Raw genomic sequence first — 101,999 nt, 5'->3', positions numbered from 1 at the left:
GGTCCCTGGCACAGCATATTTTCAGATGGGGGTCCCTGGCACAGCATATTTTCAGAAGGGGTTCCCTGGCACAAAACATTTCAGATGGGGCCGGGGTCCATGGCACAACACAACATACGTTCAGATGGGGGTCCCTGGCACAAAACATTTCAGATGGGGCCGGGGGCCATGGCACAACACAACATACGTTCAGATGGGGGTCCCTGGCATTAAACATTTTCAGATGGGGGTCCGTGGCACAGCATATTTTCAGATGGGGGTCCGTGGCACAGCATATTTTCAGATGGGGGTCCGTGGCACAGCATATTTTCAGATGGGGGTCCGTGGCACAACATATTTTCAGATGGGGATATTCGGATCCGACACAATATGTTCAGGTGATCCCTGGCACAAGCCCTTTTCAGATGGGTACCAGTCCCTGGCACAATTATGTACAGATGGGGGTCCGCGGACAAATGTATACATTTTGGGGGTCCTTGACTTTATTAAGTTTGAGAACCACAGTAACGTCGTTATGGTTATGCAAGTTTGTTTGGTATCCAGAATACCAAACAACTTACTCGCCCATTTACCAACTCGGCCCGGGCGAACTGCGCGGCCTGCTATTCCTAAAGTAACCACACAATGCAGCCAATTAGCCAAACAATGTATTACTGCTGCTAGTAACTACTGAGCAGAGATTCAAATAGGGTGCACTTTGCATCCCAAAACGCAGTTTATAGTTAAAGGGCCACTTCACCCCTGACACAACCTGATCTTATTTTAATGATGTTTAGGACACTAGAAACACTTTTCCTGGGTTTTTGTGTGAGCAATCCCTGTTTTCAGATATCCTGGTCAGGAATTCATCTTATCTACGTAATACTGATCATGGCCCCTCCCCTCCGGACTACAACAGTCTAACCTCGCGTCACCGTAGAGTATGCGTGACACCTACACCTGAAGACAGCCCCGAGGGGTGTCCCTAGTCTCTATTCCGTTCCACCTACAACCCCAGGCAACCCCCACCGTTGCATTCCTCATATTGTTTGTGTACTATCATGGCGTCTGAAGTGCAGAGTGATACTGATCCACAGACTAGATCCATGGACAATATTTATTTGAACCGGAATATGTCATATATTAATGTGATTGTTCATCATCATAATAATGATATGTGGTTGTGGCTCACGGGCACCCGTAGCAGCCTACATTTAACGACAGTGCCGTAAAGCACTATCAGATGTTGACAGGTACCCGGTCTGTCTGTACTATGTCTGTACCTGCTAAGAGTTATAATATAATAAATATACTGGAACATACAGTCGTTGTCCGCCTCATCGATACATCACATGGTGTCAGAAAGTAAAAGTCGGGAAACGGAAGAAGTGAACGGTGAACGCGATGGCCCAGTTTCAACCTCCACCGCATCTAAGTTTGCAAGGCAATCTTGCTGAAAACTGGAGGAGCTGGATCCAAAGGTTTGAGATATTCTGTGTCGCCAGCGGAGTCGCAGAGAAAGACGAAAAAGTGCAATGTGCTACGTTCCTTCATGTCGCGGGAGAAGAGGCGATTAAAGTTAGCAACACGTTCGTCTTCGCGGCGGCGGAGGGAAATAAACTTGATGCGCTGAAGAAAAAGTTCAAGGACTACTGTGAGCCTAGAAAGAACTTGGCATATATAAGGCACATCTTCTTCACGAGAACTCAGAAGCAGTCGGAGCCAATAGATTCCTATGTGACGGACTTGAAGGACAAGGCGAGAGACTGTGAGTTTGGAGATCTGCATGATTCACTAGTACGTGACCGAATTGTGTGTGGCATAATCAATGACCAAGTGAGAGGCAGACTGCTAAGAGAAGGAGATTTGTCTCTAGAAAAAGCCATTGATATATGCAGAGCAAGTGAATTAACAAGTACTCAAGTCAAAGCACTGACGGAAGAAGTTGAAATGAACACTGTCAAAACGGTCAGAAAAAAAGACTTTAGAGCAAAACCAAGGGCAGAACAGACCGGGGTAAATTGCAATCGATGTGGGTTCAGACATGGAACCAATAGATGCCCTGCTATGGGCCAGATTTGTAACAAATGTCAAAAGAAAAATCATTTTGCCAAAATGTGCAGATCACAGAGTCAGTCAGGCTCATGGAAGCCACAAGACAGATCACAGAGTCAGTCAGGCTCATGGAAGCCACAAGACAGAAGAAGAATGAATGCTTTAGAGCAAAGTGAAGAGGAAGATGACATGTTCATTGGCACGCTCCGTGTGGAGCATGAAAAACACATCAGTGTGATGGAGTCTGTTGCATCAGAAGATAAGGAAGGAAAATGGACGGAAAGCCTGAGAATTAATTCCAAAATTGTGACCTTTAAATTGGACACAGGCGCAGACTGTAATGCCATGTCAGTTAACACATTGAATGCTCTCGACGTCAGAGGCAGGCTCAGAGCCAGTAAGAGCAAACTGGTTGCTTTCTTTGGTCAGAAAATAGCACCACTGGGCAAAAGAGCTCTGACATGTGAATATAAAGGCCAAAAGCACAACATTGAGTTTGAAATCATACAAGAAGAGGTACCAGCTATACTGGGCGGGGCCACATGTGTGAAACTAGGCTTAGTGAAGAGAGTGCATGAAGTGGAAAAAGAAGAGGATGACATCCTTAAAGAGTTTGAGGATCTGTTCGATGGACTGGGTTGCATACCTGGTCAGCACCATATTCAAATTGACCACACGGTCACACCTGTCGTGCATGCTCCCAGGAGGATTCCTGTGGCGCTTGGAGACAGAGTAGTGGAGGAACTACACCGCATGGTGAAAATGGGTGTGATAACAAGGCAGACAGAGCCAACTGAGTGGGTCAATAGTATGGTCACTGTTGTGACACCTAAGAAAATCCGTATCTGCATGGATCCAAAGGATTTGAATGAAGCTATTAAACGGGAGCACTACCCATTACTGACTGTAGAGGAAGTAGTTTCCCGTATGCCAAACGCCAAGTACTTCTCTGTGCTAGATGCAAATAAAGGCTTTTGGCAAATCAAACTTGATGAGGAGAGTTCAAAACTCTGCACCTTTAACACCCCAATAGGGAGATACAGGTTCCTGCGGTTGCCGTTTGGGATCTGTTCCGCACCAGAGGTGTTTCAGAGGGCCATTGCTCAGATGATTGAGGGTCTGGAAGGTGTTGTAAATATTATTGATGACGTGCTTGTCTGGGGAGACTCTGTAGAAGAGCATGATCACAGGCTCAGGTTGTTATTGCAGAGAACAAAGGAGAACAACTTGAAATTGAACAGAGACAAGTGCAAAATCAGAACAAACGAAATAAAATACATTGGACACAAACTCAGCGCCAGTGGCCTGAAAGCCGATGATGAAAAGGTCAGAGCAGTGACACAGTTTCCACCACCACAAGACAAGCAGGAATTAATGAGGTTCAATGGCATGATCCAGTATCTCGCTAAGTTTATTCCTAACCTGTCAGAAATCAGTGCTCCTTTAAGAAAGTTGCTTGAAGGGGACACAGAGTGGCATTGGGAGGAGCCACAAAAGAACAGCTTTGAGAAACTCAAAGAGCTGGTCACAAATGCTCCAACTTTGAAGTTTTATGATGTGAATAAACCAGTAACTCTGTCAGTAGATGCCAGCTCAGAAGGCATGGGAGCAGTCCTACTGCAGGAAGGACAGCCGGTAGCGTATGGGTCAAGAGCACTCAGTGACTGTCAGCGCCGGTATGCGCAAATTGAAAAAGAGTTACTTGCCATTGTCTATGGATGTGAGAAGTTTCACCAGTATGTCTATGGAAAAGTCATTCAGGTCGAGAGTGACCATAAGCCACTGGAGAGCATCTTTAAAAAGCCGTTACATCAAGCTCCAATGAGGCTTCAGAGGATGCTGTTGAGGCTGCAAAGATACAGCCTTAAAGTTAGTTATCGTCCAGGAAAGGAGCTTTACATCGCTGACGCGCTGAGCCGCGCATTTCTCAATGAGCAGAAAGAGGAGCTACTGGAAAAAGATTTGGAGGTGAACTTAATCACACTACCAGTGTCAGAGGAGAAACTGCACAAGTTCAGGTCAGCAGCTGCAGAGGACCCCGAAATGCAGTTACTCAAAGACGTCACGCTAAAAGGCTGGCCCAAGGAGAGAAATGCAGTACCAAAACTGATTCAGCCTTATTGGACTTTTAGAGAGGAAGTCACACACACATCTGGGCTGATGTTTAAAGGAGCAAAGCTCATTGTTCCAAGTCAGATGAGACAGGAGATGCTGAGCAAAATACATGAGTCTCACTTAGGCATTGTGAAGTGCAAAGAACGAGCCAGAGACATTCTGTATTGGCCACACATGGCTTCACAAATTGAGAGTCTGGTGTCTCGGTGTGCCACGTGCAAGGAGAACCAGAACAGTAATCCAAGAGAACCTTTGATTTCACACCCACTTCCAGAAAGACCGTGGGAGAAAGTGGGCACGGACCTCTTTCATTACAGAGGAACTGACTTTCTGTTGTGTGTAGATTATTTCTCTAAATTCCCAGAAATAGTGAAACTGAAAAACACCACCAGTAACAGTGTCATAGTAGCACTGAAGTCCATCTTTTCTAGGAATGGAATTTGTGACATTTTAATTAGCGACAATGGGCCTCAGTACGCAAGTGCTGAGTTTAAGAACTTTGCTAACCAGTGGGAGTTCAAACACCTCACGTCCAGTCCTGGTCACGCCCAGTCCAATGGACAAGCGGAGAGGGCAATACAGACTGTTAAAAACCTGTTGAAGAAAGCGGAGGACAGTCGTGGTGACCCATACATTTCACTCTTGGAATATCGCAACACACCGCTGGAGGGGCTAGGTTTGTCACCAGCACAGCTGCTAATGGGCAGGAGGCTAAAAGGAAAACTGCCAACTTCAACCTCACTGCTTACTCCAAGAGGATCCGACCAGGTACACAGCAAGCTGAGAGAGAAACAGGATAAGCAAAAACTATACTTCGACAGGCAAACCAAAATCTTGCCTGATTTGCACGCAGGAGACAATGTCAGGGTGCAAAAAGGAGAGACCTGGCAGCCAGCTGTGGTCCTGCACCAACATGAGCAGCCAAGATCTTTTGTTGTCCGTACACCTGATGGGAGACAGTACAGGAGGAACCGAAAACATCTGCGGAAAACAAATGAGGAAACCTTTCATGACACTAATGAACAGGACATTGATATGAACTCAGACTCAGAGACACAAGACTGTGACACAAGTGTCAGCCATGAAACACCAGCAGGTTCACCAGAGCACACAGTTGTAGACCGACCAAACACAACGGGTGAACAATCTGAAACACTTTCATATCATACCAGGTCTGGTAGACAGAGTAAACCACCTGTCAGATATGGGTATTGACTGAATATGAATTGATAATTGAATCTGTGGTTCATGAATTGATACTCTGCACTTAAAGGGTGACAATTGCAGGAATGTAAAGTGATTTTTTTGTTTTATGGGCACTTTTGATTACTATGTATGAAATAAGGAAAAAAAAACAAAGACAAAAAAAAAAACAAAAAAAACACAGCATGTAAAAGAAAAAAAAAAAAGGAAGGAAGGAAGGAAAAGAAAAAACATAAAAAGGGGGATGTCATATATTAATGTGATTGTTCATCATCATAATAATGATATGTGGTTGTGGCTCACGGGCACCCGTAGCAGCCTACATTTAACGACAGTGCCGTAAAGCACTATCAGATGTTGACAGGTACCCGGTCTGTCTGTACTATGTCTGTACCTGCTAAGAGTTATAATATAATAAATATACTGGAACATACAGTCGTTGTCCGCCTCATCGATACATCACAGAATACACAGATAGAGCAACCCCGGCGCAGATGAAACGAGCATACAGGGCAGCCTGGCCCTGGATATTTTTTACTTGATCAAGTAAGTATTATTTATGTAGCCCTGAAACATGACTGTCATACGAGCGTCATGTGAACCATGGCTGTATTTCTGCAAAGTGTAAACATTATGTAAACTTGCATACTCTAGCAATCGATTGCTTTAATGTGAGAGATTTATAAAGTTAGGATAGTAGCTAGGCTATGTATGTGTATAGTTCACTGTTCTGAGTGTCGTAGTAGCCTACGTAGACTTGTTACACATCAAGATTCCAGTTCATAGACGCAGCCATGTTCTATCATTGTTACGTTGGGTCCCGAAAATAGAAGGTCTACAAGCTCACAGCGCATCGCAGATTCGACACTTTGTGAGCTTGTAGGTCTGTTATTTTTGGTGCACCAACATCATGCATGAAACAAAGTATAAATCAGGCTTCACGTCGGATAGATGATGGCCATATATTGTTCTCATTTACAGGAGTCAGGAGGACAGACAGCCTTCAAAACGTGAGAGGATCAACTGCTGCACCGAAAGAAGAACATTCCCTTTTCCAAGCCTTCCATGTCATTTAAAAACTCTGAAAACAGCTATAATGAAGTTATCTAATAAAACATTTACATGATGTACACCTGCTTGCTGCATATTGACTATTGTAAACAATGAAAAAAAGGTTGCACCCCAAATTCCATCTAGTGTTCATTTGAACGATTTCATTTGGCAGAAATTGCATATTGCATAACGTGTTGTATACATTCTCTCCATGTAATCATTTTGCTGGGGATTGCTTACCATACAGTTGAACTACAGTAAAACATGATGGCCTATGTTACAATATCCACTAATTAAAAGCATGATGACACATGGTTACAATGTTACAGTGAAACATGTTCTCTGAAATTATTGGGAGTCGCACATGAATATGAAACGTACGTTTTGTTTTATTATAAAATGCATTATATCTCCCTTCAGTGTCAATCACAGACTTTCTTCATGGTGTGGGAATGACGAAACAATTCTGAGGAAAAACACGTTTGTTTAGTGATACTATGCAAATTTAGCCTATTATTTAGTTTGCTTTGCTATAAAAAGCTACATGACAATTTTCAACCGTAATGATGCGCTGCAGCGGCTCTGTCTAATTCCTGAAGAGTGAATACTTTCTTCCAAAACAAATCTAATGTCCAACCGTTTACTGGTTCAAGAAAAAGGAGAAGCAGACTTCACGTTATACAAGAAGGAACACATGGCTTCATGTCGTGTTTTTGTCATCCACTCGAAAAAGGCTAGCAAAAAGTGGATACAGTCAACGTGGGGTTTGTTATTATTAGGGACCAAGAAGTCACGTAGTGACTTTGGTCACTTATTGTTTATTTTTCTTCTCCTTCTTCTTCTCCTTCTTCTCCTTCCGCCAAAAATAGCTGTTCTGACTGAATGGTGCAGTCGGTTTTCGTGAAACGCGGTAATCTGGTAGAGGGCCATGCCAAACGGTGAATATGCGACGCCCAAGACGATTGGCCAAATGGTGGCGCTATAGCGCTCAATTGAAAATGCTAACTTTGAACGTGCATAGCTCATGAACCGTTTGACCGTTGGCAATGACACTTTGATAACCATATGCGTCTCCTCATGTTGAACAACTTTCGTGTTCTGACCGTGTACCTCTGACCTTTAAATCACCCGCCATTTTGAATTATATGATCAGTACTTCTTCTCCTTCTCCTTCCGCCAAAAATAGCCGTTCTGACTGAACCGTGCAGTCGGTTTTCGCGAAACTTGTCAACATGATAGAGGACCATGCCAAACGGTGACTATGCGAAGCCCATGATGATTGGCCAAATGGTGGCGCTATAGCACTCAATTGATGAAAACTTGCAAACTTTGAACGTGCATATCTCATGAACCGTTTGACCGTTGGCAATGACACTTTGATACACATATGTGTCTCCTCATGCCGAAAAATTTACTTTTGACCTCTGACCTTTAGATCACCCGCCATTTTGAATTCTATGAAAAACAGTTCAAATGTAACTCCTCCCAGATTCTTTGCTCAAAATGCATGAAAACTTCTACACGTGAACTTTGGACCGATACGGACAAATAATCGTAGCACATTTTGAAGTGAAAAAATGAAGTTTTTATGAGCCAATGAAAATTGCGAGCGCGCGCACACACACACACACACACACACACACACACACACACACACACACACACACACACACACACACACACACACACACACACACACACACACACACACACACACACACACACACACACACACACTAAAGTTTATACTGAATGATGTTACTGTTTAGAATGAGTCAACTGACTGTGTCTGCATAGCTCAGTTGGTAGAGCTCTCGCCGTTGGACCACAAGGTTGTGTGTTCAAATCCGGGTAAAGACAACTCAGTGTATGCATTCTGTGCTGCAAGATTTGTGATGACTCAACTATAGAAATATTGAAGTAGATTACATTTGACCCATCAGGCACTAGGACATGGCATCACACTAATAGAGTTACTAGTAACTAAAATAGTGTAATAAGTCTCATTTTGTAATAGTGTAATAAGTGTGTTTAGTGTAATAGTGTAATAGTGTAATAGTAGTGTAATAAGTGTAATAGTGTAATAGTATAATAGTGTAATATTAGTGTAATAGTGTAATAAGTGTAATAGTGTAATATTGAAATAGTGTATTGAGTCAAATGTTGTAATAGTGTAATAAGTGTATTTAGTGTAATATGTGTAATAAGTGTAATAGTGTAATAGTAGTGTAATAGTTTAATAGTAGTGTAATAGTGTAATAGTGTAATAGTGTAATACGTGCAATATGTAATACCGTACTGTACTGTACCATACTGTGCTGTACCGTACTGTACCATATGGTACTGTACTGTACTGTACTGTACCATACTGTACCATACTGTACCGTACCGTACCGTACTGTACTGTACCGGGACATGTTATGAGCATGTAGGTCTGCCTAACACACACACGCACGCACGCACGCACGCACGCACACACGGACACACGCACACACACACACACACACACACACACACTTTAACTGTGCGTGAAAACACACTGTAGTAATGGATAAAGACATGCCCAAAATGAGGACACACCTTCTTGTTACCAAATCACTGAATGGTTTTACAGTTTACAATGTATTCACTGATTGTCTCTGTGTAGCTCAGTCAGTATAGCTCCCGCCTTCGGTCCACAAGGTTGTGAGTTCAAATCCCGTTACCTACAACTCAGCTCGTCGGTCTCATTTGTGCGTGTTGTTCTTATTGCGCATTGTTCTTCTTCTATCTTGGTCCCGCTTTATCGCTGCTTGCAGCTATATTTCTCGCAAAAATGCACCAGCAGTGAAGGTTGCCAGTTCTTTGACTTTGTGAGAGAAATAAGCAACCATGTCCATGCAAAGTGCAAACAAGCCTCAAAACAATATGCACATATATCTTTGGTTATTTATATTATGTGCCTATTAGGCACATAAGCCGGCTATTTTCAAAAGAAATCTTGAGTGGATAAAGTGCAAATGTGGAATATCTTTGAAATATTTTAACAACACATATCTAATACAGGGCTCCATGGCACGTGTAAAAATACAAATTAATTTGGGGGTCCTTGGCATGTTCATGGAGAACCACTGGTGTGAAAAACATTTGGATGAAAGCCCAAATATCAACTACATTTTAGAAACAAGCCAAAAAAAAGAAACATCAACCAGTGACTGTGAACCACCAATATTTACAAGCAACAACAATAAGCCCAAAGTTGCTTATAATAAGCAGACATGGCAACACTGGGTCACTTCCATGTGTATTTGTTGTTTGTAGAAAATGGGAGGATAAAGATCATAAAGTCACACCTACGGGCCCACCTACGCAGCCTCCCCCCGAGGAACAGCGCAGCAAAGCATTATGGGCATTGTAGGAATTCAGCAATCCAGTCAACCCCTAGTCAAATACACAGACTTCATTCTTTTTCTGGTCAAAGGGTGCAAATTTCAAATTGTGCTACTGTTATCTATTACAAATACCATTAACATTGAGTGACTGGATTTTCTTCCAGAGGTGAAGTGGCCCTTTAAGGGACGCAATAAAACAACGACCTCTGCATCCACGGGATGCACTACTGTAGTACTGTACTGTTTTTTATTCTAGTTTATTTTGCTAGCTATAGTTACAATAAACGTTTCTTCTTCTGTTTTCTACATATAAAATGAAATGGGAGTTAAAAGCTGCGATTTGTAAAAATGGCGACTCATCAAATGTCCCTGGGACTCATCTAAAAGACCATCCCTGCATCCCAGGACTCATTACATTGAAAACCTATTTACATCACTGCTACTGGTTGTTTATAATCACATGTATAACAAACAAATAGATGAAAAACACAACATGAATCAGTTCATCTTTTCACCTGTAGCTGTAGCTGTGTTTCTTTCAGTTGGTTGAGCTGCTAACAAACGTCCTCTCCTGCTGCTTAACGACGACACTGTTTTCAAACGAAACGTTTTAGTTTTCTTTGTAGAATCAAAGCAGTCTGGCGAACAGCCAGTGTTCTTTTTGGCTAATCTAAGCTAGCAAATAGCCAAATAGCTACCGGTGGACGATCTCTTCAAAATAAGAGTACCCCCTAAAGTATTGAAAAACGATTCATTTGCACATTAAAACTATAAATTAAGATCAAGAATTAAACAATGCTATAAGACACACATTATGTTTCTGTATAAAAATAAGTAATGAAATAACATAACATTATAAAAACGTTATCTAAATGGATGAATGCTATTCACTGGAGTGCATGGCCTTTACAAATTGGACGCTGGACAAAAATCGGTGCCATGTTTCAACTAGTGTGACATATGCACGGGTTCGGGAAGACCTCCTCTACAACACCACACCCTCCGCTAAGTAGCAGATGTGTAAAACAAAATTGGCATGCCATCTAGTGAGTTCAGAGGCAGTGTTGTTTTTGGCAGAACATTTTGATTCGATTGTCATAAGATTTTAGTCGACTAATTCTACAGTTGATTTAGACTAAAATGTGTTTTGGTAATGATGTTGTCGTAATGACTGATGTTACACTTGCTGAAATTAGCCGATCTACAAGCTCACAACGCGTCGCGCTCTACAACACCACACCCTCCGCTAAGCAGCAAAAAGGTGTAAAAAAAAAAGGGCATGCCATCTAGTGAGATCAGAGGAAAAATGTGCTATTTCCAGAATAAAGTGGACGCTGGACAAAAATCGGTGCCATGTTTCAACTAGTGTGACATAGGCACGCGTTCAGGGAGACCTCCTCTACAAGACCACACGCACACACCACTGTACCTTGTTATGAGGGTTAGGGTTATTCCATGAATTATTTCACTCCGTTTAACCCATTTTGACCTAAAAATGTCTTTTACATCCTGACAGTTTTCTGAAAAAGCTATGTTTCTATGTCAGTCGTTCTTCGATTTTTCAAAAATAGCAGACCTACAAGCTCGTAGTGCGCCACTCGGGGGCGCGCTATGAGCTTGTAGATCTGCTATTTTTCAATAGCTAAAGCATAACATAATGCTAACACCAAAAGGGTAATACATATTAGAAATAAAAATAGGCTCTCATTGACTTCCATTGTAACGGGTCAACAGCTGTCAAAGTCACTCTTTTAGCACATAAACGAACACAACACAAAAGTTGATTCTGACAGGTTATCATTATCACATCAGGAAAACTCAGGAAAATGTTTTATTTTTAATTAAAAAAATTCAACTTTGCAATCATGCAGCCCGTTCGGCAAAAAAGTACTTTTTTACATATTTCGCGTAATACATGTTTTAGAAAAGTTTTTGTTTATTAACAAAATCAATAGGCAAAAACAATGAGTAGTAAAATATTTTTCCAGGAACATTGATAAATTCCAAAACCTTTTCCAGGACTGGACAATGTTTAATTTCAAAGTATTTCTAGCCCATTTTGACCTGAGATCAGATTCTAAAGATGTCTTCTACATCCTGACAGTTTTCTGAAAAAGCTGTGTTTCTATGTCAGTCGTTCTTCGATTTTTCAAAAATAGCAGACCTACTAGCTCGTAGCGCGCCCCTCGGTGGCGCGCTATGAGCTTGTAGATCTGCTATTTTTCAATAGCTAAAGCATAACATAATGCTAACACCAAAAGGGGTTCCCGCCCAAAATGGGCTAGTAATGTCATGACCGTGAGAACCCTGCTTGAAGGAACACTTCAACACTTACTTACAGTTTAGGTATTCAGTGGAGGTGCTTATCCAGACTTTTAGGAGAAGGAGGGAGACCCACACACTGCCACTTGCTGGTTCAAGAACCTTTTATTTTATGTCCACAATATGCAACCTTTTGACCTTCATCAGGCATGATCTCTTTAACCCATTCTGGGCGGGAACCCCTTTTGGTGTTTTAAGCATTACAGTATGTTATGCTTTAGCTGTTGAAAAATAGCAGATCTACAAGCTCATATCTACGAGCTTGTAGGTCTGCTATTTTTTGAAAAACCGTGAAAATGTGGCGCAAATCTTTATATATATTCTTTCAGAGTGAAAGTTTTTAGCTCATATATTTTCTTCTTCTATATCAGTGGTGCTCAATATTAGCAAAGGGCTACTTTGAACAACACACGAGGCTGCATTGTTTAAAGGGTAAGACCACCTTTTTAGAGGTTTGGGTTGTTTTCTTACCTTATTATGGGCAAACTATTCCATTCCATGAGTTATTTCGCTCCGTTGTGTTGTTTATTAGCAATTTAAGAAATAAAAAATAGGGTCCATTGACTTCCATTGTAACGGATTAACAGCTCTCAAAGTCACTATTTTAGCACATAAATGAACGCAACAAAAGCTGATTCTGACAGTTTATGACATCAGGAAAACTCATGCGGTTTTATTTTTTATACAAAATGTCAACTTTGTCTTGTTTTGACTAATTTGTGTAGAAGAAGATCCGGTAGGTATGCCTACGCCGACCGAATCACTGCTGTGAAAAACGATCTGATTGGACCAAAACTGTACACCACTTGGAAATGACGGGGATGTAAACACATGGATTTGATCTCGTCCGCTTGTCACTAAAAACATACACAATGGACGTGTTTGAGGGAGACACTTTAGAAGACACTTTAGAAGAAGTGTGTAAAGTGTCTGTGTCTGGGACTGCTCATATGCGAGGCTGCAGCTGGATGCATCTCAAACAGCGTGGAGACTTCTGTTTACAAACGAAACCTCGCAAGACGACCCGCGAGAGTTGGGAACGCCGTAGCACTGCTTCAGTCTATCTCCGACTAAAATAGTAACTTTATAAATCTATCTTAAAAGACGAAAATAAAACCGCATGAGTTTTCCTGGTGTCATAAACTGTCAGAATCAGTGCATGTGCTAAAAGACTGACTTTGAGAGCTGTTTCCCCGTTACAATGGAAGTCAATGAGCGACTTTTTTTATTTCTCAAATTTCGAATAAACAACACAACGGAGCGAAATAACTCATGGAATGGACTAGTTTGCCCATAATAAGGTAAGAAAACAACCCAAACCTCTAAAAAAGTGGTCTTACCCTTTAAGAGCAGAGGCTAATGATTTTAGGCAACACAATAATGAATAACAGTGAGACACTGTTTTTGTTTTGTTCTGTGAGAAATGTCGACACGAAGCTTAGATTACATTTAAGCTCTTGTCACAATTGTGTACATTGGAAAGTATTTCATCCAGTGTGGCTAAGCTGGTGTTTAATCAGGTCACGTGGCTGACCGAAACTCTTGTCACAATGTTTACACTGGAAAGGTTTTTCTCCGGTATGCAAACGCTGGTGTGTTTTCAGGGAAAACGATGCAGTAAAACTCTTGCCACAGAGTTCACAGTGGAAAGCTTTTTCTCCAGTGTGGACGGGGTGGTGATTCTTCAGGTGATCTAACCGACTGAAACTCTTGTCACAATGTATACATTGGAATGCTTTTTCTCCGGTGTGGATAACCCGGTGTCTATTCAGTTTATCTGAACTTCTAAAACTCTTGCCGCAATGTTTACATTGGAAAGGTTTTTCGCCGGTATGCAAATGCTGGTGTCTTTTCAGGGAAGACGATGCAGTAAAACTCTTGTCACAGTGTTTACAGTGGAAAGGTTTTTCTCCCGTATGGATAAGCTGGTGTGCTTTCAGACCACCTGACCTACCGAAACTCTTGTCACAATGTTTACACTGGAAAGGTTTTTCTCCAGTGTGAACACGCTGGTGTTTAATCAGGTCACCTGACTGACCGAATCTCTTGCCACAATGTTTACACTGGAAAGGTTTTTCTCCAGTGTGAACACGCTGGTGTTTAATCCGGTCACCTGACTGGCCGAAACTCCTGTCACAATGTTTACACTGGAATGGTTTTTCTCCAGTGTGGACACGCCAGTGACTCCTCAGCTGATATGACTTGCTGAAACTCTTGTTACAATCTTTACACTGGAAAGATTTTTCTCCGGTGTGGACACACTGGCGTTTCTTCAGGTCACCTGACAGAGAGAGAGAGAGAGAGAGAGAGAGAGAGAGAGAGAGAGAGAGATACAGAAAGACAAAGATGGTCGGAGTGTGAGAGGGGGGAGCAAAGGGGAGAGGCAGGATACAAAGATGGTCGGAGTGTGAGAGGGGGGAGCAAAGGGGAGAGGCAGGATACAAATGGTGAGTACAGATAACTCGAAAAGCTTCCATCATCGTGTTTGGCAGTCCTACGGCTTCCCTGTTAATATTTATTTTTATTCATCATCTTTCTATTTTTTTTTGTCATTATGCCAACTGCCAGTGTTCCCCACACATGTAGTTCCTGTGCCTGTGTTTAACAATGACTGACCTCCAGTTGTCTCCGCCCAATCATCACTGTCTTCAGTGACTTCAGTGTCGGATTCACGCTCGACTTCAACTTCAGAGCGGTGCGAAGAGATGTCTTCATCGTCTTCTTCACCTTTCACTGCTAGTAATGTCAACGTTGACCCGGCAGGTTCCTCTGGTCTTTGAAGTAGCTCCTCCTGTTCCTCTTTAATGTGTGGAGGCACTGGTTTCTCCTGGAGCAGACTGGGGCTCCTCTCCTGTTTAGGCGAAACCTCCTCTTTACACACAACCATGTGAAGGATGTCTAGGAGCAGAAAAATATCATGATGGTCAACACTGGATTCCTAAAATGTAAATCCATTCTTCTTCCATGTTCCATGTACAAAATGACTACTGTATTACTTACCAAGATAAGATTGACTAAACCGTTACCAACAACAGATTAGATTACACTTCTGAATGTTTTAGCAAGATTTGTGCTTTCTTTTTTTTTTCTTTTTTTAGATTTGAGCTTTTTTTAAATACAAAAAAATAGTAATACATTTAATTAAGCAAAAGGGAGTTCCACTGGTCACAGCAAATGTTATATTTGACAATATATTTTAACAATCTATGTAGAACATTTTCATGGCGTAGCTCTGTACGTCTGTAAATGGGTTTGTCCAAAATATTAATGTTCGTTAACATTTCAGGAGAGGAAAACTATATATTTATGGAAACTCCAGAGTATGACAAATCAGAAAATCCATGATTCCATTTGCACATAATCCAATATGGTTTGAAATTACACAAGCGACCAGACTATGAGTGTCCTAGTATTTCTTTGCCATCGTTATTGTACAGTGAAACTGAAAATCAGACATTGTGGAAGCCCTACAGAAGAGAAAATATGAAAGAAAGGAAGAGCACATGAAACTTACTGAGGTGTGGGTGGTCTTCAGGTTCCTGTTTAATAGAAACGGCTTCAGGTTCCTGTTTAATAGAAACGTCTTCAGGTTCCTGTTTAATAGAAACGTCCCTGGCTGAGTCTGGAGAGTTCATCTTCACCTGCAGTCTGGACTCCACACACCGGTCTGAAAGCAAGTGAACAAGTAAGGACTTTAACCCATTTAGGCCTGACGTCGAAATCTAAAAAACCTCATGTTTCTATATCAGTGGTGCTCAATATTTCATGTCAAGGACCCCAAAAATTATATGTAATTGGCCACCGACCCCCATCTGAAAATATGTTGTTCCAGGAACCCCCCCAGAAGCAAAGAGTCGAGTTAAAAACCTTCGCCCCGAAAAAGAATATACATTCAAAGATTTGAGCCACATTTTCAAGATTTTTCAAAAATAGCAGACCTACAAGCTCGTAGCGCGGCACTCGGTGCCGCGCTATGAGCTTGTATATCTGCTATTTTTCAACAGCTAAAGCATAACCTACTGCTTAAAACACCAAAAGGGGATCCCGTTCAGAATGGGTTAATAACTGGAGACTGAGTGGTGTTAGCCCAACTCTCCAACACTCCAACATGTGAATCATCTTGAGATTATGGGATTTATGTGATAGATTAAATTTATCCTGTGCCATCTATCATTTTTGTCATGTCATCGTGAACTCTATATCGAAACTCTGTGCTCTCATAACAGCCATTTCTGAGTCTGATAATGAAGAAGTAGGTCGGTAATGGCTTATTGTCAGTATCAGCCGGTAACACGCAGGAGTCTATCCCCGTTACAATGCACTAGACCCCGGGAAGATGGATTGCTGAGGTGGAGCGCCACACCTACCATCAGCACCCAGTACTTCCCGCACGACTTGCTGCACCAAGCTGACATTTAAAATCACACTCAGGCTGTCCATCTCAATTACTTTTTGTCGTCTGACTTTTTTTTTTTATCAACACACAACACGACACAATAGTGCATTAAGCATAACTCCATAAGATATGTTACAATGGTGTGTGTGTAGCGCCCCTGTAAAAGGTGCAATGGGTGAGTGAATGAATCACGCAGCGCTGTGTCTCTCTTCAAAACACAAACGGCACTTTACCTCGGGGCGGCGGAGGATGGTAACCGCAAGGTTGCCAGTTCAAACCCGGGCTCCCCCAGAGTTAGTGTCGAAGTGTCCTTGAGCAAGACACTGAACCCCTAATTGCTCCTGATGTGCTGGTTGGTGCCTTGCATCATAGACATATAAAAGGTAGATGCCCCTTTCGCCTCTGGAGCGTATGTGCTCCTGGGAGGGCAAAAAAATCCTGAGATTGCTTGTGAAGTGCAGCGGAAGCATGAGTGTGCGTCACAGAGCGCATGTTGGGGTCTGATAAGTCCCAGAAAAGATGCGCTGTGATTGGCCAGTAGTCACTTGAGTGGCAGCGTGACGTAGTGTGCCATCCAGTACCAGTGGTACCAGTGTAAATTATTCCGCCCTCCCGTCAACACACATGGCTCCAATGAACTGCAGCAACCAATGAGGCATCTATTTTTTTATATCTATGCCTTGCATGGTTTCCGCCGCCATCGGTGTATATGAACGTGCGTGTGAATGGGTGAATGTAATGCACAATCTATGTAAAGCACCTTGGACAAAGGCACTATATAAATGCACCATATACCATTTACCACCTAAAAATTTCACATACAATTACATTCTATCATCATTGTACAATAATAGCAGCAAACACTACTGCCATAAGCATGTGATCTTGTTACCATGAATTCTCCCCAAAATGACAGTCAAAATAAATGCACCCATGAATTCAGATACAATACCATTTTCTGTAGCATCACCATCAGTAAATGTTCAGATTAACCACACTGAATATGAATTATACACAATTAAATTATTTAAAAATAAAGGCACGATATCACATTAATTAGGAAAAGACCTTGTACTATGCTTATGCATAGAAAGTGTGCCAATAATAGCAAAAGTGCATCAAAAGTGCTTAACACATTCACCGCCGATGACGTAGATCTACGTCAAGTTTAAATCGCAGTAAGACAATGTCTTCTCCGAATGTGAACAAAATACAGGGGTCTGTCACAAGTTAATTCTACATCCGGTTCCGATTCTGGTGGAACCGGAGCAATCTTCGTTCCTACTCTCACCAATGGTCATGAAGTGTGGGTCAAGCACCTTGAGTTCCAAACAAGCCCCAAAATACATCGGGGTGCGCTTGGACAGAACTCTGTCATTCAACCAACACCTTGAAGACGTGAGGGCAAAGGTCACATCAAGGGTCGCACTTATCCGTCGCCTCGCTGGTACGACCTGGGGAGCTTCCGCCAACACATTGCGGATTTCCACCCAAGCCCTGGTCTTCTCTGCAGCTGAATACTGTGCCCCAGTCTGGTGTAGGAGCCCACATGTCAAAAAGGTGGACACAGTAATTAACAACTCTCTCCGAACCATAACTGGCTGCCTGAAGCCCACTCCTGTGTCCTACCTGCCAGTCCTTGTGGGAATTTTCCCCGGCCGGCCTCCGACGAGAGGCTGCTACCATCAAGCTAGCAAGGAGAGCCAAAATATACGACTGGCATATCCTGCACAACACTACAGTGGAAATATAGCCTCCAAACAGACTCAAGTCCCGCCACCCTTACAACAAGGCGGCACAAGAGATGTTACGTTCCATCCCGGAGGACTTATCCACCAGTGCATGGCTGGCAGCATCTTGGAAGCAGGAGTGGGAGTCTGCTGGGCCCTCCCCACTGCCTTTCCGGCAGTGGACCCTACTGAACCGCCTGCGCACTGGAGTCGGCTGCTTCAAATCAGCAATGAAGAGGTGGGGCTTGGCGGACAGTGCAGTATGCGAGTGTGGCGAGCCTGAGCAGTCTGCCGAGCACATAGTTAACACCTGCCCCTTGTACACGTAGAGACCTCCTTCGGAGGCCGGCCTCTTCCACATGGGACCAGAGACAAGGGCGTGGCTACTCAATACTGAGTTGGACATTTGAGGATGATACACGAAAGAAGATGTGTGGGTCATGACCAAAAGAATGAGGTTGCGAATACAAGCGGCCAAAATGAGTTTTCTTCGACAGGGGTCTTGCATCTACCTTAGAGATTGGGTGAGAAGTTCAGCCACGTGAGAGAGACTCTGAGTAGAGTCGCTGCTTCTTCGCCTGGAAAGGAGCCAGCTTAGGTGGTTCGGGCATCTGGTTAGGATGCCTCTCGGGTGTCTCCCTAGGGAGGTCCTCGTCCCACTGGGAGGAGACCCCAGGGCAGTTGGAGGAAACACATCGACTCACTGGCCTTGGAACGTCTCGGGATCCCCCAGGAGGAAGTCACTAATGTTGCTCTGGAGAGGGAAGTCTAGAGCTCTCTGGTGGAGCTAGTGCCCCCGCAACCAGACTACGGATAAGCGGTTGAAGATGGATGGATGGATGGATGGTGGAACCTTCAAAATAAGGGTTTCACTGACAAATGCTGGCGGTTAAGTGAGAATTTCAACAGAGATAAACTGGTGAGCCCAGAGTGGATGGTAACACCAACGCTGGTAATCAGACCCACAGCTAACAGAGGCTTCAGAGATTTCTGCAGGAAACCCTAGTCCTAGGGCCATATCTTGCCTTACCCTTTATCCCTAAACTTATTAGCCATATTTTACTATTAAACAAAGACGATCTATCGACACATTGTGAGCTTGTAGATTCACTAGATTGGCTATTTGAACTATTTTAAAATGTTTTTCACAATAGTAAAAAATAATAATATATAAATACGTTTAGGGGTAAGATTTGTGTAACATTGTAGCTCCCCGGGACACGTCATGACGTTGCTCCGAAGAGTGTAACCAAATGGACGAGTCCTTCCTCAGAACATTTTCAGATGGGGGTCCCTGGCACAGCATATTTTCAGATGGGGGTCCCTGGCACAGCATATTTTCAGATGGGGGTCCCTGGCACAGCATATTTTTAGATGGGGTTCCCTGGCACAAAACATTTCAGATGGGGCCGGGGTCCATGGCACAACACAACATACGTTCAGATGGGGGTCCCTGGCACAAAACATTTCAGATGGGGCCGGGGGCCATGGCACAACACAACATACGTTCAGATGGGGGTCCCTGGCATTAAACATTTTCAGATGGGGGTCCGTGGCACAGCATATTTTCAGATGGGGGTCCGTGGTACAACCTATTTTCAGATGGGGGTCCGTGGCACAACATATTTTCAGATGGGGATATTCGGATCCGACACAATATGTTCAGGTGATCCCTGGCACAAGCCCTTTTCAGATGGGTACCAGTCCCTGGCACAATTATGTACAGATGGGGATCCGCGGACAAATGTATACATTTTGGGGGTCCTTGACTTTATTAAGTTTGAGAACCACAGTAACGTCGTTATGGTTATGCAAGTTTGTTTGGTATCCAGAATACCAAACAACTTAGTCGCCCATTTACCAACTCGGCCCGGGCGAACTGCGCGGCCTGCTATTCCTAAAGTAACCACACAATGCAGCCAATTAGCCAAACAATGTATTACTGCTGCTAGTAACTACTGAGCAGAGATTAAAATAGGGTGCACTTTGCATCCCAAAACGCAGTTTATAGTTAAGGGACGCAATAAAACAACGACCTCTGCATCCACGGGATGCACTACTGTAGTTATAAAATAGCTCAAGGCTGTATTGCTGATTACTTAGCTTAGGACCCCCGCAGTGGTGTCCGGTTAGAACTTAAACCAGGATGCTTTGACTTCTGCCTTCTCCCTGAAGCCGACCCTCTATATATTCTCCGACCAGGCTTGTCACGATGACTAAGCCAGTTAGGTCTGTCCATATATGGTTCTACCATATCTATCTGATCAACACTAGGTCGGCTCGGGCCCAAATATAGGGATTGTCATACTAGACATGTCATATGTCATATAGCCCAACGTCCTAGTCAGAGTCTTCGTTACAGCCACCCCAGATTTCACGTTGAAATCTATACCGCATCCAGAAGACTCAGACAATTTTCCTTTCTTTCGGCTACGTTCTAACAGGCCAGGCCTGGTAGTCATCCAGCAAGGGAAGCTTTCGAAGATGTTAATCCTCTCCATTAGTCTGCTGACGATCTGTGTATGCTCACAATCCGAGCTATTTGGCGATCAATGCTCCATCAATGCTCCCTCAATATTATTGACTTGGTTTGGCTGTACGGCAGGAGATACCTCGGAAGATACAGCCACCCCGTGCAAAACTTGAAGATCTCTCATGATTCTGATACGCAACTCTTCAGGTTGACCCTTCAATCCGACCTGCTTGGCAACTGTGTGTAACAAAATGGTTCGCCCTGAACCATCGTCCAGAACTGCATATACTTCCATTACTTTGCCACAATTGCAAATTAGAACTTCGCACACCTTTAACATGACATTTCTCCCTTTAGGCGGTGGATAGCCCACATGCAAGGACTCCCTCTTGTACATCCTGTCCCGTCTCGATCTTAGGTGTCCTAAAGTTCCACTTCGTGTTCGCCACCCCCAGATTTCCCATGGAAATCTGTACCATATCTAGAAGGCTTGAACAGTAGACCCCTCAGGCCACCCCAATACAAGCATACGGAGTGGAGGCTTGAACATCAAACGTCAGCCATTCAGGCCACCCCATTGAGGTCATCACCAGTTCCCTCCCTCTAAGACAGATAGTCTCTCTCTCCTGCACATCACCAGTGCTCTCTCTGCTTCTTGCCATCTTGCTCGTTACTCTGTGTACGATCGGCAGAGTTGGGTGCTGTTCGTCTCTGGTTATGCGCATGGTCATTGCGAGAGTGACCGTCCAGCCTCCTTGCTGGACTACTTCGGTCCCTGTGAACCTGGACTTCTGGTCTAACAGCTTGCACTTTCATCTCGATACGAGACCTTCGTCGTCCTACGGCTGTTCTATCTTTCGTGGAAGTAATGACGGAATCCCAATATTCTCGTTCCTCATTCCATCTGGATAATCTGCTCTCACGGTGCTCCCCAGCACCTTCTGACTCTAAGGGCCGGGGAGGTCTCACGGCTCCGAGATTCTGGCATCCAGATTCTGGCAACAGGGTGGGTCTCACAGCTTCGAGACGCTGCTGCTCACCTAGGGAGCAGCCAGGACCGCCAGAGCGTTCATGCTCTGGCGGCAACAGGGTGGGTCTCACAACTTCGAGACCCTGCTGCTCACCTAAGGAGCAGCCAGGACCGCCAGAGCGTTCATGCTCTGGCGGCAACAGAGTGGGTCTCACAGCTTCGAGACCCTGCTGCTCACCTAAGGAGCAGCCAGGACCGCCAGAGCGTTCATGCTCTGGCGGCAACAGGGTGGGTCTCACAGCTTCGAGACCCTGCTGCTCACCTAAGGAGCAGCCAGGACCGCCAGAGCGTTCCTGCTCTGGCGGCAACAGAGTGGGTCTCACAGCTTCGAGACCCTGCTGCTCACCTAAGGAGCAGCCAGGACCGCCAGAGCGTTCATGCTCTGGCGGCAACAGAGTGCATCTCACCGCTTCGAGATGCTGCTGCTCACCTAAGGAGCAGCCAGGACCACCAGAGCGTTCATGCTCTGGCGGCACCAGAGTGGGTCTCACAGCTTCGAGACCCTGCTGCTCACCTAAGGAGCAGCCAGGACCGCCAGAGCGTTCATGCTCTGGCGGCAACAGAGTGCATCTCACCGCTTCGAGATGCTGCTGCTCACCTGCGGAGCAGCCAGGACTGCCAGAGTGTTCAGACTCTGGCAGCGACTGGGTTACCATCTGGTTAGAATCTTGCAACTGAGTCATAGAAGCTACTCAAGGTATATGGGTTGTAAAGCCAGATACCTTGGTTCGTATGTGTCTGGAAGACTTCAGCATCCCGTTACTGCGGTAAGCCCTAATCCGGCTCGAAGGACCATATAAAATAGCTCAAGGCTGTATTGCTGATTACTTAGCTTAGGACCCCCGCAGTGGTGTCCGGTTAGAACTTAAACCAGGATGCTTTGACTTCTGCCTTCTCCCTGAAGCCGACCCTCTATATATTCTCCGACCAGGCTTGTCACGATGACTAAGCCAGTTAGGTCTGTCCATATATGGTTCTACCATATCTATCTGATATCAACACTAGGTCGGCTCGGGCCCAAATATAGGGATTGTCATACTAGACATGTCATATGTCATATAGCCCAACGTCCTAGTCAGAGTCTTCGTTACAGTAGTACTGTACTGTTTTGTATTCTAGTTTATTTTGCTAGCTATAGTTACAATAAACGTTTCTTCTTCTGTTTTCTACATGAATATAACCACATTATAACCATATAAAATGAAATGGGAGTTAAAAGCTGCGATTTGTAAAAATGGCAAAATATGACTCCCAACGTCGTTGAAGTGCGACTCGTCCCTGGGACTCATCTAAAAGACCATCCCTGCTCTGAACTCGGTAGAATCTGCACCTGGCTCGCTGATAACAAACTATCTTTACACCTGGGAAAAACTGAATCCATTCTCTTTGGCTCTATTAGTAATCTCAGCAAGGCAAATGGCTTCTTGGTTAGAGTGGGTGACAATGTTATCACACGTAAAGATGAAATTACCTACCTAGGTTCCATCCTGGAGGCTAATCTTTCCAGTGATAAAATGGCCACCAACGTAATCAAAAAGGTCAACCATAGAACAAGATTCCTTTACAGGATCTCCTCACTGGTCAACAAAAACACTTTGAAGACCTTAACAGGAGCCCTTGTACAGGGTTTCTTTGACTATGCATGCACCTCCTGGTACCACAGCACCTCAAAGGCCCTTAAAACCAGGCTCCAGACTTCCCAAAACAAACTGGTCAGGCTCCTACTTGACCTAGCCCCCCGAACCCACCTCACCCCTGCCCACTTCGACAGGCTGGAATGGCTTAGGGTCGACGACAGAGTACAGCATCTTGCAATGGGTCTGGTCCACAAGATTCGATACACCACCAAGATACCCATGTACCTGTCTAGATACTTCCTTAATGTTAACACACCCACAACACCAGAGGGAGTGCAACGAACCATGTACAACCCAGATTCGGCACAAACAAGGGACTAAATTCTTTTCGCTCCTATGCCACCAAAATGTGGAACGCCCTACCAACAGTCATTAAGACATGCGAATCCCTTGACTCTTTCAAAACCGCTCTCAAAGGGCACCAACGGATGGCTGCAATTCGAAACTGGCCCCTGTAAAATCGGAATCCCTCAAACACGAACGCAAGGACAACACAAGAGACGGTCGCGGCCACACAGCCAACTCAAGGTATGGCCACTGAGCCAACTTGGGGACCCAACGCAAGGACAACACAAGAGACGGTCACGGCCACACAGCCAACTCAAGGTACGGCCACGGAGCCGACTTGGGGACCCAACGCAGCTCCTCCAAGGAAAACAAACAAATTAACGGAGCTGAACGTGAATCCCCCCCACCGCCCACCCCTTTTTTCCCCCTCACTGTATATGTTTCTTTTCCCTTTTTACCCTTTTTACCTCCTTTATGATGAATTCCTGTTCTGTCTATAGAAGTGTCTATTTGTACGTCTCTAAATGTTTTGATGATTTGAACATGGTGGACCCTATATTGGAAACAAGTGTAATGCTTAATTGGGTCGTCCACACAGTTAACAGCCTTTGTATTGAGTTTGTGCTTGAAATGTACTGTAATTCTGCAAACTGTTAATAAATTCTTCAATCAATCAATCAATCAATCCCTGCATCCCAGGACTCATTACATTGAAAACCTATTTACATCACTGCTACTGGTTGTTTATAATCACATGTATAACAAACAAATAGATGAAAAACACAACATGAATCAGTTCATCTTTTCACCTGTAGCTGTAGCTGTGTTTCTTTCAGTTGGTTGAGCTGCTAACAAACGTCCTCTCCTGTTGCTTAACGACGACACTGTTTTTAAACGAAACGTTTTAGTTTTCTTTGTAGAATCAAAGCAGTCTGGCGAACAGCCAGTGTTCTTTTTGGCTAATCTAAGCTAGCAAATAGCCAAATAGCTACCGGTGGACGATCTCTTCAAAATAAGAGTACCCCCTAAAGTATTGAAAAACCATTTGCACATTAAAACTATAAATTAAGATCAAGAATTAAACGATGCTATAAGACACACATTATGTTTCTGTATAAAAATAAGTAATGAAATAACATAACATTATAAAAAGGTTATCTAAATGGATGAATGCTATTCACTGGAGTGCATGGCCTTTACAAATTGGACGCTGGACAAAAATCGGTGCTATGTTTCAACTAGTGTGACATATGCACGCGTTCGGGAAGACCTCCTCTACAACACCACACCCTCCGCTAAGTAGCAGATGTGTAAAAAAAATTGGCATGCCATCTAGTGAGTTCAGAGGCAGTGTTGTTTTTGGCAGAACATTTTGATTTGAATGTCATAAGATTTTAGTCGACTAATTCTACAGTTGATTTAGACTAAAATGTGTTTTGGCGGGCCTTGATGTTGTCGTAATGATTTTACATGGCCTTTACAAATTGGACGCTGGACAAAAATCGGTGCCATGTTTCAACTAGTGTGACATAGGCACGTGTTCGGGGAGACCTCCTCTACAACATCACAGGCACACACCACTGTACCTTGTTATGAGGGTTGTGCAGTTTAACCCATTTTGACCTAAAAATGTCTTCTACATCCTGACAGTTTTCTGAAAAAGCTATGTTTCTATGTCAGTCGTTCTTCGATTTTTCAAAAAGATTTCAATAGCTAAAGCATAACATAATGCTAACACCAAAAGGGGTTCCCGCCCTAATAAATATTAGAAATAAAAATAGGCTCTCATTGACTTCCATTGTAACGGGTCAACAGCTGTCAAAGTCACTCTTTTAGCACATAAACGAACACAACACAAAAGTTGATTCTGACAGGTTATCATTATCACTTCAGGAAAACTCAGGAAAATGTTTTATTTTTAATTTAAAAAATTCAAGTTTGCAATCATGCAGCCCGTTCGGCAAAAAAGTACTTTTTGACATATTTCGCGTAATACATGTTTTAGAAAAGTTTTTGTTTATTAACAAAATCAATAGGCAAAAACAATGAGTAGTCAAATATTTTTCCAGGAACATTGATAAATTCCAAAACCTTTTCCAGGACTGGACAATGTTTAATTTCAAAGTATTTCTAGCCCATTTTCGATTTTTCAAAAATAGCAGACCTACAAGCTCGTAGCGCGCCACTCGGTGGCACGCTATGAGCTTGTAGATCTGCTATTTTTCAATAGCTAAAGCATAACATGATGCCAACACCAAAAGGGGTTCCCACCCAAAATGGGCTAGTAATGTCATGACCGTGAGAACCCTGCTTGAAGGAACACTTCAACACTTACTTACAGTTTAGGTATTCAGTGGAGGTGCTTATCCAGACTTTTAGGAGAAGGAGGGAGACCCACACACTGCCACTTGCTGGTTCAAGAACCTTTTATTTTGTGTCCACAATATGCAACCTTTCGACCTTCATCAGGCATGATCTTATCCACACTTAAAAGTGCAAAATCTTAGAGGAGAGGATAACATTGGCCACTTTTTTTTGTTTTGTTTTAATAAAATTGTCACAATTGATCCAGTCCAGATGTTTGTCATGATAATTATTGTTAAAGGTCTAGTGACGATTATTGGACATTCAGTGGATTTTCTGTGGTCTGCACAGATTACATTCAAATAAAACAACAAAACAGTAAATTTATATATAAAAAAAACAGCAACTTAACCGTTTTAGCGCCATTCACATGGAACACGAGAACCTACTCTACCTACCTTCTCTGCCAAACGTGAGAAAGCTGTGAACTAGCTTTTAATTCGCTTTTTGATCCGTTTCGATCGTTAGCTGATATTGCTAACACAATGGTCGCGGCCATTTTGAAGATGCACGCGCATCCACTTACATTGCCTGCTCTGTTTTCAGACGGCTGTATCTCAGAAGTGACATTGTAGGGGTAAATTTGGCCCAGACAAGCGTTTTCAACGGCCTGTAGCAGGCGCTGTGATACTCGCGGTCCACTTTTTCCACCACCGACCGAGAGAACAAGCACCAGGGATGTCAACACACACGGAATGGTTTCATAGTAAAATGCGATTACGGATATTTGGCTCTTCAAAGTAAGTGTTACGCGCGATAAAACCCTGGCAGTACGCAATCGATGGATGAATTAATGCTGGCGGCAATTGGGTTTAATTAGCAATACATGCCTGTAATGGCATCCTCTAGCAGAAACTTATAATAAAAGTCGACATAAAGGCCTGGGCCATGGCTCAGTGGTCCAGGCACCTTGGCTGGTAATCCAGTCTGGCAGTGTGCCGCGGGTTCGACTCCCGATCCCGACGGCCTTTACTGCATGTCTTCCCCCAATCTCTCTTCCCATTTCCTGTCAGCCTACTGTCTGTCCCTCCATAAAAAATATAAAATAAAGGCGAAAGCCACAATGAGAAGAAAACAAAAGAGCTGGAGCATGGAGGCCTCTATTGACAGTATAATAATCCAATATATTGTCCTTGTCTATCGACCTCCCTACGATCATACAGCCATTTAATTTGATCATTATACTGGAAACTAAAGGTGCACAAATTAATTGGCTTATTTATGCCGTATCGGTATCGATCCGATCTCAAAATAACTTTCACCGATATTGTTGACGCAATAATAACAGGACCGTCAATAGCTTTCTAGCTACAGTCTGCCTGTCTCTTTTGGTGTTTTAAGCGTTACAGTATGTTATGCTTTAGCTGTTGAAAAATAGCAGATCTACAAGCTGGTCTGCTATTTTTTGAAAAATCGTGAAAATGTGGCACAAATCTTTATATATATTCTTTCAGAGCGAACGTCTTCAACTCATATATTTGCTTCTGGGGGGGTCTCTGGAACAACATATTTTCAGATGGGGGTCCGTGGCCAAATACACATAATTCTGGGGGTCCTTGACATGAAATATTGAGCACCAGAGTATACTGATATATATTCTATATCAGTGGTGCTCAATATTAGCAAAGGGCTACTTTGAACAACACACAAGGATAGCTAAGGGGGGCTGCAGTGTTTAAGAGCAGAGGGTAATGATTTTAGGCAACACAATAATTAATGAATAGTGCAACATTGTTTTTGTTTTGTCCTGTGAGAAATGTGGACACAAAGGTGTAACTTTCAGATTACTTGATACATTACAAATCTTCACACTGGAAAGGTTTTTCTCCAGTGTGAACACGCTGGTGTTTATGCAGTGCACCTGACAGACCGAAACTCTTGTCACAATGTTCACACTGGAAAGGTTTTTCTCCAGTGTGAACACGCTGGTGTGTTTTCAGACTACCTGACTGACCGAATCTCTTGTCACAATGTTTACACTGGAAAGGTTTTTCTCCCGTATGCACACGCTGGTGTGTTTTCAGGGAAGACGATGCAGTAAAACTCTTGCCACAGAGTTCACAGTGGAAAGCTTTTTCTCCAGTGTGGACGGGGTGGTGTTTCTTCAGGTGGTCTAACCGACTGAAACTCTTGTCACAATGTATACATTTGAATGCTTTTTCTCCGGTGTGGATAACCCGGTGTCTATTCAGTTCATCTGAAGTTCTAAAACTCTTGCCGCAATGTTTACACTGGAAAGGTTTTTCTCCAGTGTGAACACGCTGGTGTATTTTCAAGGAAGACGATGCAGTAAAACTCTTGTCACAATGTTCACAGTGGAACGCTTTTTCTCCAGTGTGGACGGGGTGGTGTTTCTTCAGGTGATCTAACCGACTGAAACTCTTGTCACAATGTATACATTGGAATGCTTTTTCTCCGGTGTGGATAACCTGGTGTCTATTCAGTTTATCTGAACTTCTAAAACTCTTGCCGCAATGTTTACACTGGAAAGGTTTTTCTCCAGTGTGAACACGCTGGTGTCTACTCAGGTCCCTTGACTGACCGAAACTCTTGTCACAATGTTTACACTGGAAAGGTTTTTCTCCAGTGTGAACACGCTGGTGTATTTTCAGGGTAGATGATGCAGTAAAACTCTTGCCACAGAGTTCACAGTGGAAAGCTTTTTCTCCAGTGTGGACGGGGTGGTGATTCTTCAGGTGATCTAACCGACTGAAACTCTTGTCACAATGTATACATTTGAATGCTTTTTCTCCGGTGTGGATAACCTGGTGTCTATTCAGTTTATCTGAACTTCTAAAACTCTTGCCGCAATGTTTACACTGGAAAGGTTTTTCGCCAGTGTGAACACGCTGGTGTTTAATCAGGTCACCTGACTGACCGAAACTCTTGTCACAATGTTTACACTGGAAAGGTTTTTCTCCAGTGTGAACACGCTGGTGTTTAATCAGGTCACCTGACTGACGGAAACTCTTGTCACAATGTTTACACAGGAAAGGTTTTTCTCCAGTGTGAACACGCTGGTGTTTAATCAGGTCACCTGACTGACCGAAACTCTTGCCACAATGTTTACATTGGAAAGGTTTTTCGCCGGTATGCAAATACTGGTGTCTTTTCAGGGAAGACGATGCAGTAAAACTCTTGTCACAGTGTTTACAGTGGAAAGTTTTTTCTCCGGTGTGGACACGCTGGCGTTTCTTCAGGTCACCTGACAGAGAGAGAGAGAGAGAGAGAGAGAGAGAGCGAGAGAGAGATACAGAAAGACAAAGATGGTCGGAGTGTGAGAGGGGGGAGCGAAGGGGAGAGGCAGGATAAAAATGGTGAGTACAGATAACTCGAAAAGCTTCCATCATCGTGTTTGGCAGTCCTACGGCTTACCCGTTAATATTTATTTTTATTCATCATCTTTCTATTTTTGTAGTCATTATGCCAACTGCCAGTGTTCCCCACACATGTAGTTCCTGTGCCTGTGTTTAACAATGACTGACCTCCAGTTGTCTCCGCCCAATCATCACTGTCTTCAGTGACTTCAGTGTCGGATTCACGCTCGTCTTCAACTTCAGAGCGGTGCGAAGAGGTGTCTTCATCGTCTTCTTCACCTTTCACTGCTAGTAATGTCAACGTTGACCCAACAGGTTCCTCTGGTCTTTGAAGTAGCTCCTCCTGTTCCTCCTTAATGTGTGGAGGCACTGGTTTCTCCTGGAGCAGACTGGGGCTCCTCTCCTGTTTAGGGGAAACCTCCTCTTTACACACAACCATGTCTAGGAGCAGAAAAATAACATGATGGTCAACACTGGATTCCTAAAATGTAAATCCATTCTTCTTCCATGTTCCATGTACAAAATGACTACTGTATTACTTACCAAGATAAGATTGACTAAACCGTTACCAACAACATATTACAGTTCTGAATGTTTTAGCAAGATTTGAATTTTCTTTTTCTTTTTTTTTAGATGAGCTTTTTTTAAATACAAAAAAAGAAAAAAAGTAGTAGTAATACATTTAATTAAGCAAAAGGGAGTTCCACTGGTCACAGCAAATATTATATTTGAATCATGAAATTCTCAAACAATTACAAATACAATAAATTACTTCACACCTGAGCTCTGATTTGGGAGTAAATTAATCATTGCATGACGTTATGAAACAGAAGCACTTCTGACAATGAAAGCTTTAAATGTGGACCAATGGTAGCTTAACAATCCATGTAGAACATTTTCATGGCGTAGCTCTGTACGTCTGTAAATGGGTTTGTCCAAAATATTAATGTTCGTTTACATTTCAGGAGATTAGGAAAACTATATATTTAATGGAAACTTCACATGAAACTTACTGAGGTGTGGGTGGTCTTCAGGTTCCTGTTTAATAGAAATGTCTTCAGGTTCCTGTTTAATAGAAATGTCTTCAGGTTCCTCCTGTTTAATAGAAACGTCCCTGGCTGAGTCTGGAGAGTTCATCTTCACCTGCAGTCTGGACTCCACACACCGGTCTGAAAACAAGTGAACAAGGAAGGACTTTCCATTTAGACCTGAGGACGATTCTACAAATGCCTTCTAAATCATGACAGTTTTCAGAAAAAACAATGTTTCTATGTCAGTGGTTCTCAACCTTTTTCATGTCAAGGACCCCCGGAATTATCTGTATTTGGCCGCGGACCCCCATCTGAAAATATGTGGTTCCAGGGAAGAGTGTAACCAAATGGATGAGTCCTTTTAACCTGAGGATGATTCTACAAATGTCTTCTAAATCCTGACAGTTTTCTGAAAATCCTATGTTTCTATGTCAGTGGTTCTCAAACATTTTCATGTCAAGGACCCCCAAAAAGATATATGTAGCCTATTTGGCCGCTGACCCCCATCTGAAAATATGTTGTTCCAGGGACCCCCCCATTGTTAATTTAACCTATCATGCATCATATTTACTATTTCTATGTGGCCTGTATAACATTAATTACCATAAGGTGAACTTATATAGGTGATGATGGTGAGAGATGTTAGAAACAAATCTGTATGCCTATTAAACAGCCGTTTTGGAAATCGGAGGCTAATCTTTCCGGTGATAAAATGGCCACCAACGTAATCAAAAAAGTCAACCAAAGAACAAGATTCCTTTACAGGATTTCCTCACTGGTCAACAAAAACACCTTGAAGACCTTAACAGGATCCCTCGTACAAGGTTTCTTTGACTATGCATGCACCTCCTGGTACCACAGCACCTCAAAGGCCCTTAAAACTAGGCTCCAGACTTCCCAAAACAAACTGGTCAGGCTCCTACTTGGCCTCACCCCCCGAACCCACCTCACCCCTGCCCACTTTGACAGGCTGGAATGGCTTAGGGTCGACGACAGAGTACAGCATCTTGCAATGGGTCTGGTCCACAAGATTCGATACACCACCAAGATACCCATGTACCTGTCTAGATACTTCCTTAATGTTAACGAAGTCCACACCCATAACACCAGAGGAAGTGCAACGAACCATGTACAACCCAGATTCGGCACAAACAAGGGACTAAATTATTTTCGCTCCTATGCCACCAAAATGTGGAACGCCCTACCAACAGCCATTAAGACATGCGAATCCCTTGACTCCTTCAAAACCGCTCTCAAAGGGCACCTACGGACGGCTGCAATTCGAAACTGGCCTCCGTAAAATCTGAATCCCCCCCCCTGTCCACCCCCTTTTTCCCCTTTCTTTTCCCTTTTTACCTCCCTTATGATGAAGTCCTGTTCTGTTCTTTGACTATATATATAGAAGTGTCTATTTGTACGTCTCTAAATGTTTTGATAAATTGAACAAGGTGGACCCTCTTGTAAAGTGTAATGCTTAATTGGGTTGTCCACTCACAGTTAACAGTCTTTGTATTGAGTTTGTGCTTCAAATGTACTGTAATTCTGCAAACTGTTAATACATATTTCAATCAATCAATCAAAAGGTGTGATGAATGAGATTTCAAGTTAATCTAGTTCCCATGTTCATTTTGAGTTGTGATGGCTGCTTTTATAACCTATGATTTGATTATGATTACAAAATGTCATGGCTAGAATGGCTCACTGTAGTAGACCTACGCTCCATGACTGGGGAACTTTATGCCGACAAACGGAGGCCAAAGTTCGAACCCCGTCAGAAACAAACGTTCATTTATTTACGGTATGTATTTATTCTTTCATCGATGCGTTTATATTGACGCATTACATGGGCTGCATCATAGATATATATATGGGCTGCATAGTTAATGTATGTGACACATATGTTTACTCATAGTTGCATAATGCAACTATGAGTAAATGCAACTTGCATTTATAAAACGAAGTGTTGTACATAGACAGTCACAGGAAGAAGGCTAGTGTCTTCCTGTTTCTCAACAACAAATTAAATTATTACTATATTTACCCAGGGTATCTGGGCTAAGCTCAAGAACTTGTTTCCAGCCAGGCCCTGCTCATAGAACATTTCATCGTAGTGGTTCAATGCCTTGTTCAAGGGCACTTCAGCGGTGGTAATTTTAACGTGTCGGACCGCTGATTCGAACTGGCGACCTTCCGGTATCAAGACCACTCCGCAATCCGTTCGGCCACCGCTGCCATTCACAATCACAACACAACAACAAAACACAAGGCTGTGCAACCACAACGCAATGTGAGTGTCCGTCCGTCTCCCCGACGCTTCTTAATCCAAACGAGAATCAGATCGGTTGGTATGTTTTGTTTAAATTGGTATTGACGAGGACAGCTACGCAGTGTAGGGTCCGTGTAGGACCACAATGGAACATCTGCAGTTACTAGGACGACGGAGACGCGGTTTCAAGTTGATCTGATTTCATGTTAATCTTCTTCACCGGAAATTTGAGTCTAGTTTTTACGTTTGTGCCTCAAAATCACTCTTACCTTGTACAAATGCAAAATCTAAGCTCCTGTATGTTTTGCCCCACTTGTCCGGTGGGTGTTCGGCAAACAATTACACCGCGTACGACCGTAGTTTTCAATAAAAAGGGTATTTTAATCCACTCCGTCCATACTCTGTCTCGGAATCCTCCATCGTAAATGCGCAACAGAACATTGGCCGCGCCCCTAGCGGCCAGGGTTCTGTTGCGCATTTACAATGGAGAGAAAACCAAGATGGCCGCCAGATTCCGAGACAGAGTATGGACAGAGTGGATTAAAATACATTTTGTATTGAAAACTACGGTCGTACGCGGTGTAATTGTTTGCCGAACACCCACCGGGGTAAAACATACAGGAGCTTAGATTTTGCATTTGTACAAGGTAAGAGTGATTGAGGCACAAACGTAAAAACTAGACTCGAATTTCCGGACAGACAGAGAGAGAGAGATTCGTCAGAATCGAAAATAATGAAATGAAATGAAATGAAATTAAATCTATATTTACCCAGGGTATCTGGGCTAAGCTCAAGAACTTGTTTCCAGCCAGGCCCTGCTCATAGAACACATTTCATCGTAGTGGTTCAATGCCTTGTTCAAGGGCACTTCAGCGGTGGTAATTTTAACGTGTTGGACGGCTGATTCGAACTAGGAACCTTCCGGTATCAAGACCGCACCGCTATCCGTTCGGCCACCGCTGCCACTGCCACCGCTGCCATAAACTCTACGAGAGTCTAAATCTTGGGCTAGGGCTTATCCTTTCAATAAAGGTATATATACCAACTCGGCCCGGGCGTATAGCCGGTGGAACTGCGCGGCCTGGTATTCATAAAGTAACCACACAGTGCAGTCAATTAGCCAAACAATGTATTACTGCTGCTAGTAACTACTGGTTGTTTATAATCACATGTATAACAAACAAATGATGAAAAACACAACATGAATCAGTTCATCTTTTCACCTGTAAACTGTAGCTGTGTTTCTTTCAGTTGATTGTGCTGCTAACAAACGTCCTCCTCCTGCTGCTTAACGACGACGTTTTCGTTTTCTTTGTATATGAATCAGCAGTCTGGCGAACAGCCAGTGGTTTTTGGCTAATCTAAGCTAGCAAATGCCAGAGCCATATACTGGCAAATGCTAGCCTATAAGACTTCCGGTGGACGATCTCTTCAAAATAAGAGAATCCCCCGGCCCAGAGTAGTATAAAAGAGAGTAATGACACTCCCGTTGACTCTCATTGTAACAATGGAATGCGGAAGTGCTCATTCTATCTCAATGGAATAGTTCCAGCCATAGGAGCAATGTTTGGAACTATCGCCCATAGGCACCCGCTTTGCGGCGAGATTAGCCCCATATGAGCTCATTCTGGAGCTACAGAATGAGCGTAGGGAGAGGGCACATATGGGGCTACGGCGAGATCAAAGCGTGTCACCACTCTCTTACTACATTACTCTGCCCCGGCCTAAAGTATTGAAAAACTATTGTGTGGCCGGAACTGGTTATGTAGTCGGTCGTGTTGTCAGGGGGACACAGTTAGTGGTGACACTGTCCCTTTAAAGAGAAGACGCGCGCGCGGACCTGGCGCTGACCGTTTGTTGTTGTTTCTTCCGTTCTCAGTTAAAGCAACTAAACTATGGTTTAAATAAACGTCTAAAAGTCAATATTACGTTGTTTATTTAATTAGTATTGGTTGACGGAGTGATGCCATTGCGGTTTGTGTGCGGACTGTGTGTTGTGGACACTTGTTTGGACTCCCCTTTACATTTGTTTTTGTATGCAGACAGAGGTATGTTTACTGTATCTTGTACAGCAGTGGTTCCCAAACTTTTTCATGCCAAGGACCCCCAAATTGACACTAATTAGCCCCGCGGACCCCCATTTAAAGAGATTATGCCAGGGACCTCCATAAGAGAAGAGTTTTACGGCTCTAGCAGTGATTCTCACCCTGTTTAATTTCAAGGACCCCCAGTTTGACATGCATTAGGCTACGGACCCTCATTTAACGTCATTTATATCTCTGGAATCCCCAATTTAAATTGTAAAAGCAATGTTAATGTAACTCAGAGTGTATTTGGTTCCATGTGTACACTCTCAGAGTTACAGACCCATATTAGTGTCCATTTGGTTCCAAACTATCATTTAGCTGGGGACCCCCTGGAACTCCCTCAAGGAACCCTGGAGGTCCCCGGACCCCACTTTGGGAACCACTGTTGTACAGTATCCTGTTGAATTTATGTTTGTGTATCATTTATGTGCCTATATTGTTAGTGTTTGTATAGCAGGGCATAGGATTGAGGCTGATATATTTATGCCCAGCCTTGATTGGATTTAACCGCTCATCATACATTTCATTCGGATTTGGGGTATAGTTCAACACCTGGCAGATGCAAATACAGTCTAACAACCATTCATTGTCAATGGAAGCCACTCAATGCAATTCAATTCAAAATAGCTTTATTGGCATGAGAAAACAAAAACATACGTTTACATTGCCAAAGCAAGTGTCACAATATAATAAAAGTTGAAAATGGGGAAAGTAGGCTATATACAGTTGGAGGGGGTGTAGCATTTTGTAAACAGAGCTATGTCACATGCCATCGTTATATACATTATATATAGGGTATAAAGCTTTTTGAGTGGTGTAAACCACTCCTACGACTGGCTTTGTTAGTTTACGTGTCTGTGTCTGTGCTCAAAAAATGAGCACGGTTGCTATGGTCATCCAGTTCACACGGGTGTGATTTCATTACGTCAGACATTACGTCAGACCACAGCTGATCAGTCTATATAAGACCTTACACCACTCAGTTCACATGGGTGTGATTTTTATTTTTTAAACAAATAGCAGTCACTTTGGGAAAAATGGCAGCATTCTTTTTCAGGACTATTTAAATATACATAACCTTTTTAAGGAACTGTTTAAAGTTAGCAGCTCTGTTTGCATGTGCAGTAGGTCCAGAGGTCTATGGTACAGATAGCAGTCCTTACGGTGGTTGTATTCCATTGCGGCTACTCTTTTGTCACAACAGTTCACAAATCTTGCTGCTGTGTTTGCACATTGTTGTATTTCTCCCAATGGTTGTTTTGTCGTTGGTCATAGTTTCAAACTCACGTTGGGTGTGTATAATCTGTGGGAAGTATAAGTGTTGCTTGGTATAGAGAGCGTCGCAGTCCCGCCCCCTACCAGGGCCCAGGAAATGATTCCCCGTTCATTTTCCTCATAGACTTTTCAAAACGTTTTTATTTAAAGACCTTTTAAGCGTCGTACAAAGCCAACTCTTGTCGTGACAAATCATGACAACAAACACAATTTTTTGGGCTGAAAAAAGAATTAGAAAGAAGAAAAACAGCAGGTTACAACACTTTTTTTCCTTTGTAATTATTTGTTTGTTCCAAAATATTGTGTTTGTTGTCATGAATTGTCACAACTCGAGTTGGCTTTGTCCGCGGCGTAACCGTCTTTAAATACTTTTTGAAATGTCTATGGGAAAAATCCATTGGGAATAATTTCTTGGGCCGTCATGAAAGGGGGCGGGACTGTGACGCTCGTGGGACACCCAAAGATTCACAGCCCTAACCAGTACTGTTGTTGTGTGTTCTCTCTGCAGAGGTGACCGACCCCACCTCACCTCACCTCAGCCATGGCCGAGAACATCCTGTCTGCTGCCTGCCAGAGTGAATCACCACAGGTTGGCAACACAATGAGACTGGACACTATTACTGTCTGTGTGTGAAAGCAAAAAAAGCGTGAACGTAACAGCTTCAAGGCAAAGAAGTAGTTATTTACGAATCATAAACAACCCATCACCTCTCTCACTTCTCTGGTGTCCTCCATGAATTGTGGCTTCAGTCACAACAAGAGATTCTATTATGATCTGAATAAGTTGGTGTGTGTGTGTGTGTGTGTGTGTGTGTGTGTGTGTGTGTGTGTGTGTGTGTGTGTGTGTGTGTGTGTGTGTGTGTGTGTGTGTGTGTGTGTGTGTGTGTGTGTGTGTGTGTGTGTGTGTGTGTGTGTGTCGTCCGTCCGTCCGTCCGTCCGTCCGACCAGTCATTGGTTAAGATTGCAATATGTGTTCACTCATTAAAATGCCATTGAGGAACTAATATACATAAAAGCAAAAATCACACCCGTGTGAAGTGAGGGGCGCTCTCGTCATCGTACATCATCCATTCATTGACAATGGGAATGTAATCTTTGTGTAGGACAAAAATAGCCTATTTTCTCGTCCACATATGACGTCAATTCTCCATTCATTGTCAATGGGAATTTAATGTTTGTGTAAGATGAAAATCTACACTATAGCTGAATATGAGAGGGGCTAGCGCGTAGCGCCCCTCAAAAATAGGACGTCAAAGGGAGTCTACCAGCGTGCCTCAGCCTAATACGGCTAGTCCGGTGTGTCACAGTTGCAGGAAGGATGGACACTGCAGCAGCTCGGACAGATTAACCCATTCAGGCCTGACGTCGAAATAAAAAAAAAATGTTTTCTAAATCATGACAATTTTCGGAAAGATTTGAGGCACATTTAACGATTTTTCCAAAATAGCAGATCTACAAGTTCATAGCGCGCCACTCGGTGGCGCGCTATGAGCTTGTACATCTGCTATTTTTCAATAGCTAAATTATAACATAATGTTTAAAACACCAAAAGGGGTTCCCGCCCAAAATGGGTTAATGGTTAATGTGGTTAAACGCTAACGTGACATGGATGCGTTCCAGGTCTCAATGGATTAAAGGGCCTTTGAAACGTGAAGCGGTATAATACGCCTATAGTACATTTTCAATGAGACCTGCGTTTTTGCGCGGAGCACTGGGGAGCAGCCGCGGTGCGACAACGCAAGCGTATTTACGTGAGCGCAGTCCCGTGAATTTGTTGCACGCGTGCTCGTTACGCGCACACACCCACGACTCACCAGACCTGGATTCTGTTTAGCTTTTATTTTTTACGCTTGCGTTGTGCGCCCCTCTTGGAGGAGACCTGTAGCAGACCTGTCGTTGATCCAGACAACCAAGCCTGCGTTCCTCGCTTCCCGTTTGAAAGGCCCTTAAGCCTGTAATGCAGGTCTTCCTCAGTCATGAAAATTAGTACATTTCACATGGTACACAAGGGCAGTTTTAAAGCCACGTTAACAGATCAACATTATTCAGTCTAAATCTCCCTCTGGATGTTTTTCGTTGCACGTCAGGAGGCCAGCAGCACCAGTGCACCGCTATCTTCACAGGAGACAGAGATGTTTGAGAACTCCGACCATCCCGAGAAGGTGTTGGAGGGCCTAAACAGGCTGAGGCTGAACAGTGCCTTGTGTGATGTGATTCTGTGCTGTGAGGGACAGGAGTTCCCCTGCCATCGATATGTACTGGCCTCCTTTAGCTCCTACTTTGAGGTAAATACACACATTAACAGTCTTTGTATTGAGTTTGTGCTTGAAATGTACTGTAATTCTGCAAACTGTTAATAAATATTTCAATCTATCAATCAAAAAACTCTAGGTGTATCTATCTGAGGCCTGTTTTCCCTCTTGTTTGTACGGTTCATATCCATATGCTATGCTACAGTGAGTCAGTGTCATACAGCTTTATTCTTTATGCTTTAAGACTGTAGCTCTGGTCCATAGCTCTAATGCTTCTATGATTCTGCCCCCAGAGCTAATAAGAATGTAAAACTGCATCATGCCATACATACAGTGTTGACAGGGGCTGAGGTCCACTATATGAAACCAATAGAGCGTTGCAGTCCCGCCCCCTACCAGGGCCCAGGAAATGATTCTCCGTTCATTTTCCTCATAGACATTTCAAAAAGTATTTATTTAAAGACGTTTACGCCGCGGACAAAGCCAACTCGAGTCGTGACAACTCATCACAACAAACACCATTTTTTGGCCCGAACAAATAATTAGAAAGAAGAAAAAAAAACGGCAGGTTACAACACTTCTTTTGTTGTTTTTCTTCTTTGTAATTATTTGTTTGGTCCAAAATATTGTGTTTGTTGTCATGAGTTGTCACGACTCGAGTTGGCTTTGTCCGCGGCGTAACCGCCTTTAAATAAATACTAATAGAAATGTCTATGAGGAAAAAGGCATTGGGAATCATTTCCTGGGCCTGGCGTCGTCATGAAAGGGGCGGCTACTGCGACGCTCTATACACTGCACATTCTGCATGACCAGGCAATATCACGCAACGTGCACGCCGCACCACACACACTGCTGTTTAGGGAACACTATTTCAGTTCTACGTTGGCTTTCACACACATTCATTGTTGACGCACTGTAAATGAGATTGGCCTAAATCCTGGACACTACAAGCTAAACCATTCCCATTTTCCCATCTGCACAGACAATGTTTACATCTGGCACGAGGGAGTCCACACAGGAAAGGGTGACCATCAGTGGAGTGGAACCTCACGTGATTGATTTGTTGGTGAACTACGTCTATGCTTCAAAGGTGTCCATCTCCACCGCAAATGTGCAGGTAATGTATTATCATCATGAACCTCGTTCATTGGTCCCCCCCCCCCCCCCCCCCCATCTACATAACATCAGTGATAAATACAGATATTTTATTAATTTGGTCCAGGCCCTGCTAGCAGCATCAAACATGTGGGACGTCACAGCTGTTGGAAACGCCTGCAGTGACTTCATGAAGTGTCGCATGGATGTGAGTAGCTGCTGTGCAGGGGTTTACACTGCTTTGGATGTGAGTAGCTGCTGTGCAGGGGTTTACACTGCTTTGGATGTGAGTAGCTGCTGTGCAGGGGTTTACACTGCTTTGGATGTGAGTAGCTGCTGTGCAGGGGTTTACACTGCTTTGGATGTGAGTAGCTGCTGTGCAGGGGTTTACACTGCTTTGGATGTGAGTAGCTGCTGTGCAGGGGTTTACACTGCTTTGGATGTGAGTAGCTGCTGTGCAGGGGTTTACACTGCTTTTCTGAGAACCACTCCTTTTAAAATGTTGGAGAAACTCACCCAGAACCCGGTCAACATGCTACATGGTAAACCAAGAATCCTGTTTTGAAGATGGCAATAGAGAGTATGCGCATGCTTAAAGTGAATGGCACATCGAGTGGCAAATCGAGTGGCAAAGCAACAGACAAAGTGAGTTTAACATCGTTTAATGTTGTTTAATGCAATCAGATATGACTTTTCTGTGTGGATGTATGGGCTGTCAAGTCCAGAAAGTAGTTTTTTGCCACTTAGTAGGCGTTCCTGCATAACTTCCTGGTTTGATGATGATGTCACACGCATACTCTATTGGAAACCAATGTGTTTAATAGTTTCATTAAACTGTCACTGACATGACTAATATACAAGGGAGAATTACATTTCACCTGAGTTTTTAAAAGCCACATTAACAGATCAATAGTATACACACAATGACAGGTGAGTAGTTGTCATTTGTCTGATTTATAGATCTCCCTCTGGATGTTGTCGTTCCTCACAGGAGACCGACTTGTTTGAGGACCCTGACCATTCCAACAGGGTGTTAGAGGGTCTCAACAGGCTGCGTCTCAACAGTGTCTTGTGTGATGTGATTCTGTGCTGTGAGGGACAGGAGGTCCCCTGCCATCGTGCGGTACTGGCCTCATTCAGCCCTTACTTCGAGGTAAATACACATGTCTATTGACCTGCTGCTGTTAAAGGAGAATTCCATGCTAGAAGGCTTTCTTACCTTTATTTGTAGTTGTTACGTCCCCACTAAAGAGGTCCAGGGCTCGCTTTATTGGCTATTTTCCAAATATAAGCCCTCAATGAATTGAATTGAATTGAATGTAAACGCTTCTGTGTGGAGTTTGCATGTTCTCCCCATGTCCCCTAGGGTAGGTACCCTCACAAAGAAAAACATGCAGTAATCCTGGTCTCTAAACTGCCTCCCCCTGGCCAGCCTGATGGAGGGGAAAGGAACTGGTTGGAATAACGTGTTCCTTCCACGCGCTTCCAACCAGGAAACTCCCCCCTGTCAGGTGTAAAGGAGCAACTTTTACTTTTCTCATGCATGAAGGAAGCATGAGTTCAAGTCCGTTGCTCTCCCCAGGTTGGCGGAGGGTGTGTAGAGCCCAGGATCACATTAGATAATTGACACAGGGGTGAAATGAAAATGGGTTACAAAATCGTGGGATAAAAAACTAATACAAAAAAATAATTTAAACTCTTAATTTCCATTTCCAGCTATTCAGGTGCAAAACATATTATTATTTTTTAAATCATTTGGGGACCCCCCCAAAATAATTTAGCGACCCATGGGGTCCCCTGCCCTAGGGTAGGTACCCTCACAAAAAACATGCAGTAATCCTGGTCTCTAAACTGCCTCCCCCTGGCCAGCCGGGGCGCCTGATGGAGGGGAAAGGAACTGGTCGAAATAACGTGTTCCTTCCACGCGCTACGTCCGGCCGGGGAAACCCCCCTGTCAGGTGGACTCCTCATGCATAGAAGGAAGCATGAGGTCAGTCCGCTGCCCCACCCCCCGGTTAGCAGAGGAACTGTAGCGTCCAGTATTACGTTAGATAATTTATACTGGGTGAAAGAATGTGTTGCAAAATCGTGGGGTAAAAATTATATATATTCAGGGTGGGAACCCCTTTTGGTCTTTTAAGCATGTTATACTTTAGCTATTGAAAAATTAGCAGATCTACAAGCTCATAGCGCAGCACAGAGTGCCGCACTACGAGCTTGTAGATCTGCTATTTTTTTTTAAACGTGAAAATGTGGTGCAAATCTTTGAATATATATTCTTTCAGAGCGAACGTTTGTAACTCAAATCTTTGCTTTTCTTTTTTACATGAAAATGTTTGAGAACGACTGACATAGAAACATGGGTTTTTTGAAAAGATTTAGAAGGCATTTGTAGAATCGTCCTCAGGTCTAAATGTCTTAAAAAAACTTGATTAATTCGGGGAATAAACAAACGAACAAACAAACAATCATTGTGATTTCAATCGGGCTTCGCACTACTGTGCAGTGCTCGGGCCCTAATAAGAAAGGCCTAAACCCTGAACACTTTCCAACCTTCACAGGCCATGTTTACATCTGGTATGAGGGAGTCCACACAGGACAGAGTGACCATCAGTGGAGTGGAACCCCAGATTATTGGTGTGTTGGTGAACTACGCCTACACTTCAGAGTTGTCCATCTCCACAGCAAATGTGCAGGTAATGTATTATCATGATTCATGAACCATATTCATTGTCTCCATTTTTGTCCTACAAGCGTGCCTAACCTATTTAGGCCTGACCTCGAAATAAAAAAAAAATCTTCTAAATCCTCCAGTTTTCTGAAATAAATATTTTCACGATTTTTCAAAAATAGCAGGCCTACAAGCTCGTAGTGCGCCACTCGGTGGCGCGCTATGAGCTTGTAGATCTGATATTTTTCAATAGCTAAAGTATAACATAATGCTTAGTTAAAACACCAAAAGGGGTTCCCGCCCAAAATGGGTTAACCCATTTAGACCGTACCACGTGAGGGAACGTCATAACTAATCCAACCGACGTGTTGCTAGGACGTGTGCACACAAATATTCTGACATTTTTTTTTTTTTTTTTTGAGTTGGCCTCTCCTTCTGCACCATACTCCTTGCTCTTTCGCGCATGCGCGTTGTCGTTCACTTCCCTGTTTACCGGCGTTCACAAAGAAAGGCTAGGCGCGCGTAATCTAGGGAGCTCTCCGTGGTTTTGACCAGATGGATATACTAAGCTCTTAATTTCTGACTTCAGCATGCCTCTCGTTCAAATTATGAAGCGAGAGATCATCAGCGACTTTATCATAATCTTAGCGAGGTAAGCAAGCAAAAATATGTATCCTGTTTTTTGTCCGGAACGGAGGGGGGGGGCTTACAAAGTAAAAGCGGACATATATATATATATAGACAGAGTTGGGCAAGACAGCTTTTTCTGTCAATGGCCCAACTTCATGGAATGAACTCCAAAACTCTTTAAAACTGAGCTCCCTGCCATCCTTCGGTCAGTTCAAAGGAACGCTCCATAATATTTTTCACCGTGATCGCTCCTGCTTCAATTGATTTATTTTACTGATGGTTGTTCTGTATAAAGTTCCTTTGTAATTTACCCTGATTTATAATGTGTTGTATGTATTGTTTTGTGTATTGTAACCTCGGCTACGTTGAAAATGAGGGCTTGCCCTCAACTGTATTTCCGAGTATAAATAAAGGTGAGGAAATATCTTCCCGGCACCCCGAGCTTCTATTTTGAAAGAAATCCCGGCGCTGATTGTGTTAATTAATAAACACATTTTGTTTGTTTTGGTCAACTTTAGGCCCTGCTAGCAGCATCCAACTTGTGGGACATCACGGCTGTTCGAAATGCCTGCTGTGACTTCATGAAGCCTCACATGGACAGGAATAACTGTGTTGAGATTTACTGCTTTTCTGAAGACCACTCGTGTGAAATGTTGAAGAAACACAGCATGGACTACATCCTGGAACACTTCAGTGTCATCTACCAACAGGTCAGTCATTGAGAGATCATTCATTTCCCAAGTTGTTTATTGTTGGCCTGACACTCAAGTCTGAATTTTCATTTCGTTTCACTTCATCACCAGGACATTCTTTTTTTAATGGTAGCGATTCAGGGCTGGAGCCAGGCTACTTTTCACCTACTACTTTTCTTATTACTATTTCTCAACCTGTCACCAGTAACCAAGCTGGACCATGGGTAGATCAGTCATGTCAACTGTGAGCAGAAAAGGTCACTTCCGTAGGAAGTACGTCAACGGAGTCTTCATCTTTTAGCAGTGGCGTGCACAGACATTTAGAGGGGCAGGTGCTCAAGTGAAAAAAGGGCACCTTGTGCAGCTTGTGGAACCGGCCGGTTGCCTTAATAGTGTGAGATTTATAGATTGTAGGGCATAAATAATATATTAGAAGCTTTTTTTTAATCAAGAATTGATCAATGTCACCATGGTCCACATACTGTACTGTACACTGTACAAAAAAAATGTTTTTATTTTTTATTTTCAAAAGGGCACATTGCTATCCAGAGGGCAAGGGCAGGTGGTGCTCTAGCACCCTCTAGTGTATCTGTGCACGCTAGGCATGTAACGATATATCGCATATCGATATATATCGATATTATATCCCGACGATATGTATCGATGTATTAAAATCACACCCGAGTGAACTGAGTGGTTCAACTCCCCTCTCTCTCTCTCTCTCTCTCTCTCTCTCTCTCTCTCTCTCTCTCTCTCTCTCTCTCTCATTAGCAGGCAACAGTGCAACACTATCTCTCTGTTTCTCACCCAGGTGATGGTCGTTATTGATGCTCATTAATACATCAAGGAAGGCAATTATGTTTCTGCACTGTCAAATAGGTCTACATCTATCCTAAGATGCCATCAAAGAAAAGAAGAAATGTTAACTCGAGCTAGGTTTAAACATGAAAGCATGTTTTCAGTTGTTGCACAGAAATTAAGTAATTTTACATGAAAAGTAATGCTACTTTTGCAATGTAGTTAAATAAAAATTGTGAAAAAAGCTTGGGGGGGAAGATAAATCATTAAAAAAAACATGCCTAGTGCACGCCCCTGTCTTTTAGCTAACCTACTATATTAATTTCTACCAACAGGAAGAGTTTCTTGCCCTCCCTGTGGAACGACTTGCAGAGATTCTTGCCAGTGACCACCTGAACGTGCCCAAGGAGGACATGGTGTTTGAGGCTGCTATTATGTGGTTGGACAAGTGTCCTACCCGCAGGCAGAGCTTTGGACAGGTCAGTCATTTCTTATTCTCACGTCGTATACCTTTTGTCATTGACTATGTTGTACAACCATTATGTTTAAATGTCATATTAGATACTATGGGCCCTATTATGCGTGTCTTAAGTACCAGGTCTTATGACTTAACTTAAGACCTGGAGGCGTGGTCAATGCTGTTTGGCCACTCAGAATAGCCAAATGGCATTGATCACGCCTCCAGGTCTTAAGTTAAGTAATAATACCTGGTACTTAAGACATGCATAATAGGGCCCTATGTCTGTTACGAAGCTAGCTGTTAGCATAAACCCCCGTTCCCAGTACCAGCATACGCGTTCACTTAAAAAGACGGAGTATACGTTGGGGTACGTATATATACGGACCTGGGAGATGACGCCACCTAGCGTCGACGTCCGTATATATACATACCTGGGATATGACGCCACCTAGCATCGACGTCCGTATATATACGGACCTGGGAGATGACGCCACCTAGCGTCGACGTCCGTATATATACATACCTGGGGGAAAAAAGAGTTAATAAATCCCCTTCGTGGTCGTAACGTGAAGCCAGGCGCAAACAACACGCAAAGTCTGGCACATACGTCCCAGACTGAGATTCTGTACACAGACTATTTTTCTGTACGCAGACACAGGATTTCGTGGCTTATATAATAATTTGATGTTGATGAATAATGTTGTTTATCCCAATGTCCAGTTAAACTAGTGAATAACTAAGGGTTCCATTTCTTCTTTAAATTAAGGTACTAGAGCAAATCCGTCTTCCTCTCATCAGTCCCTCCTACCTTCCCACTGTGGTTCTGTGTCTGGATGTGGTGAAAGAATACGAGGGCTGCCAGAGGTTCATCTCTGAGGCCAAGGAGAGGCCCGACCGTAACACGGCACGGCCACGCAGGACCACAGGTACCCTGCTGAACACATGCATGTTAAAACCAGGCCCACAGGTACCCTGTTGAACACATGCATGTTAAAACCAGGCCCACAGGTACCCTGTTGAACACTTGCATGTTAAAACCAGGCCCACAGGTACCCTGTTGAACACATGCATGTTAAAACCAGGCCCACAGGTACCCTGTTGAAAACTTGCATGTTAAAACCAGGCCCACAGGTACCCTGTTGAACACTTGCATGTTAAAACCAGGCCCACAGGTACCCTGCTAAACACATGCATGTTAAAACCAGGCCCACAGGTACCCTGCTAAACACATGCATGTTAAAACCAGGCCCACAGGTACCCTGCTGAACACATGCATGTTAAAACCAGGCCCACAGGTACCCTGCTGAACACATGCATGTTTAAACCAGGCACACAGGTACCCTGCTGAACACATGCATGTTAAAACCAGGCCCACAGGTACCCTGCTGAACACATGCATGTTAAAACCAGGCCCACAGGTACCCTGCTGAACACATGCATGTTAAAACCAGGCCCACAGGTACCCTGCTGAACACATGCATGTTAAAACCAGGCCCACAGGTACCCTGCTGAACACATGCATGTTAAAACCAGGCCCACAGGTACCCTGCTAAACACATGCATGTTAAAACCAGGCCCACAGGTACCCTGCTAAACACATGCATGTTTAAACCAGGCCCACAGGTACCCTGCTAAACACATGCATGTTAAAACCAGGCCCACAGGTACCCTGCTGAACACATGCATGTTAAAACCAGGCCCACAGGTACCCTGCTGAACACATGCATGCATGTTAAAACCAGGCCCACAGGTACCCTGCTAAACACATGCATGTTAAAACCAGGCCCACAGGTACCCTGCTAAACACATGCATGTTAAAACCAGGCCCACAGGTACCCTGCTGAACACATGCATGTTTAAACCAGGCCCACAGGTACCCTGCTAAACACATGCATGTTTAAACCAGGCCCACAGGTACCCTGCTGAACACATGCATGTTAAAACCAGGCCCACAGGTACCCTGCTGAACACATGCATGTTAAAACCAGGCCCACAGGTACCCTGCTGAACACATGCATGTTTAAACCAGGCCCACAGGTACCCTGTTGAACACATGCATGTTAAAACCAGGCCCACAGGTACCCTGTTGAACACATGCATGTTTAAACCAGGCCCACAGGTACCCTGCTGAACACATGCATGTTTAAACCAGGCCCACAGGTACCCTGTTGAACACATGCATGTTAAAACCAGGCCCACAGGTACCCTGTTGAACACATGCATGTTTAAACCAGGCCCACAGGTACCCTGCTGAACACATGCATGTTAAAACCAGGCCCACAGGTACCCTGCTAAACACATGCATGTTAAAACCAGGCCCACAGGTACCCTGCTGAACACATGCATGTTTAAACCAGGCCCACAGGTACCCTGCTAAACACATGCATGTTTAAACCAGGCCCACAGGTACCCTGCTGAACACATGCATGTTAAAACCAGGCCCACAGGTACCCTGTTGAACACATGCATGTTAAAACCAGGCCCACAGGTACCCTGCTGAACACATGCATGTTAAAACCAGGCCCACAGGTACCCTGCTGAACACGTGCATGCATGTTAAAAGACATCAAGGTTTGTGTATGATTTGTTTGGTTTGCTATCCACTAGGCTTCATAATGGTTATCGCATCATGATTTTATTAATTTGATTTTACAAAATATGTCAAAATCCACACCAGTTTTCTCCTGGATTCATTCAGGGACTGCTAATTTTGCTGAGGTTAATCCTAACATTTCACTAATAATGTAGAGACTACTGTAACCACCAGGGCTCATGTATGTGCCTGGTGCTGCGTTTTCTTTATGTTCTATTTCTCTGTTTTAAGCCCTTTATACTTCATTGTACGACTAATGGTGAAAATAGCAGATATACAAGCTCATAATGCATTGCATTGTGACATGCAAGCTTGTGGATCGGGGTGCGCACGCTTATCCGACACACCAAAGATCCGACATGCGGAAATCACCCGTCCGACATGCGTTGCTCCGTGCTTGCGGTTAGGGTTTGGGGTAGGTTGTCGGTCTATATGACAGTCGGACTGATAGTATATTGGAACTAAAGCCTGTACCCTGTGTATCTGCTACTTTTGTCATCTTGTAAATGTTTTTAAATCTTGGTGATTAAACGGTGCCAAGCTCAAACTCAACGTACATCTATCCAAAGGCCAGCATGCCTGGGAGATTTGATTACTGTGGTTTCTCCTTGAACTCTTAAAGGAGGACTGTGGGCAGTTCAGAAACCCGTCCACCAGTGACATCATCATTAGGCAGATTTTTTTTAAACAATATTTTTTTACAAAAATGTTTAGATTTTCATTATCGTGAGAACGATGGCTTCCATTTTCGCATTGCAACTTTTCAGGACTAGAAAGCCTGCAGTTTCTATTAGCTTGGATTCCCCATCGATGATGTCACTGGTGGACGGGTTTCTGAACTGCCCACAGTCCTCCTATGAGACACAGACTGAGTAGAAAAAAATGGTAGCCATTTTATCATGATTATTAGTGAGGACTAGTATATGAGGACTAGTATATTGAAAAGTGGTGAAGTGGTCCTTTAAATGTACTCTCTCACCATGTCCTCCTCCCCTGCTTGTTGAAGTGATAGTGACTGTGGGAGCGAGGTGTACCATGTATCTCTCACCATGTCCTCCTCCCCTGCTTGTTGAAGTGATAGTGACTGTGGGAGTGAGGTGTACCATGTATCTCTCACCATGTCCTCCTCCCCTGCTTGTTGAAGTGATAGTGACTGTGGGAGCGAGGTGTAAGGATGGGGGTTTTCACAAAGTGGAGAGCTTTGATCTCCCGACGGGAACATGGAAGACCCTGGGATTCCTGCCCTTTAAATTACATCATTATGCTGTGGCTGCGTCAGGTGAGTCATTCAATTTAGGACATGGATCCTACTCTGAATAATTGTTGCACTGGAAAAACATTTCGGATGTCTTGAAGGGTACAATTTAAACATTTAGAAGACACATCTTTCACAATGTTAATGTTTTTTTTTCAGACCTGATTACTGCTCACAGGTGGGGTGTTCTTTTTTTTTTGAGTGGTTCAATCACTCCCTTACGGAGCTGTGTGTGTGTGTGGGTGGGTGGCTGGCTGGCTGGGTGCGTCTGAGAACGAAAACAGCAAATCTGACTTGCCTAAGCCTGCACTGTTACATGTATTTTTCAGAATGGACAAAATTATTATAATTTTTCAATACAGAATGAGATCATATTGACATCGGTAATATCGGTTATCGGCCATAACAGCAATTAATTATATCGGATATCGATATCGGCCAAATGTCTCATTGGCACATCCCTAATGAAGACGTGTATGCATATTAAAACCTTTATTTCTTTAACAATCAAGGAATAACTACGTTTTAATTCTGCTCTTGTCCCACCATGCAGGCTCCACTCTGTATGTGGCCGGAGGACAACGTGGTGGTTCAGCCAGTAAGGAGATGTGGCGCTGTGACGTTCACCATGACTCATGGCTGAAGATGGCTCCCATGAAGATGGCACGCTACGACTTCAGTAAGTCATGCTATGGCATTCGATTCAACCACATTGACCCTGGAGTCCTATTTCAGTTATATCATAGGCAAAGATTCCAGATACCATGGGTACCTTCGGGCATCTGGGGCAGGAGGCTCAAAATAAGAGTCAATGGCAATTTTCATGGGCACAACCCACATATTGGTCATCTAAAAAATGCATGTTCCTTACAAATGGGGCACCACTTAACACCTTGAGGGCCCGGACCTATTTAATCCATTAATAAAATGTGCCCATCATTTATAGCGCCCGGACCACTTTTACCGGCACACCGGAAGTTGCTGTGAATGTCTGTGTAGCAGCTAACAATAGCCACACCACTCTAGAGTCGATCGACAACAACGGGAGGTAAGAATAAATCTATCGCGACTAGCGACTGGACCGCGGAGCGCCGTCTAACACAGGATATTTTTTCATAATTAGACGGGATGATTTAGATCGCGAGTTATGAACGTTTTAAGATTTTCGTTGTCGTCCGCTAAACAGGCAGGGAACATTTTCGATGACGTGTCACTGTTGTGCAACACCGAGGATTGGGCAACAAGCGCTCCTAGGCTGTGGAGCGATGCGATCGGTTTTGATATCATTAATCTCCGTCCCGTTTATCAATCTCCGTCTGGGGCACTTGACCATGAACTTGAACTTGACGGTAATCTCCGTCCTGGGCCCCGATGGTGTTAAAGGGTAAATAAACAGGCTTTCCAATTATGTAAAACTTATGGCCAAGACCTATGTTAATATAATATGTGGCCAGATTTGACTGAGGGGCTGCCATCGTCCAGAGAAAAACTGAATGTATATTTCTTTATTATCCAAACTGAGTTAATAGCACAGGCAGACTACGAGGGCATGTCTGAAATAAATGTCATAGCTGAAATCGACATGTAGTTATGAAATAAATGCTTAAACATGTACAGTATATATATATATTAATAAGAATAAATGCAATGTATGAAAAGTGGAAAAACTGTATCTAACAGTATAAGTCATGTACAAGCAATTCAGCAGACAGGTAACATATAACATACAAACTAATCAAAATACACTATCACACTCTTGCGTGCATGCACATCTGATATTTCATTTCGATGTTTTCTCTAAACAGGGCCTGCTTATAATAGTAATAATGACTGAACAACAATTGTTCACTGTTGTTACATTGCTTTTTTTACCCAATGAGAGGCTATACTTAGTGCATATGGTCATAACTCATCATCATCTGTTCTAACGATCAGTTTTATTATTATTTTTGTTTTGTCTTTCTCCTACAGGCCTGGTTGAGCTGGATGGATATGTGTTTGCAGTGGGTGGCTCTGGCAGTGAGAAGAGTAAAGCCACTCTAGAGCGTTACGACCCCCAGAACGACACCTGGAAGCTCCTGAAGTCTGCTGTGCCAGTGGCTTACCGTGACAATGCTCTAGTGCTGGCACTAGAAAGATGGCTCTATTTTATTGGTATGGAAAGAGGAGTTAACGTAGCCTGGCTAATAAGCCAGACCGAATCAGCCGTTGGCAAAAAGAAATTGCCTGCCGGCGGATTACGGTCTGGAGAGGCTCAATTGTACGCCCATTTCCTACACCAGTTGTGGCCAATCGGGACACGGTATGCAATATGGGCGGGCTTTGGTACAGTGACGTTCAATGCTTGAGACCTTTGACTGACAGTAGCTCTGACCAATTGCGTCAAAGAGAAAATGTTTGAACCCGCCCCCCGGGAAACAAGCTCCATACACAGCATCTCCAGACTCAAATACCACACAACAGTGTGATTTGAGTCTGGCTTATTAGCCAGGCTAGAGTTAACCTGCAATTATGGCACTAGATTTGCCCGTAAACCTCAAGTTTAGCAGACATACAGTAATATGCGGTAATATAGAGCGTCGCAGTCCCGCCCCCTCGAGAGACCCGGAAAATAATTCCCGTTCATTTTCCTCATAGACTTTTCAGAAAGTATTTATTTAAAGACGTTTACGCCGCGGACAAAGACAACCCTTGTCGTGACAAATCATGACAATAAACACAATTTTTCGGGCCAAACAAAGAATTAAAAAGTAGAAAAAAACGGCAGGTTACAACACTTTTTTTTGTTGTTTTTCTTCTTTGTAATTATTTGTTTGGTCCAAAATATTGTGTGTGTTGTCATGATTTGTCACGACAAGAGTTGGCTTCGTACGACGCTTAAAAGGTCTTTAAATAAATACGTTTTGAAATGTCTATGGGAAAAATGCATTGGGATTCATTTCCTGGGCCTGGCGTCGTCATGAAAGGGGGCGGGACTGCGACGCTCTATACAGGTGTGATGGTACAATTCGGGAGTTTGTTGGAACCGAGAGTTTCCTGTAATATACACATCCATATTCCATGCTTTTTGTGCAGTGTTATGCACCTGTGTTTTTCTTGTAAGACTACGTTTAGTTGTTCTTTTTCCCACAAATGAGTCTCTAAAAATGGGGGCGTCTTATAATAAGAGTCGTATTATATTCTGGACAATACGGTATAACTTCAATAATAACGGGTTAACTGAAGAAGAGTCTTCTGTGTGTGTGTGCGTGTGTGTGTGTGCGTGTGTGTGTGTGTGTGTGTGTGTGTGTGTGTGCGTGTGTGTGTGTGTGTGTGTGCGTGTGCGTGCGCGCGTCCCTAGGTGGCGCTTCAAATGAGCTGGCCATGTACCACCCTGTAAGATCTGTATGGAAAAAGATCGTTCCATTTGATCTTCCGATCATCGGGGATCTTCTGTCAGCTGCTTGTGTTCTGAATGGGAAGATCTACGTTACAGGTATCATAATCCTACCTGTTCTAAAAAGACCACTTCACCACTTTTTAATCTTCATATAATTGGTCCTCACTAATGTTCATGATAAAATGCCGCAATTTCTTTCTACTCAGCCTGTGTCTCGTGGGAGGGCTGTGGGCAGTTCAGAAACGCGTCCACCAGTAACATCACCGTTAGGCAGATTTTTTTTTTTAAATGTTTTTTTTTTATGGCTTCCATTTTCGCATTGCAACTTTTCAGGAATAGAAAGCCTGCAGTTTCTATTGGCTTGGATTCCCAAGCTTGGAATCGATGTGAGTTTTGGCGTGGCGAACATCAAAGTCCAACGCCACGCTGAAATGATAAATGCGATGTACGTTGTAAGTAATCACGTTGATCAATAGAAAAAGGCTTAACCTATAATAATCATAAAAAATAGCTTCTAGCAGCAATGTGGGGGCCAAGCAATACAATATGCAAAAAGCAATAATTATGCTATATGTGCAATAGCCATAGAAGCATAATAAACTGAACTTGAGAGATAGAAGACCTGCAGGCAATTAACACATTAGCATTGGAAACAGCTCAGCAGAGTTTTGAGGGATTGTGGATATTAAAATGCACGTCTATTATGGTGCTAACATCAAATAGCCGATCTACAAGCTCACAACGTGTCGATGTAGATCGATCGGCTAGTTGAACAATTTGAAAAGGTTTTTTTTTTTTAAATGGTAAAAAAAAGGCAAAGGAGTTTAGGTTTAAGGGGTAATTAAGGCACTGGCAAAAATAGGGCCTTAACAGTATGTGTTAACACATTGAGAGCCCACGCAATACTGCCCAAAATCACTTTCACCTAGAAAATCCATTCACATTTTTTATAATTCAGCTGACTGTGGAGACACATGCTGGAACTTTTTACTTTGAAATGTTTTATAGTTTCTGAGTTATTTAATTTAAACGCCAAATGCATTCTCAATAGCGAAAACACAAACTTTGGCACCACGTGTTAAAAAAAAAAAAAAAAAAGTGTTTTGATTTTTCTGATTTTTTTTAATAAAAGACGAAAGACGTCCACAGACGTCTTGGGCTATGCACGTGCGGTAATACCCAGGACGTCCACAGACGTCTTGGGCTATGCACGTGCGGTAATACCCAGGACGTCCACAGACGTCTTGGGCTATGCACGTGCGGTAATACCCAGGACGTCCACAGACGTCTTGGGCTATGCACGTGCGGTAATACCCAGGACGTCCACAGACGTCTTGGGCTATGCACGTGCGGTAATACCCAGGACGTCCACAGACGTCTTGGGCTATGCACGTGCGGTAATACCCAGGACGTCCACAGACGTCTTGGGCTATGCACGTGCGGTAATACCCAGGACGTCCACAGACGTCTTGGGCTATGCACGTGCGGTAATACCCAGGACGTCCACAGACGTCTTGGGCTATGCACGTGCGGTAATACCCAGGACGTCCACAGACGTTTTGGGCACAAAATGTGTTTTAACAGTGGGCCACCGCCAGACGGATATTCCGGAAGGGCATTATTTGTCTATGGGACCCGGCGACTACCGGCGACAGCAGGCGAACAGGCGATGGTCGAAAAGTGGGTGGGGCAACGTCGCCCGAAAAGATACAAATAATTCATATTTTGGGGCGATGACGGGCGATGTGTCGGCCGATGCTCGCCCGCTGTTAAAACGTACTGTTAGTTTCCGTATTCGTCTCCCACCCATACTCAGTCGGAACAGCATTTGGGGGCTCATGAAGAGCTGTCCTCCAGATGGCACATTGAAAATGGGCTCTTTTCACAATTTCCTTGCAATTGCTACAACAGTGTTGTAGGAAAAAAATAGGCGATCTACAAGCTCAAAACGCGTCGCATTTGAGTTTTGAGCTTGTCGCATTGCGACGCGGTTTGAGCTTGTAGATCAGCTATTTTTTGCTATATTTGAATTGAAATTCAGAATTTATTTTGCTGTTTAGATCCCAAGGCACCTTGAACAGTTACATTTTCCCCTTGCCTATTCCATATAGTGTATTGGAACTTGCTCGCATCCACGGACCACGGTCCAGTCACAGCATGAGCTGGTAATGTCAATGAGGGGCTTTTTGAAAAATGGGCAGTGATTGATGCAACAACTCCAACACGCTTTCCCTCCTCCGTTGCTGCATAGATAGCCTGTGCCACGACTACTTCATCTGCAGCATGCTGCACCTCATGCGTGGTCTTTAGATCCTGTCCTGATAAATGATGCCACCTGCTGGCTCAGTGGGGGTAGGGTTCTGGGCCAGTAACGACAAGTTTGCTGTGTGTGTGTGTGGGGGGGGGGGGACTCCCTGTAGCCACCAGCGGCCTCTAGTTAATATTGACCGCCGGACTCCACATGACCACTGGTGCATTAAATAAATTATACAATTGGAGAGATATATTTTATTAATCAACTCTAAATCTGTGACAAATCAAACTGAAGCAATGCAAAATAAAATAAAACTCAAATAATTTGTTGTGCACACGTAGATCCGACACACGGAAACATGTGATGCAAAAATGTGATGGTCCGACATGCGCTGCTCCGTCCGTGCTTGCGGTTATGGTTAGGTTCGGGGTTTGGGTTGTCAGCTCAATAGTATGTCGAAACTAAAGCCTGAACCCAATACTTTTAGTCAAGTAAAATAAACTAAAGCCTGTACCCAACACTTTTAGTCAAGTAAAATAAACTAAAGCCTGTACCCAATACTTCTGGTCAAGTAAAAGAAAATATTTGCCTCTGAGATCAGATGTAGTGGCGCAGAAGTAAATAACGTGTTTCCTTATAATAGCAACGGTGAAGTAAATTGACCTATAGCTAAGCCCCTCCCCAAACTGCTATGGTCCAATCACAGCTAAGCATAACATGGGTTAGACAAACCTCTCCACCAATAGTTTTCCTATATGATAAAACATTGTTATAAAAAAAGAAATGTCACACACATATTTTTCCAGTGCATACGGCAGGCCTTGTTGACAGATTGGAAGAGATTTTGAAGGTCTGGTTCCAAAACGGAACCAGTATTTAATGTGTAAAATCCATGATGTTTACATTGGAATGAATGAGCCTGGCTGGAAAGTGTCTAAGTGGGAGAGGGTGGGGCTTTGCTAAAGGTGAATTAAGTACAGTTACAGTAAGCTACTTGAGTAAAATGATTTAGTTATTTTCCACTACTGACCTTAGTTCCATAATAGACTTCACTGCAGGTTGGGCACATATTGGAGCCCCACAAAAAGTCACTATTCTGTTAATTGTTGTTTACAGGCGACACTACCTGCATGTGCTTCAACCCCAAGACCAACCAGTGGACCAAGTGTAAATACATGCCAGAGTCACGCTACGGGCATAACATGGCTGTGGTGGATGGAAAGATCTACGTTCTAGGAGGGGTGGATAACTACGACGAGAGGTAAGACACTGCTGCGGGGACATGCACACATCTCAAAGGGGGCTTCAGGCCCTGCCCTTTTACCCGTCTGTAAAACAACTGCCCTCTCCAGACCATGAATGCAGCATTTACTACATGGTGAAAGAGATGAAAACGCCACTGCCTTTCCTTTCCATGACATGCTGGAAGGCAGCATTCAGGAGAATTGCTTTTTTTCTGAAGTCTCCTGAATTTGGAACGCAGTATTTTGCGCTGAACAAATTTGTTTAGAAATCTATGTTGTTACACCTGCATCTCCACTAGCTAAAGAGTGCTGGGTTGTGCCCTGAACATAGCTGATCTACAAGTGCTGCGACGCGTTGTGAGCTTGTAGATCAGCTATTACAGGATTTCACCCCCTGCCCCTCTAACACTCTCTGCACTGCTGTGCTCTACGAATGCCTGGGGGGGGGGGGGAAGAGTGTCTTCTTGTCCACACCAGACCCTTCTCTTATGGCTATTGGTCTCTCTTCGTGTAGGAAAGTCGAGAGCATCGACTTCTACTGTGACGAGACGGACACGTGGGAAACTGCGGCGTGGAGGAGGACTGCTGATGGTGATTTCAAATGTGTCACTCTCAGGTTGAGGAATGACCATGTACCCATGGCTGATTCTGATGATGAAAGATATGATCATGATTCTGGTGATGAAGATAACAATTTTTCTGACAATGGTTGGGAGGAGAATTCAATGTTTTCATTTTTATGATGATGATGGATTTAATCTACTGTCCTGGCTCTGCTGGGGCTAAGAGATTTGAGTAGGACGTGGTGTGTCAAACCTCAGAGGAAACACTGTTCTTGGATTAATGAGCCGTGTTCTTTGCATCTTGACAGTTAGCCTGCTTAGTTAACTGCCCTGGATGTTTCTCTGCCAATAGATTGTATGTCACTCATTATATATTCACTGTTGAGTATTTGTTTTGTTCTTTGACATATAATATATGTTCATATTCGGTGGATAGGTTGTCCCGGTCAGTGCAAGTGCTGATTGTTGGGTCAAACTTTGTTGTCCTACTGCAGTGCTGCTATAATAATAAACCACATTTCCCAGTGGGAATCTGAGACTTCCTTTAGATTTATTTCCTGACTGTTATTAATTGACATCCCTGCATCCCTACATGCAGTTTCCCCTCATTCCTCCAACCTGTGTTGTTTTAGAGGTCCAGACCCACAGGAACGCACCCAGGGTGCTGGCCCGATTCCGGCGAGCCGCCCCGCGTCCGAAACGGTTGAGAAATGACAGAGTTACCGTGTGGGGGTCCCTCTACTGTACTGTACTGTCACTGTACTGTACTGGCACACCTGAAATCACCATATATACAGTCAATATGTGCGTGTGTGTTTGTGTGTGTGTTAGGTTGCGCACAGGTGGTGAAAAACAACCATGCTGTTTTCGTGCTCAGACATACCCAGCCAGCCAGCCACCCACACACATAATCACTTAAGGAAGTGGTTTGCACCACTTAAAAATGTCTTCTACATCCAGCTTTTCTGAAAAAGCTATGTTTCTATGTCAGTGGTTCTTCGATTTAAAAAAAAATAGCAGACCTACAAGCTCGTAGCGCGCCACTCGGTGGCGCGCTACGAGCTTATAGATCTGCTATTTTTCAATAGCCAAAATGGGTTAATTGACATCCCTGCATCCCTACATGCAGTTCCCCCTCATTCCTCCTGCATCCTACATGCAGTTCCCCCTCATTCCTCCTGCATCCTACATGCAGTTCCCCCTCATTCCTCCTGCATCCTACATGCAGTTCCCCCTCATTCCTCCTGCATCCTACATGCAGTTCCCCCTCATCCCCATCCCTGCATCCTACATGCAGTTCCCCCTCATTCCTCCATCCCTGCATCCTACATGCAGTTCCCCCTCATTCCTCCATCCCTGCATCCCTACATGCAGTTCCCCCTCATTCCTCCATCCCTGCATCCCTACATGCAGTTCCCCCTCATTCCTCCATCCCTGCATCCCTACATGCAGTTCCCCCTCATTCCTCCATCCCTGCATCCCTACATGCAGTTCCCCCTCATTCCTCCATCCCTGCATCCCTACATGCAGTTCCCCCTCATTCCTCCTGCATCCTACATGCAGTTCCCCCTCATTCCTCCATCCCTGCATCCCTACATGCAGTTCCCCCTCATTCCTCCATCCCTGCATCCCTACATGCAGTTCCCCCTCATTCCTCCTGCATCCTACATGCAGTTCCCCCTCATTCCTCCTGCATCCTACATGCAGTTCCCCCTCATTCCTCCATCCCTGCATCCCTACATGCAGTTCCCCCTCATTCCTCCATCCCTGCATCCCTACATGCAGTTCCCCCTCATCCCCATCCCTACATGCAGTTCCCCCTCATTCCTCCATCCCTGCATCCTACATGCAGTTCCCCCTCATTCCTCCTGCATCCTACATGCAGTTCCCCCTCATTCCCCCAACCTGTGTTGTTTTAGACTCCTACAGTAATTGGTAGGAGGACTTATTAAGAGAATGAATGAATGAATAGAATCATCTGATTGTAGGCTACTTTGGACCTTAAAGGACCACTTCACCACTTTTCAACCTATCTTCATATAATATGTCCTCACAATCATGATAAAATGGCACACTTTTGTTCTACTCAGTCTGTGTCTCACAGGAGGGCTGTGGGCAGTTTAGAAACCTGTCCACCAGTGACATCATCGTTAGGCAGATTTTTTTTTTAACAAGTTTAATTTACAAAAATGTTTCGATTTATATTATCGTGAGACCGATGGCTTCCATTTTTGCATTGCAACTTTTCAGGACTAGAAAGCCTGCAGTTTCTATTAGCTTGGATTCACCATCGATGATGTCACTGGTGGACGGGTTTCTGAACTGCCCACAGCCCTCCTATGAGACACAGTCGGAGTAGAAAAAAATGGTAGCATTTTATCATGATTATGAGGACCAATTATATGAACATAGGTTGCAAAGTGGTGAAGTGGTCCTTTAATGCATAATGATTTTGCACATAAAATGATGTGACCCACTTCTTAACACCTTCAATTCAATTCAATTTTATTTAAGTGTCAAATCACAACAAGTTGTCTCAAGACACTTTACATATAAAGCAGAAAACCAACAAAGATCCACCCGGAGCAAGCAATATGGCGACACAGTGCTAACGAAAACCTCTAGGGTGGGCGGCCATCTGCCTCGACCGTGTCGAGTTGTGTCGTGTTGAAACCTGTGTTGCAAACTTGCGACTAAATTGATTCTGATTGGAACTAAAGTATATAAAGTATTGCCAATACTTTTGTACATTTTTACTCAAGTAAAATTGTGAAGGCACTAGGACTTTAGCTTGTATAACTGGTATATCTACATTATAATATTGCAATATCCTGATATCACAGTGATGTCCCTTCAAACTGAACGATTCTGACAAACAAAGTCAACGTGCATCCATGACATGAAGCAGCTGAATTATCCTGATGGGTGTGAGAAAGGAAATAGTATTGGTGGTAAATGACTCGTATGTAAAGGAGGAAAACGATACGCACATCCCAGTTTGTATGCGGTGCTGGACCCAAAAAAGTGATCAAATGAAGAAAAAGTGGAATGTCCGCACACAATATAATTTAGCTCCCCGTCCTTTTTATTCCAACCTACAATAACAACGTTTGTAGGTTGTTATTGTACTGTTATTGTAGGTTGAAATAAAAAGTGTGGGGAGCTAAATTATATCGTGTGCATTCCACTTTTTCTTCATTTGGTAAATGACTCATACATACCAGAATTAAGTTGAATATAACGGTAAAACAAAGCTTAATAAAGGTTGTTCATTCTATCTGCATTCTTTTAATGAAAGAATAACATACACAGACATCATTCATGATCCTTTTTTTTTACTGTATTTCAAAGAAAACATACGTTAAGATAAATAACAATCAGAAGTTACATACGCAAGTGGTGAACATACTTTGAGACAATTCTGTGTGAATCAGAAAAAAAAACATACAAAAGTTAAACAAACGTTTCTTTCTACAAATAACCCAGGGAATCGTCACGCATGCGCGCGCGCGCACACACACACACACACACACACACACACACACACACACACACACACACACACACACACACACACACACACAGATCAAACGGCTTCATATATGTACATACGTTTTCATAGTTTCTAGGTTTAGATTACTTATAACTTATAAGATACATACACCTCCTATACAGTAAATATCCTGCTTTATAGAGTTGTTATGATCCCGGTACTGGTATCGGGTACTTGGGCCGATACCACCCTCAAGTACTCGATACTCGGAACCGGCCCCAATACTTTGACCCGAATACCAAAACATCCAATTGACACTAGGCTGAACGAATGCAACGGGAGCACGTCTGATCAAACACTGCAGCAAATCGCCAAAAACAGCCGATCTACAAGCATGAATGACCACTGACAAGTGTAGATCAGAGATCGATCTGCATCGATGAGGGCTAAAATAAGTGTTTACACAACAAAAATAAAGTACTCGTATCGGTACTCGGTATTGGCGAGTATTAAAAATTAAGTACTTGTACTCCTCCTCGGTCTGAAAAAAAGGTATCGGGGCAACTCTACTGCTTTAGTAACATGGGATTTTCCGAACATTTCCTCTCAAGGGTGGAGCGGCAGTGCAGCAGGCACCGTATAAAAAGTCCAACATTTCACTAATAGGCCTCTACGTTCTATGAAGAACAATATGAATTGTGTGGGATTTCACAATGATCCCATCACTGTGGTGGGATCATCGGAAATCGGGGCTGGTCATTTTCAGATGATCGGAATCGGATTGCCAGCTATAATAAAGGTTGGACATGCCTTGACGTTTTAATACACAAAACAAAAATGCTACTTACAACCAAAATGTACATCAAGACTAAGCATTAGCATGAGAAGAGACAATACATGAGTGTACGAATGTAACCAAATGGACCCTTATAATGTACTGTAGGTCCATTTGGAGTTAAATTAACACTCCGGATTTGACTGTGTAAAGGTTTCAGCCCTGTTCTGAACTTGTGATCGCCATTGAACCCAGTGGCACCCCCCCTCCCCTGGCCCCATCTGTGACCTCTATTGCTCCCCAGTAGCTCCAGGACTTGTGAACATCCAGGACTGCAGTGCAAGTTGAAAAGTTGTGTTTTTACCTACCTACATACAAAATGGGAGAGCATTGACATTTTCCTACAGATGTTTGAAGTATAAAAATGGGCTTGTCAAATGACATTCCGCTGTGAAACTGCTGTTTAATTATATATTTTTGACAGCCTGTACCAAATTGCACACATAAGCATGCGTGATCATCAGCAGTGTCTACTAGGCAGCAACTAGGAGTGATCATCAGCAGTGTCTACTAGGCAACTAGGAGTGATCATCAGCAGTGTCTACTAGGCAACGAGGAGTGATCATCAGCAGTGTCTACTAGGCAGCAACTAGGAGTGATCATCAGCAGTGTCTACTAGGCAGCAACTAGGAGTGATCATCAGCAGTGTCTACTAGGCAACTAGGAGTGATCATCAGCAGTGTCTACTAGGCAGCAACTAGGAGTGATCATCAGCAGTGTCTACTAGGCAACTAGGAGTGATCATCAGCAGTGTCTACTAGGCGGCAACTAGGAGTGATCATCAGCAGTGTCTACTAGGCAGCAACTAGGAGTGATCATCAGCAGTGTCTACTAGGCAGCAACTAGGAGTGATCATCAGCAGTGTCTACTAGGCAGCAACTAGGAGTGATCATCAGCAGTGTCTACTAGGCAGCAACTAGGAGTGATCATCAGCAGTGTCTACTAGGCAGCAACTAGGAGTGATCATCAGCAGTGTCTACTAGGCAGCAACTAGGAGTGATCATCAGCAGTGTCTACTAGGCAGCAACTAGGAGTGATCATCAGCAGTGTCTACTAGGCAGCAACTAGGAGTGATCATCAGCAGTGTCTACTAGGCAGCAACTATGAGTGATCATCAGCAGTGTCTACTAGGCAGCAACTAGGAGTGATCATCAGCAGTGTCTACTAGGCAGCAACTAGGAGTGATCATCAGCAGTGTCTACTAGGCAGCAACTAGGAGTGATCATCAGCAGTGTCTACTAGGCAGCAACTAGGAGTGATCATCAGCAGTGTCTACTAGGCAGCAACTAGGAGTGATCATCAGCAGTGTCTACTAGGCAGCAACTAGGAGTGATCATCAGCAGTGTCTACTAGGCAGCAACTAGGAGTGATCATCAGCAGTGTCTACTAGGCAGCAACTAGGAGTGATCATCAGCAGTGTCTACTAGGCAGCAACTAGGAGTGATCATCAGCAGTGTCTACTAGGCAGCAACTAGGAGTGATCATCAGCAGTGTCTACTAGGCAACTAGGAGTGATCATCAGCAGTGTCTACTAGGCAACTAGGAGTGATCATCAGCAGTGTCTACTAGGCAACTAGGAGTGATCATCAGCAGTGTCTACTAGGCAACTAGGAGTGATCATCAGCAGTGTCTACTAGGCAACTAGGAGTGATCATCAGCAGTGTCTACTAGGCAACTAGGAGTGCTGCTTCAGCGTTACTGAAATAATAATAATTATCCACTGCATTTGAAACCCTTAGTTACTACGGCTAGTTCCTTTTTACCAGCTGCGCAGCTGGCTGGTCTACTTCCTATCAGGTTGCTGTAGTGGCAACTTATCTTTTCATTGGCTGCCGTAGTCACCTAGTGGCAACTTATCATTTAATTGGCTGCCGTAGTCACCTATTGGCAACTTATCATTTCATTGGCTGCCGTAGTCACCAAGTGGCAACTTATCATTTCATTGGCTGCCGTAGTCACCTAGTGGCAACTTATCATTTCATTGGCTGCCGTAGTCACCTAGTGGCAACTAATCATTTCATTGGCTGCCGTAGTCACCTAGTGGCAACTTATCATTTCATTGGCTGCCGTAGTCACCTAGTGGCAACTTATCATTTAATTGGCTGCCGTAGTCACCAATCTTTCTGATTGGCTGCCTCGTCTCTAGGCAACCAGACACTGTTTGCCTCTAGCCGACCTCTCAGCCAATGGGATAGCATTGCATTGCAGCCAGAAAGTTGCAACAACAACCCATTTCTGCAGATATAATAACGCAGCTGGTATAATTATGATGATGTCATCAATTCTTGTTTTAGTTACTAGTTTTTGATTATTATTACAAAACATACCTTAACAACTTCAGCCCTATATGTACATTTCGACAATTTGAAAATAGCCACTCTACAAGCTCACAATGCGTCGCATCGCGACGCATTGTGAGCTTGTAGATCTGCTATTTTCAAATGATTTTTATACATTTGAAAACTTGAAATGGGACATTCTGCATATACTTGTCTTTTACCTTTGGTACTTTATGTACATTGTGATACCAACACCTTTGTACTTCTAATCAAGTACATTTTGAATTCCGGACTTTTACTTGCAACAGAGTATTTCTACTTTGCAGTATTGATACTTTAATTTTAGCATCTGCGTGCGCTTTCTCCAGCGCTGCCCACACGTCCCTCGCCCGCTCGCCCACTACCTGCAGCCGCACTCGGCCACCTTCATCTCCTCGTAGAGGTAGCGTATGGTGAGGCGTCCGTTCTCCTGGTACATGACGGTGATGGGGTCCAGCTTGATGGGCACGCAGCACGCCATGTTGGCCCGCCGCGGGTTGAGGATGTTGACCAGCGTCTGGATGAGGGCGTGCTTGGACGGCGTGGACTCGTCCGTCAGCGGGTGGTAGCAGAGGCCGCGGCACTCGAAGGCGTCGTACTCGGGCGGCGCCACGATCCAGCTGTCCCAGCCGATGTCCTTGAAGTTGACCTTGAGCGAGGTCCTCCGGCAGTACTCCCGCGGCTCCGCCTTCCTCCGCCGCCGTCGCCGCGGCCTCGGGTGCAGCGGGAGCTCCGCCTCCTCCGGGAGCTCGTTGGGGAGCTGGCCCGCCTCCTCCGGGAGCTCGTTGGGGAGCTGGCCCGCCCCCTCGGTGGCGGTGGCGTCGGCCCCCGAGAACAAGATGGCGGCCTCCTCGTGGAGGATCATCTCCTTCAGTTCCTTCTTTGTCTCGCGCCTGCGGCTCCCCAGGTCGTCCGAGAAGACGATCAGTGCGGCCGAGCTGTTGTCTCCGATGGACGTGCTCACGCCGCAGGAAGGAGGGCCGCCGTCGTCGTCCTCCCGGCCGTCCACCACCACCTCGAACTGGTTCACCACGAGGCCCGACCTCACCCAGCTCAGGACGGCCCGGGTCACGTCGAACATCTCCCACGACGACGAACCGCCACCGTGCGACGACCCCGCGACCTCCTTCCCCTCCAGCAGGTGATGCGCGACGGCAGGCTCGTCGAGGCCCTCGCGGTCCTCCACCTCGTAGACCTTGACGGTGGCCTTGGGCCCGGGGCGGCGGCGGCACGCCAGGAACAGCCGAAGCTCTGCGGCCGTGACCTTCTCGTGTCCCGGCAGGCTGACGTTGAACAGCAGCCTGTGGCTGGAGCGGCTTCCGTTTCTCCATGAGCGGCCGAGATCTGTGGGGAGAGTTAACAGTGCATCATTCCTGTGCTGCATCTTTATCTTTTGCACTTTTTTTTTTGTTTTGTTTTGTCTCCTATGGTTTGCTTTATTGATACCACTAGCTCATTCCTTTGTGTTGTAAATGTACTCTTTTAGGGGGTCTTGCTAATCTTATATTCTAAAGAACATGAAAAACATGACAAGCTGTGATACAAGTCAATTGTCTCTATAGATGGAGACAATAAACAGCATCATGACACATTGGGACTGAAAATACTTCAATAGAAATGACATGATATGGATAATTATATATATATCCTGAAAAATGAAATTTATAGTATTTTTTACAGTACAACATATAACCACTGTGAATATTACACTGAAGATCAGCTTAAAAGGAAGGATATCATGGAAGGAGCGATATCAATAATCCATTTCAACTGCAGCAGTACGAAAGCAAACATTTCAAAGATAAATGGAGTGGAATAATTTAAAGTCATATCTCTGCTGTCTGTCGGGAATAAAGCACCTAACTCCAAAATGTTCATTTTTCAGGAAATTAAACAATTCTTTTTCAGAAAATGAAGAAATTGGAAAAGAAAGCAATACTGCTTCTTTAAAGTTGGTGTTGTGACTTTATATAGTGTTAATTACTTCCTTGAGAGGGGGGAGAGGTGGTGGAGTTAGCTGCTTTAGCAGACAGTTTGAGGGTCCAGTGGAGTTAAGAGGATTTGTCCCAAGCGCTTTTTTACTACTTTTCATCGGTTCAATATTTTTCAAAAAACAACACAGTTAAAGGGCTGTTCAATAGCACTGATTTATGCAACAAAAAAAATAATAATAAAAAACCTTCTTTTCACCCAGAGCCGCTCTGGGAGGGTGCATGCTTTTGGTTAAACATACCATTGGTCCGATATCTCAAACCCTCACCCTAACCCTAACCTCCCACAGGGCAGCACACCTAAACCTAACCCTAACCCTCTCCCAACCCTTAACGCACCCCTCACCAACCTTAACCCATTTTGACCTGAGATCAGATTCTAAAAATGTCTTCTACATCCTGACAGTTTTCTGAAAACACATGTACCTTGCACCGTGAAGCTCCGGATGACATCAGACTGCGGTATGGCCGTGCTGTTGGAGGCGTACTTGTTGTACAGCTCCATCATGAACTGAGGAGGCTGAATCTTGGCGCTCTCCTGCGGAACGTCCGACAAGTTGAGCTTCCTTAGAAAGCCCTCTTTCATGGTCCCCAGCAGGTTCTCCAGCCTGGAGCTGGCGTCCTCCTCCCCCACCAGGTCCTGCTTCATGGTCCCCAGCAGGTTCTCCAGCCTGGAGCTGGCGTCCTCCTCCCCCACCAGGTCCTGCTCCAGGCGCTGCAGGTTCTCCAGCCTGGAGCTGGCGTCCTCCTCCCCCACCAGGTCCTGCTCCAGGCGCTGCAGGGACTCGCGCTGCAGCCGCGCTGCTTCCTCTGAGCCCTCGCTCCTTCGAACCTCGTTATCCGTGGGCTTACAGGTGCACGAGCCCATGGACGCCAGCAGGCTCAGGCACATCTGGAAGAGGAACGTCCTGGAACACATCTGGAAGAGGAACGTCCTGGAACACTGCATTTCTTTCTCTCCAACCTGTATTTACAGTATATATTCCGACAGACGTTGAGCGAGTTTGCGGTCCCGAAAGATGTAGGTTGTTGGGGTTTCTTTTTTTGTTTACCTTCTGCCTCCCCGCGATCAGCTATCGTCCAAGATTCAAAAGACTGAATTTTAGGAGGGGATGACAAGGTTTGGAGAATTGGAATCCCCATATGCAAGGGGCACGGTCCCGAGGTCCTCTCCCATGATCCCCAGAGTAAACAGGGGACTGGTGTGGACCAAAATAGTAGCCCATTCGCGCTTATCTCTGCCATTGATGCCTTCTCTCGGGTTGCGTTATCTGTGGAAGGCCGGGCCGCTAATGAAGACACTGTAAACACTCGACGGCGATAATGAGGGAAAACGACGGAAACTGTGAGGTTACTGACAACAAGACACGAGCGTTTCCCAGCTCGCTGGGAGGGTGCGAGGCCAAACCCACCGAAATATGGCATGATCTGCTCCACAGAAATGCACACAGCATTCCTTTGGCACATGCATCATCACAGCATAGTTGTGATACATGTCGGCCTGTTAGTGTGTTAGTGACTTCCGTTCCACATCAGAGTATAGGCTACATCATTCATGTCATCATGGGTTGAGATATCAAAATGGGCTTCTGGCGCTTTTAGGGTGGGATGATGTCAACCACAATTTCTCTGTTGTTTAACCCATTTAGGCCTGACGTCGAAAGTAAAAAATGTCTTCTAAATCCTGACAGTTTTCTGAAATACCTATGTTTCTGTATCAGTGGTGCTCAATATTTCATGTCAAGGACCCCCAAAAATATATGTAATTGGCCGCCGACCCCCCCATCTTCCAGGCACCTCCCAGAAGCAAAGATATGAGTTAAAAACGCTCTGAAAGAATATATATTCAAAGATTTGCGCCACATTTTCAAGATTTTTCAAAAATAGCAGACCTACAAGTTCATAGCTTTGAGCTTGCATGAAGACCTATGTCCCATAAATAAAAGCATATCTGGTGCTGTTCTAGAGAACAACAGACCCTCGGTGAGGCCTTTAGGAGGGCCATTCAAGCCGCGAGCGGAGCCTGCAGCACCACCTTGCTGCTCAGGTGGAGGCTCAGGAATCCACCACTCCTGAATGAAGGTCCTGGACCTGGTGAGAGCAGGAGTCTGGTGGGAGCAGGAGTCTGGTGCAACGCACAGGTCCTGGACCTGGTGAGAGCAGGGGTCTGGTGCAACGCACAGGTCCTGGGCCTGGTGAGAGCAGGAGTCTGGTGCAACGCACAGGTCCTGGACCTGGTGAGAGCAGGGTTCTGGTGCAACGCACAGGTCCTGGACCTGGTGAGAGCAGGGGTCTGGTGCAACGCACAGGTCCTGGGCCTGGTGAGAGCAGGAGTCTGGTGCAACGCACAGGTCCTGGACCTGGTGGGAGCAGGAGTGGACCTGATGAGACGTATAGGAGGGGCCAGGACAGGAGTCAACCCACAGAGCCTAGTCCTTCCATGCGCCAGAAGCGTACCTCCCAGCCCCGGCAGAGTAGTTCTGGAGTAGGTCCAACGGATTGTGTGGCCTTGGTCTTTCCCTAATGGGACTGATAGCTACTGGGACGTAAGTCGGGACTTGATCACCCCGGCTGGGTCGCCTGAGTCAGGGGTATGATGTTCGAGAGACCCGAAACCCAGATGACCTTGGCTTGGGATACATCACTGAGGATCACATGGTGCATCCATGCGATATTTTTATTTTAGTTGACTGCTTATATTCACTGCACCTGCTGCTGCTTTTAACCTCGCCTTAAGGCCAATCCTTATGCTTGTTACCAGGGTTAGTGTTTATGATGGTCTGAGGCCCGGAACGCCCATGCACTCTGTGTTGATTGATTGATTGATTGATGTATTGATTGATTGAAAAATGTATTTACATTATGTGGAATCAGCACAGTTTGAGGAATGCACAGTTCAATAAGAAGACTTGCATACATTAAAAAAACAACAATAAAAAAAAAGTTAGTTAATTATCTCAGTTTTATGCTTTTTATGAAAAAGTGAACGATTCACCTAAAATCTCGTCTCAATCTTACATCGGATGTAAGAGATGTGGTTCTTGTATAGTTACTGTATGCCTGCCTTAGTCCCAGCAGCAACGGTTTTGTGTGTGTTTTTTAAATAAAAAAGGTCACAGCTCATGGCAATTGTTTGGATTTCCATGTCAACTCTCGCTGTGTGCTCGCTGAACTAGTGCTGCACTTTAGCTCCAACCTTAAAAGAAATGATTTGGAGGATTTACATCTGGCTCTCTTCAAGCTGTCACATTGTATAAGGAATGTTCTGCTGACTAGTTGATGGAGAGCTAGGCTCTAGAGTTTTACAGTCAACGCCAGCATCCTCCTCACTTCCCACATTCACACACCATGATGGTGGCAAATAGGTTTTATTGTAAACAGATTATAAATAAATTGTTGTAGATAAAACATTATGATATGAATTACATTGTTCTTTTATAGAAAACAAAAAATGAAAGAAAAAATACAAGGACAAAAAAGAGAAGGAAAACCCTCAACCCTCCCACCCATGCCCATAAGGACACTTTGATGGGAGGAGCTGGGATTTGAACCGCCGACCCACAGATCATTGGATTACTATAGCCTCGTTTTTATTTCCAGGGAGAAAAAAAAAAGTCCACTTCAATTCGGCATACTGTAGCGCAAACGTTGATCACTCTGCTGATTTCTGATCGTCTGCACCTTTGTTAAATTAGTTATTGTTAAATTAGTTATTGTTAAATTAGTTATTAATTAGTTATTGTTAGATTTCTGATCGTCTGCACCCGTACACACACACACACACACACTCCTCTCTCTCTCTGTCGCTCTAATTAATTAGTCTAATTAATGTCCAGCAACTGTGCCTAGTTTCTCCCGGCGGATCCTGCCGGGAGCTGCCTATGCCATAAAAAGCATAGGTGAGTTACATTCTATTGGATTACCTGCTCTACCCCTTGAGCCACATGCAGCCACCCATTAATACATGCAATAATGTGATTGATACCAAGGAATAAACACATTCTTATAGAGGAGATGTTACTCCAAGCAAAGCGTAGAATTGCTCTAACATGGAGACATTCTAACCTCTGGGTGTCCCCTCTGGGTGTCCCCTCTGGGTGTCCCCAGAACCCCTGGTCTACACCACATCATGTGTGGTCTGTCTCTGTCCATGTGTTGTTGGATAGATAGTTGGACTCGTGTTTAGGCTTAATATAATACAAGTTATATCTCTGTTCATAATTTGACGCAACAACTTGTTCGACAAGCGTCATTCGTTGGACAAGAAACGAAACAAAACAAAAACATGCAGTTTTGTTTTGTTTTGTTTTTTTCCAGACGAAAATATGTCATTTTGTGACGAGTGAAAAGGTCAAGCAACGAAGTGTAAAATTAGCCCTCATCGCCGACCGTGGTGGGAGACCGAACTGGAGGCAGGCGTCAGTGAGCTTAGGGACGTTGGCCTGATGCGCAGTGGAAGCCTCGTCCGTGTTTCATTTGACCCGTTCAGGGCGGGAACCCCTTTTGGTGTTTTAACTGCATTATGTTATACTTTAGCTATTGAAAAATAGCAGATCTACAAGCTCGTAGTGCGGCACCGAGTGCCGCGCTACGAGCTTGTAGATCTGCGATTTTGCTTGTAGAGATGCTATTTTTGAAAACTCCTGAAAATGTGGCACAAATCTTTGAATGTATATTCTTTCAGAGCGAATGTTTTTAACTAAATCTTTTTGCTTCTGGGGCGTCGCTGGAACAAAATATTTTCAGATTACAGGTCGATTACATATAATTCTGGGGCTCCTTGACATAAAATAGTTTGAGAACCACTGACATACTGTAGAAACAGTTTTTTCAGAAAACTTTGAGTTAGAACAGGGGTTCTCAACCCGTGGGTCGCGACCCCTCGGGGGGTCGCCAAATTATTTTAGGGGGTCCCCAAATTATTTTCCAAAAAAAAAAGAAAAAAAGATTTTTTTCTTTTTTTTTTTAATCACGTTTTTTCAAAAATAGCAGACCTACAAGCTCGTAGCGCGCCGCTCGTAGCGCGCCACTCGGTGGCGCGCTATGAGCTTGTAGATCTGCTATTTTTCAATAGCTAAATTATAACATAATGCTTAAAACACCAAAAGGGGTTCCCGCCCAAAATGGGTTAAGGTTATTGTAGCAGTCAATTTATATTGGGGGTCGGGAGGGGGCGGGGCGGGGGTCCCGAGATATTGCCAAATCATTTCCGGGGGTCCCCGGCCAAAAACGTTGAGAACCCCTGAGTTATAGAGACATTTGTAGAATCTGTTCTGGGGTGTAAATGGGTTAACTCTGAGAGAGCACCACATTTTGGTCCATCTGGTGCTCAGAGAACACTTACTCCTTTACCCAAACATTTTCAAATGGTTCAAAAATAGCCGATCTACAAGCTCACAACGTGTCGATGTTGATCGGCTAGTTGAACTGTTTTAAAATGTTTTTTTAAAAATAGTTAAATATGGCTGATAAGTTTTTGGGATAAGGGGTAAGATGGCCCTTATTGGGGCCCTATATATCATATCAGGGGGTATATCTTATTCTTATACCACTGACGCCTAAACCTTTTTTTTGCCATTTCTTACTATTTCTGAAAAACATTTAGTTCAAATATGCCAATCTACATCGACACGTTGTGAGCTTGTAGAACGGCTATTTTTTAACAGTTTTCAGATGTTTTTCAAAACAGTAAAGACAAATGTATATAGGCATAAATAAGGGCTAAGGCGGTGCACAACAACTTAACAAAATACTGTAGGGCCTTAAAGGGATAGTTCAGATTTTTTGAACTTAAGCTGTATGAAATACTTCCCATTAATATAGTGGTTGCAACTGTATTAATTGATTGCCAGAGTCCTGTGGTGGGAGTTCTGCTCTGGTTTTGGTGAAATATCAAGTAGTTCCGGTCATTTTGTGGGGGGCACTGGGGGCCACGCAGTAAAAGTAAATTAATCCACAAAACTAACGTCATTTGTATTGTTGACCTATTTCTAAAATATTAGTGCAACTTTCGTTCTTTTTTTACCCCTCTATCACACAGAACTATGTTTTTTGTGTCCATATCACTACGCCCAAAAAATAGTTCCATGTGATAGAGGGGTCAAAGTTGAACGAAAGTCGCGCTAATATTTTAGAAATAGGTCAACAATACAAATTACGTTCGTTTTGTGGATTCATCTACTTTTACTGCGTGGCCCCCAGTGCCCCCCACAAAATGACCGGAACTACTTAATATTGACCAAAACCAGAGCAGAACTCCCACCACGGGACTCGGGCAATCAATTAATACAGTTGCAACCACTACATTAATGGCAAGTATTTCATACAACTTAAGTTAAAAAAATCTGAAATATCCCTTTAAAGCTGACCTTATTTATATTTATGTTTTGGTATCCAGACAGCCAGCAATGCCAACACTCCCAAAAACAATGTAGTCTCTGTGACACACCTAGGGGCCACAATCTGCATGCAAACATGTTCCAGGAAGCTTTGTAAAAAAAAAAAACCCGGTCGAAATGACTAACCAATCAGGAAGTAGATAGGCAAATTGACCAATGACAAAGCTTCTAGGAAAAACGTTGAATGCAAATTACGGCCCCTAGATGTGTCACAGAGACAAAACATTATTTGAGAGCGTTTCACTCATTGCTGGCTGTCTGGATACCAAAAAATAAATTAAGAAAAGGTCATTCAAAGTTTGACATATTATTGCTTATAGCAGCTTTAATTACGCTTAAATGAACACCAAGAAGATCTTTGATTCTCTCTCTCTCTCTCTCTCTCTCTCTCTCTCTCTTTCACACAGCTCTCTCACGCTGGCTTTCATGAAAACGTCTTTCTATTGAGGAGCTCTGAGTCTCAAGGCCGTCCCAGAGTTGCTTCTCTGTGGAAGTGGGTCGGTGGTGAAAGACAGAAACAATATGGCGCTGCTGGCGGCATGGATGTGATTTCATGCCGGAGGGCCCGGGGGGGCTTTAGGCCTATAGGCAGCAAACCAAACACAGCGCTGAGAGAGAGTCATGTTGCTGAACCGCCTCGCGTCCGGTTCTGTTATCCAAGATTCCTGTGTATAGCGCTACTGTTACTGTATACCCATTCATTCTCCATTCACATAAATGACTACTGTAGATCAGGGGTTCTCAACGTTTTTGGCCGGGGACCCCCGGAAATGCTTTGGCAATGTCTCGGGACCCCCGCCCCGCCCCCTCCCGACCCCCAATATAAATTGACTGCTACAATAACCTTAAACCATTTTGGGCGGGAACCCCTTTTGATGTTTTAAGCATTGTTATAATTTATTTTTTTTTCAAAAAAAAAAAAAAGTTTTTTCAAATTTTATTTTCACGATTTTTCAAAAATAGCAGATCTACAAGCTCATAGCGCGCCACCGAGTGGCGCGCTATGAACTTGTAGGTCTGCTATTTTTGAAAAATCGTGAAAATAAAATTTGAAAAAACTTTTTTTTTTTTTTGAAAATATTTTGGGGACCCCCCAAAATAATTTGGCGACCCCCCGAGGGGTCGCGACCCACGGGTTGAGAACCCCTGCTGTAGATGACTTTGTGTGTACAGTATATGATCAGTCAGTGGCGTGCAGATAGACACTAGGGGGTTTCCCCTCTGGACAAATGTGCCCTTTTGGACCATACTGTACACTGTATACAGTATGTGGACCATGGTGACATTGATCAATTCTTGATAAAAATAATTGATCAGTATATGGAATTGGTCCATATGGACCAGATACTGAAGTTCTTCATACTTGCCCTGATGAAGACTCTGTTTGAGTCGAAACATTTAGGCTTATTTTAACTTGTCTAAATAGAGTACATTTATTTGTATCCACCCTCTCCACATTTTTAAACCTTTTGAGTGCTTGGATCGCTGCCCTGTCTTTAGTATTCCAGTCCAACTGATCTTTGAAGCACCAGAACCTACTTTACATTATTATCTTCATCGAGCACCTGGTTGATTTTCTTTTTGTCGCTTTAGATAAATGGACTGATGGATATTCACAGTCCATACATTAACAGTGCTGCATCCATGCCATCGATACAACATTCCTTCGCGATAACTGTAAAAAAAAATATATATATTCTTCGGATGTAATGTGTCAACAACTCAGTTTATTACAATACCTCATAAACAATATTATATATTCATGATTTTGTTAAAGCACAAAAATGACGCTCATGAAAACGATAAAGAATCTACATGATGTTATAAATACAGCTCGGCACTCTTTAGTCGTATAGGCAAAACTAAATATTGCTGGTATAGAAATACATATTCAAACTAAAATGGAATCCCTTTTGTTTTCGTGTATACTGTAAAATCTGATTTCATGAATGTACATTCAAGAAAACTGTAAACTACATCCTGTCTATCCTGTCTATACCCTATATTTACCAGAGGGTAAATATAGGGGTGTAACGATATAGCAAATGTATTGAAATATAGTTTTTAATTTAAAAAAGAAATCAAAGTATATCGATATGTAAACAGCAAATATCGTATCGTATCGTTTGACTTTGTATTGTGTCGGAAATAATCGGTATCGAATCGTTTTGCAATGTAAATAATCAATTTAATCAATACTAAGTACTTGTAGTTGTGCATTGTATTTAGCCATTTTAAGAAGAGAAAATAAAAAAGCTGTGTTTACTAATTTATATCCATATCTTTCCCTTAAAAAAACCTGTACTATCCACAAGTTTCACACATATTTAATGTATTTGCTAAGTAGTTACTGTATCGACTTAAAATCATTGAATCGTATCGTATCGCCATAATGAACCAATATTGTCCATGTATCGTATCGTCAACCATGTATCGTGATCCGTATCGAGTCGCGGTTAATAGCGGTATGTATCGTTACACCCCTGAAAACACTGAGTAAACACTGTAAGTCTTAGCCCTATAAGTGTCTAATGTATACTTGAACTGAGTCAAGTCAGTCAACAGACCTGTCACTGGACAACATAATAATGTTCCAAAGAGAACAGCAGGGGGCAGCAATGCACTACTCTCTCTCTCTCTCTCGGCAACCAGGCTTCTAAAGAAGCCACATTTGATGCATTTATCCTGTTATTATCACCTTGCATCGGCTCTGCCGTCAATTATTTCTTTCGATGCTCATTGTGGACGATATATTGTAAAACAACACAAAACTCTTAATTTCTCTCAAGCCAACTACTTACCTTTTACATTTCAGTTCAACTTACTTTAAACGATAGTGTGAGAGCAGCACTGATTCAGGAATCATGGGCGTGTGTATGTTCATTAATTTTACATTCTCCTCTCAGTAGATATCATACATTATCACAATAGTATATACAATATACAAACACGTGAATAAAATTGTAAAAAACGAAACAAGATTGCTAAATTCTATGTTGACCTCTCATGCATGTATAAAAGTTTCACCGTATGACATTCAGACATTGGATTCAGCTACACCGGTACACATGAGGTGAGATATGGTACCACATATTATTTACAAAGGCATAATTATTAAGTTGTGTTAGCAATACTATTTACAAGATTATATCTCGGTAGGGCCAACCCTTTTGAGTGGAGTCACTGTTTTGAGTCCAATGGGGCAGTATTATGCGTGTCTTAAGTACCAGGTCTTATGACTTAACTTAAGACCTGGAGGCGTGATCAATGCCATTTGGCTATTCTGAGTGGCCAAACAGCATTGACCACGCCTCCAGGTCTTAAGTTAAGTAATAAGACCTGGTACTTAAGACACGCATAATACTGCCCCATGAGTCTCTATGGTGAGCAGTTTGTGGCATAAAATCCAGTTACAGTATATCAACTTATGGAATGGTTGGAAAAGACGTCGAGGTATACCCCAAACGCAGAGGAGAAAAGACGTCGAGGTATACCCCAAACGCAGAGGAGAAAAGACGTCGAGGTATACCCCAAACGCAGAGGAGAAAAGACGTCGAGGTATACCCCAAACGCAGAGGAGAAAAGACGTCGAGGTATACCCCAAACGCAGAGGAGAAAAGACGTCGAGGTATACCCCAAAGTCCCAAACGCAGAGGAGAAAAGACGTCGAGGTATACCCCAAACGCAGAGGAGAAAAGACCCCAAACGCAGAGGAGAAAAGACGTCGAGGTATACCCCACACGCAGAGGAGCTTTGAGAGAGACCTCGAAGGGCTTCAGAATCCATCAGAGCTTAGCAGGGACGTGCACACATACTGTAGTCATCAAAGGGGGCTTCAGCCCCTGCCCTTTTACCCGTCTGTAAAACAACTGCCCTTTCCACTAGACCACAAATGCAGCATTTACTTGTGGTGAGAGAAATACAAATGCCACTCCCTTTCCATGCCGGAAGGCAGCATTCAGGAGAATTGCTTTTTTTCCCCAAAGTCTCCTGAACTTGCAGCATTTTGCGCTGAACAAATTTGTTTAGAAATCCATGTCGTTACACCTGCATCTCTCCACTAGCTAAAGCGTGCTGGGTTGCGCGCCGAAAATAGCCGATCTACAAGCTCTCAACGCGCCGCAGCGCGACGCGTTGAGAGCTTGTAGATCTGCTATTTTTGGTCCAAAAGTGCTCTCTTTTCAGCCCCTGCCTCTCTAACTCGCTGCACGTCCCTGCAGCTTAGTAGCAAGCGGTCCAGAATGGAGTTCTTTGATACTGTGGCCTAATAAATGGCCTCTTCAAAGGGCCGGTCCATTGCAACAGTCATCATCTCACTCGCAGCGCCTGGGCATTCTTCCATTGCATCCACTTGAACCCTATACACGTAGTTGACCGGCTATGGAGTCCCCCAGGGCGCCATACTAGGTCCGTTCCTTTTTTCTACCCCAAACAGTGAATCTGTTTGATGATAACAGCTCTAACAAGCTCTTGAGGAGCAGCTATTTGCGCCTGATGCGCCCAGAATAGGGATGCTGGGAGTCATCTTGTTTGGACCTCGAGAACCACGCACGCACGCACGCACACACACACACACACACACACACACACACCTGGAGCTGTCCTAGAATGAGTCCCCAACGAGAGGGTCTTGATTCAGTGTCCCACTTTTCTCTTTAAAAAAACAAAACAAAAACAAACGTCGGAGCTGCCGTAATAATGCATTTGACTCCTCCCCTCCCGTGCTGTCCAGTATAACGAGGCTCCACCCCCCTTCCTGATGATTCCTCGCCCTCTGGGGTCCTACCGACAGGCACAGGTGTCCACGGACATGCCCGGGTAAACCTTGAGGACCATGTTCCGCTCCGGGTCCAGGAAGAGCACGCTGAGAGGACTCATCTTGTCCGGGACGCAGCAGGGCTCCGGGACGCCGGGCACGATGCCCACCGCCCGCACGATGCTCTGGATGGTGGCGTGGTTGGAGGGACGCACCACCTGGTATTGGGAGAGACAGAGACAGAGAATCCTTAGGGTAGTGGTTCTCCAACTTTTTAATTAATGTCAAGGACCCCCATAAAGTCGCAGGGTCTTTATGGGGTCTTTATTATACTGAGACTACATGTTGTCTCAGTAAAACAGCCCTCCCCCTATCCACAAGGAGGAGCAGTGCACCAAAGCATTATGGGAATTGTAGTCCAGGAAGGAAGTGAGCCCAGTGTCTCTGATATCATCGACAATGATATCAGAGACACTGGGCTCACTGCTAAAATCTAAAATATCAAAAACCACATATTACACATACATAAAGACCCCCAGGAAAGTGTTCTAAATCTTCTAAACGTCATTAACATATATATGTTGTATAGGGTGAAGTGTCCCGTTAACCGGGAAAGCGCCTGTGTCCTATATTTTAGCTATAGCCTATATCTAGCTTTAACCACTTTAACCATTAGTTTATATACGTTGGGTATTGAAAAGTAGCAGCAAAATACATTTTGGGGATCTGTGACATGAAAAGGTTTGAGCACCACTGATATAGCAAGGAGCAACATAGGTTTTTCAGAAAACTGTTGCGCGCGTGTGTGTGTGTGTGTGTGTGTGTGTGTGTGTGTGTGTGTGTGTGTGTGTGTGTGTGTGTGTGTGTGTGTGTGTGTGTGTGTGTGTGTGTGTGTGTGTGTGTGTGTGTGTGTGTGTGTGTGTGTGTGTGTGTGTGTGTGTGTGTGTGTGTGTGTGTGTGTGTGTGTGTGTGTGTGTGTGTGTGTGTGTGTGGGAGGTCTCGGCTTTGGTCAGATGTAAGAATGGGGGGGGGGGAAAGGTAATAGGAACCACTGTTCTCCAGCAGCACTAGAGCAGGATAAAAGGTAATAGGAACCACTGTTCTCCAGCAGCACTAACAGCAGGATAAAAGGTAATAGGAACCACTGTTCTCCAGCAGCACTAACAGGATAAAAGGTAATAGGAACCACTGTTCTCCAGCAGCACTAGAGCAGGATAAAAGGTAATAGGAACCACTGTTCTCCAGCAGCACTAGAGCAGGATAAAAGGTAATAGGAACCACTGTTCTCCAGCAGCACTAGAGCAGGATAAAAGGTAATAGGAACCACTGTTCTCCAGGAGCACTAACAGCAGGATAAAAGGTAATAGGAACCACTGTTCTCCAGCAGCACTAGAGCAGGATAAAAGGTAATAGGAACCACTGTTCTCCAGCAGCACTAGATCAGGATAAAATGTAATAGGAACCACTGTTCTCCAGCAGCACTAGAGCAGGATAAAAGGTAATAGGAACCACTGTTCTCCAGCAGCACTAGAGCAGGATAAAAGGTAATAGGAACCACTGTTCTCCAGCAGCACTAGAGCAGGATAAAAGGTAATAGGAACCACTGTTCTCCAGCAGCACTAGAGCAGGATAAAAGGTAATAGGAACCACTGTTCTCCAGCAGCACTAGAGCAGGATAAAAGGTAATAGGAACCACTGTTCTCCAGCAGCACTAGGATAAAAGGTAATAGGAACCACTGTTCTCCAGCAACACTAGAGCAGGATAAAAGGTAATAGGAACCACTGTTCTCCAGCAGCACTAGAGCAGGATAAAAGGTAATAGGAACCACTGTTCTCCAGCAGCACTAGGATAAAAGGTAATAGGAACCACTGTTCTCCAGCAGCACTAGGATAAAAGGTAATAGGAACCACTGTTCTCCAGCAGCACTAGCAGCAGGATAAAAGGTAATAGGAACCACTGTTCTCCAGCAGCACTAGAGCAGGATAAAAGGTAATAGGAACCACTGTTCTCCAGCAACACTAACAGCAGGATAAAAGGTAATAGGAACCACTGTTCTCCAGCAGCACTAACAGCAGGATAAAAGGTACTAGGAACCACTGTTCTCCAGCAGCACTAACAGCAGGATAAAAGGTAATAGGAACCACTGTTCTCTAGCAGCACTAGAGCAGGATAAAATGTAATAGGAACCACTGTTCTCCAGCAGCACTAGAGCAGGATAAAAGGTAATAGGAACCACTGTTCTCCAGCAGCACTAGAGCAGGATAAAAGGTAATAGGAACCACTGTTCTCCAGCAACACTAACAGCAGGATAAAAGGTAATAGGAACCACTGTTCTCCAGCAACACTAACAGCAGGATAAAAGGTAATAGGAACCACTGTTCTCCAGCAGCACTAACAGCAGGATAAAAGGTACTAGGAACCACTGTTCTCCAGCAGCACTAACAGCAGGATAAAAGGTAATAGGAACCACTGTTCTCTAGCAGCACTAGAGCAGGATAAAATGTAATAGGAACCACTGTTCTCCAGCAGCACTAGAGCAGGATAAAAGGTAATAGGAACCACTGTTCTCCAGCAGCACTAGAGCAGGATAAAAGGTAATAGGAACCACTGTTCTCCAGCAACACTAACAGCAGGATAAAAGGTAATAGGAACCACTGTTCTCCAGCAGCACTAGAGCACGATAAAAGGTAATAGGAACCACTGTTCTCCAGCAGCACTAACAGGATAAAAGGTAATAGGAGCCACTGTTCTCCAGCAGCACTAACAGGATAAAAGGTAATAGGAACCACTGTTCTCCAGCAGCACTAGAGCACGATAAAAGTGTTGAGAAGGATGTGTGTTCTAGTAGAGTAATAATGTAAAGGCCATTCAGTCTGTCTGGACAGCGCAGTGGAAAGAGACAAGAAGAGAGCGAGAGAGAGAGGTTTACGACAGGGTCACAGTTGATGATGTCACTCACAACCGTGTGTGTGTGTGTGTGTGTGTGTGTGTGTGTGTGTGTGTGTGTGTGTGTGTGTGTGTGTGTGTGTGTGTGTGTGTGTGTGTGTGTGTGTGTGTGTGTGTGTGTGTGTGTGTGTGTGTGTGTGTGTGTGTGTGTGTGTGTGTGTGTGTGTGTGTGTGTGTGTGTGTGTGTGTGTGTGTGTGTGTGGGGGCAGCAAATGAGCTCCCAGGATGGCGTTACGCAACGGCTACGGCTGTGCAGCAACGTTTTCCCAGCGTTAACCCTGAGAGTGTAAGATTTGACTACATGTGTTTAGTGTTTAATGGAGATGGTATTCCATCCACTACTGAGACGTTAACTTAATGACACGTCGCTTGCGGAGTTAATTCAGTCAGATATACTCGAGGGGCTCATTCAGTGTTCCGCAAGATACCCACATGTCATTCGCTGACGTGGCAATCAGCTGACCAATCGGGAGGGGTATTTAAGCTCACCTAAGACAGGCTTCCTTCCTTTGCTCCCACCGCCACCCCAGCACCACCGGTAGGCTCTGCTATTCCTGTTCCCCATGGGGTGGTTGTTATTGTATATCTATCTCCCCGCTTTTAATGGTTAATGATGGCTGTGTAATTGTGCCGAGCAGGGAGAAAAACGTTGCAGAGCCGAACGCCAAGATAAAATATTATATGCACATTTGTATTCTCATTCTATAATACATATTTATTCAATCTATTTGCGAGTTATCTGACTGAAATATATGTTTTGTTAGTGCTGATTTACTGTATATATATTGTAGGGAAGGTCTCAGTCATTCAGTTTCAGCTTCCTCCTAGCTGATTGCTGCTCAGATGGTTGCGATGGATGAGCACTCGGGGAGCTGAGCAGTTACAGGTTTAAGTGTTTTTCTCGGGCACACACTTGGAGCTGGGAGGCAACCCCGGGGGACGTTATATTTCACAAACTACACATTCACATGTTCACATTCACATGTACACATTCACATGTACAAACTACACATTCACATGTACACATTCACATGTACAAACTACACATTCACATGTACACATTCACATGTACAAACTACACATTCACATGTACACATTCACATGTACAAACTACACATTCACATGTACAAACTACACATTCACATGTACACATTCACATGTACAAACTACACATTCACATGTACACATTCACATGTACAAACTACCCATTCACATGTACACATGTTTACTAGGGATGTCCCGACACACATTTTTCAAATAAGGGCCGATACCAATACTTTACCGATACAGTATCGGGACATCTCAATTTTTTACCTAAACAAAATGGATCAATGGGCTGACTTGTTGTTACTCACTTTGGGGATGGGGAACCCACAGGTCCCGGCGCAGTAGTATGCGTCGAACGCCTTGGGCGCCAGCACCCACTCGCTCCAGCCGATGTCGGCGAAGTCCACCCTGAGGTACCTCCTGGCGCAGACCCGCGGCTCGCTCCACTGTCTCCGCCGGGCCTTCTTCATGGTCCTCTCGTCGAAGCTCAGCACGCGCGGCGGCTTGCCCAGCCCTCCGCCGCCGTTCTCCTGGCCCGCCTTGCCCAGCCCGCCGCCGTTCTCCTGGCCCGCCTTGCTGCGGCCGTGCTTGACCGCCACCTTGGCCTTCATGGGCGGGAAGTAGGTGCTCTGCCACAGCTCGTGGTTCTTCAGGCTGCTGAAGTGGACCTCCGGGAGGTCGTTGGTCTGGATCTGGTCCGCCGCGGACAGAGGAGGGGGGCGGAGGAGGAGGTCTCTCCGCGCCCTGGAGGCCGAGGCCGAAGCGGGTGCGTTGGCGTTGGCCGCCAAGCGCACGCGCTCCTCCTCGTTCCCGACCGGAAAGGGCCCGTAGCGCTGCAGCGACGCCGCCACGCTGTTGGGCTCGTCGATGACGCGGTCGTCGGCGTAGACGAGGACGTACGGCAGGCTGGCCGAGGAAGAAGGCCGCTCCGTGTGGTGACCGCCATGATGGGCCTTATTCACCTGCTGCTGCTTCTGCTGCGGCTGCAGAGATTACAGGGTCGGACTGTTGATTTATTCCACTAAAACTAAGACGAAAAATGTTCGTCGACTACCTTTTTTTTTTCACTGACGAAAACTAAATGGAAACTAAGCTACGATGACAAAAACTAAGACTAAATATATTGACAATTTTGTCAATAAAAACTAGAAAAAAAACTAAAATGTTAGGATGACTAGTGGACAAGAGATCCAGTAAGTGTAAAATCTGTCATTACGACAGCATCAAGGCCCAACTAAATACATTTTAGTCGACTAAATGACTAAAACTAAATTTTTGTAGAAGAGGCAAACTAATATTGTTTATGCCATAACTCTCAAAGTCTCGCATTTCACAGCTATTTATTTTTAACCCCCCCCCCCCCCCCCCCCCCCCCACACACATTTGTGTTTGGCTTTTAGGCTCTGTAAACAAGAAGTGTAGACTAGGGCTGCTATGACGAATGACATGAAAAGACATGACTGGCAACGACTAATCAAATTAATAATGTACTATGGGCATATATTTATTTAATAATTGTACACACAAAAAATAACAAATAAACAGCTCATTGCCAACTTCAACCACGTCAGTGAGTTTTTGTAGGTCAGCTACTCTCGCCAATGTTTCCCCAGATGAACGGATCACGTATTATAACTGACAGCGACAACCAGCCATACCTGCTGCGATCTCGCCAAAGATCCAAAGTCAAACTCGGCGGCGAACATCGGCTCCTCTGCGTCCCTCGCCCGCCGCACCAGGGCGGTGACGTCGATGACCTGCCACGAGCCTCTCTTCGGCGGCGACAGCGTCACGTTGAGGCCCAGCGGCGGCTCGGCGAAGGCGCCGCTCGGGGACGCTCCTCCTCCTCCTCCTCCTCGGAGCAGCAGCTGCGGTGGGCGCGAGGCAGGAGGCTCGTCGTGCTCGCCGCTGCAGGACGGGTTGTGAGCGCGCCGGCAGGGCCACAGGCGCGGGGGATGGGGGTGGTGCTGGTGGGGGCGGGGTCTCTTGTACAGGAAGTGGAAGGAGGCGGACAGGATGTGCTCCGACTCCTGGATGGAGGACAGGTTGAACCGGAAGCGTTCTCTGCCCTCCGAGGTTCCTGGAGACGGAGGAAACACAGTGAATGATGCGCTCGACACAAAGTGATAGGATAGAGAGAGAAAGGATCTGTAATAACACAAGACTTTTTTAGGTTTTTCTGAAAAACCTATGTTTCTATATGTCAGTGGTGCTCAACCTTTTTCATGTCAAGGACCCCCTGAATTATTTGTATTTGGCTGCGGACCCACATCTGAAAATATGTTGTTCCAGGGACCCCCCAGAACCAGCAAAGATTTGAGTTAAAAATGTTCGCTCTGAAAGAATATTCTAAAGTGTCATTCTCAAACATTTTCATGTCAAGGACCCCCAAATGTACTGTATATGCAATTGACCACGGACCTGCATCAGAAAAAAAGATTTTGTGGAAGGAAAAGAGAAGACTTGTGTTGTCGTGTTTTTAAATGATTCAAAAATATAGTCATATAGTCACCATATAAAATTGTGTTTAAGTGGATTCAACTGATTGTGTTGTTATACTGTGGGGACCCCCTCAAGGTCCTTGGACACCAAGTGGTTAAGTCTCCAATCAGTGAAAGTTTGTGTTGACCTAGGACCGATTCCCGCTAGAACCTCCACGTCTTACTGCCGGCCTCCCCCTGTGATGTCTGATGTCTCCCCCTCTCAGCTTTCCAAACTGTCTCCTCAAAAAGGAAATAATACAAAGGGGAGCCAACTGTCCACTCGCCTTTAAATCAAAACTCTCAAAGTCTCGCATTTCATAGCTATTTATTTTGAAAACCGTTTCCTCCCAAACACATTTTGACTGACACAAAAAAACATAGCGTTTCAGCAGCAGCAGCACAGCCCAGGGGTGGACTGGCCACAGGGCGTACTGTACCAGGCCAGGGGTGGACTGGCCACAGGGCGTACTGTACCAGGCATATTGCTTTGAAAATGTTGTATTATGCTGTACTGTATCTCAACGGCACTGCAAATGATGGAAACCTCAATGTCTGGGCCGACCCTCTGGTGGGCCGACCCTCTGGTGGGCCGACCCTCTGGTGGGCCGACCTCTGGTGGGCCGACCCTCTGGTGGGCCGACCCTCTGGTGGGCCGACCTCTGGTGGGCCGACCCTCTGGTGGGCCGACCCTCTGGTGGGCCGACCTCTGGTGGGCCGACCCTCTGGTGGGCCGACCTCTGGTGGGCCGACCCTCTGGTGGGCCGACCCTCTGGTGGGTCGACCTCTGGTGGGCCGACCCTCTGGTGGGCCGACCTCTGGTGGGCCGACAATCTGGTGGGCCGACCTCTGGTGGGCCGGTCTGGGCCAAATGTTAAACTGGTTGCCTGTTGGTTGTGTATATCATTTTGTGTATACCTTTATGTTGTACTGTAAATATGGTGGTGTGTTAAGGGCTTGTATTTCAACTATTTGTAATAAGGCTCGACCCGAAAAGTCACTAGAGTATCTGCGTGCTGGTTGTGGTGAGCCAGTCTGGGCCAAATTCCGTGAAAATGTCCGCCGGGCCGAATTTTTGTCTCATGCAGTCCAGCCCTGAGCACTGCAGCTCAGTCCGTGAAGACCCCTACTACCCCCTCCGTCCCCCCCGTCCACCCCCACCCCACCCCAGCCATCCTCTCTTGACTCCAGACCACTTCTCGCTGGAGTTCAAACCTCTCGTCTCGCAGACTTCCACACCGGCACCGCACGCCACACACACACACACACACACACACACACACACACACACAGCCCGCTCTAGTGTCTGAAAGACAAACAGTGAGCCGGAGCCGAGCCGGCGTCCACCACTGTAGCGCTGTGTGTGTGTGTGTGGGACCGACCGGCTGGCTGCTGCTGCCATATGGAAGTGCTTAACCCATCTTGGGCGGAAACCCCTTTTCGTGTTTTAAACATTATGTTATAATTTAGCTATTGAAAAATAGCAGATCTACAAGCTCATAGTGTGCCACTCGAGCTTGTAGATCTGCTATTTTTGAAAAATCGTGAAAATGTGCCTGAAATCTTTGAATATATGTTCTTTCAGAGAGCAGAGTTTTTAACTCAAATCTTTGCAAATCTTTGAAAATATGTTGTTCCAGGGTCCCTGGAACAACATATTTTCAGATGGGGGTCACAGCGGCCAATGTCATATGTATTTGGGGGTCCTTGACATGAATATGTTTGAGAACAACTGACATTTATTTTTATTTCGACGTCAGGTCTAACTGGGTTAAAGGAGAGGGTTCCTCCGAGGCGTTCCCGTGTGTCTGGGCGTGATAATAGCCTCTTGTCTAACACCTAGACTGCTGCTGCTACTGGGGAATTAGTGCTACTCGGAAACTGCGCCCCTCCGGGGTCCACTAAATCACACACTGACTGGGGTGTAGAGGAGAGGAGGAGGAGGAGGAGGGGGGAAGATATTTTATCTCATACACACACCGGTGTAGTATGAGCGAGAGAAAGAGAGAGAGACAGAGCGAGCTATTATAGAGGACTGCTTTATGATGAACTAAACACCTGCATGCGTGTGTGTGCGTGTGTGTGTGTGTGTGTGTGTGTGTGTGTGTGTGTGTGTGTGTGTGTGTGTGTGTGTGTGTGTGTGTGTGTGTGTGTGTGTGTGTGTGTGTGTGTGTGTGTGTGTGTGTGTGTGCGTGCGTGCGTGCGTGCGTGCGTGCGTGCGTGCGTGCGTGCGTGCGTGTGCGTGCGTGCGTGAATGCGTGTGTGTTCATATTTTTTTCCCCAGTGATGAAATACTTAAGATAACAGCTTGATTAATAATGGAACCCTGAGGTTTTCTTGTTTTCAATCTTGTGTATCCAGAAAGTCTTGAGTGGAAAAGCAGGATGCCAAAAATGTGTCATTTAATTTGTGCATTAATTAAGATAGATGGACATCTCTAGGCTATATCACTGACATAGAATAGACTATTAATTTGAATGTTTTGCGGTAATACCGTGGTTCTCAAAGTCCGGGACCCCAAAGGGTCCTTGAGGGGGTTCCAGGGGGTCCCCAGCAAAATTATAGATAGTTTATAGACCTTTAAATGGACACTTAGAGATATGTATACTACTGTAACTATGTTGATTGTTTGAAGTATTTATTAACAGTTTGCAGAATTACAGTACATTTCAAGCACATGCAGCTCAATACAAAAAGTGAGAGTGGACGACCCAATAAAGCACTATAGCCTACACTTCTCAGACAGTTTACAACCAAATGGACCCGTACAGGACAATTTGATTCCATGTGTACAGCACCTATAGCTCTGGTCGAGCTGTAGTGTAGCAGCCACACCGTCGGGGTTATTATGGGGGGTCTGTGGAATAATGCGTAAAAACCGGAGGGTCCTTGACATTAAAATATATATATTTTTTGGACAACCACTACATGGTGGTCGAATGGACTTGAAACCCAAAGCACTCACCATGGGGGGCAGCTTTGAAACTCCGCACCGTGTTCCCGTCCTTCTGGCTGATGTGCGGCTCCTTGCTGTACCTCTCGTACACTTTGAACATGTTGATGGAGAGCATGTCCCGGTGGTGGTGTGCGCTCTGGCGCGCGCTGAGGAGGCGACGCTCCGGGGAGGAGGAGGAGACCCCGGCCGGACCCCCATGCGGCGGTGGCACGTCGCTGGAGACCCCCGGCGGACCCCCCTGCCCCGGCGGCCCCGGCGGCGGTGGCACATCGCTGAGGACATCGCTGCTGGCCCCCCGGGCGCGCAACAACGTTACCACCGTCTCGGACACGACCTCTTCTGTTTTCACTATCTTACCACCATGACCTCCACGGCACGACTCCAGAATCGCCATCACGTGCAAAAGATGCAAAAGTTTGCTCGCCATAATTATTATCCTCTCGATCTTTCGTGGAAATTAGTCCATCAAAAAGTGAGTTGTGTGCAGTGTGGGGGACCGGGGGTTGTAGAAGAAAACAGTCGCAAGTTATTTCTTTAGAGGATGGAGAAATCAAGACGGATGAAATGAAAACGGATTGGTGTTTTGTTTTTCCTCTGGTCCTCCTCGGTATTAATTCGTTTGGTCGCTTAATCTTTTACGCACGGGACGTCAGGACAGCGAACGACGGGACGCCCACACACACACAGAATAGATCCAGAAGGTAATCCTCCGTGTGACGGACACGGGACACACGCACGGTTTAGCGACTCACTCCAGGCAGTAAGCTGTTTCTACACACACACACACACTGACACTGTACACACAGTGTGGGAGGAGTGGAGCTGGGATGCTGTCTGCCTGCCTGACGGGACGGATAGGGACGCCTCGCCTCGGAGCCTCAGCCAACGAGAGAGAGAGAGAGAGCTGTGCTGCTGCGGTCACTTCTCTCTCCAACCGACCGTAGAGCCTGCAGAGCTGGATCTGATGGAGCTGACAGGAGATCTACAGACCCCCCCAAACCCAAAGACCACCACCACGCCCCCACGGAATGACTTTACAAAGGGGCTCTCTTTTAATTATAGCTGCTTGACAGACAAGACAGACAGTTCCTAATCTATGCTGATTATAATTAGAGACCGCACGCAACACTTCCATACCAATTATTGCTCAAATTTAAAAACCCTTTTACTAAAACGATGTGAGAATTTAAATTTGGCAGTGGTCAGAACAAAATACAATAATGAAACGTAGACCTATAGGCTACTTAATTCTTATGCACCCCTAGAAACATGTTGCATATAGGCCTACAATATTAGTTCTGATATAAACCTCGTGTCAAGTTCTTGATCACATGATCAATTTGGCCTGGTCTTGGGCCCATGCAGTGGGGAAATTTGATTTTACAAAAAAATCGAATTGTTTATACCATTCAACAATATTCATACATTAGGCCTATATAAAGCAGTGGTTTTCAACCAGTGGTCCTTGAGGGGGTTCCAACTTCCAGGTGGTGTTATACCCTGCAGATAAATGGAGAGTTGGTAACTGGACCCTAATAGAACTCTGGAGAGCGTAACATGAAACCAAATGGACCGTAAGGGTCCATTTGGTTTCATTTAATTGACGCTCTCAAGAGTTAAATTATTGTTAAAAATCTACACAATGTGTGTCTACACAATTAGAATGTAGAATAATTGTTATTTTGATCAAGGTTTGCCTGTTATCTCCTATCGTACCAACATCAATAGCATGGTGATGGTGGATAGCAAAATATTCAAAGATTTGCCTTGTGGTGTTTGGTTTTGATTTACTGTTAACTGTTGTTGTTGTTTTTGTTGTGTCTTATTTTGTAGTATTGTTCTGTGTCTTCCTTCCTCCTCTTGTTGGTGTTTCCTGTTCTGTCTTACCTATACCTGATTATTGTATCCTAGAAGTCACCTGTGTTCCGTTTGCCTGTTAGCCTATCCTGTGGCTGATTGTATATTGAGTTCACCTGTGTCCTGTTACCCCTGTCTATTTAAGCCCTTTGTTTGCTGTGTGTTCTTGTTGGTACCTATCTGAGTGAGTTTTTGTGTCTGAAACGTCTTGCCTGTGTTTTACCTTTTTGGAATAACCTTGATTTATAGTAAAATAAACACCTTGAAGATAATCTGCTCTGCATCTGGTCGCCTGCTTTTGGGTCCTGCTCCGTAACTCATTCCAGACACGTACGTACAGACAGACTTAACTATAATACAAACCTTTGTGTAAGTCATTTGTGTACAATCCTATTCATCATGGGCTCAACTTGCCCTGCAGGCCAAACCCATCAGTCCCAGTTGCTCATCTGACCCTATAGCCAGTACTACCCAGTAGCCACAATCTGAACAAATGTATGGTCACAGCAGGACAGATCAAATATCACATAGATCACTTATGCAAGTTGTATGGCGTAACACTAATGTTTGATATGGGACTGGGAGGCAGACTTTGGTTCCACATAGCATTGGTCCGACCGGATTAAGGTTGGTGAGGGATGCGCTGCTCCGTGCTTGCGGTTATGGTTAGGTTAGGGTTTGATGTAGGTTGTCGTTTGATATAAGGCCCTTAGCAGCCTTGCAAGTATCTGTTCCCCCTCAGACATAGTCATTTTAAGGAGCTTAAATAAATCTGGTATACTGTATGTATGACGTAGCGTCGTAGCCTATACTTCTGCATGATCCATCATATGGCTGCTATTTTAAGATACACTGATAATAGGTTGAAACATGGCTTAACTCATCTACCAGTGGCTTGACTTTCCTTAAAGACGTGACAAAATACCATACAGTAATAAGAAGTGAGTCAGAATGATGGCATCATGAACCCGGGTTTAACCCCCAGCTGATAGTGATGTAGAGATTGTATATAGGGTGGAGCCGGAGAGGAGAGGAGAGGAGAGGAGAGGAGGCGCCCACCAGCCTTAGGTTGGAGCCGGAGAGGAGAGGAGAGGAGAGGAGGCGCCCACCAGCCTTAGGGTGGAGCCTGGGAGGAGAGGAGAGGAGAGGAGGCGCCCACCAGCCTTAGGGTGGAGCCTGGGAGAGGAGAGGAGAGGAGAGGAGAGGAGGCGCCCACCAGCCTTAGGGTGGAGCCTGGGAGAGGAGAGGAGAGGAGAGGAGAGGAGGCGCCCACCAGCCTTAGGGTGGAGCCTGGGAGGAGAGGAGAGGAGAGGAGAGGAGAGGAGGCGCCCACCAGCCTTAGGGTGGAGCCTGGGAGGAGAGGAGAGGAGAGGAGAGGAGAGGAGGCGCCCACCAGCCTTAGGGTGGAGCCTGGGAGGAGAGGAGAGGAGGCGTCCACCAGCTTTAGGGTGGAGAGGAGAGGAGAGGAGAGGAGAGGAGGCGCCCACCAGCCTTAGGGTGGAGAGGAGAGGAGAGGAGAGGAGAGGAGAGGAGGCGCCCACCAGCCTTAAGGGTGGAAAGGAGAGGAGAGGAGAGGAGAGGAGAGGAGGCGCCCACCAGCCTTAGGGTGGAGAGGAGAGGAGAGGAGAGGAGAGGAGAGGAGAGGAGAGGAGAGGAGGCGCCCACCAGCCTTAGGGTGGAGAGGAGAGGAGAGGAGAGGAGAGGAGAGGAGGCGCCCACCAGCCTTAGGGTGGAGAGGAGAGGAGAGGAGGCGCCCACCAGCCTTAGGGTGGAGCCGGGAGGAGAGGAGAGGAGAGGAGAGGAGAGGAGAGGAGAGGAGAGGAGAGGAGAGGAGAGGAGAGGAGAGGAGAGGAGGCGCCCACCAGCCTTAGGGTGGAGCTGGAGAGGAGAGGAGAGGAGAGGAGAGGAGAGGAGGCGCCCACCAGCCTTAGGGTGGAGCTGGAGAGGAGAGGAGAGGAGAGGAGGCGCCCACCAGCCTTAGGGTGGAGCCGGGAGGAGAGGAGAGGAGAGGAGAGGAGAGGAGAGGAGAGGAGGCGCCCACCAGCCTTAGGGTGGAGCCGGGGAGGGGAGGAGAGGAGGCGCCCCACCAGCCTTCAGCAGATAAAGAAGAATGGTCTGGGTTTCTTTTTGCTGGCTCCTATCCTGTTTGTCCTTCCTAATCTGTGTAAACAGTGGAATTAAATCTATTTTAAGTAGCCCGCAGGCTCCATTTCCTCTGTGTGTGTCTGCTGTGTAAGTCTAAGCACTCAGTCAGAAGAACCTGTGTATTTAGTTCACTGACTGGTGTCCCCCAAGGGGTCTGTGCTCGCCTAAGCCCCTTCCTTCTTTTCCTATACCACATGTCTTTACGGATACCGTCGCCAATTCTTCATCAATGTCTTCATCGTTATGCTAACATGCTGTCTTCATCAGTGCAGGATGTCAAACCCACAGATGTTATAGTTCATTTCCAATTCCAAAGTGATCAAATTATTTTGTGCAATGAAATGGTCAGCTATAGATGATAAAAAGGTGAGTATCTGAATACCAATGATAAGTAGGCCTACCATTTCAGGATATTGTTTACTAATGAATTACATAGTTTCGGTACTTTGGTGTTTAAACTCTTAGCATTCCTACTTAATCTAGTGTAAACTCTAAACAACTATCCTCTCTCTCTCTCTCGCTCTCTCTCTCTCTCTCTCAATTCAATGCAATTTAAATGAATTTGAAGTAAAACTAAAATGCACTAAACTGCGACGACTTGGAAAACTGGCGAGTTCTCCGGACACCGTCTTTACTGATCTACAAGCTCACAATGCTTTCACTGCTGGTGGTTCTCACGCGCATCATATTGTATTTTATGTGAAAAGGTAATGGGTAATAATAGCAGTTCGTAGATACTGTAGCAATATTGTGTGGTAAGCTTGCTATCTTTGCTTTTAAATTCAAATGTTTGACAACAAAGTCTTATGCACACCTGTATGCTCTGAGGCGGGTGCGTAGGCAGGGCTCACTGTATTCACCTGTATGCTCTGAGGCGGGTGCGTAGGCAGGGCTCAATGTATTCACCTGTATGCTCTGAGGTGGGTGCGTAGGCAGGGCTCAATGTATTCACCTGTATGCTCTGAGGCGGGTGCGTAGGCAGGGCTCAATGTATTCACCTGTATGCTCTGAGGCGGGTGCGTAGGCAGGGCTCAATGTATTCACCTGTATGCTCTGAGGCGGGTGCGTAGGCAGGGCTCAATGTATTCACCTGTATGCTCTGAGGTGGTGCGTAGGCAGGGCTCAATGTATTCACCTGTATGCTCTGAGGCGGGTGCCTAGGCAGGGCTCAATGTATTCACCTGTATGCTCTGAGGCGGGTGCGTAGGCAGGGCTCAATGTATTCACCTGTATGCTCTGAGGTGGGTGCGTAGGCAGGGCTCAATGTATTCACCTGTATGCTCTGAGGCGGGTGCGTAGGCAGGGCTCAATGTATTCACCTGTATGCTCTGAGGTGGGTGCGTAGGCAGGGCTCAATGTATTCACCTGTATGCTCTTAGGTGGGTGCGTAGGCAGGGCTCAATGTATTCACCTGTATGCTCTTAGGCGGGTGCGTAGGCAGGGCTCAATGTATTCACCTGTATGCTCTTAGGTGGGTGCGTAGGCAGGGCTCAATGTATTCAGTAAAAATGCACATAAAGTGCACAAAGACCTGCACACCGTCTGCACTTGCAATACGAACTTTATTGGCAACGTTTCGGTCAAAGACCTTCTTCTGGCATCTCAAAGATGCCTGAAGAAGGTCCTTGACCGAAACGTTGCCAATACAATTCAAATGTTTGACATTCAACAATCAACACGCTCGTGGACACACATTAGAATATATCGGTCCACGTATGAACAGTCATAACATGACATGGAAAGACTGCTTTCATGTATTATGCTCCACACAAATGGAACAATTAAACTTCAAGGACTCTCTGAAACTGGCATGTTTTTTTATTGGTCTCCATATGACATATTGCGGGTGCTTCTTGACGACATACAGTACATTACATTACATAGTGACGGCAGCTGTTTCATGTAACCCTATATTTAGATGCATAGATCTGTACTTTGTTTTTAATGTGGTTTTTTAAATGTTTGTTGCACATGTGTTTAATTATAATGTATTGCATTTTATAACTTTGTTTTACATGCTGTGATCAAGGCGTCCTTGAAAAAAAGAGCTTCCATGCTCTCAAATAACAAAAAAAGGTCAAAGAATAAGAACAAATTAAGAATGCGTCGTGTTGCGACACATTGTGAGCTTGAAGATCAGCTATTTTCACAGAATGTTCTCCTCGTGCATATTAGGTACAATAGGGTTCATGTAATCTCTGTAATGGTGCAAATTGTACATGCGTACTATTATTATAGGCTATAAAGTGATATACGCCTGACTTAAAGGACCACTTCACCACTTTTCAACCTATCTTCATATAATAGGTCCTCACTAATAATCATGATAAAATGGTGCAATTTCTTTCTACTTGGTCTGTGTCTCATAGGAGGGCTGTGGGCTGTTCAGAAACCGTCTTCCAGTGACATCATCGATGGGGAATACAAGCTAATAGAAACTGCAGGCTTTCTAGTCCTGAAAAGTTGCAATGTGAAAATGGAAGCCATCGTTCTCACGATAATGAAAATCTAAATATTTTTGTAAACAAATATTGTTTAAAAAAAAATCTGCCTAATAATGATGTCACTGGAAGACGGTTTCTAAACTGCCCACATGCGTCCTGTGAGACACAGCCTGAGTAGAAAAAAATCGTGCCATTTTATCATGATTATTAGTGAGGACCTATTATATAAAGATAGGTTGAAAAGTGGTGAAGTGGTCCTTTAATATCTATATTTAGATTTGGGAATCTAATAATGCTGAACTTTGACTTGAGCCCATGATGAGAACATCAAGCTTGATGTTCCTCCTCCTTGCTATTAATTAGCGAGGGAACATGAACCTACACACAAACACGAGCATGACATGATGATATCCATTAGCCTTGATAGCAGGAGACACCCTGCAGTGCACGGCTTCCCCCAGTGGTCTGTATGGAGGAGGTGGTGACAGGTTTGAGGGTGGGGGGGGTGCAGGGGGGCCCCCAGACACCACAGGGGCCCCCCTGACACCACGGGGGGCCCGGCAGAGATAAAGCACTCTGCTGGGACACTAACAGGTCCTCTCTCACTATTTAAGCTGACATAATAAGTGATGATGCAACAACAACTCTTTTGCAACCAGATCTCATTTTAATGATGTTTGGGAGACAAGAAACACTTTCCTGGGGTTTTTATGTGTGTAATATATGTGTTTTTAGTATTTTTGTGTGTGTGTTTTTTTTTGCTATATTATCACCTCAGAGAGAGTGGGAACTGTGGTATTTAGGGCTCCATCTTGCACCACCCTTATCCCTAAACTTATTTGCCATTTTTTTACTATTTTGAAAAACATTTTAAAATAGTTCAACTAAGCCGATCTACATTGAGACATTGTGAGCTTGTAGATCGGCTATTTGAACTATTTTAAATAGTAAAAAATGGCAAATGGGGGTCAAATGGGGGTCAAATGGGGGTCCCCGGACCCCACTTTGGGAACCACTGATATAGAGGATTATGCTGCGTCCGGGCAGGCAGGCAGATGCAAAGATTCACAGTATATTTGTCGCTTTGAATCCCGTGTTGCTCAACCGCTTCGCTGTGTCGTCGGAGCTACAGTATACAGTTGTAGTTTGTAGTTGAACTCATGCAGCTCAACTTTATCCTTCCGCATCTGCATTCAAACGTGGGATCTGCCTCGTAAGCTTCACGTCGGTCGGTGGCTGCATGGCCTCCATTGACCATGAACGGTAGACTGTATCTTTGCATCTGAACCCGTCTGAACGCATGCAGCATGAGGCCTAATGGAAGCAGCAGACGCTGCAGGCCCTCGCTCTCGTTATAGGACCCGTTTAAGACTTTTCATCTCGTATGACATCACCGTGGATGAATCACACAGTCTCTCTCCCGCTCAGCGAGAGAGGGGGGGGGGGGGGGGGGCTGGGGGGGTGAGAGAGATGGAAGAGCGTATCCCTAAAACACTCTGTCATTCACAGAGTATTTGCCTGCGCTGCTCATCAGACGAGAGGAGAGTGAGAGAGGCCGCCATGTTGCCTTTGGCCCGAGACCCGCCGGTCGTCTTGCCTCCTTCATCTTCTCCCCTCCTCCTCTTCCTCCTCTCCTCTTCTCCTCCTCCTCCTCCTCCTCTTCCTCCTCCTTCATCCTCTCCTCCTCCTCTTCCTCCTCTCCTCTTCTCCTCCTCTCTTCCTCCTCCTCCTCCTCTTCCTCCTCCTCCTCTTCCTCTTCCTCTTCTCTTCCTCTCCTCCTCTTCCTCTTCTCTTCCTCTCCTCCTCTTCCTCCTCCTCCCCCCCTCCTCTCCTCTCCTCCTCTTCCTCCTACTCTCCCCTCCTCTTCCTCCTCCGCTTCCTCTTCTCCTCCTCCTCTTCCTCTTCTCTTCCTCTCCTCCAGGCCTTTTGACTTTGTTTTCATTAGCAGCAGTGCTGGCTGGAACTGAATGACCATTGACACACACACACACACACACACACACACACACACACACACACACACACACACACACACACACACACACACACACACACTGGTCATACAGTAGAGTGCATGTCTCATGAGAGAGCGTGAGTGAGTCTGGGGGCCGTGACACCCCCTCAATTACCCGTTCATTCAGCTGTCTGATCTCAGCCAAACTACGCACCCCCCCCCCCCCCCCCCCCCACACACACACGCACGCACTCCAGACTGCGTTCTGAGCCATACCACCCAGCTCACAGAGAGCCACGGTCAACGTCACTCCCAACGAAAAATGTCAGACAGGCAAGCACACACACACACACAGTTCCACTCGGCCCCGTCCGTCTCTCTCCAGGACATATCCTGTCGTCTCGTGCGCTGCCGGGCGGTGCCAGCCTCGACCCAGAGGAATGTCTGCTGGACGAGCAAAAAGTGGCGCATGACAAATTTGACCGCCGCAAAATCGCCGCAATTTGCCAGACGTTATACGGGAGAGACGAAACAACACTGGACCTGACAACCGACATGGAATTGGTTCTGCATGTCTGTACGTTAACACACACCACCTGGAGAGCTGGCTGGTTTGTCGTGTGTGTGTGTGTGTGTGTGTGTGTGTGTGTGTGTGTGTGTGTGAGAGAGAGAGAGACAGACAGTCAGTCATGTCAGTGCAGGCACACTTTAGCGTCACGAAGATGCCAAAAGCCGCGAGCGGCAGGCGTCTCTTCCTGGTTTTTAAGACAGCTGGTGGATCGAAATGAAGCTCCGCAAAGCGCTTCCGGGAATCTGGCCGACGCCGTGTGGGTGGAGCTTCATTTTCTATCCACCAGCTGTCTAAAAAACAGGAAGAGACGCCTGCCGCTCACGGCTTTTTGCCGCACCTTGACGCCCAAGTGTGCTTAGTGTGTGTGTTTGTGTGTTTGAACTATACCTATATAAATATTTCATTCCACTTTTGTCTTTTTTCACCTTTTTTGGGGGGGTGTACCACCAGAGGGGGCTCAAGTACCACCAGTGGTACTAGTACCATTGGTTGGGTGGATATATTTAGTATGAACCCAAACACTTGTAGTCGTCAACGTGTTTAAACCTCTGCCCTTTCCCAATCAGTGGGTCCCGGACACATTTGTATGGGTCTTTTTTTTTCCTGTTTCCTACATTTCGTTTTTAATAGGGATGTCCCGATACACTTTTTTCGTTCATCTCTAGTTTTTAATTATATTGTATCAAAACCAAGACCATGTCATGTCATAGACTGGTCAGTGGTCACATGGAAGCCACAGCGTCTTGTTTAGTTGACTCAATGTTTTCTGTTGTTCCTTCTTTTAGTGACCTTGTTGGCACTGAGCTCACGCTTGTTATTTATTCTATTGTTGTTGTCGGTTGTCATGGCTGCCAGTTCCCACCTGATGTCATGTGGGAGTTCTGATTGGTCCAGAGCGTACTGAATAACTGCTAGCTTACATAACGTCTTAAGACTAGGACTCAAGTCTAAGATGAACAGCTCATCAGAGATAGTGTAATCTCCTTTCCTTCCTCCAAAGAGGATGACATGATCTCCCACAATGCAACAGCATATGCCACCCATTGAACACGGCCCATTCCCCTTGGGCTCAACCTTCTTCCAGGAGAAGGTCTCTGGACTGAATTTCCACACATCATTGAAGGCATGGTAATACTTCCTGCCACCAAATATGTACAGCTCTCCATTGTAGGTAAACACTGAATTACACCAGCACCAGCGTCTTCCTGGTATAACCTGTGCAGAAGATGTGTTCATGTTCAGCCAGACGTCGGTCTCCGTGTCAAACACGCTGATGCTGGTGTAGATCAGCTGGTCCTCCCCAACGCCCCCGAATACAAACATCTTTGTCCCGATGGTGGCAGAGTGATGTGATGAAACATGTGGTGGAGTTCCTCTGGTGTTAATGAAAGTCCAGACCATTGTGCTGGTTTCCAACTTGTACATGTCATTAGTGCATACTTGCGTCAGCTTGGTGTCTCCTCCATAGATAAACATGTCCTTCCCAAAGACACAGGCTGAGTGTTTGTACCTCCCATCTGGAACAGACCCGGAAGCCCTGGGTTTGAACCATCCGTGGGCGTCAACATCAAATGCATAGAGAGCATTGCAGTAAGTATGGCCTCCCCAGATGTAGACTGTATCTTCAACCAACACAGCTGTGTGGCCGTAGCGCATGGATGGAACTTCCTGGTGAGGTTCTCCTTTTCCAGGTTTAACAGGAGGAAACTTCTTCCAGCATAAAGACACTGTGTTGAAGACATGGACGTCCATCAGTTCCATGCTGTTGTCTGTCTGTTGGCTACCATGGACACCATGGTAGCCTCCAAAGGAATACAGTTTGTTCCTCACTGCTACAGCAGCATGTTCGGCTCGCTTTGGTCCTCCTGCTTTGCAAACGGTCCAAGACAACATCTGTCTGTCTGTCTGTCTGTCTGTCTGTCTGTCTGTCTGTCTGTCTGTCTGTCTGGCTCTCTCTCTCTCTCTCTCTCTCCGTCTACAGTCAATTTCAACACGGTGCATCATCTTATATCTTCTGGTGTGACATCACAGGCAACACAAACTGTTGCCATGCACGCCTTAACGAGGCCAATTTGTGCAGCTGTTCTTCATCCTCACCCTTTGACTCTCTTTAAAACCCTGTTCATTCACACTTAGTGTAAACTGTTGGTGTATTACACTATTACAGTCATGTGTGAACCAGCGCCACTCTTGTACGACACAGAGAAGAACTCTAAGAATCTAAGAGGTCTTCTCTTTGCAGCTGTGCTTCCTGGTATGCAGTTCAGTTGGTAGAACACTTCTCTATTGTTTCTGTCGGCTGGAAACCTGATATGTCCCATGTAAAAAGCATGTAAAAATCATGTAAAAATCCCACTCTTGTGAAGTGAGGGTCTCTTTTATCATGGTGGTCATGTGTGATGATGTCACAGGGGGAACACTTACGTCATTAATGTCATTGACTTGGCCTGAAGGTTTGTACGGAATAAAGTATCCCATTAAAAGGGCCATGGAATTTTGACCTTTTTGACATTCTGGCCTTATAGATGTCTATGGTATTGGTCACATATAAACCCCTATTAAACAAATGTCTCAATGCCGACAGCCGGTCAGCAAGTGGATTCATGAATGTATGTATATAGACAATATTCTATGAATGTATGTATATAGACAATATTCTAGGCCAATAAAACGGACCATAATACCAAATGTCCCACATTAAACAAAAGAGATAGTGTCGGCTGCCGGACTATTGTTTGTGTTGCTTGTAAGTTCACATGTATTGTCTTACCGCGCTGTGCCTGTGTCTTACATCATATATTCTCTTGATTTCCTTCCCTCCCCTCCCTCCCTCCCAGGCCCGTGTCTCCGCTGCCTCCTCTGCCCCTGGACTGGACCTCCCTCCCAGGCCTGTGTCTCCGCTGCCTCCTCTGCCCCTGGACTGGACCTCCCTCCCAGGCCTGTGTCTCCACTGCCTGGCTGTGCCCCTGGACTGGACCTCCCTCCCAGGCCTGTGTCTCCACTGCCTCCTCTGCCCCTGGACTGGACCTCCCTCCCAGGCCTGTGTCTCCACTGCCTCCTCTGCCCCTGGACTGGACCTCCCTCCCAGGCCTGTGTCTCCGCTTCCTCCTCTGCCCCTGGACTGGACCTCCCTCCCAGGCCTGTGTCTCCGCTGCCTCCTCTGCCCCTGGACTGGACCTCCCTCCCAGGCCTGTGTCTCCTCTGCCTGCCTGTGCCCCTGGACTGGACCTCCCTCCCAGGCCCGTGTCTCCACTGCCTCCTCTGCCCCTGGACCTCCCTCCCTCCCAGGCCTGTGTCTCCACTGCCTCCTCTGCCCCTGGACTGGACCTCGCTCCCAGGCCCGTGTCTCCACTGCCTGCCTGTGCCCCTGGCCTGGACTGGACGGATGAGTGGCTGACCCCGTGGTGGTGCCACGGACGGAGGAGCTGCGTGTCGGAGCCACACACAGACCGTTCTCTCATCCATCACTCAGTCAGTCCAGCTGCTGCTGACAGACAGACGGACAACCAGGGCCTGAACTCACCGAGGTAATACAGTCATACACTGCAAGCTTTCCGCCTCAGTCGCACACACACACACACACACACACACACACACACACACACACACACACACACACACACACACACACACACACACACACACACACACACACACACACACACACACCAGGAGCTCTCTCTCTCTCTCTCTCACACACACACACACGTCACACACACACACACACGCTCCCTGCTGCTCACGCAGACCCACACCAGTTGAAAGTCCAGGCGCTCGTCACCCCGTAAAGAGGCGAGCGTCACTCATCCTGAATGAATGTCATCTTTGACGTGGTCTTTCCCTCCACGGAGCCAATTAGAGCCAAACGGTTTTACCTACCGGGGTTTGTTTTTTCTATTTGTTTGTTTTTCCTGTCCTTTCACATTTATAAAGGTACAGTAACGTACTGTACTGTACTGTACCATCTCGCACATGGACTATTATACATATGACGATCTCTTGACCCGAAGGAAAGGAAAATTGGATTCGTTATTGCCGTGCCTATAAGCACAATGGGGGAAATCCATTTTACACCAAAAGGAGAGAACAGATTTCCACTCATTTGTGAGACATACTGTGTGTATCTGACCTTTTGAATTGTAAAAACACATTTTGTACTTGGACTCTCTCTGACACGCACGCACGCACGCACACACACAGTGACACACACACACATGGCTGCTGTAGTATTGTAGGTACATGGGAAGGCCCGTTCTATTTGTAGGAAGGACATTACACGCTTTATAAACCAAACGTCGCCACTTCGTGATGTATGGCTCCTAATTTTCCCAGCTTACATTAGGTTCAAGCACCAGCTTTCATTAAGGAAACGGTGATTGGTTTCCCTCTCTAAGCGTTTACACTGACAGTTCCTCTCGGCTCAGCGAGTGTTGTTGACGATACGTCTTGGGAGACCCCCCATCATGTCAGGACCAAATCACACACGACGTGTTGTTTGGCAGTTTGGTAGAGAAATGGACAGTGGACTCGACTCAGGTCTATTATTCACTCTTTTTTGGGGGGTGCTTCTGTTTGGAAGAATGAAGGCCGAGAGAACAGCTGTCTTTTATTGAAGCCAGCAGCAGAGCTTACAGTATACCTCCAACGTAGAACTGGGCATCGATATCCATCCATCCATCTTAAACCGCTTATCCGTAGTCTGGTCGCGGGGGCAACAGCTCCACCAGAGTGCTCCAGACTTCACCTCTCCAGAGCAACATTTGTGACTTCGTCCTGGGTGATCCCGAGGCCTTCCAAGGCCAGTGAGTCGATGTGATCCCTCCATCTGCACCTTGGTCTGCCCCGGGGGTCTCCTCCCAGTGGGACATCGATATCGGGCATTCGATATCGATGAGACTAGATATCATATAGACAGGATTGTGGATATTGCAATATGATACGGCAGCCACATTAGTGTTTCTCATGGTTATAATCACTTAGGCCTCATTTTATACTTAAACAATTGTCAAACTGTACAAAAGAAAGTTTGAAAATACCTCAAGCTCATAACGTGTCGCATGATCATGACAAGAGACAGCTACGTAAAATATTTATCATCACAATACACATTGTCGATATTGTGATTTTTGTCCATATCGCCATGGAGGCCTACCCAAAAGTATAGGTTAAAAAAGGCTTCTCACCTGAAGGTTGCTGGTTTGAATCCCCAAACATGCAGGTAGATTTGGTGGTGGAGCTGTTGACACATGGCTGTATTGGGAAAAGATCCTTTAGTTTTCCTCTTCATTTAAGCTAGAACAGTCGTACACATTGTGTCAATTTGCAGGGAAAGACAACATTTAAACAGAATCTGTCTAAGGAATGTTTGCATACGGGGATTCTGACTTAGTGCATTGCCCTTACAAGCTACAGTATGTTACAACAACCAGTAATACATCAGATGGTATTGATATTATATTTGATATTCATTGGCCAAGTCACTAGCTGTCTCCATTATATACAGTCTGAGCGGGAGCCACATTTTTGCAGCTTGCATGAGTGAGTTACAGATGCAAACCTTTTGGATTTTTGGAAGCCATTGTGGAAATGGAAATGCAATTCCTTCCTCAAGATTCTGTAAACTACGTATTTAGTCAGTGCTATATATCACAGCACATACTGTAATACAGTGTGAATATGTACTGTATAGTTACTATAATGTACTGTACCCTCCACACTTATTGGATATGCCAGTGGTTCCAACACTTTTTCATGTCAAGGGCCCACAGACCCCCATTTGAAAAGAAATCATTGGTAGCACAGAACTACCCAGTCTCCACAACATCTACACCACTCGTTGTATGAAAAAAGCCCACAACATCATCAAAGACACCAGCCATCCCGCCAATACCCTGTTCAAACAACTCCCTTCCAAAAAACGCTACCAGAGCATCAAATCTCGCACCACCCGTCTCAGTAACAGTTTCTTCCCCCAGGCAGTCAGGCTGCTGAACAGCTGACCTTGAACTGTATTGCACTGTACTTCACTTGCACTTTTTTTGTGTTTTTGTCTTTTTCTTTACACTATAGATGTTTGTTTATGTCCTGTGTATGTAAGACTGAGAATGCTCTGAGCAAAATAATTTTCATTGTATTTATACTCTGTATCTATACATATGACAAATAAACCTGAATGCAGTCGGGAGACCAACAATAGGAGAATGTTTTTATTACGGTTCTAGCAGTGATTCTCAACAATTTTCATTTCAAGGACCCCCCAGTTGGACCTGCATTAGGCCCCCATTTAATGGCATTTCTATCTCTGGGACCCCAATTTATATTGTAAAATCAATGTTAAAGTAACTCTGAGAGTGTACAAATGGAACAGTCCCATAAGGATCCCTTTGGTTCCTAACTATCATTTAGGTGGGCACCCCCTGGAACTCCCTCAAGGACCCCTAGGGGTCCCTGGACCCCACTTTGAGAACCACTGGGATATATGCCATAAACTGTACGTCTAAAGCAGTTTGGTCCACTTTGGTTTAGTTTGGCCTGACATGCATGCGGCCAGGTAATGTGCACTTCCTTTTTTTGAGGAGAAATGAGTCTCTCCAATTGTTTATTCCCAGCACTGGGTTGAGGAGAGCGGCCGCGGGGCGCTGTGCTCCGTCTGTGTTGAGGAGAGTGGTCGCGGAGCGCTGTGCTCCGTCCCCGCGGTTATCCATCACGTCGAGGGGTTTCCCCCAGAAGGAATTAACGGAGCCCTTTTTATTTTTTCTCTCTCTGCCGCCCCGGCCCGGCCCGTCGTCATGCCTCAGTCAGCGAGGCCGTTAGAGGCTCCACGTTAATGGACTAAGTGGTCTGTCGACGGACGCTGAAAACGCTCTTCCATCTTCCTCTGTTGTTGTCTCACATTATTACTCTTTAATCTGTCTCTAGTCTGTCCCAGCTCTCTCCTTTCCCCTCGCTGCCCCTTTGTCCTTTTTCAATACTTAACTATTCCTTTTTCTCTCTTTTTTTAAGTCATTTGACAGAGCAACTTCCACTTGTCTTTGAGTCTATTTTACTCAAGCACTGGGGTTGAGTATCTAAGGCTACTTTGTCCAGCACTGGCTATAAAGCTCCCTAGCTGCATCACACCCATCTGATTTGTAGCACAGACTGCAAGGACCCTTAATTTTGACCTGAGATCAGATTCTAAAAATGTCTTCTACATCCTGACAGTTTTCTGAAAAAGCTATGTTTCTATGTCAGTCGTTCGATTTTTCAAAAATAGCAGATCTACAAGCTCATAGCGCGCCACCGAGTGGCGTGCTACGAGCTAGTAGATCTGCTATTTTTCAGTGGTGTAAACCACTCCTACAACTGGCTTTGTTAGTTTACGTGTCTGTTCGTACCAAAAAATGAGCATGGTTGCTATGGTCACCCAGTTCACACGGGTGTGATTTCATTACGTCAGACATTACGTCAGACCACAGTTGATCAGTCTATATTATAAGACCTTACACCACTCAGTTCACACGGGTGTGATTTTTCAATAGCTAAAGCATAACATAATGCTAACACCTAAAGGGGTTCCCGCCCAAAAGGGGTTAAGTGCTCATTTACAGACTTGGATAGCATTTTATGTAGCCTTATAGCATCTTTATGTAGACATAGCACTATAAAGTATACATGCATAGTTTCATTATATAGATATTTCACTGTTACGTTCTTAGCTTATACGCATGTTTCATGATAACTACTTTTTATGTATGTGATGTATTGCCATGCTTTTTGTTCTTGCTTATTGTAAATCGCTCTGGATTAAGAGCGTCTGCTAAATGCCTAAATTGTAAATTGCATTTAAACCTGCAACCTGGGACTTATTTTAATGAATTACATACTGTATACAGTATGTATGGTAGATCTATGTTAACCAATTTTTTTGGGGTGTTAGCATTATGTTAT

At 44.9% G+C, this 101,999-nt stretch overlaps 4 protein-coding genes across 9 annotated transcripts; 1 reads left to right on the top strand and 3 right to left on the bottom strand.

The window, feature by feature from the left end:
* Positions 1-12,933: 12,933 nt before the first annotated feature.
* LOC306915574 (uncharacterized protein) lies at positions 12,934-33,999 on the bottom strand. Of its 5 annotated transcripts, XM_079492985.1 has the most exons (8): positions 33,854-33,999; positions 30,347-30,502; positions 29,502-29,774; positions 27,962-29,221; positions 24,462-24,536; positions 15,613-15,765; positions 14,715-14,996; positions 12,934-14,379 (listed from the first exon to the last, which is right to left on the bottom strand). In XM_079492985.1, exons 2-8 carry the CDS (start codon positions 30,468-30,470, stop codon positions 13,586-13,588), a joined length of 2,961 nt encoding a protein of 986 aa, XP_079349111.1. In that variant the 5' UTR covers positions 30,471-30,502; positions 33,854-33,999; the 3' UTR covers positions 12,934-13,585. The 5 variants fall into 5 exon arrangements, 4 of the variants coding, with proteins under 4 accessions (XP_079349111.1, XP_079349112.1, XP_079349113.1 ...); XM_079492986.1 differs by lacking the exon at positions 24,462-24,536 and having other exon boundaries at positions 29,087-29,221; XM_079492987.1 differs by lacking the exon at positions 27,962-29,221.
* A 473-nt stretch (positions 34,000-34,472) lies between these two features.
* LOC306915465 (kelch-like protein 21) lies at positions 34,473-56,382 on the top strand. 2 transcript variants are annotated; one of them, XM_079492797.1, is made up of 16 exons: positions 34,473-34,678; positions 36,501-36,581; positions 38,083-38,277; positions 39,227-39,361; positions 39,467-39,547; positions 40,331-40,492; positions 41,901-42,035; positions 43,159-43,350; positions 44,466-44,609; positions 45,357-45,516; positions 48,328-48,462; positions 48,992-49,117; positions 50,410-50,592; positions 51,779-51,913; positions 55,188-55,332; positions 55,830-56,382. In XM_079492797.1, exons 2-16 carry the CDS (start codon positions 36,534-36,536, stop codon positions 56,056-56,058), a joined length of 2,205 nt encoding a protein of 734 aa, XP_079348923.1. In that variant the 5' UTR covers positions 34,473-34,678; positions 36,501-36,533; the 3' UTR covers positions 56,059-56,382. The 2 variants fall into 2 exon arrangements, with proteins under 2 accessions (XP_079348923.1, XP_079348922.1); XM_079492796.1 differs by having other exon boundaries at positions 38,080-38,277.
* Positions 56,383-62,885: 6,503 nt separating this feature from the next.
* On the bottom strand, positions 62,886-65,464 carry gdf2 (growth differentiation factor 2; the record flags this gene model as incomplete). The annotated part of the gene is made up of 2 exons (XM_079491891.1): positions 62,886-63,868; positions 64,942-65,464. The coding sequence occupies 2 exons, from the start codon at positions 65,462-65,464 to the stop codon at positions 62,886-62,888; spliced, it is 1,506 nt and encodes a 501-aa protein (XP_079348017.1).
* Positions 65,465-75,695: 10,231 nt separating this feature from the next.
* LOC306914714 (growth/differentiation factor 10-like) lies at positions 75,696-85,493 on the bottom strand (the record flags this gene model as incomplete). Its single annotated transcript, XM_079491890.1, has 4 exons — positions 75,696-75,887; positions 79,972-80,646; positions 81,310-81,743; positions 85,109-85,493. The coding sequence occupies 4 exons, from the start codon at positions 85,491-85,493 to the stop codon at positions 75,696-75,698; spliced, it is 1,686 nt and encodes a 561-aa protein (XP_079348016.1).
* Between the last annotated feature and the right edge of the window lie 16,506 nt (positions 85,494-101,999).

Source organism: Electrona antarctica (assembly GCF_951216825.1).
Source record: "Electrona antarctica genome assembly, chromosome: 22".
NCBI classification, from domain to species: domain Eukaryota; kingdom Metazoa; phylum Chordata; class Actinopteri; order Myctophiformes; family Myctophidae; genus Electrona; species Electrona antarctica.
The sequence above is the reverse complement of the archived record's forward strand: the minus strand, read 5'-3'. Positions and strand labels throughout refer to the sequence as shown.

Excerpts from the sequence above, each read along its gene's own strand:
- LOC306915574 (XM_079492985.1), bottom strand. The coding sequence starts at position 30,470 with ATGAACTCTCCAGACTCAGCCAGGGACGTTTCTATTAAACAGGAGGAA. Across the intron at positions 29,222-29,501 it reads TTGGGCGGAGACAACTGGAG|GTGACCTGAAGAAACGCCAG; the intron begins GTCAGTCATTGT and ends TCTCTCTGTCAG. Across the intron at positions 15,766-24,461 it reads AAACACAGCTACAGCTACAG|ACCGGTGTGTGGAGTCCAGA; the intron begins GTGAAAAGATGA and ends ACTTGCTTTCAG.
- LOC306915465 (XM_079492796.1), top strand. The coding sequence starts at position 36,534 with ATGGCCGAGAACATCCTGTCTGCTGCCTGCCAGAGTGAATCACCACAG. Across the intron at positions 48,463-48,991 it reads TTATGCTGTGGCTGCGTCAG|GCTCCACTCTGTATGTGGCC; the intron begins GTGAGTCATTCA and ends CCCACCATGCAG. Across the intron at positions 49,118-50,409 it reads GATGGCACGCTACGACTTCA|GCCTGGTTGAGCTGGATGGA; the intron begins GTAAGTCATGCT and ends TTTCTCCTACAG.